This window comes from Mytilus trossulus, chromosome 2, assembly GCF_036588685.1.
Source record: "Mytilus trossulus isolate FHL-02 chromosome 2, PNRI_Mtr1.1.1.hap1, whole genome shotgun sequence".
Lineage (NCBI taxonomy): Eukaryota > Metazoa > Mollusca > Bivalvia > Mytilida > Mytilidae > Mytilus > Mytilus trossulus.
In genome coordinates this window covers 13,796,606-13,940,784 of record NC_086374.1, presented here as the reverse complement: position 1 = coordinate 13,940,784, position 144,179 = coordinate 13,796,606, and the positions used below count along the sequence as shown (strand labels likewise).

The following is a 144,179-nucleotide window of genomic DNA, read 5'->3' as shown; positions in this document are numbered from 1 at the left end:
TATGGTATGGACATGCAAATACGGACTGTCATACAGAAAATAGCCTATATTACATACATCACATAACCTTGATGTTCATATAAACCCAATACAAAGGCTATTTTAATACTCAGCTATCCAAAAATGAATTTTATTGCACACTAGCTCTCATATTTGAAAAATCCACAGGGGCCAAAATGCGAAACTACACACCTAACTGTGGAGTGCTACCTAAAGCACATAAGCAAAAATGAAAGACGAGAATACACAGTTTTTTCACAATAATATAACAAAGTGCGGATGTATTAGCACATAGCCACGTTATATGTATCAAAGAAACTTTGAAAGGCATATACTTAAAGCTCGTTGGCTAAAATTGCACAAATACAAAACTTTAAATCGAACAATTATAACACAATGACGGGATGCAAGTGAACAGAGTCACGTCAAATGGATTCCTCAACAAACAGACGAAGCAGTAAAAGTGATATGAATAATGACACTCGTTATTAAGACGTCTAACAACGTCAGTACTCAGTATCATTACGATCATCGTGTATTACTTGTAAAGTTGAAACGGAATAATTACCGACAAGGTCTTGGTAAATAGGTACTAACTATGGTGTACAAATCCAGTGATAATGAACGTCAAACTAGACTACAAACATACAAATAAACCAAAAAACATACAAGATTTATAAAAGTCTTGTGACAAGCTGCAAAATCTGGCGGAATTAAACAGTTTCGTGAGCTCAACCCTCTTCCTATATCTCTAGCCAGTTTAGGTCAAATTCGAGGTATAAGTCTAAATATGAGGCGGAGGGAGTCGTGTCTGTTGTAACTATTTATTAAAGGTACCAGGATTATAATTAAGTACGCCAGACGCGCGTTTCGTCTCCATAATACTCATCAGTGACGCTCATATCAAAAATATCTATACAGCCAAACGAGTACAAAGTTGAAGAGCATTGAGGATCTAAAATTTCAAAAAGTTGTGCCAAATACGGCTAAGGTAATCTATGTCTTGGGTAAGAAAATCCTTAATATTACGAAAAATTCAAAGTTTTGTTAACAGGAAATTTATAAAATGACCACATTATTGATATTCATGTCAACACCGAAATGATGACTACTGGGTAACAATTGATTTTGGATTTTTGTAGTGAAAATTGTAAGAAAAGACACCAATTTACATAATTGAAGTGTTGACAAATACGTGTGAAATTTGAAGTAGAGTTGTTTGTCAAATATTGAAAAGAGGTATTTTGCCGTTGAAATATTTTGTACATCAAAGGTTATTTCATATTTGTATTTAATAAATCATGACAACTGTAAGCCTTAAAATAGTTATTCGGTACTTGGTAATCGTATTGACTGGTTTTATACACAAGAAATATGGGATTTATTCAATAAGACGGTATAATAATGGTATTCTAAAGTCAATACTAATATAAATGAATATTAACAATTTATAATGTGTATTGACCTACAAAATCTCTAAATTATTTTATATTTCTGTTCTCCTAATAATAACAGCCTTTTTAATCAAAACTATATGACAGATTGGCGTGTACTTTTTTTTTCGTTTTTATATCATGTATGCAATTATATTAAAAACATGAACAATGAAAAAGAAAGGCCAAATAAAAACAAAGTACAGTTTGTGTCCTTACCTACTTTTAGGAGAACGAAGACAAGACCAACCAAATTAATGGGTCGAAGTAATAAACATGAATGGATAATTTATGAGCAATTGGGCAAATTAGAGTGATATAAAGGAACAGTTTTTTTTACGATTTACAGGTACACTGTATATAACGTATATAACCTTTGTTTGTTTAGTTACTAGTTACAATCTATTTAAATTTTTACTAATTTATTGTAAAGTAACATACTTTTGTACATTATTATGGTGCTTCTTTTTAATAATACCATAGACGTGCATCAGGAACTAGCATTATCATTACTTAAGTGTTTAAAAAAAATCAAAAATATTTCATCAGATGTACTTCGAAATTTAGGTTGAAATTTACCTTTAGCGGACATTCTCATTTATAATTTGTGAATAAAATGTTTTTAATTTTCTTCTGACAGCAGTAAAAACCTTGTAATAGTGCAAGGGACGTCCGTTTGGCTTTGCAGGTAAACAAGTACGCAGTCACTTCTGGTCCATATGGGCACGTCAAATCCGAAGCCTCGTGTAAAGAGAGTGCCGTGCTCAATGCACGTTTAGAATCGTTAAAACAACTCTCTGAGGGGTCAATAGATACATTATAATTTTCGCCTTTATCCTTCATGATTCACAACTATGTGATCGACACAAGTTTACTTTTTTAAATATTTATCATTGTTCTTCGGTCACGAGCTGGTTTTAAAAAAAATAGAGTAATTAATTTATTTTATTACATTGTCTCTCAAATAGAAATAGAGTTGAAAATGAAAAAAAAAATGTTTTTTTCTTTGATTTACTTTTCACTGCAACCAATGTAATAATTCCATATATTGTCCCTCTATATCATACTACAGGTTATAAGGTTATAGATTTTATACTTAGTTTGATCATTGCTTCTTTCCTACAATAAAAAGCGTTGGTGACCAAGATAAAAAAAAATGTTTTGCTAAAGCCCCGGTCATACGGCAATCGATCGATTTTTTGTCATTCAAGATCTATTAAATAGTTGTCATGGCACTGTCTTGCAAAATGTCAAAAACAAATTCACATCAGCTACGACATATCCACAATGAATTCACGATGGGTACACGAAAGAAAAAAAGTTGTAATTTTTTTGTCGTGGGTTGTCGCAATTCGGTCGTGTGACAGTCGTACGGAAATAGTGAGCTGTTTTGGGCTATTTTTAGGGTTTTCATGTCATGGGATGCGCGTGTTACTTTCGTGTCACTGTCGTACGACTGTCGCACAACAGTCGTGGGTCATTCGCGCGTTTGACTCCGAACTACTACTATATAAAGAAGACCCAATGTATAAGTGATGCGAGGGGCGACTCTCAGCAAAAGCTCTTGAAATATGCCAGGCCCCACCCACATGAATCCAACTAAATCACTATTTCGAACATAGTGATTGAGGAAATCGAAGTTCCTTATCACTCAATCATCGCCCTCTGTCATTTCTTTGTCACCCTCGCCGATTTTTTTTAATCAAGCATCCGTATATAGTTTTATGCTGGCAAACCATGTCTTAAGCACCAAGATGGATTTGCCGAATTCTTCTGCTTTATTTGCCAAATCCTTTCTTTAATGTCGGTAACCTTGTACGTAGTCATATTCTCCTTGTATAAAATAGGATGCACCTCAAACCCTTCTACTATGATTTGCTCTTCCTCTAAGTTTAGATCTGTATGTTATTTGGAACTCTGCTCTCCAATGGCCCAACCACGATACTTGACACATCTGTGTCATTTCCATTTACGTTCATTAAAACATCGTCATTTGATTTTGTTGGACAAGCAATAGCTTGTGATCTAGATAGAATGGCCGGTCCGACATTTCTACTGAATCAGGTGTCGTATCAGAGTCCCCTCTGCCTTTACCCCTACCCCTACCACCACGATTTTCATTTTATTTTGGTGGCACGACTGTGCTGTTTCCCATTAATCTACGTATTGATTAGAAATAGAAGGAATTGATCAGTATTGTTAGGGAACACGATATTTACGTTATTGCTGAAGGCGTAGTAAGATGGCGATATGAAAGTGGTATGATCGTAGAATGTTTATGGTATGAGCGTGCAATAATCGCAGTAAACGCGTGGTAAAATCGTTGTATGGTCGTAGTGAGAACGTGATGAGCGTAGTAAGATCGTGAAAATTGTAGTATTGCAGAATACGCGTGATGAGAACGTAGTATAATCGTAGCAAGGTTTTCGTAGATGCGTAATGAGGACGTAGAAGCATCATGAAAGCAACGAATATATAATTTTTTCTTCCGCTCATACCGTGACCTGTCCACGTTCTGAATTTATTTTAGATCGCGGTGATCCTGGTCTAGTGGGACTGGAGCTTAAATTGATTTAATCAGCATCGCAACATATTTATATAAATGCATACTATTACTATCTGCAACAGTGGCGCTTCACGACAAAAATAGGAATAACATCCTCAGCTGCGGAGTACATTAATGTTTTCTAGTAGTCAAAATTTGAATAAAACTGATAAAAGTTCACTCTAAGTTAAATTATATATGAGAAAAATACAGTTATCAGTAAAGTTATCTGAGGGATATAAAATATGTTAACGGCCCTGGATTTTCTGGAAGTAGTTGCATCTCTTTTTAGTGTCCCCTTTTCTTAAATGGTAGACTAAATCACTTTGCAATATGAAATCCACCAATATACAAAAATGACCTAAGTTAATCCGGACATGTAAGCAGATCGTGAACTACTTGTGGCACCCGTCGTGTGGTTTGGTAGGTCACACTCGAAGAATAGAGGACGGATTGTAGTAACAGTTGGAAACTATACCGTAACGACCGATCAATTCATGATGGTGTCTGTAAAATTATCAGGTGGATTTCGACTTCACATTTGGAACTAGTTAATAGCTTCCTTGTTATAAGTCTGATCTCGCTTGGACTGAATACACTTCATATGCAAGCGCTGCTAAATGTTGTTACATAGAAAGGGATAACATTCACACTTTGGAAGCTGAAATCATCACTTTTTTCTAAGTTTTGTTCACAACCGGTCATCATTTTCAATTTCTAGATGTAAGACCAGATATGATGCAGATTTTACTGTATCTGTTGCATTATCTAAGTTCGATGTGATAGATGCGTTAAACTTAATATACCATATATCGATGTATTAAGTGAGTGAGGTTAACTACATAAAGCGGAAGGTAAAGTTAAATAATATTGCTAACTTTTGAATACAGGAATAAATCCGCAAGAAGAGTAGAACAGTTTTACCATGTGAATGCGTTTGTTGAAAATCAAGTCCTCCTAGCATTAAAAATATGTTAATCAAGAAATCAATCATCTGATCATGTCAGTTTGAGAGTGATTGTTTACAAAGCACGATTTCCCCCTCCTACCGGTTAGGGTGATTTATCGACAGTTTTCGAGGTATGTTACTACTTATATGTACTAATGATTTGAAGGCTTGTCCCCCAAAAAAACACCTACTATGAAATCTTTTATCTAGACAGAAAGGAATGACCGTTTCTTTTCGTAAGTGAGAAAATTACTTAATCCGTATTTCCTTTACACGAATGAACCCTACCGTATTATACTTTTTACTGGTTTGGTAATAACATGAGCAAATCGGCGGGTCTCAAATGTGAAGCAAGATCTGCTTACCCTTCCGGAGCATCTGAGATCACCCCAGTTATTGGGGTTTTGTTGATTATTCTAGTTTTTTATGTTGACTTGTGTGTACTATTGTTTGTATTTTTCTTTTTTAACCATGGCTTAGTCAGTTTATATTCGATCTATGAGTTCAAATGGCTCTTTTGCCCCTCTGTTAATCACTAAAATCAAGTCAATATAGCTTAAAAATATTAAGTCATGATTTTGTATGATCTTTCACTTATTCTTTATTTTCGCGTTCTTTTAGATGAACAAAAATCAGCTTTATAGGTCTCCAGGTTAATAACAAATTGAGACAAATATCAAAATCTATACTCAGTCTGAGAGAATTAGTCACATTAATTTAACAACTTTTTAGATATATGACAAATGTTGAAACGGCACTCCTAAAATAATTATCAGCAATAATGTATACATCATAACACTTGTCAGATGGAACAGATTCTTCTCACAAACTGTCATAAATAGAACTAACTTGGATATCTTTTAATACATCACGGTATGATATAAGTTCATGGCATTGTTCATTGTGAAAATATTGGTACGTTTGTCGAATGATTTAATTGTGAAACTGGAGTTGTATACATCTTGTATATACAATATAATTTCGTATATCAAACCTGATATGATGCAATTTCAATTGTAAATATAGAGTGTATGACGCTGTCTTCATTCAATATATTGGTTCATATGCACTTGAATCTTCCCAACTAGATTATATTACAGACACATTCTGGACTCGTGTAAATTAATCACATAAATTAGCGGTCTTGTTATAAAAATGAAAGAGGACATTAAATGTTGACCATTTACTATTGTCAACACCTTTTATAGCTTACTATACAGCATTGGGGTTGCTCATTGTTGAAGATCGTACTTGATTATAAATGCTCACATATACGGCATTAGATTAACCAATGCATGACAATCATACTATAGACAAACATTAATCATTTGTGTATTCTTATTCGAAACCCTGCTGAGACATACATAATAAATTAAACATATTTCTTGTTTATGGACAGTAACAAACCAGTTTACGAAAAATACTTTATTCTATGATAAAGCTAACAAAGAAATACTGACAGTACAGTAGGTCCCAATTTTAGTACGCATACTAACATTAAGACACGCTATACATAATGGCTGATGAAATGCAAAGACTTACCAAGAATCAAGTAAAATGTAAATTATTATTGGCAACTATAGAATACTGATGTTCATTTCCGTAAATTTGAGCGATCTCGATGGATGGCCGAAATATTTTAAGTAATTGAATCAGTACACTGTCAACACTAATACTGTTAGTGTTATCCTTACATGTGATTAGGATTGTGTTATTTTCTACCAAAGGTCGTAGGTTTTCTCTGAGCATTCGAACTTCGTCCACCGGTAAAACTGGCCACGTATATCCAGCTATACTGAACGTAGTGTTAAACGACGATCAATATAATTTGTAAATTTATTTTCAAAATATATAAACTTAGCGCATAAAACCAATTGGGGGTTGATAATCGATTGAAGATATAATTTCTAAAGAAGTAACTTTAAGAAAATTTATAATCGTTTCTCATCCATTACTTCTCATACTATTGTTAGAATTATTTTGTAGTTGTATGGTCATTCAGATCATACAAGAATGTTACAATGGGTATTTGAAAAAAAAGACATACAGCTAAGTACAGCATTTAACTTGGCACTGGAACATTACAGCCTAAATTGTTCTATTATAAGTTGATCTTTTAATACGTAATTTGGGAGTCAATTTCCAAAACGTTAAGCGCAATATAGAAGCCTTTCAAAAAGATCAAATATGATCATTGTCCACCCTTTCAGCTTTCCATGTTCATTAAAAGAGGGACTAAAGATACCAAAGGGACAGTCAAACTCATAAATATAAAACAAACTGACAACGCCATGGCTGAAAATGAAACAGACAAACAATAGTACACTTGACACAACATAGAAACTAAAGACTTAACAACACGAACCCCACCAAAAACTAGGGGTGATTTCAGGTGCTCCGGAAGGGTAAGCAGATCCTGCTCCATATGTGGCACCCGTCGTATTGCTTATGTGATAAAAAAAATCCGGTAAATAGTCTAATTCGGTAGGACACATTCATGAAAGGGAAGGGGATTGTAATTACGACGTGAGGAACATATCCGATATCATTTGTGAAATGGTTATTCCATAACGGTTAACCAACTAGTGATGGCGTCCGTAAAATTTTCGAAGGGATGATTTCAACTTCACCATTTGGAACTCTTGGTTTAATAGCTTCCGTGTGAGCAGCAACCCTCTATCAAGAAAATCATGATAGAAAACGCAAGCACGGGAATATCGTATCTATTGGGAGATATATACCTCGTATGCAGGTGCTGCTGGAATGTTGCTACTCAGACATGGAAAGTTCACAATTGGAAAGCTGGAATCATCTCTTTTGTCGTAAAGTTTTGTTTTCAACCGACCCTCATTGTCAATCTCTAGATTTAAGTCAAGCTACATGTATGAAGCCGACTTAACTGTATCTGTAGTATCCTTTATCTCTAGTTCGATGGAACAGATTCGTTCCAAATAGTCACAAAATTTTGAATTATTTAGTGAAAGAACATCATCTATATAGAGTCCCATCTATATATAAAATTCATAATCAAACTTGTCAAAGATTCTTTGATGATTTTGCACCATCTTACAACCTAATGTAAACAATATGTGTTTCAAATATGATTACAATTCGTATGTGAACACTGTCAACGTACCAGGTGTAACTCCTTTTATCATGCGATTCCCTCCATTTATATTTTATTCTATTCAAGAGATTAGAACATTAGTAAACTCTTGTATATATATTTAATCAGGCCTATCCGTATTGGATGCAGACTTAAGATATTTTTAAGTGTTGATCATTAAACAAAAGTAGCATATGTCGAAGTGCCATGTGAAATATAATTAATTGCTTTTTCATTGAATAAAAAAAAATGAAATTGATATATCTACATTGACTAATAACTAGACAGAAAACTAATATTCAGTTACACGAACACCATATACATTCACTAACCGTTAGTATACAATTGAAAATGTCAAGTTAACTTGAAAATACAAAAACTCTTTAAAAACATTCTTTTTATAAAAAAAACAACAACTCCAAAGCAATTTCAAAATGATGAAGTTCACACCCATAACAAAATCAAACGCTTCCAATAAAAACGAAAAACATTTATAAAGTCTCCAGACTATTAGAAAGTTGGGTGAATAAATGAAAACAAACACACTCAAACGTCTACTTTCAAATAACAAATAAAACATTAGATATTTGCAATCGGAACAGAGTTTCAATTAATATTGTAATCATTAATTAATAAATGGACAATTTAAGAAAAGAAAGTATTCATTACCTCAGAGACTACTAAGCTGAGGATACCCTCGGGGACTGATAATCTCAAACCAGCAGCATCGACCCAGTGCTGTTAACAAAGGAGTAGGTCCGGTAAGGATCGATTTTGGCCTCAAATGTCAGGTTCATCTTACGAAAGATGTTGACCACTTTTTAAACACTTAAGTGTCTATTTTATTTGATTCAATTAATTTATGTGAAAGATTTTAACTAATTTAATAATTAAAATTGCTCCGATTCAAGCTCAAATGTGCAAAATCTACCAAATATGCCGGAAAATATCACTTTTAAGATGGTTTTTGTCAAAAATGAACGTGGCCGCATCCGTGTTCATCCTCAATCTTTATATTTGGTATGTATTATCATCAAATTCAACTTACATTTAAATATTTTGGATGAACACGAGTGCGGCCACTTTCGTTTTACGCGGAAACCGTCTAAAATTTAACCAAAATGCTAGAATTGTGAAGATTTCAGTAATTTAGCATGACTCAATGGTGCTAATACTCGATATATGTACATCGTATTGTCAAAAACAGCCCATATTTATGTAGCAGAAGCATTATACTGTCCAATGAATAACTAAAAGTATACAAATTAACAGTTTTGTAAAACTGCTATATTTTGGGGCCAAAAAGGGGTCTTACTGGACCTACTCCTTTTATGCGTCCATTGACAAGAAACTGCTATTTATGTGAAGCATCAGAGTTTAATCCCAGTTCTATATGATTTGATTGCTCAGTCTTTAAAAATATTTTTTGTTTGTTCTTTTCATCTTATTCTTCTGGCCGTATTGTCTGTCTTTCTTCTTTTTTTGTTTTCTTCCTTTCGATACCATATTCATGTAACAACCAATCATACAGGTTACACGTACGCAGTTGTTCTCTCTGTCATTGCTTGTTTACTTTTAGAGAGTGCTGAAGAAAACTAAATGTCTTCCAAAATATTTTTTTCATTCATGATAAGAGAATGTTTCACTAGATACGCTCATGCTTTACCAACGCGGAATATAAACATCTAGAACTATTGCCCAAGCATTCTTTGACAACTTCATCGTTCACTTTGGAATTCCACTACGTATCCACTCTGACAGAAGAGCGAATTTTGAAAGCTAAGTTATCAAATAGTTATGTACCTTGACTGGGATGAAGAAATCCAGAACAACGCCATATCATCCTATGGGAAATAGTAAGCCAATGAGGTTTAATCGCACCATGATAGCGATGATTGGTACACTAGACCGACAGAAGAAAGCTAACTTGAAAGCTTACGTTGCACCCATAGTTCAAGCCTACAACTGTACTCGTCACGAGTCAACATGATTTGCACCGTATTTCCTAAGTTTGGACGGCAGTCACGTCTACCTATGGATTTAGCTTTTGGTCTTCACAAAGACAATAAAATGCCAGCCACAAAGTACATCCTGGGTCTTAGGGATAGACTTGCCTGTGTCTACCAACTAGCAACAGAAGCATCCAAGAAAGCACAAGCAACTCAGAAGGAATCATACAATCTTCGAGTCAGAGGAGACTGTACACCGTGTTGGTGTAGATCGTATATTGTGATGGCAGACACAAGTTAGCTGATTAATAGGAAGATGTACCATATGTTTTACTGGATCAACCAAATCAAGACATTCCACTATTTACCGTCATCCGTGAAGATGGAGAGGGGGAAATAAAGAAATTTCATACATCCTGGGTCTTAGGGATAGACTTGCATGTGTCTGCCAACTAGCAACAGAAGCATCAAAGAAAGCACAAGCAACTCAGAAGGAATCATACGATCTTCTTCTTCCAGTCGGCTAAATCAGAGACTAGGAACCAGTAGAGTTACAACCTACCAAACAGAGACTAACCGGCGGTTCAGGCAACTAAGAAGGATTCAGCTGATGAGGTTTGATTTGTGTTGACAGTGGACAGCGAATCATGTCTTGCTGAAAACTCCAACATTGATATCATTGGTGAGGTTACCAGTCTTTCTTGGGACGCCAAGATTGACGAGATTGAATCTATTGGAAACGCTGCCGAGGAAGATGAGAGTATTTCATCAGATGATAGTATGATCGATAATGATGATGTACCTCAGGATGCTGACGAATTACCACCGGTAGAACTCAGACATTCGGAAACGAGGAAAACCTGCTTGGTTTCGATCCGGACAGTTCGAGACTAAAGGACTACCCACATAAATTGTCATTCTTGATTAGGAAAGGTTTTACGTAGCTATATTACAAATTTAACCTTCCATGAAATAGTAATACTGCTAGATAGAATCTAACATTTCCAGCAATTTCATATTTAAGTATGAAGTCAACTAGATAGAAACACAAAAAAACATGAACTGGTCAACATATTGTCAAGATAAATCGTTTAATTCTTTTCGACTGAATCTAATATTGGCGGATTTTCCATTTGGTAGTAGTGGTAAAAATTTAAATCGTAGTTTTGATGCTCAGTATCATGAATATTTGATTGAGACATAAAAAGTAATATGATAATAGATTTTACGATCGTAAAGAGTAACTCTTTATTCGATTGGTTTTTATTAGACAAGCATTATAGAAAATTTAACTACGATTAATTTAGTTTCATAAATGTATTTCTATATTTCCTTTGGACATAGACCTTAGATGTTTTGACTTTGTAATATCCCCCATTCTGTACTGTTGGCTTTGATAAAAATTTCTCGCAGATTGAGTTTAATCCATGCAAACCATTAAATTCCAGTACTAATAAGATAATTTTAATCACAATTATTAAACAACAAAATTTCATGTGAAATAGTGGTGACAAAACATTAAGGAAATATTCATTTTTGAACTAACAGGATAATAAAAACATTTTTATCTCATGAGAGTGTGGAGATGGAACAGTCTAGTTTGACCCAAACTTGTAGAATGAAGGAATCCCGTAATATAGTTGTATTGGGAGATCGATCATGGCACATATAACTCAAATCTATAAAAGATATTCCTATTTTCATCAAAAGTGGACATATAGCACCATACGGGGTCGCATGACTATAAATTGCATGATCTTAATCTTCCAATGACTAGGAAAGTCATAAGTCAATCTATTATCTGTCTTCAATTAAAAAAAAGTTGTATTATTGAAATATATTCTATTTGTATTGGTATTTAAACAAGTAAATAGTCCTTCAAAACTCATGCTCATAAATGAATTTTCTTTTTTTGGCCAAAGCTTTGTAAGTTTATTTTTTATCTATGAGTTGGAATGTCCCTCTGGTATATGTATATTTTGTCTCTCTAATAAATGTTTTGTAATAGGTGATACTTACATTAAATTTGGTAATGTTCTACTAGAACAGAGTTTTCATGATCGACTAAAAATTTAGATAAAACAAAAGGTATTCGAGATTCATGACTTGTGACGTGCATATACACACATGTTTAACTAGTAATTAAAAAAAAATCCTAGTTCTAGATATTTGATAATGCAATGTAAAATTTGTTGATACAATAAATCATTTTGAATTACACGAGGGAATGTGTTCTAAAGAAGGAAAACCATCTAACTTTAAATCAACTATACTTGTTTAACATGTTTAACCAATATGACTGTTTGAACTTTTGATTTTGCTATTGTAATAGGACTACCTGTTTTGAATTTTCCTTGGGGTTCGCTACTTTTGTTTGTTATTTAACTTTGAGTCCGGCTTGACAAAATAATTTTTGCATATTCACATTGCGGTGGATATCATAACCTAATCAGTAATCGTTTCACATGTGAAGAAATATGATCGAACTCATAATAGAGGTAATACCCATATATAATTGATAAATCCTGATGCTTTACTATTTGATAACCTAAGTACACAGAGTAATTATAAAAGCACGGACAAAGACCAGAAACAATCACAAAGGAATTAGTCACGAAGATTGACCATTGTCTCTGTCCATCGATATATTTGATATTTTAGATTGTATCCCTGGATTTAGAAACAATCTGAATTAATACACATATTACAAAACCTGTCACGTAAATAAATGAATATCGGGGAAATATTACTGAAGGGAAAGTCATAGATATTTATCAGACTCATTGTGGGGTAGTTTCCATAGTTGGACTGGGTAACTATATAAAATTAAGTTCTAGTTATAAAAATAGTTTTGAAAGTATTACTGTGTCATTTCCTTTATCAGTTATGAAATTTTTGTGTACTTTTCTGTAACGATGAAAGTTCTACAACTCTTGAAAGACAAGTAAAGAAATGATTCTTGATTAATTAACGTCAAAAATATAAACAGTCAGAGCTTGCATCATACCTAAAGAATCAAAGATTCAATGTAAATATTAAATGAAACACATTTCAATATTGATGCAGGGTTCTCAGAATGGAATTTCAACGAAATAAAGTCCCATAGCCTTATATGACCAATTTGAAAATTAAAATAGACAAAACTGACATAATATAATCAAACTTAATATCTGCTGTCGTTTAAGGTCCTACAATTTGTCGGATGAAAGAACGGACATTTGAAAGAGGTATGTTGATATTTCTGTAGTCGGACTGTAATTGTAAAGTGTATCTGCCCTAAATCAGTACTACAAATAATGTAGTTACACATTCTTTCATTTCTTAATTTTATCAACCCGATGAAAACAAGGATGAAGGAGGAGCAAAAGATACCAGATGGATAGTCAAACTCATTGATAAAAAAAAACCTGACAACGCCATGGCCAAAAAAAACAGACAAAAGACAAATAATGATACACAAGACACAACAAAGACTAAGCAAGACGAACCCCATCATAAACTGGGGTTGATCTAATGTACTCCGCAAGGTTGAGCAGAGTCACCTCCACATGTGGCACACGTCGTATGGCTTATTTTATTACTAATCTGGTAAATAGTCTTATTCGGTAGGTCACATTCGTGAAAAGGGAAGGAGGTTGTAGTTTCAACTTCACCATTTAGAACTCTTGGTTTAATAGCTTCCTTGTGAGCAGCAACCCTCTATCAAGGAAATTATGATAGGAAAAACAATTCCGGGAATATCGTATCAAATGGGAAATATATACTCCGTATGCAGGCGCTGCTAGAAATTGAAAGTTCAGAATTGCGAAGCTGAAATCATCTCTTTTGTCGTAAAGTTTTGTTTTCAGTCGACCCTCATTGTCATAGATGTAAGTCAAGATATGAGGCAGACTTAACTGTATCTTTTGTAACCGTTATCTCTTGTCCATATGAGAGTAATCCCCCTTATGTATTTGATATAAGTGATTTGCATTTCTACCTGGTAAACCATAAGTGATAGAGGCCTAGGGTCATTATCCTTACATATTATGGACCTAGGGTCTTTTGATTTGAGGTCTTTGGTTTCCGACCTTGAAATTGATGTCAAGGTCATAGGCATAGACTTTGACCTTTGCTTGAAATTCATATTTATACATCATAAAGCTATAGGAATTGACATTCAAACTGAATTTCAATGTTTTCGTATCAAACTATATTGTAAGTGGTGGAAAGACCTTCAATTGTTCACTGAACAATTGGTTTTTAATTATTTATTGTTTCAATGCAATTAGTAGAAAAAGAATCCACAGGGGCTTGTTACAATTGCCGGGTTTACTATCCATACGAACCCCTAAAAAAACACTTTTTTTAGGGGTTCGTATGGATACCCCTAAAAAAACACTTTTTTTAGGGGTTCGTATGGATAGTAAACCCGGCAATTGTAACAAGCCCCTGTGAAGAATCTATGTGGCAAATAAAACCAAGATTTTTATAAAAAATCCACAGCCTTTAATACAGGGATTTTTGTTATAAAATTTGAAACATAGATTACTAATTTGCTTTTCTATGATGTTCTATTGATTGTTTTTTATAAAACGTTCATATAATAAGCAACCTGTAAATTCCAAAATACCTCGTGCTGAGTTACTAAAGTCGAGCGCACCCTAAAAGGTGTATTTGATTTGGTCCATATTTTAATTTGTCTTATGAGGATAATGCCTCGGTAATATAAAACCTAAACCGAAACACCAGGTGAAATTAAATCATCAAATCAATTATTTCTTACCAACATCTATGCGTACATATGCGTGTATGATTTTACTATTGAAGTAATAATAAATAGATACTTGCCTACATAGTTTGGTTCAAGACGAAACTAATAGTAATATTGACCGACTTACTATCTCAAATATTTAAGGTTCATCATAACAAATGGACAAATATGGCCGTATTTTCACCGCAAAAACTACTATATGTGTACAGACTTACCTATGCTGTTTGGAAAGTTTTAATGCCTAGCATCCACTAGACATATAAAAGTTAAATGCATTTTGTGTTTAAGAAAGATAAAATCTTTCTTGGTTTTTGATGGGCATTTTTTTTCCTTTCTGCAGAGGGTGCAAAAATAAACAAACACCTGAATTACTTTGATACTGTCCACTCACTGACTCAGATAAACTCTTTAACTCACCTGTAGTTGTGAAGATACCTGGTGTCCATGTCAATTAAGGACAGTGAAAACAATACAAACCGGTTTTTTACCTGAGGGAACATCTCATAGTTGTACCACAACTTAGTCATTTTTCACACCTTTTGCATGAAGGAAAAAAAATGCCCATCAAAATCCAAAAGAGATTTTATCTGTCTGAAACACAAAATGCATCTAACTTTATTATATCTAGTGGATGCTAGGCATTAAAACTTTTCCAACTTTACAGGTAAGTCTGTACTCAGAGTAATTTTTGGCATGTAAATACAGCCATATTTGTCCGTTTGTTATGATGAACCTTAAATACATCAAAATAAACTATATATGTATTTAATGATACGATAGGTCACTGATTCTCTGAAGAAATATACTGTTACAAAAATAAAAGAGTGTGTTCTAGAGACAATACTGAGATGTTTGGGTTGCTTAAGGACTCGTTCTTATTTCAACATCTCTGTAGATTTATGTTCTTACAAGAAAAGGAAAATTGTGTCATAGGAGTTGTATTGAGATATTTGGATTGGTTAAGGACCCGTTTTTATTTAAACATGGTATCATTAATAAACTCGATCGTGCACAACCTTGACGTGCAAATGCGAAAAAATGATGCTACCAAGAGTGGAAGTTAATGTCACCATAGGCCTACATGCAAGAATGTTATCATCTTCGCTAGCCAAGGGTAAGAGAGCGGGAGTGGGTCGTAACCCTTGGCTAGCGAAGATGGAATGTTATAAACGATGAAAATTAACTTTGGAAAACATATTTGATTTTAACGTATAACGTACGCCTTTAAATTAATACAATGAAGGAATGCCTGTAATATTTTTTTCTGTCTATGAAGAAATAACATAAAAAAATTGGTGCACACTGAATAACGTGCGTAGCGGGTTATTTAACAGTGTGCACCACATTTTTTATGTTATTTCGAAAAGACAGAAAAAATATTACAGTCATTTCTTATAATTTAATTCAAAATTTCATTTTAAACTGTAGAAAACCATGAAAAACGTTGATGACGTCACGTTCACATGATTAGTCTAAATTATGTCTATGGGCTCATAACAAAATAACGTCAGCCAATCAGAAGACGCGTTACATCCAAAACTAATTTATTGTCATGTAACCATCATTTTTTTTTTTAGATAAAGTATTATTGAGACGTTTGTAATTCATATTTTAAAAAAAAATAATAATATGGCCTAAATACTAATGTGGTCCAGCTCGTTAATACCCATACGAGTATATACTCATATGGTCCCGACTATGAGTGTACGCATATGGTCATGACCATACGCGTATGGTCCAAATACTCATATGGTCCGGAACAGCTATAGACATAAAGACTACAATATGAATTTCACAGAACACCAAAGAAAGAAATATTTTGTAAGAGTTTTTTATTCCACATTAATTCAGACAAGCATATAATTTGTTGAACATCAGTACAGTGAAACTCATATGTTGTCGCAGTAATGATTAACTTGGCTAAAGACTATTGAACTGTTAGATTCACTCCAAACATAACATGCAATGTAGCTTATTCAGACCAGTAGGACATTGAAAGTTGATCATAGTTTACTTGGACTATATTTCCATTTGAATACAAAAGCTCTACGCTACTGTGGTTCCAAAATGTTTGATGACAAACCAAAATAAAAATTACATCTGAAGTGTTGTGTTCTTCACTTGAAAGTGCTGATTCTAAAGTGTACTTTAACATTAAGAGTAAGCTTCCGTCCAACAATAAAATTGCTATTTTTGTTCTAATGGAATTTCAATTGGGCCCTGAAAAGTTTCTATTTCGTTTATTAAAAGAAGGTATTAAATAGATCTTAACAATTTATTAAAAGTGATAAATACTGTGCAAATATCGGAAAATAATACCTGTTCAAAAACATAAAAATATCCATTGTGTTTGGATAAGGTTCATGTCTATCAAAAGTTACCAAGATTTTCCAAATAGTTCTATAGATTTTTAATATGTGTTACTATAAATAATATAACACTTTGTTTTACTCCGAGGTGGTTATTTATTTAAATGTCTAATAAAAGTTAGGGGAAAATAAAAATAGCAGTAGAGTATAAAAGTTCAATTGATTCCACTATCTATGCATTAACAAATCTGGGCCAATTTACGTAAAGTAAATAGTCTGTGTTACAACAAAGATTAGGTAATATAAAAACTCGGGTACATGATGATAAGGTCAATGAGCAGAAAATGTGCAGTGTCATATAAATGTTTCATAAAGACATATAAACAGTTATCACATACAAATTAATGCATTGAAATTATAAATAATGCATTGAAATTTTAGATAATGCATTGAAATTTTAGATACAATTTAAAAATAAAAAGAGTGGTATGATTGCCAATGTGTCAACTCTCCAAAAGTGACCAAATGACACAGAAATTGTCAATTATAGGTCATTGTATGGTTTCAACAATGACCAACGCCCGTTCGCAGCATTAAAGGCCATGAATGACAAATGTATAACAACAATACAAGAAAACTAACGGCCTAGTTTATGTACAACATAATGAAGAAAAAACAAATATGTTACACAGCAACAATCGACAACTACTGAACTACAAGCTCCTGACTTGGAACACTGGACACTTTCAATTTGCAAAACACTCATTTGCAAATCCGCCGCAGCCTCAAATAAAGAGCTACAATGTCATGTATATAACCAAATAATGCGGATTTACATGGGATTCAATAATTTCACAGTGATGTAACAGAACAATATAACAACATTTTATAAATATCAGTTGATGAAGTTTTCAACTCATCAGATGGATGCAAATAGAAATACATCTAACAAAAACACAATACTAAATACACCATTTTAATAATACGTTATCCTATTATATATGCCGATTCTTCTTTAATTGTTTAAATGTTTACTCATCTGCACTTATTATATAATCTCTATTATCTGATTTTATTACAAGATTAGTGAACACAAGTTACATTTTATTCAATGGCTGTGATTTAGATGTTATTATTAGGATTTTAACGATATAAAGTGAAATCATTGTCAGAGTTTTAATATAGAGCAGTACATCGTGTATTTCTGTGTCATCAGAGTTTGTTACACTAGATTGGCATCAAATAACCAGCTTCGATGACCCAACACAATGAATCAATTTACTGTAACAATTCTTCATGTCACAAATTCTTTCTAATTTAAATCACATTCTATTATATCATATATCAGTTTCATCAATATATAATCAATCAATCCGAAGCAATAACGTTGACAACTCGATCTTGTATCATAGTAAAAAAGCGTCAAGTTTTAATTTCTCTTCCAAACTTTTGCGGTAAGTAATATATTGTACGTGAGGAATAGGACGACATTTTTACTTAATTTCTGATTGAAATTTCACAGAAGACAGATCTGAAATAACGTAAACATTTAATTTAAGCATAAGGCGAAAGGGAAAAAATATCCATTACGACTTACTGTCTAGATTAGCAATCTGATCTGTAAATGTGTTTATGCTGGATACATTCATGATTAAAAATTTCATTACAGAATATATTTTTTAATCAAAAAATAGTACATACAGTATGTACTTTTATGAGAAATAAAAACTTCACAACACCGAAGTTTACAACTGCAACAAGTTGAATAATTGTATATTAAAACTGAGAACATGCACATCATTATCATGTATTTCACACAGTAATGTGATAGAAACCATTGCATGATAAACACTGAACTGCGCCATTTGAAGTATGACGTGAGTCTTAACTCATGGAAACAGAAGGAGCCACAGGGCTTCAAATATTATATAATAGGTTTTTTTCATATATATGCCAATTAGTTTTTTTTATCATCTTCGCTAGCCAAGGGTTACGATCCACTCCCGCTCTCTTCACCCTTGGCAGATTGAGCCAACATTTGTGATATCAATGTTGCGCCATCTATCGGAAGTTTAAAGTCACGCCCATTCCGAATAAATTATTCTTGACCAATTGTAGCACTTGAACTCTTCAATTTGGAGATAAAAACACGGTAGCGTCTAGATTCTAACCACTTGGTAAAGCCGGAAACGAAAATATATGTCAATATTCATGCATTTGTGCATGAAACATACACAGAAACTTCTATTAGTTGATTAAAAACATTCAAGTTGTCACTAAATATAGTCCTATGTTTAGTGATGTAAAGACTTGTTGCACAATAAACACGTGGCAATTGTTTACAAACACTTTCAACATTTACACGTGATCATGTTATAGGCGCTTTTTGATTGGATGCAGCGAGTATCTACTGCAACCAATAAAAATCCTTACCTTGTGTCTCCGAAATATTATCTCAATCCGCCAAGGGTGAAGAGAGCGGGAGTGGATCGTAACCCTTGGCTATCGAAGATGTTGTTTTATATACTAGTCAACAAAAGAAACGATACACACAGTGTAGATACTATTCTGTACGCTATCCGGAAGTCGCGATTTTCGAAGCGAGAACTTTTTGGATCACATTCTAAATTTGTTGGATATACTATATTAAACGGTAAGATGTTCATCTGTAAATTGCTTAATGCTTAATTCAGCTGACATCGATATTCACAAATGGTTTATAATTAAATTTAGCACATTCATTATTCGTATCTTTGCCTTAATCAAGAGATTTTCAAGTGCATCACTAAGGAAAATCAGTCGGTGAACCTAAAAACAATCTTTTGGCACCCTTGCTGTACAAATTAACGTAAAACCCAGACTTAATTACCTAAATAAAGTATATTTTAAGTGGTGGTAAAAGTTTCAGCCAGATCTTTGAAGCCAGAAATAAGAAAATTACACTTGTTTGAATTTCTCACTGTACGATCAGTCTCGCTTGTATATTTTGAAACTGTATGATCAGTCGTTATTTCACTGTATTCTAGTGGTGATTTCAAAGTTATTTACGATACATTAGAAGGGGGCAATTTTTATAAATAACACAAATATATTTCAATAAATTCACATCCTGAAAACTTATGAATCATGTTTAAGCTTGATAGGGTGTACTCGACTTACTTCATTAAGTATAAGGATGTTTGAATGTTGCTGAGATAAGAGGAAGTTTTGTTTGTTTATATAAGTTCCAGAAATGTCCTCCGTTATACTTAAAATTGTACAAACACACAGATTTAATTGTTATACAAACATTCGAGGCCGTACTGTAGCCTATAATTGATCACAGTTCCTTCACTTTGTTTTGGATGTAAATCTGTCTCTTTCACACGCAATTGTACACCTCTTTGTAAAGCGGTGGTTTATAGTGATAATGAAGTCCGTCTTTCCGTTCGTCCGTTGGACCAGTACAACATGTTTCGCGGTTTTGTAAGCGCATCTCCTATAAACCACTTAATATACATTGGGGTTTCCAGACATTTTTAAATGGAGAGGGTGTCCAATCCAGGAGAATAGAGGATTACAAATATATGTTCACATACAAATGCATTGAAAGTTAAAAATGATTTTCAAACCGCCGGATCCCTATTGTCAATAAAATACCCCGAAATGAAAATGTTAAACAATTCAAACGAGAAAATTAACGGCCTTATTTATATAAAAAAAAAGGAATGTATTTCGAATTTTATTAAAAATCTTTTATGGGGTTTATTTGTATAAGATACGGACTTGAACATTGCATTATATGGGGGCACCCAGTAGGTATTTCCAACCGTCATCCCAAAAACCAATGGTTAAACTATTCTAAAATTGCTCCATTTTTAATCAATTAATGTATTATTGTCCTTCTATTTCGAATTTTTGGTTAAAATATTTTTGATGTTTCTATATCTAAAATACGGACTTTGTCATAACCTTATATTGGGCGTACCTATTTTATATCCACAACTTCCTTCAGACACTTGTCATAACTTAATTAATCTTTTTCAGTTTCCTTATCATTTAATTAAAAAATTTACCACCTCTTTTTTTTATTTTTCGAAAATTCAGCAGTTTTCTAGTTCCATGATAAGGACTTTTCCACTACTTTATTGGGTGATACCAATTTACTATACGCAACTTTCAAAAACTTACCATATATTAATAAAACTTCCACATATTCGTTATTTAATGATGCCCCTGTGCACCTATAATTTGGTTTTATTTGTGGTCTATTTTTTTCCAAAACATGGACTATAGAAGTGGCGGGATATAATTTCGTCAATTCTTTGCTCAATACCTAAAGTTTTTAAACAAAGCTTTCTCTTTCTATTTTTTGTCATTTTAAAAGAGAAAAGCTCGATGTATGTTATCACCACTGAATTGGTCAACGGCAGACGGTGTCTTTAAAAATGTAATAGTAAGATTTGCAAGATTTATTGATAACGCTCAGACACATAAATGTGTAACATGAGGTCAAAGTATAATACATAAACAATTGAATGACGAAATGAGCATGCAGTACTATCTAAACATAGAAATACAATAATAATGGTAAATATTTTAGAATAAACAAGCAATTTTCTTAATAAAAAATGACAATCGTTTGTAGACCTTCATATTACATATGGACAATAATCCTTCCATTTTAATATATTGAGGATTAATAGTATAATATTTAGGTAAGTATTTGTTTCTATAATTAACAATAGAATCATGTTGACATACAAATAAAACATGAAATTCATCACCAATAAATTTATGACATAAAGTACACATTCTCTCTGGTCTAGGTATATTTTGCCAACGGCCTGTCTCAATTGGAATACGTAAGTTCGATGTCCTTAATTTAGTTATCCACCCTCTATTCTGTTCAGATAGTCTGATCAGATATTTTTCTAGTCCAAAGTCCTTTTTAAATGACCCATAAAATTGTCCCCGGGATGTCGCCAAACCATGAGGTAATAAACTGATCACTCAATATACGATCGAGATAAGTTTTATCACAAAAGCCAATTTGGTTCATGAAAATATATCCTAGACCAGTGTTGTTAAATATTGATTCGACAGAATCAATCCATTTGAAAACATAATGGCCATGATTCTTCAATGATAACATCAGCCTGTACAAAGAACTACTGAGTTTACTGCTATTGTTTACAACTTTACACCAATACGAAATCATTCTACATTTAACTCGAATTTGCAGAGGGAATCTTCCCAATTCTCCATACACCATAAAATTGGGTGTAGTATTTCTAACTTTTAAAATTCTTTTGCAAAATTTCAAATGCATCTGTTCAATAATTTTCAAATTCTCAAAACCCCAAACTTCAGAACCATATAAAAGAATGGGTTCTATCATGGAATCAAATAATTTCAGTTGTAAATCTATAGGAATGTTTTCGTTTTTAACAATTCTATGTATAAAATGCATCGATTTATGGGCTTGATCAATTAGTTTCTTTTTGGTATCTAAAAAAGTACCGTTATATTTAAAGATAACACCTAAATTAGAAAAATTTTCGACAATCTCAAGTTCTTTGTCTTGTAATAAAAATTTAAATTTCTTCTTACTTTTTCTCTTTCTAAAAATCATCACCTTTGTTTTATTTAAATTGACTTCTAATTTCCATTTTTCACAGTATGATTGAAAAATATTTAATGATATCTGCATACCTTCTTCTGTTTCAGATAAAATTACAGTATCATCGGCATATAATATAACAAATAATTCAAAAAATATGTGCAATTCACTTTGAAACTTCTCTTTAACAGTTTCTAGTGGAATCCCATCTAGATTCTTAAAGTATTCTTCTAAGTCATTAAGAAAAATTGAAAACAAAAACGGCGATAAATTCTCCCCCTGTCTTACACCTGCTAAACAGGGAAAAAAATCTGACTGACATCCATTACATTTTACACATGATTTGATTCCTTGGTACATATTAAAAATAACTTTAAAGCACTTCCCTTTAATATTACTCAATTGAAGTGTTTCCCATAAACCAGCTCTTGATACAGTATCGAATGCTTTCCGAAAGTCTACAAAAGTACAAAAAAGTTTTTTTCCAAATGAGAAATACAGCTCTATGAGTGCATGAAGCACAAAAATATTGTCTACAGTTGAATACCCCTTTCTAAAGCCAGCCTGATTTTCATGTATAAGTGAAATTTCATTTGCAAAAAAATTCAATCGAGTATTGATAATGGAAGTAAATAATTTCCCTATACAGCTAATTAATGTTATAGTTAAACAGATTACTGCAACGACACACTAATAAAAAGTCCACAAGCGAATCATGTATCGCTTTTTATGTATTTGATTTTAAATAAGACTGACGGAACAAAATATAATTATTTTGCAGTCTACAAAAATCATCAGAAATATATTTGTATTGTCTGATGAAAGAAATTACACGTTATAGTTCCATGGACACAATCATAATATCACATAGACACGTATATACCTTCAAATTGCCGTTGTTTTTTTTTCTTCAAAATCACGACTGGTTATACAGACAAAAAATATGAAATCGCTACTAGAATACAGTTACTTTTAGACTGATCGTACAGTAATTTATTTTGGGATCCTCACGGAAAGCATATTTTTTATTTGAAATACGAACATTCTACTTATATACGGTAAGAATATTGAAACAGTATATGTTTAACTGTAAACTGATGCAAATATTTGCAATAAAAGATCATTTGATTTGTACTACGGGAGCAAAATTGTCCATCGATTTCACTTTTTTTCTATGAAGTTGGTGTGATGCACACGTATATTTTATATTCTACTGCATGTTTTTGTTACAGTTACTAATATTTATGATGCTATACATACATTTAAGATGTGCAAAACACTTTATAGATATAGGAGTAAACAAATGATGAGAAAATGCACCAAAACAAAACCGTTCTGTTAGCCAGTTTGAAAGTCCTCGCTTCGAAAATCTCGACTTCCGGATAGCGTACAGAATAGTATCTACACTGTGATACACGACTTTGAAATAAAATTTATCAAAAAGTATTAAATATAAAACAAAATGAGATACACTACTTTAAAAAGCTTTCATTTGCAATGTATGCACATGTGATAATGAAAATCAAAACTTGTCAGAAAGTTTCTAAATTCCGTGTAAACGATCATAGGGTGCAAATTAGTTTCGCGGAAAGTTGAATAAAAAATCTACACTTAATTTTCTAAGTACTGAATAAAATTTCAAATTTGTTAAAAAATATTCAATATGATAATCAAGTTATGTTCATGTTGCAACTAATTGGTTGAAATATTGTTTTTTCAATTTTTTTGGAAAAAAAGGTGTTTTTTGAAATCTCAAAAAATGCAAAAAAAAATAATTTTTATTTTTGTCTAAAATCAATGCTTTTAATATGAAAACAACACACAGTAAATTTGAAACCTCTTGGATTACTTTTAAGATTGTTACCGCTTTTTGAATATCACATAACACATACTGTGTATGGTAAATCAGTTGATAATGTATACATTTTAACGATTTCTCGTGATGCCGAACTTTGCTTAACAAATAAACGAAGAAACTGTAGGATTTTTAAAAACAAATTGATGGCAAACACCGTATTTACCTTCCAATGAGAGGTTGGCATCATTAGTTGGCACTTCTGTTTTTTTAAATTGTCGTTTTATGTTAATTTTGTAAAAAAAAAAAAAAATCGCGAAAAAACGTCACGAAAGCAAAAAAATATTTTTTTAAACGGATTTATATTTCCATATAATGATTAAGTATTACTATTGGTCAAATTAACGGAAAACTTTATCTTTAATTTGAAGAAAAGTCTTGTATCGTTTCTTTTGTTGACTAGTATATAACATATTTATAGATCTTTAGTTTCTAATTTTTTGCATGAGGTTCTCCTAAAGATTCATCTAGGCATGCAAATGTTATGTCCCATGAAGATATTTTTTAATAAAAAAAAATTCAATTATTATTTGTAAAAATATACATGTTTTTGAAAGATAAAAAAATTCAACCTGCAACATGTGCCTGTGATTGTCGCCGGTCAGGAACCTTAGGACTAGTGTCTATTTATTATTTCAATTCTTTTTCTCTTTTCTACATTTTATCATTTTGGAGAATTTCTGTATGATAAGCTAAGAAGTCTTTTACAGCATCTTTTGAATTCGTCTTTATTTTCTTAACAGGGGAATTGATTGAAAGCTTGACAGATTGTATGAATCACTCAAGTCTTGAAGACTGTTGGCCTCTAAATGCTTTGTTAAATTTTTTTTTTTATTATTTTATTTTATCTAAAACAGCTTTGGTTGCATGTCAGATAGTTTCATTGTTTAAACACAGACAGGAACTTTCCATATTTAAGTGTGCTGTCTTTATACTGTGATCTTTAAGAATTTGAGACCTGATAAGAGTTGTTTTTTCTGGTTTGTTTTTGGGGTTGTTGTTTTTTTAAAGGTAGTTCGTGTTTAGTATAACCTTAACCTTTTTCAAAAGCGTCAATCTAAATAAAACGTTCGCAGTTTAAATGTGTAAAATCAAATATGTATGGTACAAATGTATGCATGGATATATACCAACAAATCAATTCCTTACAATAAAGAACGGTGAAGTGCATACTTATGATCCAGGTCATCTTAAGGCTATACGTATATTTGATAGGCGATTCACTTTTGTAAGATTTATGTACTAGAATTAATTGCCGTTCATATTTTAACCTTTTACTATTGACTAACAAGGTCAGTAAACAATGATATTTTCATGTTGAAGTATCTAATATACTGCAGACGTTTTTGTATAACTGTCTACTGTAATTTCTGAGAAACCTGATTATTTTATTTGACGAACAATGACCATCATTTGTAAAGTATTTGTGAGTGTTGTCAAGTACTGAATAATTATGGAAATGACATCTGGTGTTGTTAATCTAAACACTCCTTTCAAAGAATATAGACACTATAACAATGTTTGTTGCAGTACAAGAAGGTCAAGCAGTTAATGAATATTTTGTTTGCATTATATATTAAATCTGGTCAATATCGAAAATTGTATACATCCAGCACTTGATGCGAGTTGACTGTATTTTTAGTGTCTTGGAATTGAAAACACAAAACCTTTCAATCGTGTCTTTATTTTTTTTTAAATTTTGATTTCAAAAGGGGATAACAAGAACACAGTAGACGAATCTAAAATATGTGATACATGAAGTTACATGTGTTTACTTAAACTGTGCTGTTTGCGCGGTCAGATTAAAAGGACCTTAAATGATTTACAGACCGCATATCGCAAAGGTCGACAATGCGTTTAATGAGTTTTACTTCTGGCGCCAATAAATAATACAGATTCCCGGAATGTTTCGGCGTTGCTCCAAAAATGTTTTTCACAAAGATATTTCATTTATAGAACGGTTGTAAGAGTAGCAGTATAAAGAAAATAATTATATGCGAGCATTGTCTCAAAATATGTTTTGTATTTGTACTCGGCTCAAAACATAAGCATTTTAAAGCCAGCTTTACGGTATGGAGTTTGTCATACTTGGAGACCATTATGATAGCCTATAATGCCTACGTTCACTTCATTTGAATTCGGGTAGATAGTTGTCTCATTCGCTATCATATCACATCTCCTTGTATTTTTATAATAACCAGAAAAACATCTAAAGGCATGCATAATAAAGCTTTAATAGAAACTAAGTATCGTTAAATTGGAATCTAGATATCTGCTTGAAATCGCAGCGTTTTTTTACTATATTTCACCCCCGTCTTATTATTAAACTGTCAGAAAGCTTTATCATATTGAATGGTATGCAGCAATTTATGCAATAACATGATCTCTTTTTTAAGAAGCATTAAGTGTAAAATATATTTGAGAAGTACAAAATGTATCTAGAAGATACACAAAATAAATAAGATGGCAATAAATAGCCTTTAGTAATAGTGAAATCGGTCATACCAGCTGACCACAGTTTCTCATTGATAAGATTGATTCTGCATCTCACATTTCCAAACAAATGACATATCAGTCTGAGAATTAATATCTAAATTACAAAACGTATCAGCAAAAGAATATTTCATACCCAATGTCGTAAAGGAATTATACTCGGTATTCTGGTAGATTTCCATCAGATGTGGTCAAATTCATTCTTAGTTGTCCAATCTATTCGGCATAAAACGGAGCTTACTCTTATTAAGAAAACATCAAAACGGAAGTTTGACAAATAACTACTAGATACTGTCTGACTGGCATGAAAGATTAAATATTTTATCGACTTTATGATAACTATAAAGAACATCCGGGTAAGATATCTAAAATATATCTGATAATAAGATAATCTTCCTTAAGAATAGAAATGAACTTCATAAAACCATTTGTTTTGAAATGAGATATAATTCCTTAATTATATCAGTTGCAACGAAAGAGAAAAATGTGTTTATGATAATAACACCTTGTATATATGTAACACTCCCAAACGTGTCCTTCCCCCCAAACGTGTCCGATTCCCCCAAACGTGTCTTTTCTCCCTAAACGTGTCCGAAAAGTACAATATTCCCCAAACGTGTCCGATGTCATAACACCCAAACGTGTCCGATAAATGTTATTCGCCAAAACGTGTCCAATATTTAACGCCAGAACGTCTCACGTCTTTAAGCGTTACTACATGTAACTCCTAAATAAAAACGCTGATAACGTTAACTTTACGGCAATTCATTGATGGTGACACAGGTGACAAACTTTTTATTCATTAGCTTTAGCTATATAATGTAGGTTTTAAATGAATATCATAATTCCAAATTTAATCTGTAATTGTTAATTATCTTTTGACTGAAATTGCTAATTGTTCAGTGGCAAGTATTTCATACTCATTTAGAGCGAACCTACACTGAATAATTATAGAGTTGAATTAATCGGTAACTTTGTAAATTAGTTTGTACTTATAAACTCCGTTGATGCTTTTTATATTTATCTGAATATTGCATGGCGGGCGTTAAGCAGCATTTTTTTTGAATTTTGATTTTGTTAAAAGTTCTCCATCTGAATGTGTGTGTATTTCAAAACCTCATCAAATCATCAACTGGTTATCCGTTTTTTTTTTTAAATAAATTTTAGGTTTCCAGCATCACTAAAGACACACGATCAAGAGACATAACGTCCAGTGTCAAATATTTCATGCATTGGATTTATAGATTCTTTTTATTAATATAAATAGTATGTGATCAACGCCGGTTATTAGAGGTTACCGAAATTGCAAATTTAATTTGTACTGTATAAATTAACTTTAGACTGTTGATAGCGTATTTCCAGTTGCAAGTATGTCATGCATATTTAGAGAACATAATGCTCTAATGATTTTACTGTTCTATATTGTTTAAGTTATCTTTAAACTGATGATTGCGTATTGTCCAGTTGCAAGTATTTCATGCATATTTAGAGAGAAAATAGGTTAGAAGATTTTATTTTTACATTTGCACTGTATAAATTAACTTTAGACTGTTGATCGTCCAGAAGCCGGTGTTTTAAAATATTTAGAGAGAACAGAGAAAGGGACACTTTCATCCGTTAACTGTCCAGTTTTACTAAATATGTTTGCTTCCTATTTACATACGACATAGTCGAAATGACGCCCCCACTTTTACCCAGTTTTTCGGCCGGTTTGAAAAAGTACCTTATCTATATTTTTTATGAAATGGTAAAATTAGTATAAATTAGTATTAATGGAATAGCACTAACCAAATAACGCTTGATATGGACACGTTTTTGGCATTGGACACGTTTGGGGTAAGTTGAGAAATGGACACGTTTGGGCGTTTATACAAATCACAGGCTTTGGCGATGTTTTGATCTAGCCATCTTTTGCAGTTCAGTGACGTCAACATGGACACGTTTGGGGGAATCGGACACGTTTTGGGGGAAGGACACGTTTCTGAGTGTTACATATATATAATAAACATGTATGTACATTTGAATCATACACATCGTATCATCAACAGACGATGGATACCGAACCATGTATGAAACATTTCAGAAAGTTTCCAAAGAGTTCCAAAAATGAAAAACAATATCAAGTTCATTACCATATTTGGTTAAATGTACTCTCAAAGTTGCTTGTTAAACTGCAACTCTCAACAGTTACTTTCAAGACAAAAATCCATTTCTGCAATGATAAGAGACATACATGTACATATTTGAAAATGTTTTGGCAGTTGGTGAGTACTGCAAATACCACGGACCGTTCAATATAAGGTAAGACAGGTAAAACGATAAAAGAATGAAATAAGTCTTGAAAAAACTCATTATTTTACATCAATGTCAACCAAGGCACTACATAAAATACTTCTATGTTTCCGCGCCAATATATGTTTGTACAAGAAGCACACTAAAATACTTCTGCGATACCGCGCCAATATATTTTTGTACAAGCAGCACACTAAAATTTGACGCTCACAAACATGTTCACAGACATATAATATTCACTGCGCCACATTTTTGGTACTTATTCCTAGTCGTTACAGTAGCTTTGTAGCTTGTAGCTTTTTGCCATAGTATTTGTTTTTCATTAATTGTCTTGAAAATTGAAATGGGTAATGTGTCAAAGTGACAACTTTTTACATGAATCATAAGATATGTTTCTTATTACTATACACCCTCTATGAATTTGTTACATCAGAAAATCTATTATAGATATTTACAAAACATATAATCGTACATCACATGAATCAGCTATTGAATCATTTTACAAAAAGGAAAGGACGATCTTGCTTGATTACGCCACGTTCGTTTGAAAAACTTAAAAAAAGTACTGTTTGCTTTTATATTTTCTGAAACTCATTTGAGAAATGTAACTCATACAAAACAATATATTATTTGGGTGATTGAAACAATGAATTGAAACAACGAAACCTTATCATGTTGATGAATGTCTGAAATATAAATAAAACAAAGAGTACAGTATTCTCTCACGTGCAAATAACCCACAACTGTAAAATAGAAGAGCAAGCACGTGCACACATTGTTTTGTCTTTTTTGACCAGTTTTGATTTTACTTAATTCAAAAACAGTGAAGTACAAAATATTGCAAAAAATGGCAATCATATATGCACGTTGATAATAGTGTTTCAAAAAATCCCACCTAAAATTTAAAAGAACAAAACAAGATATCAAGCCCAACAGATAATTCACTTATAAAAAAAACTTCCTCAAATTGCAAAGTCAAAAGCTCCAAAACATCAAACAAATGGAAAACAACTGTCGTATTTCTGACTGGAAAAGGCTTCCCTTATGTAGAAAATAGTGGATTAACCTGGTTTTAAAGCTAGCTAAACCTCTCACTTGTATGACAGTCACGATAAATTCCATTATATTGACACCAATGTGTGAATAAATAAACAGACAAAATAGGTACAGATGTAAAAATAGATAGGGGTACAGTAGTTAACATTGTGTCATAATATTAATCAATATAAAAAAAAATATGTCAACAAATTAAAAACAAAATGGCATATAGACAAAGCATAATAGCAAAAATGGAAGACAATAATACAAACATTGACATCAGCACAAACAAACATTAGCGGGATGCATAAGTACTTAGCTCCGCCTATAGGTGACTAGACATTACCTGGCAAAGGAAATAAACTAGGGGCAGTACTATCATACCCAATATTGATAAACTTTTAAGTGTTGCGTAGATATCAAGCTGCCATTTGTGTTTTAATAAGTAGTTTGGTTACAAGTTCATTATTAGCAATAATAGAATTGTACTAAAAGCTTGATAAGTAGTTACAGCAAGGAGGGTATATAACATCACCCTTTTGGTTACAATAAATATTTTACAATGATACTTTAACTTCTGTCTTAATCATAACTGTGATTTTTCCCATGAGGTATGCTTATGATTAAACCTGTGTCGGTTTTATTTTAAATATTGAAACGGCCCATTTCTATGTTTTATATTCATTGAGGGTGGACAGTGAATTGATTTATATTTGCTTTGTAAAATGTATAACATATGGTATACCTCTTGAGAAAAGCAAACAACATTTGACCACAACGGACATAAAGTAGTCGAATTAATTATAAATGACTTTACCATATTTATTGTTAAATATTTGTTTAATATGGCGTTCTCAATTTAGGAACAAACTGAACATTACTAACTTACTTTATATGTATATTTATATCTCGAGAGAAAAACGTCAGGTCATTTCAGTGGTCAAAAACTTTTAATCAAAAAAAGTGTGTTTATTTAAGTTGGTAATTCTATTAGATTTGAAGATGAAATTACACTTTATGGTGTCAACTTTTATTACAAGTTGAATTTTGTAATCCCATGACAAATATTTGTAATAAGGATGCATGGTTATTGATTGTTGTTAGCGGACATTAAAACATTCATTATAAACAAATTCGGAAAATTAACCATTTGCCATTTTCATTATGTCAAGCTTAAATCAGTGCCGCTTTCGTGCCACTTTTTTTTTTTAAATTAACAGAATATTTTGGAAGGCGTCTTCTTTTATAAATTTGTTATAATTTAGTTTAGTTTAAACATATTTATTTATAGTGGATTGGGAAACAAGTTTTGCAACTTATATTAATCCCTTTCCACTTTGCGGGTACGAGTGCTGCCTTGTAGCGGCATTAGCCTACTCTTTTTCGAAATCTACAAGGGTGTCTTTAACGTGCAAGAGATGTGGCTCTCTCTTAACACGGGCCAGCCATTTATCGTCCCCGTCCGACGGACTATCATCGTTTCCTCAAGACCATACTCGCAAATGGTGTCAAGGGAGAGCCGAAAATTTAGTTCCTAAAATTTTCATCCCAAACGGGAATCGAACCAGGAACCTTTGTGTTAGTAGTCCGATGCACTAACCACTACACTACGGCTCTCTATAATTTAGTGAGAAGGCTTAATTGTATGCAAGATATTAATGCTTTAAATGTAAATGTCGTACTGGCGATTTTTAAAGCAGGGCACTATTCAAATATGACGGTCAAGATTGGGAATGGATAGTTAAACAGTAGACAAAAAGAGAGAGAGACAGTTGAAAACTCACAATGTGAATGGGAAAAAAAACAACTGAAAACGCCATTTAAAAAAAAAACGACAGAAAATACTATATCGTATACTAAAGAAACAGGTTGGTCAACGAAAACGAAGGGTAATTTAGGGTGCCCTGGAAGGGTGACAGATCCAGATCCACTAGTGGCACCCATTAAATTGCTCATGGTGTGTATCAATTTCGTTCGGTGATTGACATGCTACAGTTTGAGAGTCAATTTTCAAAATGTAGATCTGAATTTATTAGTATTGACAAAATAAGCTTGCGTAGCCGGAAGTCATATCTTTGTTTACATTTTCCAATCTTTTCGGCATTCGTATACATACGGTATTCTATTTTAAAATGTGCTAACCCGAACAATAAGTTTTATTGATATAGGTTTAGTGTTTCTTTGTAGACGTAAACAGCTATGAAGATAATGTTTATCACTGTTTTGTAGTCTGTTGCAAATAAGTTATATCCGATATAAAATCATTTTGTCTCTAAATATCAATTTTAGCCACTTTAGAGCACAAAGAGATTTACTAATATCTGATGTTTAAACAAAGTTATTTGTATGATTGTATTGGTGTTGGAATTACTATTCTTGTATTCACAATGGAAGCTTTCAGGATAATACTTGTAGGAAACAAAATCAATAAAAATAAAACACAAGTATTGTTCGTTAATGTAAAAATGTTATAAAATGTATTATAAATCACAAACTCAGATGCACAAGTTTTGTGGGAATATTGCATGTTTCTTTTATAGTTTCTCTGATGTGAAAGAACTCGTAAAGACTATATTCTTTGAATTAAAATTCTTTATGGACTTCAAAGTTTCAAGAGAGATGAAAATGTTCTAACTTAAAATAGAAATAGTGTCTATTGTCTTTGTGGGCTAGGTGATTGTTTACCGAGGTTTGCTTATCCCATTGAATTTGTTGAAAAATTAAATTGTGTTATTAATTAAGTTTTGAAAAAGCGTGAGCTGAAATTTGAATTTAACAAATGAAAAACAGCAAGTTTCATTTGAAAAACTTTCCATCAAGACGGTAACAAAACAAGAAAGCATAATAATAGATAAGCAGCTGTTGACACATTAAATGCATACTATATTTTAAACTGTCGACTCCTACATGTTGACATTGTTGTTGGGATATACAAGTACCCGGCCACGTCCACTCTGTTTTTGTCAGATGTATTTCGATCTGTATCCATCTGATGATGATTTAAGCCTTTTTTAACTGATTTTTATAGTTCGTTCTTTTGTTATACTATTACACATTATGTATGTATGTGCTTGTCTCAAGCCAGGAGCCTGTAATTCAATAGTTTTCTATTTTAAATTGTTTTAAATTTGCTATTTCGGGACCATTTATAGCTGACTATGCAGAATGGGCTTTGCTCATTGTTTAAGGTGACCTATGATTGTTATTTTTTTTGTCATTTGGTCTCTTGTAGATAGTTGTCTCATTGGCAATTATACCACCTTTTTTCATATTGCACTTAAGGTTATGTTTTTCTCTGATTGTTTATGACGTCTTTACATTAAATCCATTAGATGTAGGATTTGTACTGATTGATTTTTTAGTCTTAGATGTATGATTTTTTTTATTATTAGTTGTTATTGGTTTGAACTAGCTGCTAGTGACTGCGAGTACTCTCAGCTCTGTACTTAGTGTCTTTTTGTTGTTGGGATGTACAAGTACCCGGCCACGTTCACTCTGTGTTTTTAATAAATGTATTTCTATTTGTATCCATCTGATTTCAACTGAATTTGATAGTTCGTTCTTATACTGCTCTGTTACATTCGTTTTTGATGCGTTTTGTTATTTCATTTTGCCATGTGATTATGGACTTTCCGAATTGATTTTCCTCTAAGTTCAGTATTTTTGTGATTTTACTTTTAACACCACTGTCCCAGGTTTGGGGATGGTTGGGATTCGGCTATCATGTTAAACCTCGCCACATTCTGTATGTATGTGCCTGTCATATCCTATGGTTGTCGTTTGTTGCTGTGTTACATATCTTATTTTTTATTTTTTTCTATTCCCTACCTTCGATAGGAGAGGGGCATTGTGTTTTCTGGTCTGTGCCTCCGTTCGTTCGTCCGTCCCTTCGTGCGTCCGTTCGTTTCAGGTTAAAGTTTTTTGTTCAAGGTAGTTTTTGATGAAGCTGAAGTCCAATCAACTTGAAACTTAATACACCTGTTCTCCATGACATGATCTTACTAATTTTGATGCAAAATTATAATTTTGACCTCAATTTCATGGTCCACTGAACATAGAAAATGATAGTTCGAAGTTCAGGTTAAAAAAAATTGTCGAGGTAGTTTTTGATGAAGTTAAAGTTACATCAACTTGAAACTTAGTACATGTTCCCTATGATATGATCTTTCTAATTTTAATTCCAAATTTAAGTTTTGACCCAAATTTCACGGTCCACTGAACATAGAAAATGATAGTGCGATTGGGTCATCCGTGTACTATGGACACATTCTTAAACAAACCCATTTTTAGAAGGGTAAACATATTTTTGTTTGGAATTTTTTTTTAATATTTATTTCATCATATATATATTCGTTGAAGGTTAGATTTGTTTACTAATAATAAAGTTTGAATTGATTGTAGAATAAAACTAATCATCAAAGTTATATTTCATATTTTCCCCAAAAATAGAACATAGGACGAGCTCCTAGTGCCAGTGAAGAATCTAACAGAGATAGACCAGCATCCATGGAAGAATCTGAATCAGAAACACCAAACACATCTACCCCACGTTAGTTTTCTCATTTGAATTGTTTTACACTTTTGATTTCAGGGCCTTTCATAGCCGACTAGGTTTTGTTCATTGTTGAAGGTCGTACGATGACCTAAAATTGTAAATTTCCGTGTCATTTGGTCACTTGTGGAGATTTGTCTAAATGGCAATTATACCACGTTTTCTTTTTCATAAGTCAAAGACAAACTGGTTCCCAGTCCAGACGTGCGATAGAATACTATTTTTTGTCGCTTTTATAATTAAAGACATAAAGGTTATATATTTTATAATTGTTTTAACATTAAACTTAACCTAGATTAAATGATTTACAAAATCATAAAATTAGTTATATGAAAGAAAGCATTCAGATGCATGACTGTAATGTAAACCCTAAAGTTACACTGAAACAAATTAGATGAACTCATTTTATCTATCCCTCAGTGGAAATATGTATAACAGAAGGATTTGCATATACAGAGAAAATTACTAAGAAAATATTATTTTCTCGTTAGACAGATACATTGGTTTTAAAACAAAACTAAAAATTGTTTTAAAATTGTGGTGACGTTTAACATTAAAAGTCATGGTTGTTTAATTTCACTTAAATTAGAAAGTATTATCTTACGGATGCTTTTAAAAACGATACAAACATTTGTGTATGTCTTTGATAGAAAAATCAGTACTTGGGCTTCCAAATGTCATGGTAAAGAGCTTGGCACTTCTTTTCTTCTCTCCTAAAATTTTATCGAATAGTTTTAAGGGGCAATTCAAAGTCAAAAGGTTTTTATTTTTTGTCCTTTATGATGCTTTAACATCCTTGCAATGTATAGTGGTAACTTAGCACTAAATCTTTTGTGTTCTTAAAAAAGGTTTTCTTGGCTAAAATGTCTCACCCCCCAAATAACGTCTGCTTGCGATGCTTTTGAATTGTTAAGTTAACCAAAAATGATTATCTCAATACATTATAATACGATATACCCAATCCCCATATCAATTCTTTGTCCCGTATCTAATGTTCTAAAAATAAAAGAACATGTAATGAGTAAAGCTGAATTTTTAAATTATATTTATGATTATAAGTCATTGCACATTTTCTTCATTGGGTTACTCTTATTCTGAAATTAAGATTTGCTTTAAATTTGTCAAATTCATCATTTTGAAAAATATCGATATCGTATATGTAACAAAAAAAAACTTGGTTGTCAGTGTCAGTTGGGTTATTTGAGATCGTCAGAGTACTTGTTACACATCAATGTGTAACTTTGGTTTAAACGTCAGACCATTTATTGATGTTTTAAACATTGCGAAAATAATAGTCCATATTTTTGTTTAAACAAAGATATATTCCTTATCAAAAGTATGTGGTGATTGAATTTTCAATATCTATTTTCATTTCAATTCATGTAAGTGTAAAATTCTTCAATAAGTTGTTTCAATAAGATCAATGACGAACTGTTCCAATTAGAAAAGGGACAATTAAAAAGGCAAACATAACATACAAAGACCAAACTTATCATCTTGTTCACGTAAGGTAACTGTTTATTATGTAGGACTCAAATCTATGGCGGGTTCCAAATCTATGGTAGATTTCTAATCTATGGTAAATATGACGTTACAAACGACAAACAACTCAAATCTATGGCAGATTTTTGTTTTCTCCAAATCTATGGTAGATTTAACACATAACGTCACAATTGAATAACGCCATATTACATCGTCGCCGCCGCTAACGATGGCAAACCCATAAATTTTAGCACCATTCCAGATGAAGATTTGTCCCTCGAAAACAATTTAATTTGAGGAAGGTTTACAAGAAGATGTGACCTATTGTCCGGAAGAGGGACAGAGTGTGCTGTACCGTCCGAACCCCGCGATGACCGATGGCACCTCTTTTTCAGTACATGATATTTTAAGAAAATAAGTTATCTGGACTACGGCGGGCAAAGTTTTTAAAATGAAAGAAAAAATTACCGGATACCATCAAATATGTATGAACAATGAAATAAATATTATTTGAAAACGAAAACTGTTCACTTTTATTTATATTTTTGTTTTAGAAAAAAAACTTCCGTTGTGTTTGTTAAGGGACTTACATGTACATGTACTAGTTGGATTAATGAATAGGTTAAACAGGTACCATGCGCAATTTAGAAAACGTTTTTTTTTACAGGACACACAATTTCAATTTCAATTTCAAAGTCTATATTAAGGTATATGAATTCATCGTTTACGAATTATTCACGATTTGACCATTATGGAATGTTTATTTCAAAAAGGTTTATAGACAGGCTCCCGTTGTCGTAAACATCAACTTCTTTTGGATAAATCATTAGCCGTATAAAAAAGAAGATGTGACCATATGATTGCCAATGAGACAACTATCCACAAAAGACCAAAATGACACAAAAATTAACAATTATAGCTAACCGTATGGCCTTCAACAATGAGCAAAGCCCATACCGCATATAGTCAGCTATAAAAGGCCCCGATAAGACAATGTAAAACAATTCAAACGAGAAAACTAACGGCCTTATTTATGTAAAAAAATGAACGAAAAACAGATATGTAACACTTTAAACAAACGACAACCAGTGAATTACAGGCTCCTTACTTGGGACAGGCACATACATATTAATTTGGCGGGGTTAAACATGTTATCAGGATCCCAACCCTCCCCCTAACCTGGGACAGTGGTATAACAGTACATCATAAGAATGAACTATAAAAATCAGTTGAAAAAGGCTTAACTCATCAGATAGACAAAAAATACAAGTGGATGTGGCCGGGTACTTATATTTACTGCATTGTTTTCCATTTGCGTAACATCTGCCATAGATTTAAAAACAACAAAAATCCGCCAAAGACCAGGAAACTACAAAACCTACCATAGATTAGGATTGTAAAAATCTGCCATAGATTTGGGATGGCATGACGTCACATTTACCATAGATTAGGAATCTGCCATAGATTTGGACCCCACCATAGATTTGAGTTCTAACACAGCTATTTCAAGAATCATGTTTTCAATCAAAGATATAATAATAATAATAATAATGATTTATTTTATTAAAGTGTCACATACTTGTCTACAGATTGTTTATACAGTTTATATAATATACATTGCACAATAATAAAATAAGACAAATACCCAGCGTAGAAAGGCTTATGAGACACTATATATACAAATATATATCTATTTAACAAATACAAAAAATACAAAAAAAGATATATATAGGAGCAGCTTTTATTCGGACTGAACACTGCAATCAATTTAGCTTTGTATGTTCAATAATTCAATTGCAACGCGTTGCTTGAAAGTATAACGCGTTGATTAGTGTTCATGATGCGCGGACGAAATGTTACGTTTTGTAAAAGATTTGTGAATGAAGTGCTATATGTTATCCTACTGAGTGTGTACGCGATCGAAGTGATTTACGTGTTGTAAAGAATTTGTGAATGAAGTGTTACCTTACCTTACGCGTTCCCCTACTGAGTATGTACGCGAAAGAAGTGTTACGTGTTGTGTATGATTTGTGATTAAGAACTGCGTGTTGCACTTTTAAGTGAAGACTCAAACGAAGTGTTTTAAGTGTTGTGTAGGTTTTGTGATTTGAGTGCTAAGCGATGCCCTAATGGGTGTATACGCGGAGTGTCGCGTATTGTACATGACTTGGTAATGGAGAGCTAACGAATAAGCGCCGCACTTTGAAATGTGTTTCTCTACTGAGTGTACATGCGAACAAAAATGTACGTGTTGTATCGGATTTGTGAATTACCGATATATGTGTTGACTTACTGAGTGAGTACGCGAACGAATAGTGTTAAGTGTTTTATACGATTTGTGAATTGAGTGCTACGTGTTGCCCTACTGAGTGTAAACGCAAACAACAAATGCTACGAAGGAACTTTTAAATCAGACAGAGAAAACTTTTAAATATGATTTTGTAAATAGTCTGCTTAGTAAGACATCAATTTCTGTCTATGCTTGATTTCTTAAAATGTAGCATGTTGTCACATTCGACACAGTTAGCATTGTTAGTTTCAAAGTTAGAGTGTTTTTTTTTTTTAACTAAGACTGTCATCTGAACCGATGAATATATAATTGAAGAGGGTTAAACGTCATCAGAAGTGAATTGCTATTTTGTGTAGAGGGTTAAATTGCCATTCTGCACCTTTTCAAGTCTTTGTCATGTAAAAAAAGGTTTATCAAATAAAAAAAGGTTTGTCAAGTTTAGATGTGTCATAGATTTTTTTGTTTATGGTTTTTCAATTGGATTTTTTTTAAATACGTGTGAATACAAAAGATCGTAAGTTGACATAAAAATTTAAAAAGTTTTATTGACATGTACTAATATCTACCTGTCTATAATCATAACATCAAACACCTCAATACAATAATGGTATGTAAAAATCAGTAGCTTTGAATGGTCAATGTTTACCTAGTTAAAGTACATATGCATTTGACGCCTTGGGCTGTGATTAGATCATCATGTGTGATTTTTGACTTCATATACATGTTGGTCAAAAGTTAACATTTACTTAATGATCAACACAAGGCAAGCCTAAAATTCTATATAACTTTTCGATTGCTGTATATTTTCTTTATCCAAGAAATGTAAAGCTTGTTTCGCATTTTCAGTGGAATTCCTTTATGTGATTGGCGGCATTTCATTTTCTTAAAGATTTGAAATTTGAATTTGTAAAGACCAGTATAAACAGTTTATTTGTCGTAAATGGTACTGTAATTTAAACTATTAATACTTTTCATTTGAATGCAAAACGCACTTGGAACATGCTCGCCAGATTTTTTCCTCCATAGAAAAAAGTCAGTTTCATAACAACAAAAAAACGTTCATGTTTAGTAACCTTAATGCTAAATGTTTTTCGTAAGTAGGATGATGATTTTAAACTGTATACAACGTACGTTTTAAAATATTACCGACAGACTTTTTTTCGGAATCCCATTTCTACTCATATAAACAAAAGTTCGAATAAAAACATGTAATAATTTGTTGTAACACTATTCCTATGGAAATTATTATGAATAAGTCCGAAAGAAAAACTACATTAACGTTTTCAATATTTAATTTGGTTCAAGTCATATCTTTGAATGCAAGAAATCATTGCAGATAAAGTTCCTTTATATGCCTGTTCCAAGTCAGGAATATGACAGTTGTTATCCATTCGTTTGATGTGTTGAGGTTTTTTTATTCTGCCATTTGATTAGTGACTTTCCGTTTTGAATTTTCCTCGGAAGTCAGTATATTTGTGATTCTACTTTTTATATGTCTTACAAAATAAAAATATTACGAAAAAATATGTCAGGCCACAAACTATTGACCACCACTAAATTTTCAGGTTCCTGTATTGGGAAGGCATACTTGAAAAGGGACAGGGTTGGGTTCGTCTAGGTAAGGATCCGGATTTAAAACTGAATGTGAATGGTTCCGCGCGAAAACCTTGTACAGTGACAGCAACACAGAAAGTTTTCTCTTAAAACGTTCTCAATGCAACACAACTATTATCATGTACAACTGATTTTATCTACTTCCGTCCAAAGAGCGGTCCTGAATCCCATAACTGTTTTGGCCGATATAACAGTAAATAAACTGTGTTTTGTAAATTGTTCCAATCCCTGGTGGTCCTATTGTTTATCACTGTTTTGTAGTCTGTTGCAAATAAGTTATATCCGATATAAAATAATTTTGTCTCTAAATATCAATTTTAGCCACTTAAGAGCACAAAGAGATTTACTAATATCTGATGTTTAAACAAAGTTATTTGTATGATTGTATTGGTGTTGGAATTACTATTCTTGTAGTCACAATGGAAGCTTTCAGGATAATACTTGTAGGAAACAAAATCAATAAAAATAAAACACAAGTATTGTTCGTTAATGTAAAAATGTTATAAAATGTATTATAAATCACAAACTCAGATGCTCAAGTTTTGTGGGAATATTGCATGTTTCTTTTATAGTTTCTCTGATGTGAAAGAACTCGTAAAGACTATATTCTTTGAATTAAAATTCTTTATGGACTTCAAAATTTCAAGAGAGATGAAAATGTTCTAACTTAAAATAGAAATAGTGTCTATTGTCTTTGTGGGCTAGGTGATTGTTTACCGAGGTTTGCTTATGCCATTGAATTTGTTGAAAAATTAAATTGTGTTATTAATTAAGTTTTGAAAAAGCGTGAGCTGAAATTTGAATTTAACAAATGAAAAACAGCAAGTTTCATTTGAAAAACTTTCCATCAAGACGGTAACAAAACAAGAAAGCATAATAATAGATAAGCAGCTGTTGACACATTAAATGCATACTATATTTTAAACTGTCGACTCCTACATGTTGACATTGTTGTTGGGATATACAAGTACCCGGCCACGTCCACTCTGTTTTTGTCAGATGTATTTCGATCTGTATCCATCTGATGATGATTTAAGCCTTTTTTAACTGATTTTTATAGTTCGTTCTTTTGTTATACTATTACACATTATGTATGTATGTGCTTGTCTCAAGCCAGGAGCCTGTAATTCAATAGTTTTCTATTTTAAATTGTTTTAAATTTGCTATTTCGGGACCATTTATAGCTGACTATGCAGAATGGGCTTTGCTCATTGTTTAAGGTGACCTATGATTGTTATTTTTTTTGTCATTTGGTCTCTTGTAGATAGTTGTCTCATTGGCAATTATACCACATTTTTTCATATTGCACTTAAGGTTATGTTTTTCTCTGATTGTTTATGACGTCTTTACATTAAATCCATTAGATGTAGGATTTGTACTGATTGATTTTTTAGTCTTAGATGTATGATTTTTTTTATTATTAATTGTTATTGGTTTGAACTAGCTGCTAGTGACTGCGAGTACTCTCAGCTCTGTACTTAGTGTCTTTTTGTTGTTGGGATGTACAAGTACCCGGCCACGTTCACTCTGTGTTTTTAATAAATGTATTTCTATTTGTATCCATCTGATTTCAACTGAATTTGATAGTTCGTTCTTATACTGCTCTGTTACATTCGTTTTTGATGCGTTTTGTTATTTCATTTTGCCATGTGATTATGGACTTTCCGAATTGATTTTCCTCTAAGTTCAGTATTTTTGTGATTTTACTTTTAACACCACTGTCCCAGGTTTGGGGATGGTTGGGATTCGGCTATCATGTTAAACCTCGCCACATTCTGTATGTATGTGCCTGTCATATCCTATGGTTGTCGTTTGTTGCTGTGTTACATATCTTATTTTTTTATTTTTTTCTATTCCCTACCTTCGATAGGAGAGGGGCATTGTGTTTTCTGGTCTGTGCCTCCGTTCGTTCGTTCGTCCGTCCCTTCGTGCGTCCGTTCGTTTCAGGTTAAAGTTTTTTGTTCAAGGTAGTTTTTGATGAAGCTGAAGTCCAATCAACTTGAAACTTAATACACCTGTTCTCCATGATATGATCTTTCTAATTTTGATGCAAAATTATAGTTTTGACCCCAATTTCATGGTCCACTGAACATAGAAAATGATAGTTCGAAGTTCAGGTTAAAAAAAATTGTCGGGGTAGTTTTTGATGAAGTTAAAGTTACATCAACTTGAAACTTAGTACATGTTCCCTATGATATGATCTTTCTAATTTTAATTCCAAATTTAAGTTTTGACCCAAATTTCACGGTCCACTGAACATAGAAAATGATAGTGCGATTGGGTCATCCGTGTACTATGGACACATTCTTAAACAAACCCATTTTTAGAAGGGTAAACATATTTTTGTTTGGAAATTTTTTTTAATATTTATTTCATCATATATATATTCGTTGAAGGTTAGATTTGTTTGCTAATAATAAAGTTTGAATTGATTGTAGAATAAAACTAATCATCAAAGTTATATTTCATATTTTCCCCAAAAATAGAACATAGGACGAGCTCCTAGTGCCAGTGAAGAATCTAACAGAGATAGACCAGCATCCATGGAAGAATCTGAATCAGAAACACCAAACACATCTACCCCACGTTAGTTTTCTCATTTGAATTGTTTTACACTTTTGATTCCAGGGCCTTTCATAGCCGACTAGGTTTTGTTCATTGTTGAAGGTCGTACGATGACCTAAAATTGTAAATTTCCGTGTCATTTGGTCACTTGTGGAGATTTGTCTAAATGGCAATTATACCACGTTTTCTTTTTCATAAGTCAAAGACAAACTGGTTCCCAATCCAGACGTGCGATAGAATACTATTTTTTGTCGCTTTTATAATTAAAGACATAAAGGTTATATATTTTATAATTGTTTTAACATTAAACTTAACCTAGATTAAATGATTTACAAAATCATAAAATTAGTTATATGAAAGAAAGCATTCAGATGCATGACTGTAATGTAAACCCTAAAGTTACACTGAAACAAATTAGATGAACTCATTTTATCTATCCCTCAGTGGAAATATGTATAACAGAAGGATTTGCATATACAGAGAAAATTACTAAGAAAATATTATTTTCTCGTTAGACAGATACATTGGTTTTAAAACAAAACTAAAAATTGTTTTAAAATTGTGGTGACGTTTAACATTAAAAGTCATGGTTGTTTTTTTTCACTTAAATTAGAAAGTATTATCTAACGGATGCTTTTAAAAACGATACAAACATTTGTGTATGTCTTTGATAGAAAAATCAGTACTTGGGCTTCCAAATGTCATGGTAAAGAGCTTGGCACTTCTTTTCTTCTCTCCTAAAATTTTATCGAATAGTTTTAAGGGGCAATTCAAAGTCAAAAGGTTTTTTTTTTTTGTCCTTTATGATGCTTTAACATCCTTGCAATGTATAGTGGTAACTTAGCACTAAATCTTTTGTGTTCTTAAAAAAGGTTTTCTTGGCTAAAATGTCTCACCCCCCAAAAAACGTCTGCTTGCGATGCTTTTGAATTGTTAAGTTAACCAAAAATGATTATCTCAATACATTATAATACGATATACCCAATCCCCATATCAATTCTTTGTCCCGTATCTTTCCTATTCCAATTAATGTTCTAAAAATAAAAGAACATGTAATGAGTAAAGCTGAATTTTTAAATTATATTTATGATTATAAGTCATTGCACATTTTCTTCATTGGGTTACTCTTATTCTGAAAGTAAGATTTGCTTTAAATTTGTCAAATTCATCATTTTGAAAAATATCGATATCGTATATGTAACAAAAAAAAACTTGGTTGTCAGTGTCAGTTGGGTTATTTGAGATCGTCAGAGTACTTGTTACACATCAATGTGTAACTTTGGTTTAAACGTCAGACCATTTATTGATGTTTTAAACATTGCGAAAATAATAGTCCATATTTTTGTTTAAACAAAGATATATTCCTTATCAAAAGTATGTGGTGATTGAATTTTCAATATCTATTTTCATTTCAATTCATGTAAGTGTAAAATTCTTCAATAAGTTGTTTCAATAAGATCAATGACGAACTGTTCCAATTAGAAAAGGGACAATTAAAAAGGCAAACATAACATACAAAGACCAAACTTATCATCTTGTTCACGTAAGGTAACTGTTTATACAAAAGTTTTAAAACTTACACACATTCTTTGTTCAAAACTTTCAATATAAGTCAATAATGGTTTGGTGTCATAGTTCAATCACATACATATTTTGTATGCGCATAATAAATTCCAATTGAAGTAGATCTTAATATTAAAATATTGACAAAGTCAGTGAATATTTTAACAGGATAGTATCAAGGAATGACAGTAAGGTAGGAGCTTTTTGTGACGATGTGCATTTATTTTTTTCAATTACGGAACACTATGTTTGTTTTATACAAAATCAAACCTTTAAAAAAAATGCCACGGGATTGGCTAGTCTAATGACGCAAAATGTTTTTGCAAAAATTACTTTTGGCAATCCCACTTTTAAAAATATTCGATTTTTAAATATATAGTCCGCAATAATTATATAGTGCGAATATTTTGAAAGGTAGACGAATTATTAGTTTTGTCTGTTTTTATCTATTCCATTATTGTGTATTTCAACTTCAATAGCATCGAAATAAAACCCTAGTAAAATATTTGATGTTTCTGCCACTACCATTCACACCAACCAATACACATTATCGTCTTTGAGAAGAAAAACGGGTTTTTTTCATATGTAAAAATGAATAAAGGTACACATGTATCCATTGATGATATAAAAACATCTACAAGACATTTACAGTTATTAAGACCGGCACTTCAATCTGATTGATATAAATTAAATTCAAATATCTAAAATAAATTTTGTTTATAAAGTGAATGTAAAAGTTAAAGGGAGGACGGTCAAATTACAAATATGTCAATGTGCTTCTGATTTAATAAACTTCCAAAAAAGATTCATCAGAATCTATGTACAATAGCAATTTCCAAAAAGGATGTTTTGAATCACATTCACATATTAATTTCTTACAAATTCATATATATGAGCGTATTTTTAACAAAATTGGTACCGTTTTTAAAAGAAATACGTTAAAAGATTGAAATCAAATGTAATAGTGTTTTTCATTTACGACTGCAGAGTTCTAACACAGCTATTTCAAGAATCATGTTTTCAATCAAAGATATAATAATAATAATAATAATGATTTATTTTATTAAAGTGTCACATACTTGTCTACAGATTGTTTATACAGTTTATATAATATACATTGCACAATAATAAAATAAGACAAATACCCAGCGTAGAAAGGCTTATGAGACACTATATATACAAATATATATCTATTTAACAAATACAAAAAATACAAAAAAAGATATATATAGGAGCAGCTTTTATTCGGACTGAACACTGCAATCAATTTAGCTTTGTATGTTCAATAATTCAATTGCAACGCGTTGCTTGAAAGTATAACGCGTTGATTAGTGTTCATGATGCGCGGACGAAATGTTACGTTTTGTAAAAGATTTGTGAATGAAGTGCTATATGTTATCCTACTGAGTGTGTACGCGATCGAAGTGATTTACGTGTTGTAAAGAATTTGTGAATGAAGTGTTACCTTACCTTACGCGTTCCCCTACTGAGTATGTACGCGAAAGAAGTGTTACGTGTTGTGTATGATTTGTGATTAAGAACTGCGTGTTGCACTTTTAAGTGAAGACTCAAACGAAGTGTTTTAAGTGTTGTGTAGGTTTTGTGATTTGAGTGCTAAGCGATGCCCTAATGGGTGTATACGCGGAGTGTCGCGTATTGTACATGACTTGGTAATGGAGAACTAACGAATAAGCGCCGCACTTTGAAATGTGTTTCTCTACTGAGTGTACATGCGAACAAAAATGTACGTGTTGTATCGGATTTGTGAATTACCGATATATGTGTTGACTTACTGAGTGAGTACGCGAACGAATAGTGTTAAGTGTTTTATACGATTTGTGAATTGAGTGCTACGTGTTGCCCTACTGAGTGTAAACGCAAACAACAAATGCTACGAAGGAACTTTTAAATCAGACAGAGAAAACTTTTAAATATGATTTTGTAAATAGTCTGCTTAGTAAGACATCAATTTCTGTCTTTGCTTGATTTCTTAAAATGTAGCATGTTGTCACATTCGACACAGTTAGCATTGTTAGTTTCAAAGTTAGAGTGTTTTTTTTAACTAAGACTGTCATGAGAACAGATGAATATATAATTGAAGAAGGTTAAACGTCATCAGAAGTTAATTGCTATTTTGTATAGAGGGTTAAATTGCCATTCTGCACCTTTTCAAGTCTTTGTCATATGCCAAAAAGGTTTGTCAAGTTTAGATGTGTCATAGATTTTTTTGTTTATGGTTTTTCAATTGGATTTTTTTTTATATACGTGTGAATACAAAAGATCGTAAGTTGACATAAAAATTTAAAAAGTTTTATTGACATGTACTTATATCTACCTGTCTATAATCATAACATCAAACACCTCAATACAATAATGGTATGTAAAAATCAGTAGCTTTGAATGGTCAATGTTTACCTAGTTAAAGTACATATGTATTTGACGCCTTGAGCTGTGATTAGATCATCATGTGTGATTTTTGACTTCATATACATGTTGGTCAAAAGTTAACATTTACTTAATGATCAACACAAGGCAAGCCTAAAATTCTATATAACTTTTCGATTGCTGTATATTTTCTTTATCCAAGAAATGTAAAGCTTGTTTCGCATTTTCAGTGGAATTCCTTTATGTGATTGGCGGCATTTCATTTTCTTAAAGATTTGAAATTTGAATTTGTAAAGACCAGTATAAACAGTTTATTTGTCGTAAATGGTACTGTAATTTAAACTATTAATACTTTTCATTTGAATGCAAAACGCACTTGGAACATGCTCGTCAGATTTTTTCCTCCATAGAAAAAAGTCAGTTTCATAACAACAAAAAAACGTTCATGTTTAGTAACCTTAATGCTAAATGTTTTTCGTAAGAAGGATGATGATTTTAAACTGTATACAACGTACGTTTTAAAATATTACCGACAGACTTTTTTCGGAATCCCATTTCTACTCATATAGACAAAAGTCCGAATAAAAACATGTAATAATTTGTTGTAACACTATTCCTATGGAAATTAATTATGAATAAGTCCGAAAGAAAAACTACATGAACGTTTTCAATATTTAATTTGGTTCAAGTCATATCTTTGAATGCAAGAAATCATTGCAGATAGAGTTCCTTTATATGCCTGTTCCAAGTCAGGAATATGACAGTTGTTATCCATTCGTTTGATGTGTTGAGGTTTTTTTATTCTGCCATTTGTTTAGTGACTTTCCGTTTTGAATTTTCCTCGGAAGTCAGTATATTTGTGATTCTACTTTTTATATGTCTTACAAAATAAAAATATTACGAAAAAATATGTCAGGCCACAAACTATTCACCACCACTAAATTTTCAGGTTCCTGTATTGGGAAGGCATACTTGAAAAGGGACAGGGTTGGGTTCGTCTAGGTAAGGATCCGGATTTAAAACTGAATGTGAATGTTTCCGCGCGAAAACCTTGTACAGTGACAGCAACACAGAACGTTTTCTCTTAAAACGTTCTCAATGCAACACAACTATTATCATGTACAACTGATTTTATCTACTTCCGTCCAAAGAGCGGTCCTGAATCCCATAACTGTTTTGGCCGATATAACAGTAAATAAACTGTGTTTTGTAAATTGTTCCAATCCCTGGTGGTCCTTCGGTTAGAAAGAATGGTCGTAGGCATCTGTACATTTATTTCTTTGCTGGAAGCGCTGTTTACTGGTGGTTAGGTTATCATTTGGGGTCAAATATTGGTGACGGTCTATGTCTATAAGATCAAGCTGGACCTTGAATAGCATGCGTAGCCTGTTTTTTTTCTTCCGCTCTTCGAGGCTTTCCAATTTTAGAGTTTTACATTTGTTGTGACACAGCTAGGTGTATGGTTTGAGTAGTTGTTATTCACAAGCATGCTGCTGTTTTCTGTACCTGTTCTATTGCCTTGATCTTATCTTGGGTTGTTGGGTCCCATGCTGTGCATGCATATTCAACAACCTGTTTTACCATGTATAGATATGCAGCTACCTGTACATGTTTTGTACAGACTTTAAAATTTCTGCGTATTAATTATAAAGTTATATTATCTTTGTCAACTGTATTATCTATGTGTTTATCCCAGGTTAGGTTGTTGTCAATTGTTACTGCTAGCTTTAATAGTGTCTATAGTATGGCCATGCAGTTTTTTTTGTTTTCTTTATTTTGAAAATAATCATTTGTATTATTAAATGTACATCAAAATATTTCACAAAGTATACACGGTAAAGTCAGTGATTTCTTTATAGTCCACGAAAAAATTGTATATAAATGTTCTTTATATTATATTCCACAACACTTCCACAATACTGTAATAATTGTTTGGAATACCAGTCATATACATGTCCATTCATCTCATTCTGTTCCGTTCAATCGGTTTGCAGGTTTCTTGAACACTTAGTTGTTCTGAAGTTGGGTCTGGGTCTGATTCTGGCTCTGACCATAACAGTCCCCTGTCTGTTCTGTGACTTGCTTCCCTGCCAAGGTCTCTTCCCTGAAACTGGTGGATAAAGAGCTTGTCTGCCTCCCACAGACTGCAGGTTGTTTTTGGGCCCCCTGCTGAAAAAACTTTTCTGTAAGGTACGGAATCGTCCCATTTCCGTTTTGAGTTTTTGGTATCTAAGTCAGACTAGGTCTGTCTGACATCTTCGTCTGTCCCCTCGACCAACAACATCTCATCATCTTATCGAAAAGAGATATTTCTCCTCGCCTTGTGAGAAGAGCACACAGACTCTACTACCTTTTAAGTTTCTACCGCCTCTGTGGTAAAACTTTCATTTTCTTCAATGACCATATGTTCTTCTGAATCAAGTGCACCGCGCTCTTGATACAGTGTAGTCATCCCTTACGGAATGTCATTGAGTTTGGCTTTAGCCATGCTAACTAAAGTAATAATCCCACTAATCTTTAAATAATTTGGAAAACATGTCTTTACTCAAAGTGCAGTTTATATGTTGTTTGTATCACTGGTCGATTTTTTCCGTGATATTTTTATGACAAGGCAGTTTTTTGGGAATTGACATGACTTTGCCATTTGTTTTTTTTTTCAGTATTCCACTAGCGGTTTTTATTTCCGGAGACGTTGACTGTCTGCTTTGTTTGTTTTCGTGATTGTTCGAAATAGTAGGTTGTCATCCGCAAAAATCATTATCTCTGCTATTGATGCTGTTTCTGGCGTGTCGTTAATTTATGTTAGGAACAGTAATGGTCCAAAACTGTGCATTGGGGTACACCAGAGGGTACTGGTACTTATGTGGAAACAGACCCTTCTAGTATTACGCTCTGTTTCCTGTTATGCATGAAGGAGCGAATTCATTTATTGGTTTTAAAATAAATGATGGTGAGTTAAAGATTGATCCTGATATTGATGACATTGATGTTTCTGATATACTGTCTGCCAATACTGGATAGCTTAAAATATTTAATGATGGGTGCTTGCTGTCATCGCCATTCGGTATGAAACATATTTTTGATGAAGTGGTTTGGTTTGCCAAATTGGTAAGTCATCGTGTCTTCGCTTTTGCTTAGGGTGATGCATTTATAGGTCGACATTCCAATGCAGTGTCCACTTGTTACAGTCGTAAAAAATCTTTGGATTGTGTTTACATGATTACTTGCTTATCGTCCATGGAAATCGTTATCTTTTATGTCCTGAGTTTTTCTCAATGCCACCCAGGAAGGGTACGATGAGTATATGTGTACTCTTATTACTGAAACTTTTACTTGATGTGCAGTAAAAGCTTGTCTTTTCCAAAGAGTGAGTGTAAGCATGATCGTCTATCATATACTTACGGTACTTGCAAGATGAAGGATGTTTCAAGCTGAGTCTATACATGTATGTTCTTTTCAATCATTTTAAACGTCCAAGTATCGAAGGTAAAATATGGTTGTGTGTGGTGTATTTGTCTAATTCCTCTTGTTCAATTTTTGTTGATTTGTATGAATCAAGATTTTTGATCTAAATTGAAGCTTTCGGTGTATTTGTAAAGCAATATGTTCTTAGTAATGACTAGACTTAGCCGTCTTTGTTGTTACTTGACAGGTTGATCAATTAACGTGTTTGTTCCTTCCTTTTCTTGCGCCATCTAAAATGTATTTCCTTGTTTTTACTGATGTTTTACTGAGTCTGCTGTTAAGTTCGTATATTATACCGTTTAAGTCCTGTATTTTTGTTTGGTCACTAGGAAGTCCTCAACATGTATGTTTCTGATCTTTAATATCCTTTGTTCTTGTTTCAGTTTGATATAGGTATGAGTGGACAATTAATCAATTATATTTCAGCATGTTGATAATTGCTAGCAATAGTTATACGTCTTTTGTATTAATCTTCTATAATTTTAGTAGCCCTGTTATTGTAGAGTTCAATATGATGTTTCCCCTTCTTTGTCTGGAGATCGCTTGTCCCAGACAAGATTTAAATAATTATGTGGTGGTGTCTTTTGATGCCCTTTTCAATTCTAGTTCTGTTCTGATCAAGTTAAACAGGACTTCAGTTGTTGCCCCAGATTTGAACCAAGTTGCGAGATGAAATTCTTTGTCTAAGCAATTATTTTAGATTTTGCTGCTTGAGACTGGGATTGCAGTTTTATGTTCGAAGACTAAAATATTCGTAGCAAACAATTTCCAAATAAAGATTTAATAAAAGATTTATAAACATGGTTGAATTACCAAGCAAATCATATACCTGCTTCCCTATAGAAGACAGCAATATACTTTTCACCTAAATTGTTTTAAATGTCTGATGTAGCTGGCTCCTTCGTTATTCAATTAGCAATTGAACCAATCTGTAATCTTGTTTCAAAGCAATTTATCATTTTACTTTTACATATTAGATATCACACATATTGACAATTTCAAAGGAAATTTTGTGAAGAAAGGTATACCATATTAACATGGACACCAATAGGAACTTAATAATCGAGATAATGCAATGAAGTGGAATCTTTGTCCAGTGAAATAAACATAATGTGACACGGATAGTTAAAAAAATGCCAAGTAAAAAAATAAAAAGCTTCTAAAATTGAATTTCAGCCACATTGGTTATCTGAATGACAGCATTAAAGCGCTGTAAACCACCGTTGTCGGTCACCATGAGAGCTTATTAATTGATTTTGATTGTACAATCGAAATGTCTACAAATAAAGAGGAATTATAGCTTCATTGTAATACTTGGTTTTCGAGTTTATTTTTATTTTTAAATTTTCTAGAAATAAGCTGATTTTGTCTTAAAATTTACGAAAAATTAGATAAATTAAAATCGGTTAAATAATTAATAAATAGCAAACTTTTTGTATAACATATATACTATCCCATAAAATGATATTATAAATTCATTTATTATAAAGTGTTATTTTCATTGGCTGTACATGTCACTGGCACATGGAATCTTCCATATAATTCTCTACTGTTACAGTATGTGTTACCAATGCATTGCTCTAGACAGAGCAAGAACAAAATAGCAGGTGTTGATGATTATTCTATTTGCCAATCTAATAACATAGTGGGAAAACTGAACATATAAATAGGAAGAAAATTCAACAATATCTAAAATAAAGTTGATGAATAAAACCTTGACAAAAACGCACCGACCAGATTAAATACAGACTAATATATTAAACTCCCAAAAAGTCATTACCTACAACAGTGGACCGCAGTGTTACTTGTGACGTGGTTAATTTTTTTGAGACAAGTTCTCTATCTTGGCATTTTATCGTTTTGATAGAAGCGTCTCTGTTGATTCTTTTGTAGAAGAATCGCATATCTGACTTTCACAGTTCTAATCTTGGTATTCGAAGATGAGTTTATGTGGGTTTTTAATTGAAAAGTTGTTGCTTATAAAGAATTATTATTGTAGGCTTCGTGTAATTTCTTTGAAAGTTTTAAATTTATGTGTAGGGTGTCCAACTTGAAATGCTGAATGGTTCTGAACAAGTAAAGGCGACTTTGATGAGCCTTATGTTTACATACATGGCTAATGCTTGTTGGGTGTCTTTCGTGATTTCTACCGCTTCCCTTCAGTTGGCATGATGAACAAATGTGGTTGAAATAGGAATACCCTTTTAACCTGCCTTGCAAACTCATATCTGATATTTGAACCGTTTTCCTCTGGTGAAGCTTACCAACGGCTGACGAAGGACTATTTCTCTTAGGTCTTCTCGAGTCACGAAAAAGTGAAGCATGTGTTATTTTCTGCATTCGTCGTTGGATGCTCGCATAGCAGTGCAGATTCATAATATATTTTTCTATCTTCCAAATACTGCCCAAAGTCAATATGGTGAATATTCTGTCATTCCTCACATGGACCAGACAAGTAAATGTCAACAGCATGTACTGCACATGACCTCTGTACCTGTGTCTTCTCTTTGATTGAGTAGAAGGAGGCATGCAACTGAAAAAGTCACTTTTAATATTCCTAGGTTGTGGTGAACATCCATCTTCTTGATCAACAGTATCACCTAGAGGTGAATCAAAAGCACTTGTCGTGATTTTCAGTAATAATGTATATGGGACAACCTTTTCAGGCTTACTTCATCTAAGTTTAAATCTGGGATCCAGTATGACAACCAAAATAAAGTCATTGTCTTAAAACCGAGTCAGTCTAGTTTTTATTGAGCTCTTCAATGTTGTTATCATCTTAATGTTGTACACATTTTGACAGCTGATTTACTTTGTGTTTCAGACACAGAGTTACAACAGAAATTGTAAGACTAGCACTAACATTGTTTTGTACCAACAGTGTCACATATTCGAATGGATCAAGAACTAAGCTCAATTCATGAAGAATAATCCTTTTGTAACTTGACAAGTTAACTAGACTGTCAAATTCGTTCAATTTTTCTTCTGAAATTTTCAAAACAGATTTGATCGTTGATAGTCCATCTCGTAACGTTTGTAGCTTGTAACTTGTGTTAATTTTCTAGCATTTCACTTGCATGAATTGATCCTCTAACAAAATTGACAACTTTGGACGCCTTTGCACTGACAATACGCATATTCGATGTCATGTCTCTTAAGCCATCCTTTACAACAAGTTCTAGTGTATGAGCATTACACATGGAGTGTTTTAGTAAATGTTTGATATCTTCGTGTTCATCATTACAATCTATATCTTCCAGTTTATCGTTACCACTATCACCATCATCTGTGCATGGTGTCTTCGAATCCTGACACAGTTGTGTTAAACCCCATCACCATGTTTGGGGCATTATCTGTAACAACTGTGCACATCCTGTCATCAGCAATATATAATACCGCCAGAGTTTCTTCATACTCGTAACGAATAATTTCTGCCGCAAAATTGCCTTTAAAGCGTTTACATGAAAGCATAACAGAATGAATTGTCTAGTCTTGAATGAAATGTCCTGTTATCCGATATATGCTCTCATTTGCCTGTTTGACCAAACTGAGTTAAATTAACACCTTTAGCTGATGCCATTTTTGTCTTCAAATTATTCTGGACTTAACTGACCATTTCGTCTCAGATTTTTGTTTACAGATGTTTTCCGCTTGGCACTTGGTAATTCAAGTCTATTTACTCGACACAATGCCTAAAGTTTTGTATGTCCACAATCGACAACGGTAAAATATCACTGACAATAAACATTATGAACGCATAAATTGATTTGTTTTTGCTTTACGTCATCGCTATGGTGTTCGTTGTTGAATGTGGGTCGGTAAAATTTTAAGCTGATAATGTTTTCTTGTGGGTTTCTTAGTTTCTAGCACTTCTCTGTGTTTTTGAGTTTGCAGTCGCACTTGATTTGCATTTTATTTTATGGTGACCGTGAGTACCCTGTATTTTTCAGGATGGAAGTCCATTTTTCAGATTTTCCCTATTTTTCCAGCTTTATCAGGTCTTCGTGGAGTCTATGACAGTCGTTGTCTGAGCAAACAGCCTGACTTTGGATTTTAGGCCTTCTGATAGGTTGTTAATGTCACAGTCCGATTCTACTTTCACTTTGTCAGATGTTTCGCCTTCAAAAACTACTACTTGGGTTTGGTTCGAAATTCCTGTATCCAATTGTTTGTTTAACTTCAGATGCCATAATGGTGTGGTATATTGAGAAGTAAGCTGTGGGACAAAAAGCTTTTGAGCAGTCGAGTATTAGTAGATCTGATTGTTTTTCTTTTCCATGGTTTTTGTTATGTCATCGACTCATTCAAGGCGTTATGTTTCACATGATCTTTAACTTTTGAAGTCATGTTGTATTGGGTATAGGATGTTATTTACCTCTGCATGTTTCATGATGTTATTGGTTACTGTTCTATAATTTTGCAGCAGATACATGGAAGGGATATTGGCCTAGCTTCTGTATATGTCTGGCATTGTTTATATGTCGGAGTGACATTTCCAGTTCGCCAGTCGTCAGGTATTTTTCCTTTATCCATTGTTAAATTGTAAATGATGGTTAAGATTAAGCTAGGTCTTACAGCATTTTTGGTTTGATGTTGTCTGTTCCAGCAACAACCTTGTGTGGTTATATATTTTTATTTGTTTTTCGACTCCATTATTTGGGATGATCATTTGTTCGCTGTCTGGACAGTTTTTCTGGTAGATATGTTCTTTTCAAAATGTCTATCACTGATGGGAAATGCAGCGGAAAAGTTGATCGTTTAAAATATTTGCTTAATTTATTGAGTCAGTTTCTAATTTACCAAATCCTTTAAGTGGTGTCATTCCATTTTTATTAGTTGTGTTTGATATAGGTCTATAAGATATTTGTTGGTCAACGGATGTAATCGTTATCTTATGGAGTTATCATGTCTTCTATATATTAGTTACTTCCAATAGGCTTGTCTTTATTTTCTTTGATGAGTTTTTTTCAGGTGTTTAAATCTCACCAGTAGCATGGTTAAATTATTTTCTTTGTAGGCGTGGTATGTTCGCCTCTAAATATTCTAAGTCTTGCATATTTTTGGAGGTATATATGTTGGTAAATACTTTTATCTAGGTCTCCTCTGAACATGTTCCATAGTATATTAATGTTTGTCTTCTTGTTCAGACTTTCCTGATGAATTTTGATTGAAAGCCAATTTGTATTCTCTTTTATGCTGTCCCATTTATCTCTTCTATAAAAAATTTCTTGGTTTTTGGTTGTTTGTCATTTGATTTTTGTTCATTTCTGCATACACAAAACTATGGTCTGAAATTCTAGGAATGACATCAAGTCTCGTCGTTTTACAAGGACAGTTGGTGATAAGAATGTCCAAAGTGTTTTGATATCCGGTCGGCTCGTGTACTAATTAAGTTGACCAACCATCTTATAAGACAGCTTTTTGCAGAGCTTATGTTTCTTATATGAGTTATATGAAATGACGTTGTTAACCACCAATTATGAATGGTGAAGTAAAAGTAACATTATGGGTGATAATATTATAACCAAAAAGTACTTTATCCAAAAAGTGAAAGAATATGTAACACATTAAAACCAAACTGTGATAGGTTAATGATACCGGTAAACATGTCATTCTAACGTCTTCTGCTTTTTGATTTACAAAAACATTGGTATGCGGACATTCAAGTGAAAGAAACCCGGAATAATTGGTTATGCAATCTCAAACTTATCAAGATTAGAAAACACAAAGATCACATTTTTATAGTTTAGGGTAAGGGTTTTATGTTTTAAATAAGATAAAGACTTATTATAGCTACATACTGAAATATCTGCTATCGGTGAGCTATCTAACAGTTGTGTACAAAGAATGTTCACGTTTTCTGTCACCACTTCCGCGCAATGCAAGCACATGAAATTTGAATCTCTCACTCTTTTCTATTAACACAAATAATTTCGACATTTATATTTATAATTTTGAACAGTGGTATATTACTGTTGCCCTTATTTGTAATATACCTTTCTTTTCTTTTCCTTTGATAGATTTAAAATTATTAAACCAACAGTAAGTTCCAACTTGAAGGAAAAGTTGACTGTAAGTGGAATTGGTTAGTTATGTGACAGTTGTTTTCATTCTTGTTGTTGTTTGATATAGTCGAGCATTGTTTCTGTCATTTTTAGTGGGCTTCTTTTTTTATTGAACTTGGAGCACACCATTTATTCTTTTAGCACCTTTTACTCAACTACTCATGAGATATTCAAACATCATAAGTTTTCAAATAAAATTATGATTGGAAATTTAGAATGTGTCAAAGAGATAATAACCAGACCCATGAGCTGAAAACAGCCGAAAGCCACCAGTGGATCTTCAACAAAGCGAGAAAATTCTGCAACCGGAGCAGGATTCTGTGGGCCCCTAAATAAATCGGTGTTCAAGTTCAGATAAATTGAACGACATAATAAGCTCAAAACATAAAGGTGAAATTAAAACATTGCTTCGGACGTATTGTATCAATAAAGTGTATTTTTTTTTATCTGGTGTTAAAAGGGAATTTTCTTAACCTTTCCATTCCACGTAGTAAACATACAACTTATTGGAGACCATTTTTTGCATTTTAACGAATGCATTGTTCGAATTCACAAACCACAAAAGCTATTTCGTAGCTATTTCTTAGGTGTATTTGTCTTTTTTTTTCTTTTTTTCTGACATAAAGAAAATGTCTAATTTTCAGAATGTTTTTCATTTTCTATATTATTTCAAATTATTTATAAGGGAAGTCACAGGTTACACAAGCTTTTTATTTTCATTTTATCATATGGTCTACACACTTGTTTAAACGATTTTGTATACATTTTGGTGTAAGATCACCACTATCTCTTTTCTCAAAGAAAGTCTTACAATCATACAACATGATAACGAATCTGCTTTAATGTGTTGTAAGTCAATTGCTGATGTTGACAAACCCTGTGGAATATCTCATCGATGATTTATTCGATATTCTGAATACATCAAACTTTGTATTAATATCTTTCGCTTAATTATTTAGTCTACATTTGAAGATAGATCAGAGAATAGCAAATCTTATAGTGTGTAGGAATATATCAAACAATCGGTAAGTTGGATTTTTACACGTAATATATATTGAAATATGTATTAATAGACATATATTTGCAAAACTATAATAGGAATAAACGGTGAAATCTGAAATCTTAAATATGACATTTATGATCAGATACTTCCTTTATATGTTACAATACTGTACTTAATATACTTAGTATACATTCGTTTGAAGTGTTTGATCTTTTGATTTTGCCATTTGATTGGGGACTTGCCATTTTGAATTTTCCCCAGAGTCAAGTATTCATGTGATTTAACTTTTTATTTGTTTTATTATTGTTGGAAAGTATTGATAATAAGTTGACATTAATTAAACACTATATTAAAAGAAAATTATAAAAAACATACAGATGTTCCAATAATGAAGATATCGTCCTTTCATTAAATAAAACCATCTCAGTATTTGTTGTGTAATCTTCATGGAATAATGCTATAAGAAAGTTCCAAAAACGTTATTCTAGATAGTTATCAAAGGTACCAGGCTTATAATTTGGTAGTCAAAACGCGCGTTTCGTTTACATACGACTCATCAGTGACGCTCAGATCACAAATATGCATGAAGCCAAACGAGTATCAGATACGATCTTTTCAAATTTGATTCTTTGATCATTTGAAATTCTTTTCTCTCAAAGGTTAATACTGTCTTAAGAATTTTTGAATATTGTTCAAATGGATAGATATTGATTTTGTTCTAAATTAATTAAAATATAACTAAATACTGTGCAAATACCACTGATGTTAGACTGCAAGTTTGTGAGGTATCATTCGTTCAGAAATTATTCTTCTGTACTTCAGTGATTGTCACCATAATGTCTAAAATTTTCATTTGATAAAGAAAAAAATAAAGAAAACTAATTTTCTAAATACCTACAACTAATTTGAACCTAATTGAATTTAGTTATTTTTCGTATGTCCCTTTTGGTAGGTTCGCTGTAAACGTTTCGTCACTGCATAATTATGAATATATCCCTGGCTTTTAAATGTTTGGTTTTAGTTTGCCTGGCTGACTATGGTAAATCTAGTAAAGCGCTTTGGCCGCACGAAATTTAGAAAGAGGTTTTTATCAACTATGTATGATTATAAGGTTATGAACACAGCTGGTTCTGTGTCCTTGCATGACTGATGCCTACTGATAGATGTCCAGGATAGTATAGTTTGTTTATTAGTTTGTTTTGAATGAGCTTTCATTAACTACGAGTAGTCTTAGATTGGTACCTTGTGTTTTTTTGTCTTTTCTTATTCTTTTTTCTATGCTTAGAGCCGATAAGAAAAGCAAAACTTTTTCCATTGGATTGTATGTTTTTTTCTTGTGTTGTTACTATGCCTTTATTTCTCAGATTATTGAAAGTTGAGAATATAAAAGTTCAAATAGAGATTAAGACGACCACTATAAAAACGCTCTAAAATAAAGCTACAACAAATTATCATTTGTTTAATCGGAAATAATCGGTTAGTTATTCTTACGATTTTATATTACTTTATATATCATGATCTACATCAAACATACATTTCAGTTTTGAAATAACAAACTTTCAAATCTGGTTTTTGAAAAAGAAATGCATTAATGTCAAATCCCTTAGAAGTGATTAATCGCAACTTTCTGTGTGCATTAGTAGAACAACTTGTATTTGCCTTCTAAGCCTTTTTAAAATTAGTTTCAACATTTATATTTTAGTTAAGACATCAACTAACAAAAAGCCTAAAATAGTATCTTAATTAACACATCAAAGCAATTTCAGTTAATCACTGAACTCTTACCTTTGTTAAACAAACCTGTCTGCTGTGTTTCATGTGTACCTATATATACCGTTCCGTTATTTTAGAGCTGTCTAACCCGACAAAATATAAGTCTGCTTTAATTGAGTTCAAAGCTTCATATTTATGATGTTGATATTTCTTAAAATTAGTTGCACTACCTGGCCAATAGTTTAATATTTTTAGATCTACTGATTATTCATATAATGTAAGAATGAAACAGCTTGCTAGTGAAATTTATGATACAATTTCGTTACCGAATCGAATTTACTTTTTTAGAATAGTTGAATATCCTGTATAGTACAAGCAGCAATAGACAAAACCCCGCTGAAAGTGCAAATGTAAGCGTGACTGCATTTTGCATCAATATCTTATGTTGCGATTTATTAAGATATAACGCGTTTACTTATATAATTTATCCAGCAAAACAGAATTGAATAACGGCTTCTAAATTTGAATCGATAAAAAGGAAATTTAAGTAACAATACCATAACATTTTAAAAGAAAACTTCCTGTAGCAGGTCTTTGAGAAGAGAATTCATAGCAAAAAAGACACCTAGACAGTAAAATCAATTCAAATAAAACATTATATTTTAATTATGTATTATAATTGCATTTAATGTCAGCGGAGGTATCAAACAAGAAAGAAAATAAGATATACTAACGTGGTTTATGAATTTAACGTAAATGTGTTGGAATAAATAGCTTTCGTAGAAAAATAATATAATACTGAATCTATGCATAATAAGTGTTTTCACTAAAAATTACAATAATTCTACATTTTTATTGACATGCATATTCTTTGCTTCATTGGAAATTAAATCAGATTCATGTTTGTAATGCTTTGTCTGTACTGTTAAGGCAATTTTCACCAATACAATTTAGTAATATTATATATTCTACTCATCCTACATAAGGGAAGTAATCCCGTCAAAAATCAATATAAAATTGAGAAAGGAAATGGTGAATATGTCAAAGCGACAACCACCCGACCATAGAGCAGATAACAGCCGAAGGCAACCAATGGGTCTTCAATGTAGCGAGAATTCCCGCACCCGTAGGTGTCCTTCAGCTGGCCCCTAAAAATATGCATAATAGTACAGTGATAATGGACGTCATACTAAACTCCGAATTATACACAAGAAACTAAAATTTAAAATCATACAAGACTCACAAAGGCCAGAGGCTCCTGACTTGGGACAGGCGCAAAATTACGGCGGGGTTAAACATGTTTATGAGATCTCAACCCTCCCCCTATACCTCTAGCCAATGTAGAAAAATAAAAGAATAACAATACGCACATTAAAATTAAGTTCAAGAGAAGTCCGAGTCCGATGTCAAAAGATGTACCATCTAGGCCGTCAATATGCATGTTTTACTCATTGTAAAGGAACTTGCCTGCTATTTAGAATATATGTCATATGTTATAAATTAATAATGATAATATGTATATGTATACAAATTACTAATCTTAGATAATAAACAACAAGAAACTCGGCATAACAGCGCTTCTAAGTTTTAAGGCTTTTGTGTGAAAATATTTATAGATTATGCCATGCCTTTTCCCTTTTTGGTATCATCCAGAGACTCCCATTTAAGCATCAGACTTCAGCAAATATGCTCGTATGTGGTATTTGTAACAGGTCTTTGAGCATTTGGATTTTCGTTTTCTAACATCTTATATAATCGTATGGATTTTATTTTATTTACCTTCTATTCATTTGTTAATTACAATTGAATAGGTTTATAAGAATTAATTATAATTATATTTCAAGTCAAACAAGGAAAAGCTTCAAACTCATTTGACAGTGTTGATTAAATTATAACAAAATTGAATTAATCTTAACCTGTCTAAAACAACGACTTCCTTTCAATATTAAGCGGTAATTGTGTAACAAAACTGATTTGATTAACACGCTATAGTGAAGGAGCTAATACTGTAAGCCGATAGTAATAACCACCGTGATAATTTTGTCCAATTTGAATCATGTTATTTTACATTGCCTCAGATAAGGAGAGTAGGTATGATTACAACTGAGACAAATATTACTGATTACAAAAATAGCAAAAACGATTATATCAACGAATCTTACGTCGTCATTTGTTGTTTAAACAGAACCATATCATAAGATTTAACAAGCACTATGTAAACACAAAACGTGAAATTCCAGATATGCAACTAACAGATGTATGAATTGAAGTAAACATCACAAAACAAATAACAAAGACAAAGACAATCGTACTACTCTGGGACAGACACATGAACTATGATGCTGTATGAAAATCGTGGTACGACTTTTTTTTTATAATTTACATATAATAAAATACGTTTCGTCATATGAAAACAACATATAAAGGTTGGACTATATACATAAACGCTTTTTTAATGTTGAAGACAATTTTTTATATATATTTGTATATAATTTAATTTTGGATGTAACGGGTCTTCTGATTGGCTGACGTTATTTTGTTATAAGCCCATAGACATAATTAAGTCATGTGACCGTGATGTCATCAACGTTTTTTCATGGTTTTCTACGGTTTAAAATGGAATTCAGAATTAAAGTATAAGAAATGACTGTTATATTTTTTCTGTCTATTCGAAATGACATAAAAAAATGTGGTGTACACTGTTAAATAACCCGCTACGCGCGTTATCTTGTGTGCACCAAATTTTGTATGTTATTTCTTCATAGACAGAAAAAATATTACGGTCATTTCTTAAATGTAAAGTGATTACTGTCTAATTGATGTATATCCCTCATCTTCTGAGTAGTTTAATATTACATGTATATTACAATAAACTTTTTAAGTTTATTTTTTTAATAAAAAAATAGAAACTATTTAAGTGCATTTAAGTTTTATTTCTTTAAATGCAACTTTCAAAATAAACAAAAGTACGCAACTGATAACAGAAGTCATCCATTTCATTAAAACAACAAAGTATACTTTCTGAAAATTAAAAAGTCTGTTTTCCTAAATTATTGGCGATATTGAGCCTGACAGGGTGTAACAACACGGGTTTCTATCTCATTGATGAATATTTCGCATTTTCTTATTCATATTAAAAACTTTTTGACAGTTATTAAATATAAGAAAAGGTATGAGTGCCAATGATACAACTCTCCATTTTGGACAGTTATGTCAATTAAGAGAACAATTATTAATGAAGGGTTTACATTGCATGTTTTACTTCTGTTTGTTGTTAAGTCAGATATAGTTTTTAAAAAGACTCTTTGACGATCAATAGACAACAAATATTTGAATAATCTTGAAAGCGCCAATAGATTAACCCTAAATCCATTTATAAATATATAGCCATTAGAAATTAAAGATGTAATTATATACGGTTTCTACAAGTGTAGCCGAAATTACAAACCTCATACGAATTTTGTAACGTTTCATTTGCAATTGAGACTAATTAAGTGCATATAGTATTTTTTTTTTTTTTTTGTCATTGATTAGGACAACTCATTCAGTCCTTTCCATTAAAATATTTGTTATGTTCCTAGATAAGTAGTAAAAGTTAGAAGGAGTATTCTTTGGTTTGTTTGTATATTTATTTTGATCATTTGTAGACAAAAGCATCAAGTTTTTCTTTAGAACTAAGATATTTCAGTGGCGTATTGATTGATTTACATTAATCAAAAACAGTTAACACGGTATGTAACTTACAAAATGAGGGCACTTTGATTCGTATTACGATATAAATTATTAATTGTATCTCTTATCACTTTATATGACACAGTATATAAACAAAATATAAAAGCGTATGTGTCAATGGATCTAAGATAGAATGATAATGATGCGTGTTGCTTAAAACATATTTAAAACATTTCCAATCTTATTCTTTCAACAAGACATCTGTTTGCTACGCTTCTTGATGAGTTTTTGAATGTCCTAAAATCAGATATTTACAACATTTTGGAAGGATTTGTAGAATGTACATATATTATTAAGAAATGCTCACCAACATTGGTTAGCTTTAAACTATTTTACTCACGTCAATTCTGTGAATAATGCATGCAGTCATATAGTCTAATTAAGAAATAATTCATGGAAGCCATAGAGTTGTTGGAAATTTACACATGGCCTGTGCCGTGATATTCGAATTTTATCCTGAGCGTTAGCGAGGGATAAAATTAACGAATATCACGGCCAAGGCCATGTATAAATTTACAACAAATATATGGCTTCCATGAATTATTTCGATTCTAATAGGACAAATAAGTTAATTTAAATACTAAAGCGAGGGTTGGTATGCCGTGTGTGGAGCTGTTCTTTTTTACTCCTTGTTAGATAAAGCTCAAATATTCTCATACATCTTTAACTTGCATTTATTATTTCGTTAATAACCGCTAGAAAAAATATGTTTAATTCTCAAACCCAATGTTTCCGATTTTTAATTTACATGTTTTCTCGTTAGCTACTGTCAAATCCAAAATTGACATTTCGTAAAGAAGGAGCTGCCATGTTGACTCGCTGAATCAAAGGCAATAGAAAAGAAAACCTCAGAATTCCATTTTAATACAATATTATAAGAACTTCGTTGGTTACAAAAAAGTTTTTATTCTTGTGATATTGACTAAATATTGTTTTTATACTGCTAGTATATTGATATTTTATTTAAATCGTAACATAAATATCAAGATTATTTGCATCCCTTAATGAACCCCTCATTGTAGAGAAAGTGTTCCATGATGAAATTGACATTGCACAAAATATACAGTGTTACTATATTTAGGAAATAAACAAAACTAGTTGCAATACATTAATTCTTTTTGCTATGCATCTGAATAAGAATAAAAGTTCTGTAATGTTTTTTATTTAATTAAAATTAGTAATACAATAAATTTGGCAAAGCGTTTGCAATGTAGGTTCAAATACATGTGGATTTACGTGGGAGGTATATTGTAACATCCATTATTATGTATATCTCTGAGTCTGCGCTAAGTATAGATATATCGAGAATTTTCACACAGTGTTGTTTACAAAGCGAAAGAAGCACGTCATATTAGAATACTGCATTGTATTACAGAAATACTAAATGAACTAGAAAAGTTATTCCGGAAAACGTTTGAGCGACAAAAGAAGTGGATACCAAGCAGCTGATACCAGGAACTCCACGGACAACTCACACGGAAAGTTCCTTATCATATGACAAAATCAAAAGATTAAACACATCAAACAAACGGGAAACAACTATCTGTACAAGTAAATTATCTAACCTTAATACATGACAGAATAGAAGAATAAAATGGAAACATTATATCTTCTAAACAAAATAATGACAATACTGATACCGAAAAAAAACAAGTCTTTGAAAAATGAAATAGGGCAAACACAACACATAAAACTAAAGCAAAAATATGTACCAACTCTTTTAAGAAACTATTAGGCGAAATCATGTGAAGGTGAAAAAAACATACCTCCACTAGCGTCACCCTTTGCCCATGGAAAGATATATTTTAAAGCGTTATGTCTTTATAAGACTGTGGTGTTTTTTTTGTGTTATGCATTTCAAATGGTGAACGATTAATGTGAAAGGTTGGTTGGTAGTATAGTATTTTGACTGTTTAAAAGTAACAAAAATATATACTGACTATTGAATACGACATTTGGAATAAGTGAAATGGAACTATATATCTTTCCTGCTTCCTTGAATAATTATCAAAAGAAGTACATAATGGGTTTTTTTTCTGTCAATTTAACATTTTATCTTTAGATTTTATGCAATCGATATATTGGAATGAAAATTTTAAACCATGAGTATCAATCGTGTCCACTGTTCAAGGGATTTGTGATCAATTTATCAGGTATGTTGTTTATAATAACTTGTAACATCATATTGGGTCTCTTAATGAAGAATTGACAGTTGCAATATATGAAAATTGACAATATTCAGTTCCAAAACGACCACTATAGATTGGTTATTTTCGGCAACATATAGTTCGCTCAAATTAATCTATTCCAAACGTATACACAAAATGTAATAATTATTTTATCAATTAACCTGGAACTCTCCTTGACAGTATTCAGTCTGATTTGTAAAAAAAATGGGATCTCTGTAACACATTTTCAGATTGTATTGAGGTCTTTTTTCGATATAAGGGTTTCGCATATGGCAATCATAAACTTTGAAGATTGATAAAAAAAAATTAACAAATGCTCAGTCAAATCAAATGGTCCTATGTGTATCATTAAATCAAATATTAATCTTAACGTTAGTTTTCTGGGCACACTAATGATGTTTTAAATGAGTAGTCATCTAGTTGGTATGATATATGTGTGGAATTAGAAGTTTCAATTAGCTGATATATATAACAAACCAATAATTGCATTTAATGTTTTGTTGTATTTACACTCTCGTTCGGGCTTTTCCCCTTTTTTTTCTATTCAACAACAATATTATACATATATACTTTGTTCACAATTACTCCACTAACATGGCTATCCCTGCCAGTGGTACTTGTCATAAATACAATACGCTACATGAAGTTTCAGGTAGCTACATGTATACCGCATATTGTTTGTCGTTTACAAACAATATTGATATAACATCATTAAATAGTGTCATTATTTTAACGAATTTATTTCATTTGACATTAAAAATCAAAATATTATCAGATTTTTATAGCTTATCCGTTTGTTCTGTCAAACAATCAAATGATATTTACAAGACATTTGATACTGGTCTACACCCAAGGAACCTAACTGTAACAATAGAAATATTTTAAACGAAACAATCATGAAAATACAATCTTGTTAAAAAAAGAAGTGAAATTACAAAAAGTACTGAACTCTACGGAAAATTCAAAGCAGAAGGTCCTTAATCAAATGGCAAAGTCAAAAGGTCAAGCACACCAATCGATAAAAACTTATCAAAGATACCAGGATTATAATTTAGTACGCCAGACGCGCGTTTCGTCTACATAAGACTCATCAGTGACGCTCATATCAAAATATTTATAAAGCCAAACATGTACAAAGTTGAAGAGCATTGCGAATTCAAAATTCCAAAACTTTCTGCCAAATACTGCTAAAGTAATCTATGCCTGGGATAAGAAAATCCTTAGTTTTTATTTATGGATAAAACTTTCATTTGATCTTATATTAGAACTGTGTACATATAGAAACATGATAACAATTGTCATATTCCTGACTTTGTACAGACATTTTAAAGCAGTGATTGGATAAAGTTTGACTCGGGTCAGTTCTTGCTTGTGATGCTATAGGTGCAATTATAATATATATGTTTGAAATGCGAACATAAACATATTGACTGATACAGTGAACTTAAATACATGATTTTCATTTACATGCATGGCCAGCATTAACTGAGAAATTGTTTACCAAGTTCGGATACTCACTATTTATTTTTTGACAATTAAAAAAGAAGATATTTACTTTTTTGCAAGCTGTTAACTAAAATAGAAGATGTTCTAGCTCATGTGCGATTCTAGTAATCATTTTAATTTGTTCAAACGTAAATCGTAAGTTAATTTTTTGATGAAGTTTCGATTTAAATGTGACTTATAAAAGCGTTGAGAATACATTGTCTTTGTAATTGACAGCAACTATCAAGGTCCTTTGGGGGGCATACTATACTTTTTATACATCATTGTTTGTTTATCTTTTTTTAAGGTTTTGTGTTTCGTCAGTTGAACATTTTTTTATGTTGTCTCATTACCACAGCTCCTTATTGTAATACAGTTTTAACGAGGAGAAAAACATCCTGTTTTTGTTTCTTTCCTTTTGCAAACCTATTAGTTTGTGTTTGTCTTCTAACAATGGTGCTTTAATTCAGACTTAGTTAATGTTTACAATAATGATGATGTATTCTAATCATTGTATTGGGGATTTTAAGATGATCATTTTACGGATTGAAAACAATATGTTGCTACGTTCTTTTTATATAGTGTGTATCTTTTCTAAAAATAGTTTATTTTAAAATTCTACATATTCTAGGCTATATCGCCATATATACCTTGTATTACCTATATCTATACTAATTCCTCGGGATAAGTTAAGCGGTCCTATCAATATTCTCCGTGGTGATATTAAACTTTCAATTTATAAAACTACCTTTCTTAGTGTTAAATTTGTTCTCATTTTATTTTATTTTAAGTTTAACATATATTAAATAGTTCCTTCCCCAACTATTTCATTCTGGTTGTTCCCTTTTCTCATAACTTATCACCATATCGGATCATAACGAATAAAAAGTTTGATATATCGCATCTAAATATCATAACTATGGATAAAACTATCATTTGATCTTATATTAGAACTGTGTACATAGGGAAACAGTAGTGTAAATATTTGAAGACTTGTTTTAGTAGTTTATGACATGGCTCGGACTGATAACACATGCATCGACTAAACATTGTACTATCGATTTAACATGTCTTACCAGTACTTCAAGATGACTGGGAGAAATAGATTATTTAATTTTTGTTATCTCAAGTATGTGTATGTCTTACTTTGATGAGTTTTAAAAACTTATAAAATCATGTTGTATCTAAAAATAGAAGTTTAGGACTGGAAATAAAACATCATCAAAACAAATAAAAACAACGAACATGCAATAGGTGGGTCACAAATAGCCACGATTCACTTCAACTACACAAAAATGTATATAATTATGATACTCATAAAATAAAATAATGGGTTTGCATCAGGAAGGTAAAACAAAGGTGCATTGTTTCACCGTTTAAAGGAGCTGTTGTAAGAAAAGACAACAGTAGTAATCTGCTGTTCAAATTGAATTGCAAATGAGAATAACCATCACAAACGATATATCAATGCAAACGAGAAAATTGTATTGTATATATTAAATGTATGATGGACTCAGTTTTTAACGGTTTTTAATTCTTGTAAGTAACCCCCCTTTTTTTATAAATTTAAATCCGTAACGATTTTGTGTTCGTAGTTGATTTGTAATGGACTGTCTTTTACATGGATTCTTACTATTTTTCGGGATGCTGTAGCTGCTGTTTTCGTGAAACAAAAAATCTAATTGGATTTTATTCTCTTGAACGCACATATATATATATATATGCATTTTGTATAATAATAATAATAATCTTTCATACGTAAGCAATACAACTTATGGAATATATATTTTTACATCAGTGAAATTATTTACATTTAAATAATTAGTCAAATAATCCTATAAGTAAGTATACACATATAACAGTATAGTAGAGTATGATAAAATATAACACATATTAAGCATTTATAATGATGAAATTATTTACGTGCCTTCTCGGCCAGACATAAAAACTTCCCTAAATTGTTAAGTTCCTTTACAATATGAACAGAAAGCAGATGTATGAGTTATATATTGAATTGTTTTTACCAAACCGAAGACATGAAATAGTATTGATTTTTTTTTTTGAAAATATCAGCAAACTAATTATTTCGAATTGTTTCAGTATAGTAGAGTACAGTCGTAATTGTACGTGTAGGGTCCAGGTTTTTTATATTTTTATATTATTTTATTGATGAACCCCATCTCCTTCAGACCAACTTAAAGGCAAACAATAGAATTACTGAATACATGTTTATTGAATAAGTATGTTACTCATGCATTATGTGTAATATTTTGTGAAAATAAATTTCTATTGTATAACAGATTTAAATGAAAAGTAAACACTTTTATTATCAATGTAACACAGGATTCTGATATTAGTTTATCAATTGTAGCCATAAAAATAAACACTTGTCAAACTTGTGTTGATAAATGTCGGTTTTGTTATCTAACAGCTAAATTTCCTTATACACACTTTTATTTCTTAAAAAAAGATTTATTAAAAAATGGGTGTATTTTTTCGAATAAAATGATGAATTGGGTTGTTATCGGAGGTTTTAATATCTTAAACATCACGTTTGTACATCGAGGCAGAAAAGAACATATCATATATACAAACATGTATTAAGACGATTCATAAAATTGTAAAGTGATTAAAGGGACAATTTTTCTTTCACCTGTTATTTATATCTATTTAAACGGTATAGGTCACAGTGAAAATTTTATTACATCCCAAAACAAATAATCACAAGACTATGCCATATTTGTACGACTCATCTGAGGTAAGGAATTTTCTTATATTTTATGTGGGTATTTTTTTTTAACTTGTACTTGTTGTATTTTTTTGTTGTTTTTTTTTTCAAAAAAGAAGGTCATAAGTAAATGATATCAATCATGTTTTCAACCTTAATATCTTGATATATATTATTCGTGTAGAATTATTTGAGGTTTTAACTGTTCCCTTGAACAATTTGACAAAAAAATTTGCTTTACACTGGAAATTTAATTTGCCAGTTAAGCATGAGGATGTGAATATAAAAAAATTACATGGTTTTTTACTGAGAAGGAAATAATTAGTTTCCTCCTTCATCTACAAAACGTTGTTTGTATTTGAAAGTCAAGTCTCTGTGTATAATTGTGCGCATAGCGAGGATGGGCATGCTTGATGGCCACAACTGTATCACCAACAAATCCAATAAAATTGTGCACAGGAGTAACATGGTAAGATTGTTATACTACCGGTTTCGTTCTGATGAAACTACCGTCCTACTTTTTGTTTCTTTCCTAAATTTAAATATCATTATGATATAGCATAACTTTATTTTTTGCAATACACATTTTTGTTTAATCTTATTGCTAAATTTATTTTAAATGTTGGTATAATGCCAATATATCAGTTTCTCCTTTTTATTGTCATATTTTCGCGTTCATGATGGGGTTGGTTTATTTCTGACGTTAGCACAAAAAGTATATGCAAAATAAACAGGCATACATTGTTTATGATGCCATCAATAAATTAACTTCTTTGAATGACACATTATGATCAACACACATAGAGTTACAGTCGTTTCAATATTTTCATTTTATTGACAAATCCCGAAGGAATTGTTCATTTTCACATTGAAACTTTTTCTATTATCTCTAACTATTGAAAACCCTAAACGGTGATGAAAAAAAATGAAATTGTATATTCCATTACTACGCGCCACTAAAATTTTTTTTTTTAAGTAAGCTATACGATGTCTTTCAATTACAAATGATTTATTTTTAATTACAGATGTCTTGCAGACAACATTTTATGTACACATTCTAGATTTGCAACAAAGTAACACAATTATAAACATGTACATGCATACTGCTGAATAATTTTAAGAATTTTGAGGTCCCACCTATGGCCATTATGTTTTTCTGTCTGTGCGTGCGAGCATTCGTTCTTTCCTTTGTCCATCTGTCCCGCTTTAGCTTAAAGTTTTGGTCAATGTAGTGTTGATGAAGTTGAAGTCGGATCAACTTGATTCTTAGTAAACATGTTCTCTATGATATGATCGTTCTAATTTTAAGTTACAGTTTTTACCCACTGAATAAATAACATTGATAGTGCGAGTGGGGTATCCGTGTACTATGTACACAAGTCATTCTTGTTTATGCATACGTGTAGGTAACACTCGTAGTATATGCTTCACACCAGAAAGACTCTTATGATCTCCTCTAGGTATACGATCTGGACAACAATTTTAAAAAGACAAAATATATAAAGCCCTTCAGAGCATAAAGCATCAAAACATCTGAACAGAACAGTTTAATGTGTCGTATCCCAAGATCGGATACTGTTGTTGCAATATACTATGTTAAATAAGCTCATCATACGTTTGCTCGGGTGAATTTATATATCATGATACTACTCCTGGAGGTGTTTAACGACAGTGACTGGCTTTACAACCCTCCCATGGTCGGTTGCTCGGGATACGTTTGCTCGTGATACGTTTGTTAAGGTGAATTTATATATCTAGATTATCATGTGATTCCTTTGTGATAGATGTTAATTGTCATTTGATACATGTACATGATTGTCTTCCAATCTTCTGTTTTGTATTGCTATTTGTGTTGTGTATACCTCTTGTTGCAATGCTTGCTGTCGGAGGGTAAAAATAAATCTTGAATCCCGAATCTTGTAAACAATGCATGAGGCAGTTTCGTCCTTCGTTGTAGCACAGGTCTCTATTAAATAATGTCAAGGCAAAGGCTACTGTCTGATCAGCTCTTATACAGTAAATTTGTTTCAAAAACATTCCAGGAATATATAACCTATTCGAAATTAAGATTTGTTTAAATAAGTAAAAGAAAACCATGGAAAATTTATTATATCAAATGAGATGTGGTCAAGAAGCAAATACTTCATTAACAAATGAATTTTATGGAAAGGTCTCCTATGTTTAATTTCTTTTAAGAGCGATTGTAGAAGTGAATCACCTCCTAGTGACAAAACAATAATAAAATAAAATTATGAAGTGTAATTGATTATTGTTATAAAGAGCAATGTTTCCGTGCACATGTAGTACTCTGTAATGCTGATGACAATTAAACGTGACGAAACCTATTTCTGGGTTCATTATCTTTGCGTGTTAGACATGATAGCGGAAAATTAAAATCTGAAATGACAGTGAACTTTTTTATCAATTTTCTATTGTAAATAATCTTCATTTATACCATGTATTTATTTTTGTTATTATAAAAGTGCATAAAAACTATAAACATTTGCTAGTTTCCTTAAACGTTTGTTTCTTCACATGTTGTGCATTTATATAATACTTTACTTGATGATACTAATTTGGATGTTAATATGTTTGAACTGTTTAAAGTTGTCTATCTGTTAGTGTTCGTTAAGAGTCATGTAAAAATTCGTCAATGCTTGATGTCTAATCACTTTATATAACTAACCAGCATATATTATAGATCACTAACAAATGTTGTTGGGTTCGTGTTGCTCATCCTTTAGTTTTGAATTCTGTGTTTAGTTTAGTGGGTTTTTTTTTTATTTATTTTTTTTGTTTTTTTTTGTTGTTGTTTTTTTGCCATGACATTGTCAGCTTGTTTTCGACTTGTGATTTTGAATATCCCTTTGGTGTGTTTCGTCTCTCTTTTTAATTAAAGGATCATTTGAAATGACTATTTCTTTTAATTAAATATTGGAATGGAATTGGAAAATAATACTCGACAACATGCACGACACTGTGGAAAAAAATCCGTTTCAAAAGTTAAATGAATAATCAGTTTAGTTGTTCTGGAGAAACGTTAATAGCTCTCACTAAAGGTACAGATTACACCAACTTGAAAATTTCCACATGATCATCATGCATTGTATATTGAGAACAGCAATTGGTAAAACTAATGTTTGACCAAATATGATTAAAGATTCAATTTTAACTTTACATTTTAACAAGGTTTAAGTCATTCTCTGACGTAAATTAAAAGTGAAAATAATGCATTTACGTTGACAAGCTTTCCTATCTGGAACCACTGAACGATGTTGATCAAACCTTGATCTTAATCTTCCTAAGGGATCTGAATTTAATTTGACAGAATTGAGAATTATGAGTGAAATATAAACAATACACAAGCAAAATGCATATAAGTGGACAAAAAATAAGGAATACAGGAAAGGTATGAACAATCAAATAACTCAGAAATGGCATTGAATATTAAGAATTAAAAATACAGATCGTCTTCCCTCCTCATATGGCAATTGTTCGCTTTATAACTTGAATCGGATGAAGCCAACAACAGACAATCATGCCCCAAAAACATACCGATGGTACAATATGAAATAACGAAGTTATTAAAAGTTGTAACTGATTGAGTCATCAATGATAAGTCCCAATTTTTAAAGCGTATTTCCTAAATGACACTTTTGTTATCGACCAACAATGGTTCAGCAGGTGGTATATTGCAAGACAAACAATATGATCCTTACCAATATATGGTATTATTTACGCCCGTCATTCCTACCAACATACTTTTACGGAACATATCATTCTTCTCGTCAACAAGTACACCAAGAGTGTCACTTCGCGCAAAAGGAAGACGCTAATTGATTAAATTTGATATGACATCTTTTAGGATTAAAACAAGTTCCCGTTTTTTGTGATTGTCATTTAAGTTAAATGAAATGTATGCTTTAGAAATCTTGCTTTTGTACTTTCAACACAACTATCCATTTAACACTTGATAAGATGTTTATATAATTTATGCTGTGTGCGGGAGAAATCATGCTTTTGAAGAATTATTCAACTGCCAATCTTCTAAAATCCAATTTAAATGCAATCATAAGCGAAACAACTGCATGCAATATTTGAAAAGTAATGTGATGACACTGCAATCATAGATACGATTAACATAAGATAACAAGCACCTTATATTGATTACACATGACACTCCAGCTGATTACAATAGCGCAATGCAATATATCATTTGATTTAAATTATGAATTTCCATTGCAAATTTATCTGTTAATAAATTATGTAATTGTGGCAACTATCGCACATGAAGTTGATTCAATACGGTTTTATCTATTCTTTTCTGGTTTTGATTCCCCAAAACGTTTTCTACAGATTTATTGACAATGTTTTTTTTTATCGAATACGACCGTTAATTACTGTTTGATACTGAAAACAAAACTGATCGAGCACGAAACGTCTTGTTCAAAGAAAAGCACAAGCCACAAGGCCTAAAGTTATAACATATCACGCCTTTAACATGTTTAAGATGGTACCCAACACCTTCACTAAATCTAATTTGGCTCGTTTAATTTTCATAAAATTTTACAAAGTATTTACTTTGACCCTTTGACAAAAATATAAAAATTTTAAAATATTTGAACCAAACCAGGAAAATTACACTGGTTATATAGCAGTTTGACACACACTAATTTTGATCATTGAGAAGCTTAGTATTCCCTTAACAACGCAACGTAGTTGAAACGTTTAGCTGATTTTACAGAGTTATCTCCCTTTAGTGTTAGGTACCGGTCCACCTTAAGTTTTCTTATTTGCGTCTGTATAAAAAAAGTAAAAAACATTAGTCATATCATGAACTGTGTTTTGTAAAACAATGTAAGAATACTAAAAGTTCAATTGTTCAAGTCATTTAAAATTATGTTGATTTTATTGATAAATACAGGTTGACATATTAGGCTTCATTTCAGGACGGTCAGTTGGGAACATGTCATATATGACCAAATATATGACCTTTTGACATTTAGTTTATGGACAATTATATATGATTATAGGCCTCGCCCAAAACATCTTTAGATCTGAAGATGTGGTGTGAGTGCAACGAGACAACTCTCCATCCAAATAACAAAACAAAAAAAAGTAAACCATTATAGGTCAATGTACGGTCTTCAACACGGAGCATTGGCTCATAACGAACAACAAGCTATAAAGGGCCCCAGAATTACTTTTGTAAAACCATTCAAACATCTTTACACACTTAACTATTTGTAAACTCTAATTTGCTGCAAAAATCTCTTTGCGTAAATCATTGACTTATATAAATTTTTAAATTACTAATAACAAGATCTAAGTTCAAGATATTTATTTCAATTTTGCCCTGGAAGCAAGAATCTTGGAATATGCAAGACAAAATTTACAACTATTTAAGAATAACGCCTTCAGTTATGAACATACGAATATTGTATTTGATAGATTTATAATACTTTCTGATATTCAAATTCAAAGTTTAAAACGGTGGTATAATATTTTTAAAACAACAATAACAATAACAGGTTTAGATCTGCTAAACGCTTACTATATTAAAGCTGCTTGTTAGATACTGGTATTTTGAATACTAACAAGAAACATCACTACAATATCTCGATAATTGCTTTTATTGTATTTATTCTCTATATATTTTTCAATATGTTATATATTTAGGTGACATAACTGTATGTTTGAGATCATTATGACATTGTGTTTCAAATAATTTATTGACCTTCCAAAGAAAACCAACAAGGGTATATATTGATTGATTAGTATTTGCTTATCGCATACATATACAAGACAAAACACATATCGTTAAATATTATAGGCATTTTCTTTAAATGGATCGCCGGGGCATGTTTTGGTCAAACGAATGAAAATGAGAGTAAATTAATCAATTATTCTTCTCATTAAACATCTTTGTTAAGGTGGTCACACTGGAAGGGACATTAACGTCGCTCTTATATTAGCCAATATTTTCTAATGACGTTTATGAAAGACGCGACAGAAGAAAAAAATATAGATTTAAACTCTGCAGTATTATCATTGTTTTACAAAGGAATGCGATCAGTTTTCCAAAATATTGAAAACAACACGTTATTAATTTCCAAACTTCATCTCAATCTAAAGTTGATTTTTTTATGACTTACAAACTGAAAAAAAACACAAACTGTTAAACAAGTCAATTTACAAATGATAAGACGTCATTTCAGTTTCATACCTTAGAAGACTTCATTTCTGATGGAGTTGTATAAAGTATTCTTCTGTTACTCCGAAAATATCATTATGATCACGTTATAGTGTGAGTTTTTAATATGTAATGGCGGCCTTGGTCATCAAGTTGTTTAAGAAGTCGAACGACTATATCACTAGAGGTTGTGAGTTCGAATTCCACACGTGACAGGTGCACTCGACTCCAAACTTAATTGTTCAAGAAAGTCAGTTGTTTCTCTCCGTGAACTCTGGCTTTCTCCACCAACAAAACCTAACCGCCATGAAATAGCACAATAGTGAAAAAAGTTGTAATAACTTCCTATCAACCATTTAATTTATATGAAAGGTTTTTATTTAATTTTTTTCACTTTTTAGGAGCATTTAAAATGAATCCTGTATTTTTGCTGGCATTCTTCTTCCTTGAAGCTTTTGGGGTAAGTATTTTTTCACTTTGCTGACGTAATATCTAATTGCTTGAGCATATATTTTGATTAATCAGGCTCCTCCTGTAGTACGTAAGAAAATTTTTCATATCAGTAAGTTTGAGGGCACTTATTCAATCTTAGATAATGGATAAGGACATTATTATTGTATGACTTTAAAAAGACCATGTTAGATTATATCTTTTAATACATTCAATTATTGATATTTTTGCCTGATGCTTATCCTAAAGTATATAAAAAGAGAGAGAAGATACCAAGGGGATATTAAATACTCAGAAGGCAGAAGTAACTTATATCTTGTTGTTCGGTGTGAGCCAAGGCTAAGTGTTAAATGCCATACTTGTACCTTTATTTGTATACCTATTATGCATTGTGATTTGGATGTAGAGTTGTCTGTCTCATTGGCACTCATACTTCATCTTCTTAATTATTTGACAACGACATTGCATAAAACGAAAGAAAAAGTCCATAAAAAACACGACATTAGACTCAGCCACACAAACCCGTTTTAAATCAGTTAGCTTAGTGGTAAATTATACTGTATCTATAATGGTCAAGTACTATGTCTTACAATTCAATATATCTAAAAGATGAAGAAAAAAAAACGATAGGAAAAAAATTACTTACATTTTAAAAGTAAGTATGATTGACGAGAAGGAAAGCAAATACACAGGAACAACGTCTGTTTGTCGTTTATTTAACAAGGAATTAAAACAATTAATATCCAAAATAATTCCAATATTTTCACATAGATTCATAGGGCAATTAGAAATAATTATTTCGATTCTGAGCGATGTTGATAGGAAAGCACGTAAAATGCAGCAACCTTGGTAGGTGTCATTTAAGCATTTTGTTCAAACGCATAATATATCAAGCTATTTTGGAAGACAAAATAACTTGACAGTTGCAAAGGCTTTTGTCATTTTTAGTTAAATTTAACTTCACTTAAGCAATAAAATTTAGATTATTCAGTAATGAAGCATGTTTAATGAAAATGAATTTGCATCTACACATTGTAAACTGTTATTGCTATTCAAAATTTTGTTCAAAGCCTGACAAAGTGTCATTTTCATAGTGTTAGGTATCCTTATTGCAACAATTGTGGGCAAGACATTACCGATTTTCAAGAAATTTGTACAATGAAAAAATAAAAAAAAAAAATTCAATGAATGCATCTACAGTAAAAAGAATGGATTTTAGCAGTATTACATTTAATCTGTGGTAATGTGTGCATTTGTTTACTTTGCACATCGATAGTTAACCGTCTGTATAGAAGGTAATGTGTTGCATTGGTATCTTCTAGAATACAGATGTTATAGTATATACGTTATAGTTCTGTTTTAAATAAACTTATCATAAAAAAGATGAGTTTGATGTGAATACAACATACTAAGAAGTTTATGGTGACTCCCTTCCTTCAATACTTATTTTTAGTATTCTGTTTATCTCATATAAATGAATAAAATTCAAGTTCTACGGAAACAAACAATTAACATCGTGAATAATTAATTTACAATTTAATACAATTGCTTTGATTTTAAATCTTGATAACGTAAACATGGCACTTCTCTTTAAGGGTGTTGTAGACATTACTTTACCTGAACAGAACCAAGGCATTGGTGATGCTAATCAAACATGCACACAACTTATCGAAAAGGAACAAAATACAAAAAACGGTAAGTAGTCTAATCTAAATCCTTGTATGAACAAGTTGACATACCGGACGTCTGAACATAGTTCATATGGAATATTTTAACATGTCCTCTTTTTTAAACATGATCTCAATAAAATATTTTTATCAAAGTAACGTTTTATTTTTATTATTTCAATAATTTATGCAAATTGCAAGAAGTTCTAGTAATAATTGAAGGCACTATCCCGGCGACACTGGATATTCTGATGAACCATTTCCCTAGAAGAAGTCCCGAGTTTAGATTTTCTGATTTTTTTATTATCGTACCCATCTGCGTTTTTCATGAGTGAAAATCTTTATTCAAATTTAAGTATGGTCACTTTCAGAGTAAGTGAAGCCTCCAGCAACTTGTCTTTTTAGAAACAGAAAATATAAATATTATTTTTTAACCTTCAGTTAGGACGAATTTTGTCTAAATTGTTAGGTAAGGGCTCTTTGCGCACTGCTCGACTCTAGAGTTTGAAGGAATACAGTGTATCAAGCAAATATGTCAGAAATTGAGGCTATACAGCAATGCATTATTTATTTTATTTGACATTTTTAACTTGTTTGGATTCGAGCGTCACTGATGAGCCTTTTTTAGACGAAACGCGCGTCTGGCGTATATACAAAATTTAGTTCTGGTATATATGATGAGTTTATTTATTATTATAAAGCATAAACATACATTTGTTTCAACACATTTTCAGATAGTTTCTGTGAAAGGGTATGGGATACAATATCATGTTGGCCACCAACACCACCTGAAAGTTTGGCAACCATACCATGTCCAAGTTACCTTAATGGTTTTAATACTGCAGGTAAATACGTTGAACCATAAAGGACATATTCAGAATGATAAAATTTTATGTTAGACAATTCACAATGATAAAGATAAACAAATTATTCACTCACAAGCAACACAACACTAATGATAAAAGAATACATATCTTTAGTTAACGTATTTGGAAATGAAAAAAAGTGTGTTACTAATTCAGCATTTTGAAGTAGCAACTAAGAATGCTATAATTGGTAGTTAAAAAACATATGATACAATTTCCGTTCTCACTAAACATCTCTGGAAAAAACCTTCGTCAGGTTCACTCGAGGCTAAAAGTTCGGAAACGTTTCATAGTATATAAACAACAAAAGTATCAGTAGCTCCAGCTCTGTGGCTTCTTAGGTATACTTTAGTGTAAGGGCAATGTTGATAACAAGAAGTTGGAGATTTTTTCTCAAATGTTGCAATTAATTGAGTTCTAATGTTAGTTCAATATCATATAGTTAGTGGTGGTACCTTGAACAGCCAATATGGCATCATAACGTAAATAATACACTACAGCATATTTGTTGTTTTAGCTTTTGCACACAAATATTGCACCGGTAATGGAACATGGTTTTACCATCCAATTTTAAATCTGACGTGGACTGATTACACAGACTGTCCATATACTTCAATAATGGAAGACATACCAGAGTTAATTAAGGTATGGATGACTTAATAGACATAAGAAAATGTAAGATATGAAATATTCAGTTTTATTTGTAATCAGATATTTGACCTCTATTTGTTTGTATGCTGTTTATGTTGCCTGATTGACGTATATTGAGGTGAGGTGTCACGTGTGTGGACTGAGGTTAATGTTTTGCCTTTTTCTTTGGAGACGGTGTAGTATTTCTCCCTTTGTCTGACAACAGCATGACTAAAAATGAAAACGACAATCAGACAAACAATAGTAAACATGACACAACATAGAAAACTAAAGAATAAGCAACACGAACCTCAGCAAAAACTAGGGGTGATCGCAGGTGCTCCGGAAGGGTAAGCAGATCCTGCTCCACATGTGGCACCCGTCGTGTTGCTCATGTGATAACAAATCCGGTAAACAGTCTAATTCGGTAGATCACATTAATGAAAGAGAAGGGGATTGTAGATACGATGTAAGGAACATATCCGATAGCATCTGTGAAACGGTTATTGCATAACTGTCAACCAACTCGTGATGGTGTCCGTAAAATGGACAAAGGAAGCATAAGTGAGCTAAAGAACACAGTTCAGTTGGGTTTATTTTACAGGACCTTACTTTCTCCTATTATTAACAATGCATGTTGATTTAACCGTACTGTTTGCAGACAAATAAAATATTGTTTAATGCTAAAGTTAAGTTAAACCCACGCTACATATATATATATCACTTTTATATATTATGATTAATGCAACTTGGATGAAAAACTTTCAACAACACTGATGATAAAATTTTAAAAATCACCAGTTCTCGAAATATAATTATATCTTTATTTTACATGCATATGATTGAAATGATGATTGATTTCAATAACTGAGAGTTATGAAATTATTTCTGTATTACAGTGCGATATTGGTTTTGAAAGAATTGTAAAAACTGAGATTTAAATGATATATATGAAGTGACGATAACAGAATGCCTTCAAATTGCTTGAAACACTTTGCTATTATGTTCATGATTAGTTTTAAAAAACATGACTTTGCAAAATGACATCCTTTGTTCTTGTTATATTCGTTTTAAACGAAACATTAATTTTGAAATTATCATTTTTTATTATTGATAGGATATCGTAATTTAATTGTATTTCAAAGAATCCGATATTATTGAAATTGTGCTAATGTATTGTTTTGATTAGCTTTTTGTGAATAACCCAAAGTTTTTCTCTAACTTATAAAAGTGTTGTGTATTTGAAATGCATACGTATACATTCAGTTTTTTGTTATGAACTTTTTGTTGAATATTTTTCACAAAGGGTAGACTTTTCGAATAGTCATCGTATTACTGTTTGAAAATATAGTTGTCCTTCATGTAAGTCTGACGTGCTTACCTAATTTTAGTAATACAATTCATGTACATAAAAGTACAATAATTCTTTGCACAAGTAATGTACTTTCTTTTAGCCAAAATATTTTATTATCTACATGTTTCAAGACTTAGAATGATTTTTCAACTCTTCAACATGTCCTTTCGGTTAAGGTTTTCAAATATTTTGGACTCAAGTATTACTGAAACCTCATTTTTTTTTGGTCGACATGTGGTACCGATTAATGGGATAAGAAGCGTACTACAGGGCGAACAAAATCGCAAATAGTCAACTGGTGGTCTTTTAATGTTTAAATTGTATGAACTGGTGTTGTTTGATTTCAATTGTATTGACATTTAGTTGACGTCTGTGTTTCTTCATGTTAACTATTGTGTAGATTGCATAGTTATCCTTGGACAATGTCACTTTATTTTACAGAAACATATGCCCTATATCAGACTGGTATTTAACATTGGATATGGAATTTCCTTAGTGTCACTAGTTTTAGCCACAACCCTGATGATTGCATTCAGGTAAAATACATATCATGACAGGTGGTGCTATACTCAAAAAGATTAAAAGGCATATAAAATACGATGTTTACGAGCATTAATAGCCAAAGTACCAGGATTATAATTTAGTACGCCAGACGCGCGTTTCGTCTACATAAGACTCATCAGTTACTCTCATATCAAAATATTTATACAGCTAAACAAGTACGAAGTTGAAGAGCGTTGAGGATCCAAAATTCCAAAAAGTTGTGCCAAATCAAACCCATACTAAAAGTGAACGTCTGTTTAGTTTTCTTGCATATATAGCCATCGATATATATCAGGCTTTTTTTATTTGAGCTTGTATAAAATAAACAAAAACCAAAGAGATTTGAGAAAATACCATTTATTTTTCAGGCATTTAAAAAAAAAACAAATTTAGAGAATACTTGTAACTTATTGAAATTGTTATTTATTCTTCTGTAAGTTAATGGCGTATATACAAAATTTAGTCCTGGTATCTGATGAATTTATTTATTTAACGCTGTTTTTTGTCATTTATAAGCTTTTCATTATTTGATGTATAATATGCCAGAATCTAACATGCCTTTCAGCAAATGTCGGAACGATTCCACCATTTTATATACAATCTAATTTTTTATGCATTTTTCAAAGTGACTTTATATTAATATTAATTATAATGCCTGTCAATGTTAGGCATTTTTGGATTATCTTAAATTTTGTCATTTTATGAATTGTCATAAATGTTGTCATTTTATAAATTTTCTTAAATTCTGTCATTGAACAAATGCTTAAATAAAGCAAATGTCTGTGTTTCTGAATAACAATAAAAACCAAACAAAAAATCATCTGCACTCCTGAAATATGACGTTCATCCTCCTACCTGATTATTATTAAAAGGACATATACTGGTAAAGACTGAAAACAGTATCAACAACTGAAACACGCCACACAGCTGCAGTAATGTCATAATTTTACTTTTGACAATTGGAATCGATTTAAATCAATTCAGGGATAATACGACCATTATCCCTGCTTTTATGTGAAATGATACATTTACGCAAGTCATATTGATCAAATTAAAATAATATTAAATTATTATATATTGACAATAAACTAATCTTTAGAGAACAAGATAACAGTTCCATTTGTCGACAATAAAAGAATAAAAGAGTCCATTAATAGTAAAGCCAAAGTTTACATCAATATATTTGTCGGTAATCTTATATGAATGAAAGGAGGTATGAATCACAATGTACATCATGATTAAGTTCTTATTCTGGCAAATTGTACGTATATACCTAATAATTTGTTCGTCTGATAAAAAATACACTTTCTATACCACGGAATATTTTCGTCGATGTATTCATATTCATTCATCTACAGCGTCCCCAAATGCATTAATTGATTTTATCCTCATTTTAAAATAAGGCATTTCTACCCAAGAAATAAATTACCTTAGTCATATTTTGGCAACCCTTTCAGAAATTTAAACACTTAATGCTCTTCAACTTCGTTCTTTTTTAAGGTATTCAATTCGAGCGTTTACTGATGCAGACGAAATGGACCTCTGGTGAAAAAACAAATGTTGTTCCCGGTTTTTTGATGAGTTTATTCGCATTATTTTGTTACACATGTTTCAGTTTGTTTAAATCCCTAGTCAAAACCGAAGACAAAAAACCATCAGTAGAAGTTCCATTCAATTTTAAAAATTCCTTCACTTCACAATAGTGGTTTGATTTTAATATTAAATGATCTTGTTGAAGACACGTTTTCATTAAACCTTTTGTTTGTATTTCAGGCGTTTGAGATGTCCACGGAATACAGTTCACATCAATCTTTTCATATCATTTATCTTGCGAGCATCAATATCCTTCATGAAAGAAAACCTTTTGGTAAATAGTGCTGCTTTTGCTAGTGACGTTAAAGAAGTTAATGGAAAATTACAATTCATAATGGAAGGAACAGTGAGTATATTGAATTTGCTTATTTCATAAGGCTATCATATACAAGAATATGTGATATGAGTGCCAATGATACAAATCTCCATCCGAGTCACACTTTGTAAAAAGTTAACCATTATAGGTAAAAACGAGGTCTTCAACACGAAGCATTGACTCACACAGAAGAGCAAGCTATAAAGGATCCAAAAATGACTAGTGTCAAATCATTCAAACAAGAAAATCAACAGTCTAATCTTAAAGTTAAAAAAAAAGAAAGAGAAACACTAACGAACCACTATTATTGCCTGAATAATAATGAATATTTGTACCGAGTAGATATTCAAATTGCACGAGCTTGTTAATGCAATTTATTTTTTACAAGAAATATATAAATCACCAATATTCATGTCATGGCCGTTGTATTTTAAAAAAAGACAAAGCTTGAAAACGAGGGTATCACCAGCTTAGTAGTCAGCACTACGGTGTTGACATGAATATCAATTATATGGTCATCTTTATGAATTTCCTTTTTATGAACTATGAACTTTTCGAAAAAAGTAAGGATTTCTTATCCCATGAATAGATTACCTTAGCCTTCTTTGGCACCACTTTTTAGGAATTGTGGGTCCTCAATGCTCTTCAATTTTGTACTTGTTTGGCTTTATGCCTATTTTGATCTAAACGTCACTGATGAGTCAAACGCAACGCGCGTCATGTGTATTAAATTATAATCCTTGTACCTTTAATAAGTATTTACACCACTGGGTCGATGCCACTGCTGGTGGACGTTTTGTTCCGAGGGTATGACCAGCCCAGTAGTCTGCACTTCCGTGTTGACATGAATATCAATTTTATGGTCATTTTTATAAATATTTTGTTAACAAAACTATGATTTTTTCGAAAAACTAAGGATTTTCTTATCCATGGAATAGATTACCTTAGCTGTTTTTGGCACAACTTTTTGGAATTTTGGATCCTCAATGCTCTTCAACTTTGTACTTGTTTGACTTTATAACTATTTTGGTCTGAGCCTTACTTATGAGTCTTATGTAGACGAAACGCACGTCGGGCTTATTAAGTTATAATCCGAGTACATTTGATAACTATTACAACTGATGGCGTCACTCTTTCAGATCTCATTCGTTTGCACTGTCACAATATTGTACAGTTATTGACTTAAATTGAGGTCAACCGTTACTATAATTGCAAGGTGACTTTTGGTTACATTCTGTATGAAATATTCTATTTCTGTATGAAAGCGACAAAGTTTGCCAATGCTCAAATCTCGTTATTACGAAAAATGCAAGTTGTAAACGCAAAAAAATAACCTCGCATTGAAACATTTTGTATGAATTAAAAAGATTTTTTTTTTCAAAAATGTACGATTTCAAATCTCATTTCAGTCTAAAATGAAGCAATTAGCTGTATTTGATTGTTAGAAGAAAAATAAAATTAACGAATTAACACCGAGACAATTGATCGAAACTCAAACGAATCTTGATGTGCGTGCACAGTCCACAATGCGAATACACCAAGTTACAACCGTGAAAAGGACACAATCGGTTGAATTATAGATAGTTGGTGTACTAATCCATCAGCGGGGAATGTACATCAAATCATATATGTGTATATGTGTAAACAAGGAATCAATGTAACAATGAAAAAAAACTTTATAAATTTGGTCCATGGCCTGTCCAAAACATGTTTCTAAGTTGAATTTTTATGGGAAGCTCAAACGAAAAAAAAAATACTGTCATAAAAACAGTTTTTCCTTTAAGAGTTTTCAAAATAAAATTATCTTATTTCAGCATTGGCAGTGCAAGCTTTTCTTTACTGTTTTTCACTATATACTTGCAACAAATTACATATGGATTCTAGTAGAAGGATTATACCTGAACATGTTAATTACCGTAGCTGTGTTCTCGGAGAAAAGTGGAATTAAATGGTTCATTCTCTTCGGATGGGGTAATTATTAAATTGTGAATATAAAATGTAATAGTAATATGTTTGCTTTCCTTTCTGTATCAATTTTAATGTTGATACATACTTATGTAGGTACTACATCTGTCAATTATAAGTGACTTGATTTTTTAAATGAGAACTTGATGTTTTCTTAACTTACTATTTTCTGAATGGAACCAATTGGATGCAGAATCCATGAAAATCAGTACATGCCCAGCAAAAATCACATAAAAACTAACAAAACAAAACAAAAAAATGCTTTTAAAGCTGTGATTCATCTCAGAGTCAAAGTGAGGTCTTTAACACAGAGCAAAACCAACTGTCACATCAATGCAAGTTAAAGATGGCCCTAGCTCCGGTTTGAGTGGAAAATCCATTTGCAAAATGATTCGTATACACTTTGTAGACTGAACGTGCCAGTTTTTCGTCATCTTTTAGAATTTGCTTTAAGGCCCAGGTTGTGTCTTCTTACATTCATAATAGCATCTCGTTGTTTGGTACTAAAATACAAAAAGTCACAGGTTTATGAAACTAATTATGAAACAAATTTAACGTTTTATGAGTATACTGTCTTTGGCTCAAAAGATTTTTATACATGCATTTATAAATTTGATGCAATAACCCACTGTTCATTATCGCGCAATTCTGTTATAGTCAAACATTTTAAATGATCCGAAACGATGACACAGTATGTAGATTTATATTCAGCAACATATCGGTACTTTCGTGAATTAACGAAAACAACTTCTGATATTAAATAGTTTGCATTACCAGTTAAAACAAATAAAAATAAGTAAATGTCTCCCTTCTTGTCTATACAGTAGTGATTGCAACAAGGAAGGACAGATACATTTTATTCAACATTCCAGTATTTCATTAACAACAATCCTGAATAAGTGACATATGGAAGCTATCACAAAACTAGCAGTTTAACATAGATATCCTTTTTTGTTAGTATAGCATGTTTGTAGGGACCGTGTTTTGATAATGTCTGAAATATAAATGATATCTGAAATTTAAATGATTGATTAGAAGATCTAAGATGAATGTTATAGAAATGCATATTAAAATGAAATCTTTACATTTATTTTTTTCCTAGCTTCACCTATAGTCTTTGTGGGACCTTGGGTTATAGTTCGTGCAATTTACGAAAATACATTGTAAGTATACATAATTACTGATAATTGCTGTTACCAAGTGAAAAGTTGTGTAAATTCTCCGTCAATTCAAAATGAACGCTCATGATCTCAGTTGCATACATTATCCCACATGCATATAACAAAGAAGATGTGGTAAGATGTTCAATGCGACAACTCTCTACAGATGACCAAATTACACAGAAATTAAGAAATATTGGTCACCGTACGGCCTTTAACAATGAGCAAAGCCGGCAGATAATCAACTATAAAAGTATCCGAAATTACAAATGTAAAACAATACAACGGAGAATGGTCTTTTTAGTTTACATCGTTTAATTGTATAATATATATCGACGTTGATATCTAATAAGTGAAACACATTAACAAGTCAAATAGGGACGCTTTATGTCTTTTTAGTTTACATCGTTTAATTGTATAATATATATCGACGTTGATATATATAATAAGTAAAACACAATAACAAGTCAAATAGGGACGCTTTATAAAAGATTTGAAAAATGCTAAAGACAGAGTATACTCTTAAATATATTTTCATGTTATCACTACGAAGTACATGTCGTAAAACAGTCTTGGGGCAGCTTTACAATTGTTTCCTCTCGAAAAATTTCAATTCTTTTGCTGTTTTTTGATAGCTTTTTAGCCTTTCATGCTTTAATTGTGTTAGGGCAGTTGATAATGCATTGAAATCCTTCTATTGCATTTCATAATATAGTTTTATACTCCTGTCACGTATGTTCGTAAATGTAAATAGGAAATTACATCTTCTTGCAGATGTTGGAATACTCATAATAATTCTGGATATTTCTGGATAATGAGAGGACCAATTGTGTTATCGGTTGCTGTAAGTATTTACTTATATGGTGATCTTTATACTTATTTGTGAACATTTGAATAAACTCATCAAAGGTAGCAAGTTTATGTTTCGTCTACAAAATACTTATTAGTTTTACTCGAATATAAAAGTTTTAAAAAAGTGAATAACATACGAAGTTGAAGAGCATTTAGAACCCCAAAACGTAGCAAAAGGGTTTTTCTTAACTTATTACCATACTTATACACCCCCGAAAATAGACGTATCAATTTTTTTTAGCGACGCGTACTACAGAATCACAAATTATGATAATTGTAGTACTGAAACACACTGTTTAGTAAGAGAGATTTTTTTACTTCCTCCGAGTATCATGGTGTAGCTGTTCATTTTTACTTCATGTTCTTTTTAACACCTTATATTGTTTTCGCTCTTACGAAGGTGAAACCTTAAAGTAGTTCAATAACCAAGAATTCAATTGTTGTTACTTCGACAACTTTACTTTCTCTTAAATAACAAGATAAACTAAACTACAAACGGATAAAATAAACTACTCTAACTGCTTTAGTGCCTATCATGGTTACTTTAAGTATCTTTAAATATTATTCTTGTAGGTAAACTTCATAATCTTTTTGAACACTATACGGGTATTGTATACAAAGTTGACAGCATTCAATTCGTTTGAAACAAAGAAATTCAGGTATAGGTAAGCAGAACCTCACTTTTTAAGCCAATATAGACATGCTACTTAATAATCAGATTTTCATCATTAATTACACGTATGTATATCAGTTATAGTTTGAACTATAATAATTTTCATAGCATTTACAAAACATATTAGTTGCATTTTTTCATTGAAATAACAGATAATAGTAACAGTAATTGGCCAATTTTCTGTGAATTTAATTTTAGATATACATTACATGCATCAGATATAAAATCTAACATTTTTCCGAAATGCCCTTGCACAAATCATAACGCATATGAGATTATTAACTACTTCTTATCAAACTAAAATAAAACTACTCAACGCATGATGAGTTTTTTCTTTAAACCTCTGGTGTTTCTTTTTATTTTATCTTATGTTGCTAAAGGGAGCGGTTAAGCTTGGTACTATGCACACGCCAAGACACGCAATTGAGTTTAACTTGTTACATTGTCTTTCAGGTATTATTCAAAATAAATTAACAAATGGTTTGTAAATAACATAAAACGACATCTTAACACTAAACAAATATGCATTAATATTTAACATATTCTATCAATGGGCTACAACTTTTAAATAATTGTATGGTTTTTCGTTCATGAAATTTAATATAATGTTTGTTCACAATGATGTCGTTTTATTTTACCAAAATCACTAACATGTCCAATGCTTACTTAACACATCCTACAGACTGCAGAGCACTTTATGTCAAACTCCTGCTTTTGTGTGATTTTGCTATTATTTATTTTACTGCATATAATTATTTTTTATTTTCTTAGTAGTAATCTATGATACAGAACGAAGACTCTGTACCATTGTGTGTACAAGGGGGTTTTTTTTGTGTCAAAAATCATTATCTGTTTGAACTTTGTTTTGATTTATTGTCGAACTGGTACCATTTGATATTTGTAATATTTGAGTTGAAACAGAACTTTTATTTTATTTGTTTTTTTCATGAAACCACGGGATATCTGATGGTATTTTCTTTTTCACTAACTGTTGTGTTTTTGATTTATTCTATTTTGAGTTTTTTCACGAAGCTTTCACGAAGCTTTTAGAAACATTATATCGCAATTAATTAATTAAAGCAACAGCAGTAAACCGAGTTTTATGTTTCATGAATTGATTTAGAAGATACTTCTCCACCAGAATGAAACCATGATATTCGTTTATCATATGAAATTCGTGATAGTGGTTTATCATATCGACATTTATAAAAAAAAAAAAAAAGAAAGTGGTATATGTTCACATCAACTCTCATGTTGCAGCTGAAATTAGTTTTGTTCTTTTTCATGAATAATTGTCAACGAAGCCTTGTCATGGCACACATGGGGTTCGTGTTGTTTGTTCTTTGGTTATCTATGTTGTGTCATGTGTGCTATTGTTTGTCTGTTTCATTTTTAGACATAGCAGTCAGTTTGTTTTGGATTTATGAGTTTGACTGTCCTTTTGGTATCTTTCGTCCCTCTTTTTTTTAAAAGCACATTGTTGCATGCCACATAAAAAGCGGTAACAAATAGATAATCCACTGCTAAGTACTGTGGTATATTTATTTGATGCAACTACATTTAAGTACTGATTTTTGGTTTACCTTAGGTACATTAGAGATGCTCGCTTATCATGTTTTGGAATTTTTGTCAGGTTTTTTTAATCCTCTGGTTTTATCTATTTAAGGTCAAGGAACAGTAAATAGGCTATGCCGCAACCTTGGCTCGTTGAACTACAACTGAAAATCGAAAAAAATATACATTTATCTCTTTTATTATCTGAAAAATTGCAGATTGATTTCTTTTAATATGGGTGAATATTTGTATAGAAAGCACATAAAATCGGCGAAAAACCTTCCAAAATTTGTCTAACAATAGCAAAATCTCTAATTCTACTCCATAGAACTTTCTTAAAAGTGTATCTTGCCTTATCCGAAACCTGAGTATTCCAACATCCTGCTTAACCGACACATAATTCTGGTCCCAAAAAATGCTTTTTATTGCAGAGAAAACCTGAGTATTCCGACACCCTTCTTAATCCGACATATTTTTTTTTTGTCCCCCATTGTGTCGGATTACCAATTCATCTGTGTTAAATTTGTTGTTTCATAACTATTTCAAAAGCGATGTAAATGTTGACTAAATTCAAGAAAGTGGTAGTAATCGTCTTATTTTTTCGCTATGATGGTCAAAAATTTCTTTTCACCCTATTTGAAAAATAAATACTCTTCAGTCCATGGAGACGTCTCAATGCCAAAAGGCTTTATTTATTTATTTGTTTGGTTAAGGAATGGAACAAAACATTGATTGTTTGAAAAAATCTAGTGAGTTTTTAACTGTTAGAAATAAACTTATTGTATAACAAAACAATCCCTTTTAATGTTATGAGATGAATTTGTTTCTGTTGTAATTTGGTTCTGTTATTTTAGTGCATTTGTTTATCAAAATAATTTTAGTTTTATTTTGAATACCAGTGTTTCGAAAATATATTGTTTTGTGTATCTTGTGTCAGCTTTGATGGATCAAACAGTTGTCCTCTCAGGTAACCTTAATTTGTGTATTTGTAGTTAATGACAAACAAGTGTTGAACGGAATTTTATGTCAATGTTGCATTTTACTTCAGACTGATTGATACGGGAAAGCATAAATTTATTTCTTATTTCTCTGTTGGTTTTATTTGTGTAATCCCTTATTTTACAGGTTTTGCCTGTTATTGTGTGGCAATGCATCCAAATATCTTCTGAAATTAGTTCAGGCAAGCGTATTGCAATAACATTTAGTGACAACTTATATCAGTAGTTGTAAAAATGCTTCTATCTTGTGTATTATCGTCAGTGTTAGTGTACTTATGTAGCATTTTTATTAATAAAATATTGTCATTATAATAGAAAACAAAACAAAACGAACATTATGAATATTCGACAAGATTGTTTGCATCTTCTAAATATTAACACTGGATCTGCCTATATCAAGATACAATTTTCTGACAGGCATCCAGTTCAGTAAACCACATAACGCGGTGATTTACGTTAAAATGTCCGGTTTCTTTTGGATGCACGATGTTTTCAAAGGTTTAAATGCCTTGCTATCATGTACTTGTACAAAATTAAGTTCTTATCTTTCAGGAGACTAGCCAAATCAACAATGGTATTGATACCGTTATTTGGAGTACATTACATTGTGTTCATAGGACTCCCAGATAACGTCAGCAAAGAAGCAGAACTTGTGAAGTTATATTTTGAAATGTTCTTTAATTCTATTCAAGTAAGTTGATATTATATTTGGGATATTTGTATGTTGGACAATTTAACTCTGCTTTACTCTTGACTCCAATTACTGTGACCGAGTAACCTTTTTAGTGTTGTCAATCTAGCATAAATTTGACCCTAACCTTAAAGTAATTGCAACAGAATTTTTTTAAGTTTTAGTCTTTGCATTATACCCCAAATATTTAAAAAAAAAAAATCCTACAAAATCTTTCATCAGGAAGACTAAAATAATCGTCATTTAAAATTCCTATGGAGATTTTCATGGAAAAGGGAGATCACTCCGCAAAAAAAAGCAGAAATATTAATAAAAAATTATAACTTTACCTCTACTATTCATCAGAATGTATTGATTCTTGATATTTAAGCCGTCTTAAGAGTATAACAACTTCATATGTTTTATCAAGCTACAATCTAGATTTCGTAATTCATTAATTGACCATTTATTTAATTTTACAACATGTCCAGTTAAAGAATCTCAAATTTAATAAAAATAATTAAACATGTTTTCTTCTTTTTGTGATTCAAACTTTCTTTATATAGGTAAGATGCTGAAAAAATATAATATATAGATATAAACAATACCAAATTTTCACCTTAATTTTTTAAAATGGTTACAAAGCCACAAATTTGCAAATTCTGTAATGAAAAATGCACACAAAAAAAACACCTCAAAACAATACTTTTTTGTACATTTCATGAACCGGAGATTATATAGTTTAGTCAAATACGAATTTACAACCCCATTAAAGTATCATACTTCACATGAATTTTTTAAAAAATCAACCAAAAACTGACAAAAAAGTCTTATTTTAGCGGAGTTATCTCCCCTTCAAATGTTAATTTCCATAGGAAATTAAAGATGTGGATTTTGAGTTTTCCTCAAGTTAGATTTATGGGACTTTTTTCGGTGTATATTAAGGGCTCAATGATATAGATTAAAACTAAAACATTGTCTGTTGCAATTAGTTTAGGGTTAAATCTTAGTTTGACTGAACTATTAATAAATCGGTCATGATCTCACATATTTTCCCCTTCACTGTTTATTATATATTACAATTTGATAAGTAAATGATTTCTTTCTGACATCACAAAAACGAAGAAGCATAGAACCAACCACGTTTGATAAGAAACCAATACAATAACACCAAAATTAACTAATCGTTGACATATTAAAAGAATTTGTGCTAGTTATACAATGAAAAAAGCTATCATACACCATGATAAAAAAAAACCAGTTTGTATTGTTTTACTAATTATTGATGTTATGCATATCAATGATTAATTAAATAATGTATTTATTTTCAGGGGTTTGTCGTAGCGTTATTATTTTGTTTCCTCAATGGAGATGTAAGTTTTTGTTTTCTTTATGTTTCCATATACACATGTGTTGTTTAAAGGATAATATGTAATAAAAACAAGAGGTGTTATGGCCCTCGTTACCTTTTGTAAATTGGCAGCAGATGAGGCCACTGAAAAGTCATGTTCATGCTACAAACTGTAAATGATAAAGTATGCATATATATAGGGGTGTAAAATACACGAGGTATGGTCAGATATACTTACAAGCTTATTCGAAAGTTAATTCCAGGAATCAAGATAATTTAAACTGCATACAGAACTATAATGAGTGAATAGCATAATTCTTCCATTTTTATCGTTTGGTTGGTTTTATCTCCAAGCAGATCAGCATATATAACCTGATTTTCAGTAGTTGTCGTTTGTTGGTTCATACGTGCTGCTTGTTTCTGGATTTTTATATAGATTAGACCTTTGGATTTCCTGATTTGATTGTTTTACACAAATCAGTGTTTGACCCTTTAAGGCTTGGTGGCAGATGCGAGACAATGGTCCGTGTTAAGGCTTTACTTTAACCTATTATTGTTTATCTTTTACACATTGTGAGTTGGATGGAAAGATTTCTCATTGACACTCATAGACATCTTGTTATTTCTTTATTTTAGTCACATTTGGGAAAAGAGAACGGGATTTTAATCACGATATTAGAAACATAATTTACTTTCATCTGTGAAACAGATATTCCTTAAAACGAAAAAAGGGATTTATATATGGACTTCTCTCTCTTAGAAAATGTTATTCAATAACGTTTAATCCAGTGAAATTGTCTAAGATATAACTAAATCGATATCGCAAAGAACTAGTAGTTTAGAAACTTTTTTTATGTATTTACCGTGTATTATTGCAAAGAATGAAGTAAAAATGCTTTGTTGTGAATGAGACTTTTCTTGTCTTTCAGGTTCAAACAGAAATTGCAAAAACCTGGAAGCGGTTCAGATTATCACATGGAGGCGAGTTAATTCGAAGCCATCGAGATACAGTAACCTCATACGTATCACGTGGACGTGGGTCAATAGTGTCAAGTTCAAATTCAGAAACAGAACGAAAAACATCAAACCATGAACTTAAACCTCTGACACGTATTCAAAATGATGCAAATGAAAACCACAAAACAAATGGACACGTTCAGTGGCAGGATGAATCTACACCAATGATGGATTATCAGTCAGACAACTGTGCGGAAAATCACAGACCAAATGACTGATATGGTGCTTGATGACATTTGGGAGTACAATTTTTGTAGTGCGATTGACTGTGCTATCCGTGGTACAAATGCCACTAATCAAGAAATTGACACTTGTTTCATTAATGAAACGTAGAGATGTATTAACTATTGTTTGAAGGACCGCAGTATGAAAATTGAAACATTTATTATGCTTGTATATATATATATACAATGGTCGATTCAGAACAATACGATGCAATATATATTTATTGGTTACTAGTATACAATTTATGGTATATTAATTTATATTGTTATAAATTGTGCATAAGTTGTTACATAATGTTTAGGTAGGAACATGTAAATAAAATGTCATTGTTATCAGTCATAATGTTAAAGCCTTATGTTTAAGATTCGAAATAATGGCGGCTACTTTGAGAATAAGCATGCTTTTATGTTATAAACATTCAAGTAGTTGTTGCAGATATATACTATGTAAAACAAAGCAAAAAATACAGAGCCACGAAAACGTCCAGTATAAATACACTGCACAGTTTCAAGTGAGCTGCAAATAAAATTAAAAAATCTTGATTGTGTATTCATGGATGTCAACTGATCTTAGTATGCGGGCATATAACAGCAGCTACCATAAAACACTCAATCCTAGGCAACACAAAATTACGGGCATGTAAAGATTCGTAGAATATCCTGCTATATAAGCGACATGATATCGTATAACTATTCTACAGAACCTGGTGAAAGATGCGTACATATATGGGAGCTTTACCTCTATAATGGACACTCATTGTTTAATGGTCAACAAATTTTGCATGGCAACCATTCAACCTTTTCAGTGATGATACCAGTTAAATCTGGCAATTTGATCGTAAATAAATGCATTGTATTGTCTCAAAAGCTTGGAGCTCCACTTTTATATGTCAAGGAAGTCTTCGTATTTTACACATGCGTTCCTAGATTGCAACATCATATACAGGTAACACGTGATTGTATACAATTAATTCATTGGCACGCATTTTAAATCACCACACAAGTCTAGTGGTTTATGTTCTGCGGTCGCCTTTTATAAGTCTCATTACTCAATGAGTTTATGTGCATTACTTAAACAAGCTTGGAAGTGCCGTTCCGGTTATTTCAAGTCATTTAGCCATTTTTAGGTTTTTTTTGTAATCTTTAACAAAAATATCTTCGCCTCTGAAACTACTTTGCGTAATTTAATCCCACTCGTAGGCAATCATCATTGGGGAATCTAGTTTAAAAATAAATGTGTCCGGTGACCCCGCCTGACAACCAAGTTGAAATGCATGGCTAAACATAGATTATAGGGGTAAAATGCAAGTTGTGTCTATTATTCTGAAAACCATTACAAAGAGAGAAAATCTGACAAGGGTTCAGATGATGAGCTATACCAATTGTCAATACATGTCTAAACTGTGCCAGATGGCTTCTTATAGTACTAGTAATTACCCTTAGATAACAAATTAACCTTTTCTTCATTTGGCCTGCTAAATTGGTCGGCATAGTCGAAATCGTCAATTGACTCCTTATTACAGTTATTATCCATTGGTGATGATTTTGACAATTGTTTTGCCTATTTCTCTCATGTCTTAAAATTATAAAAGACATATAGGAACTTAGCGAGGCAAAAATTAACAGGAAAACAAAATTTACATGGAAGACAATATGAAGGAAATAGTCAGAAGACTTCTTATTCGATTTATTGTCCTTTCAAAATATTCAAACCTATTTTTAACATTTTGCCATGTATGATAGGAAATTGTAATATATAAAGATACACTTAAATGCACACTCTCCAACATTGTAGACGAAGAAGAATTCATGGCAAAAATCTGTTTCGTTGATACTGATTTGCTCATCATTGAGCAGGTATATGTTCTCTCTATCGTTTTTTTAGCTTTTGACCAAAACAAAAAAGAGGATAAGAAAAATAGTGACAGTTTACTATAAAACTATTTCGGCATCATTTTATTTGTTGGCAGATATTGACCTGCTGATCATTTTTGTGTTTCTTTTTTACACATACTCTCTAGAGACTCTCGTTAACTCTCTTTTATAATTTGTTCTTTTATTGTACTGTTGAACCAATGCCCAATGATAAGGAGAGGGTTGTGACTTTCAAACATGTTCAACCCTACCACAATCTATATGTGCCTGTAACAAGTCAGGAACCTGTACCTCAGTGGATGTAGTTGGTTATGTCTGTTATATTTGTTTTTCGATAAATGTATTGTTATAGACGAGGCCTATTTTGTAAAATGGGTTTCGTCATTGTTGAATGCTGCACAGTTCACAACAATTGCTGACATCCACTTCGTTTGATCTTTGGTGGACATAAGTCTCATTGGTAATTATATGGCTTCTCCTTATTTTAAAAAAGGGGAAACTGGTCATTTATACCTCTGTATTTACCAAATATTAGCATATCCATACATTCTTCATTGTTGTGGTACCTACTTTATAAAATTTTATTTTACATTTTACTGTTAAAAATTTAAATTAACATTGCTAAATCTTTTAAAATAAAATGTTTTGCTTACACATATGTCAAATAAGTTGGACTATTGTTTAAGCAATAAGATAATGTTGAAAGTGGGATAGATTTTTTCTCCACAGTAGGAAATCAGTTCTTTCTGTTAGGAAATTGGTGTTCACATTTCTAAAATTACCAAGAGACTCCTATAAATACCACTAAATATTTGATGACTTATACAGACATCAAATTAACAACAAAAACATTGTACTCTTGTCTTTCATTTTTGCTAATGTGCTTTGTCTATATGCCTTCTTTAATACATATAACATGGCTTTATACTTATACATCCCATCATGTTATTAAGCTATTATAAGTATTTGTATTCCTGTGTCTTATTTTGCTAATGTGCTTTGTCTTTATGCCTTTTTGTGCTTCTTTGTAACATATTCGTTTAGTTTTTATAGTGAATAAGATTATAACACAATGTTGACTGCTATACCCCTATTTTTGATATTTTTACCTATTATATACTGACCGACTTTAGAAACGCAGCACTAGATTATTTTTGTGTTATTTTTGAATGAATGTGTCAACTTCAAAAGCAATGACTACCTGTTACAAACGTCAAAATGATCGTCAGAAAGGTCAACAAATTCTGTCTGACATTTTTGGGGTTCTGTTTTACACCTTCTGATTTTGCATTTGTTCAACCCATTAATTGGTTTTGGCAATTATGCGGTTGGAACTTGAGGGCTTTACAGGTTTTCTGTCAGTCAATTCTTTGGCAATGCAGTTCATGGGAAACATTTATGGCATGAATCTGTACTCAATGGCACTCGGCAATTTGGTTAGCAGTTGACGTTGCGGCCGTAAACATGATTGACAAATGACGTTGCATAATCAAATTCTGTTGATGTTTCATTGTCACTACACGTTGATCTGTTTATTGATGGCCAACAACAAATCTTGTCTACTTGTATCGTTGTCGGAAGGACAGTAGGACGAGTTTCTGAAGTCATACGGTATGGTTGCAGCACATTTATGTTTTCATGTTTGCAGTATTCATAAGGGCTAATTCTGTTCTTTGTTTTTTTTTCTTTCTCAGACTTGGCCAAATGGAGATGCAACATTTACAACAAAAATAAGTAAGGCAAAGGATTGAAAGAACTGTTTCACAAAGCAAAAAAAAATGAAACAATCTTTCATGGGACCAAAATTTCGCTTTTAGAAATTCGTGCGACTTCAAAAATACTGTATGTTCAATAACCACAGATAAGTCAGATTCTGATTTTTTGTAAGGAGAAAGAAGCATGATAAGCATGAAAAGAAGTTGTAAGAGAATCAAAAAAGGTTTGGTAAAAAAAATCACCAAAATGAGTGTTGCGTTTCTAAAGTCGTTCAGTATATGTCTGTTTGTTTTGTTCACACATCATTGTCAATGTCATACAAGTGAGATGTTTAGCTAGCTATAAAACCAAGTCAAACCACCATTTTCTTCGTTTGATGTGTTTGAGTTTTTGATTTTGCCAATTGATGATGTAATTAGGGACTTTAAGTTTTGAATTTTCCTCAGAGTTTAGTATTTTTGTGATTTACGTTTTTTACTATTAAGATTTCTCACATTGAAAGTTCAAAAGAGCTAATATATAAAATAATAATTTATGCATTTTTTTATTTCATATAAAAACATACACAATTTACCATACATCTGAAATTATGCAGAAACTATTAACATAGAAATAAATACATGATTATTATATGCTATGGATTTAAATATCAAATCAAATGACAATCAATTTCGGTAGATACTTGTATGTTACTTTAAATAAGTGTATATGGATTTCTAAATACATAAATAAAATGACAGTTCTGATCAATTTATACACACTGAGGGTTATTGTGAAATATTTTGTGAATAGAAAGATAATTCATCCTATTTCTAGATGATATGGATTTTCCCAACCCTTTTGATTTTGTTATTTTTATTTCGAGCCTTCATTATGTTGCAAAACTATAGTAAAGTAAAGAATTGTCGGACGTAAAATCATCTAGACTATTTCTGCAGTAAATATTGAAATGTACTGGAAATATTTTAAAACCCTACTATAAACAATATACTTTAACAATGCAGATGACAGAACTAATCTGGTCTCAATATTTTGCTGGCAAATATAGCAGTTTTGTTACATCTTTAAAGTACAAAAAAGACTTAAAATATCAAAGACATCCTGGGTTCAACAATACAAAAGTGTCCAATATGTAAAGCTCTAAATCACCTGAAGTCAACACATTGTGAAGTAATTTTAAGAGATAAACTGCCAGCTACACCAGTCCCTAAATAACAGTCAATCATTTTTGTGATGAGCTTATGAACATATGAAGAGGTATAATGTGTACTCTTTTCTTACCTTTCTCTATTTTCTTATGATTAGAGAAATGACAAGATACAAGTAAGTACATACAATATAAATCAATTCTGAAAAAAACACTTATTTCTTTAATATCAGATCTATATTAGACAAACAGGTATAAGTAAAACAATACTAAATAATACTATAGGAAAGAGTGCATGCTCAGTCATTGAAAACATGCTCAAAAGTGTTATTCACCTGATCTTAAAATCTTTTTTCATTACATAAAAAAACATTTTACATGATACTTACGTACAAAATTATAAGCCTGGTACCTTTGATGAGTTTATACAAGATTGATATACTCACTGTTGCTTTATTGAACTTATGTAACAATTTTTAATTAACACTAACATAAAATAGAATTTAATAAGTACTATCATAATTCTTGTTAAATAATCTATGCAAATTCCAGAATGTGATATCGATTATACAACAACAATTGTATATATGGAATAAGCATTTATTGCCATTCAATATAAAAAGTGTTTAAGACTTCAATTAAGAACATATCCAATATTTCCATTGTCTTTGAAATCAAGCATATGAAATTGTCATAAAGATAATATATGATGTTTCCTTTATTTATACAAGAAACCATTCAAAATAATGAATAGTTAAAATAATGATTTTTGAACATAAAGTAGACACCATGAAAAAGGCATTCCAGTATTTCCATGATTTCCTAATTATATGATAATTTAAATTCTAGTTAACAAAAAGTGAACATTAGAAACAGTTTTATCTATATGTAAATTGTTCACATATTTCTCCAGTGGTCTATATGTAGTGATCTCAATTGCAATGATACCACATCTCTTTATTTTCTTATCATGTAAAGCTTGCTCTTATTCTTTAATGAATCCTTAAAACAGAGTGATAGTAGATGCTTGTAATAATATCATGTCACTCTTCTGTTATCTTTTAAACAAAATCCCTAAAGCTGAAAATTTACAATAACTGATAAAGTATGTATTTTTCAAAAACATTTTCAGTAATCATTTGTACAAAAAAAACAGTTATAAATCTAAATATACATTTTCTTATTGTGCATTCATGCCACTGAAATGAGAAAAAAATATTCAAATGTCATCAACTTCATTGGGCTTTTCTAATGAAGATCTTGGCAATTAAGTAATACACAGTTCTCTTTCTTCAACATAAACATCTTCAAAGTATACATAGACAATGGAGTAAACATTTAGTTATTACTGAGTTCTAGCACTGTCAACATCCTCTGCTGTTCAAGTTACTATCCACTTTAAATAATTGGACTATAAATGTGGTGAATAATTGTTTATGCTTCACTCTCTCCTTCTATTAATTCTTGGTCATCTAATATAGGTACAATTAAGTTCTCTTTGGACATTAGATTGTACTTCGTCACAAATATTGTAAATCTTTTACAAAGGTTGGTCTCATTCTGAAATACAAAAACACAGCATAGATCAGTTAAAACTACCTTAAATTGAAGAACTTCTGTTAGTACATGTAATATTACTTACGAATCTCCATGCCCTGTTTTATGATCACTTTTGCTGTTTTATCTTATACTATGATAGTTTTCAAATAAAATATCCAAAAAGCAAAATGGGATCATTTAAGGGCAATAAATCCCACAAAGAGTCAGTTGACTAGTTTAATCATGTTGTACAGGAATCTGATGTACAGTAGTTGTCGTTTGTTTATGTAATATATACGTGTTTCTCGTTTCTCGTTTTGTTTATATAGATTAGACTGTTGGTTTTCCCGTTTGAATGGTTTTACACTAGTAATTTTGGGGCCCTGTATAGCTTGTTGTTCGGTGTGAGCCAAGGCTCCGTGTTGAAGGCCGTACTTTAACCTATAATGGTTTAATTTTTAAATTGTTATTTGGATGGAGAGTTGTCTCATTGGCACTCACACCACATCTTCCTATATCTGATTAATTTGTTCATAATCTTGCTGTAAACTTATATGAGTATCAACAAGAATGTGTCCATAGTACAAGGATGGCCCACTTACCAAAAACTTTAATCTGAAGCTGGACAAACCGACTACAAAAGGATGCACACACCAAAACATTATGCCCTAAGTAGGATAAAAACACAAAGTGTGGAAAAAGGTTGTCATTTAAGGGCAATAACTTCTTTAGGAGTCAATAGATAAATTCTTTTATTTATAGACCTACTGGCCATTTTCACATTATACAGGTTTTTATAGGTTGCATTTCTGTAAATATCAACAATGCAATTTTTCATAGGAACTCCTTTTACGGCTAAAACAGTACCACAAAATTAATTATTATGAATACTTTACATATATCTCCCCAAAAGAGATGTGGTTTAAGAAACAGCTGTATTTACAAAGTGCAACCTTTAATCTATTATAGTTTAAAAGATAATATCAAAACAGGGATCAAATTTATTTGCTTAGGGCTATGTACACCTAGAAGGAGAAGATTAATTTGGTGATAACTTTTTGGTAGCTCTTATCTTGCTGATCAAATTTGCTGATTACAGTCACTTTCAATCTATTTAAATTCCCCCAAAAAATGCAAAAATGGGTAAAAATCATCTTCTTAGGTCAATAAGTTATAAAAGGAGCACTCTGATGCATTTTGGTAAATATTGAAAAAAAAAAAATGTGAAATTCTGAGAATTTTTTCACATTTCAAATATTCTTGTTTCAAATTAAATCTAACAACAAAGGACACCAATTTATTGCAATAGGTGGCATGACCTAGTCAGCTACAAACATGTGTGAACAGGCAACATGGGCAGGAGTTGTAATTGGTACTGGCTAAAACATGAAAACTGTAAATTCAGAAATTATTGCGATGTTTTTATATTGCGAAAAAATGCAACAGTGTTACAATCCCAATAATTAAAACTTGTATTTTGAATAAAAAAAAAATTTAAATGAATCAACCAGGATCTTTCTAAATTTCCAGTGTATAGTTTTTATTCTAAGATGGTTTTTCAGACTTTTCAGACATTCATATAAAAATTCCTGTTTCAGTATAAAATCTACTTCCTATACCCTTAACATTCTACAGTTTTCAACAGTAAAAATATCAATAATCTTTTTAACTTACTTCATATTCATCAAATAATGTTCTGTGATGGAAGTAAGCATGTGAAAATATCCTATAAACTCTTCTGCATACTGATCCTAATTTTGCTACTGATGATTCCTTTATACTGACCCTGAAAAGACAGCAAAGTTTGTTAATTTGTTATTGTCATTCTAAGTAGTCGACACAGCAACAAACATTTTCAAGGATTGAGCAAGTTTTTCAAAGTAAATCAATATATGCTTGAGAAAACTATTTTTCTTTGTGGTGTTAATTCATGCATTACTAAATCAGTGCTGTTTGACTTAAAAGTTTTAAACTTAAACATGAGAGGTTTAGCTAGCTATAAAACCAGGTTTAATCCACCATTTTCTACATCATGAAATGCCTGTACTGTCAGAAATATGACAGTTGTTTTTCATTCCTTTGTGTGTTCAAGCTTTTGATTTTACCATTTGAAATAGGATTTGGATTCTCCTTTGAGTTTTTTCACCTTTTCTATGATAAAATCAACAATAGTGTTGCCAGGTGGATAAAATCTAAATTAGTCTTTAAAAAGCTCATAACAGTACATGCCAATCAAAAATATTAGTACCACCATTTGATTACAGATGGGTTTGTATTTTGTTAAAAGAATATGACATTAGACAAGTCTGTAAAGGCTCAACACCTTGTTAACTAACCTGCTTGGGAAATATTTATTACTATTTAATAAACATGCAGCTCCATCTAGTGTGTGTCTTGTGTAGTCTATTGCAGGACACTGAAATTAATCAATTATAGGTATACAATGAATTTTGCTGTATAGCAATCCTGTAATAATATATATAAACATATATAAATGTATCATGATATTCCTCCAACTTACTTATGAACTTAAAAAGAATCAAAAATTAATCTTAATGAAAAAAAATATAATTAGTAACTAAAGTCAGTGCTGAGCACAGGATATATAACCATGATAATCACAATGACCTTTAAGGATGAACTTAGGTCAAAATTTAATAAATCTAAAATTTGAAATTGATAATCTTAGGCGGAAATTCAATAGTTAAGTAACATTATAAGCTAAACATATTGATAGGTTATGGAGCTCCTATTCCAAATGATTGGGTTTTTTTTTAAAAGAAATGGCAGGGAAAAGCCTGACTTTGACTTTTACATTATATATTGAATTGGTGTTATTTGCATCTCAAATTGATGAAGAGAGATTGAGATTTTAGAATCAGCTTACGTTTTTTTGTTAAATGACCTTTTATGAGCTATATTTGTAGTTTCTTATGAAAAGAAAAAATGGTGTTAAGGGGCAAAATATTTTACCCTGTATTGTATTTAAAAAATCAAAGTCTGAACATCTGACACAAATTTCTAAACTTCACCTTATATATATCCTTAAACATAGTAAGACCAAGCCAGTCAACAGGATAGTTCCTATCATTATACTTCATGGCAGATTTTGATTGGAAATAAGGGAGATAATTTACTCTATCCTATAGCAAATACTCTATTACCCTTCACAGAGATGCTTGAGCAAGTGTGCACTGTATTAAATATGGAAAGTTATAAAATAGAAGACGTGACAGTTTATTACTTTGAATAACTATAATTGTACATTTACCTCTTTAGGTGTTTTATGTGCGGCACATAGAAAGATCCATTGTTCTGTTGCTGTCATTTGTGTACATGTTTCTGGATTACATTCAGCCTGTAAATATTATAAAGTTATTTATCATATTACTATACATGTATACATAAATTAACAAAGACATAACCATCACATAAAAAATTATCATTTCTATTTAGTCTCAAACAGTTTGAATGTCTCAGGAGTGCATGAAAACGGGTAAAAAATTTACCTTTCTATTTTATGTTTCCATACACTGAGCTGTGAATTTTTTTCTTCAGAAAATGACCACATATACTATTTTATTTTGTTAGTTTTTTGTTGATATTTTTTTTTATATTTCATCATGTATTTTTATACCCTCGAGCCTCCTTAAAGGGTTGATAGCTTCTTCACTTTTCTCAAATTTTGAAGATACAAAATTTGTCGCCATATCTCTATATACCTTTTTTTGTGAGTGTCATTTAAACATGAAATCCAATTCAAGATATAGTGTTTTTCATTTAAAATAACCTAAACAAAATTGTGTTCAGCATGCAATAGTCTCCTTTTTTGAATTTTTCAGTCAAGACAAAAACAAAACCAGAATGACCATTTATCATTCTTTTTACTTCGATACTTCTATATTACTATTTCTAATGAGCTTTTTTTTACCTGTAACTTGACTGATAATCCATTCAATTCCATACAAAACTGCCTGAAAAAGATAACAATGTTCATTTACACAGACAAAAGCTGTTAATTAAAATTTTTACATAAAATATCTGTTAATTAAATTTTTACATAAAATATCTGTTAATTTAAATTTTTACATAAAATATCTGTTCATAATTTTAGTCATGTGTGTTCAGATGTCTTTTTCATTTTTTGTTCACTTAAAAGTATAAAATCCCCAAACAGATTTATATAGATTATGTCTCAAAAGAGTTTACAGAAACCACTACTATATTTCCAGACATTTCTTCAGTTCACACTCTTTAATCAAAGCCATTGTTTGCTTATTCATATTGGTATTATATATGTGAATAATTAGGCCATGTTAAATTAACTTTTTTGATTTTCAGCCTCAGCTGCATAGTTTTTAGTAGTCATTGTCTCAGAACCAGATTTTATATCACTTGGCCTAGCAATTAAAACCTCTAGCATACACTCTGCTAATAAATTATGAAAGCAAAAATTTTGTGTATTTGTTTTGCTTCTGCATAGTTCCTGCTCCACTTTTTACACCATTATCTTATGAATTTGTACCCTTACTGTTTATTATTTAGACATATTACCGTAAATGTTCATATTTCCAAACTCCTTCATCAACACCATCAGGCTGATTCAAAATACCTTCAACATCATTTACATCTTTGTTTATAGCTTGCTGTATGTACTGTCAAAAGAAAGAATACAGATTATTGACTGTTGATTCACAAAGAAATCACACGACTTATATTTTCTTTGAAGGTTGTATAATTAATGTTGATTAAAAAATGTAAACAAGGTCAAGAAAATGTATGTCTTGAAGTTCTACCTATACACCAACAAATTAAATATTTGCACAATATAATATACCCTTAAAATCAAACATATGATTATTGAAGACTGTGACTTATAGTTTTCTCTTTTGCAATAATAGAAAATACCAAATCTCCTTATAATCATTACATGATACAATATAAGCCCAACTGATGAAAAGTACAATAAATGTTATAAATATTCCAAGGGTTCATCACAGTAAAAATACTCAGAATGCAAGATAAAGAAATCTGCAAATATTAAAAGTGCTCGCTTTCAAGAGTTTTGTCGATAAAATTTATTGCAATTTGTATTAGATCTTTGATTTTTTTTCCCAAGTACATGTACATATCAGCCAGGGCTTCCAAAATTTTTCTGAGCCAGCCGGACATTTTATATCTGATCCGAATTTTAATTCCTAAGACAAAGTCACAAAAGGCAATTATTGTAATCAGATGGCCATCCCAATGATTGACATTAAATTAAAATCGATATTAAACTTTACTTTGATATGAATTTGATGTTCTGACATAAACTGTTAAAATTGGCATTGCATCATTCAAAGTGTGCACATCAGCGTGCTCATATCTGCATTAGACTCTTTATTTGTGCAAAATGAAGTTGTCTAGAACTTTATTTTCGTTTTAAAAGTCACATTTTTCAAAACCGGATGTTGACTTGACAATGGTAAAACATGGACCATAAACGGATATGTAAAATCCGTGTACGTTAACATAGAACTACTGAGTGAAGAAGCTCTTTCCACGTTATTTCTTCAACAAAATACTTGAAATGAACGTTAGATACAGGTATCAATGATACTTTTAGCATTTTTGAAGAAATGTAGGATGCATAATTGAATTTCCTACCTGTGCACATGCGCACACGTGTTCTTGTTCATACAACGTAGTGCTGACGATTTTTCATTTAAAAACCTTTTTAAATGATTTATCAAATCATGTTTATAAATGTATTTATCATATATTTTAAATCAATTAGATACAAGCTGCTGAAATGTACGAAAATAATTGGGAATCGACCGATTAATTTATAGTTATACCATGTCCGGTACTGAAAATAGTTTACCTGTCACCTGAACAGGTAGTTTTCAGCTGTCCAACAACTAATTAGCCTTGATTAAAATTAGAAAGTATTGAAGTAGGGGTTGTTTTGATAGTAATTAATCATCATGTCACTTTTATGACCGGAAATGTATGGCTGTTAAAGGCAAAATGTTGGGTCAAAAAGATCCTGAATTTATATGTTAAAATGACCGAAAAAGCCTTTGAAACTAAAAAGTAGATGACCGTTTCATGCTTTGCCCAGCCGGTCTTTTACCGGACATTATACAAATGACCGGCATATATGACCGTTTTGGAAGCCTTGGTACATATATCACATTTTTTTGTGCCAATACAGTTTGCAGATTTCCTCTAACCTTTTTTCATAATGGGCATGCAGTTCCAATATTTTTTTTTATCAAAACATTTTATTTATTTGCTGTTTGTAGTCCTTTATGCAGATGACATTACTATTGGCAGAAAGTGCTGATGATTTACAGAAACAACTGGATTCTTTCAGTCAATACTGTAATGTTTGGAAGCTTAAAGTTAACATCACGAAAACTAAAGTGATGATTTTTTCTAGAGGAAGAATGCTGTCAAATTTACATTTTGATATACATTTTGTAGACGGCACGAACATTGAAATTGTTAAAGAATTTAACTATTTGGGCATATCATTATCTAGAACTGGTTATACTAAAATAGCACAGAAACACTTAGCCGAAAAAGCCACTAAAACTATGTTTAATGTGTTGAAAGCAGGCCGCATACATGTACATAATCTTTCTATTCAATGTCACTTAGATCTTTTCGATAAAGTTGTAAACCCATTCTTTTGTATGGATGTGAAATTTGGGGGCATGGTAATGTTGAAATCATAGAAAGAAATCCATCTGAAATTCCATAAACTCCTTTTGAAACTGAAAAATTCCACACCTAACTATATACATGTAGTACGGTGAACTTGAACTACGAAATGAATTCCGATTTACGATACGACATTTCTTTACAGGAAATTAAAGTTTTTACATTTTAACTTTCAAAGTTATTCTATATTGTCGTTCCAATACAGCGGTAATCAAGTTATTTGCGATGAAATAATAATTACTATTTTACGTCTTATTTTGTACTTTTCAAAAAAGGGGGATGCTGATTGCGTTAGTCAAAATAAAAGCATGTGTTCCACTTTTTAAACTGTTTTCTTTGTGACTGGATTATTAATTTATTTCTTTAATCTAAATTATCATAGAATTTGCGGAAACTTAGTTGAAAAATTTGACAAATGAATCGTCTATCTTCTATAGTGTTCTCCTGTCTGGTTTGTTAATCTACCTGTACAAGCTCAGGTACAAGTGATTAGCGATCTTAATCCGGATTTCCCTCAGGCGTTAGAACTGTATTGGATTATAATGTAAAAAAAAAACTGAGGGTTATGCAATTACATGCATTTGATTATAACTTCCAAAAAAATGGCGTCAGGCTATAAAAAAACGATAACAGTTTTGAACGATGGTGGAAGACAATTTAACGATGGCGCAGGTCATTTGACAATGGCGCAAGACATTTGAACGATGGCGGGGCGCCATCGTTAAACAGGCCATGGAGATCCCTGCATGAATGCACATTCATGTACCTATTTTGCACTCTCTCTGTACCTGTGTATCTGCAATGGTTATGAGAATAAAGATATTATTAGTATATGACTGATCAGTAAAACCTGAATCAGAGCAGCCTTTAAGGGGAAACATGTACACTACAAAATATCTCAATTTAATTGCCAAGATTGTAGCTTTTTTTTCGTTTAGCAAGTAATTAACTATCTCCTGAGACCTGAGTAAATATTAAATATTGTATATTAAAATCACCTGTTGTACAGCTAATGTATTATCCATTTCTTCATAAGCTATGTCACTCCATTTTGACCACATCTGTAAACCAAACATATTCAGATATAATTTCAAAATATCAAAACTTTTCATTTCCTGCTAAAAAAATATAATTTTCTGGATTGTAAAGTCATGTCCAACAAAAATTTGCGTCGAATGGTCTATGTCAACTTTGGATATTTAGATTTGTACATCTGTTATAATGTATTAAATATGTGAATGCTTCAGCTGGTCAATAAGGGTCAGTTTTCACACATGTTCATGATGTTCAAATAGAGTGTACAGCCTGGGCCCCTTCTAAACAAAACTTAATTAATTTTAATAAAAGTGATAAAAGCAGTTATTTCTATCTCTTCAGTTTGTTATGCTTCTATTCACAATGTTACTTCAAGTACAATAAGAAAACCAGACTTACAAACAAATGTAGTCAGATGCACATTTTCCTCTTACTCTACATCTGTAGGGATTTAACATGATTACAAATTTTAATCAATACTTTTACAGAACCTAAAATTTGTAACATGTATATAATGTCAGAGTTCGCGAAAACCGTCGGTCCTGTCGGTCCTGACCGCCAAAATGAGGCTCGGACCAGTATGTTGTCCACTTGTGACGGTCCTGATGACCGATGCAAAAACGGCCGTTGCAGTGCCTATGTCGGCACGTTTTTTACATCGGTTATCAGATGGACCGTTTTTTCATTGGTCATTAGATGTACCTGCCGGTAATTTCCGGTACTGGTTTCCGATTTTTATTATAAACAAACCAACTGACCAAGGCGGCGAGCCACATGTGGCCTATCAAATTTGTTCAAGGAGCTGTTCCTGGCAAACGATCGGCGGTGGAACCTTATATAATAAATAAAGTTAATTTCCGTTGAAATAAGTTATTGATTTTATTTCAGGATAAAATTGACAGATTTTGTAGGACCAGCAAAAAATTTGTAGGACCGGCATATAATCTTGCTTTGTCAGTCCTGACTGACGGATCAAAAAAAGTTTTCGCGAACTCTGTAATGTATATATTTGTTTTCTTTAAAATTAACACAATGTTGACTGATGTACCCCAATTTTTAAATATTTGGAATTTTACCTAGCCTCACCGGACACAATTAAAAACGATTTTTGAACTGTGATTAATATTTTTTTTATGTAATAAATTTAATAATTTATTCGGCATGGGCGTGACTTTAAACTTCCGATAGATGGCGCAACATTGATATCACAAATGTTGGCTCAATCTGCCAAGAGTGAAGAGAGCGGGAGTGGATCGTAACCCTTGGCTAGCAAATGATAACTTGCAGGCCAGATTGCCGTTTTTATAATATTTTCAGAATGATTTTGTCATCGTCATCAACATTCACCAAGTGCACATAAATTGTATTACAATGTATCATGAAAACAAGGGAATTTTAATAGGGTTTTAATTTATAAAAACATTTATTGATAAATAGAAATAAATATGATCTCAGAGGGAAAAACATTGGAAATCGTTTGTTATTGTGTACAGTCGTAATTGCTTCCTGTGGGGCTATTATCATGGTTATGTCTGTTAGTTTTGTTCACACATCATTGTCATTATAAAATTTATGGAAGTCAATGCGACTTTTGTACTTGTAAGTGAGAGATTTTTTCTAGCTATAAACCCAGGTTTAATCCACCATTTTCTACACAAGAAAATGTCTGTAGCCCTGTTCACAGTCAGGAGTATATACATTTGTTTGATGTGTTTGAGCTTTTGATTTTGACATTGGCATACACCTTATCGCTATTTATCCGCCATTGCTGGATTTCACACAGGTTCCCGTAAAATGTTGACGTTATGAAACAAAATATCTGACGCCACAATGGAAAAGTGATTGTTGTTGACGTCAAAAGTTCAAGCGGCAGGGTCCATCGGGATTAGCGATAAGGTGTATTGGATTACCAACTTTCAATTTTGCATTTTCCTCAGAGTTCAGTATTCTTACTTTCTTTTTAATATGTACTGCAAGTAATCTTAAAACTTTCCTCCAAGAGATTTTTTTATGTATATATTAAGCTTATATGTACAGCTTAGTCAGTTATAACAATTGAAGTTAATGTTGGGTACGAAATGACAGAGGTGGTCAAGGTACGAAATGACCTACTTAGGCTACTACAAAAATGTACTATGAGTCTATCCTGGAATGTAGAAAATAAATCAACATCACCAATGTAGGCGTCAACTAATTACCATCATGGTGCACGACTATGCACAGTAATACTGTACTACTGGTACAATCTTTTTTCAATCTTTTTTTGCGGGGAGGGGTGAAAAAAAAATCGTCGAACGGGGCCAAACGATTGATAGTATCTCAGTGTATGATCATATCAATAAGTGTGACACATGACCTAAAATATATACGCTCAAAGTGATTGTACAGCTAAATAATTGACTATATAATTGCCTCAGCTTTTGTTCCAGGCCGATTTCGTCGGAGGACTGCTGTATTTCCATCGGCCATTTTCATCTTCATTGCAGCGCCCTCTCAAAATAGATTAACAAGGGACATAACTAGTGTCATTCGGTTTATCGAGTTACCAGTCCGTGGAGGAGCAACGTGTTTTCAAACAATGTAACTTAGAGAAAAAAAAACAATTCGGTCTATTTACACAGATGATGTAACTTATTTAACGTTGGCATCATTATTTCTTCTCTTTTTGTACTGAACTCTGAACATTTTACAAGATCATGGATTATGGAAAAAAAATGTCAAGTTGTATTCGTCATTTTTAAACAAAAACTCTACGTCGCTGCTGGGGATCAACCTTCAGCTGGCAAGCCTGAATTTTCAAGAAAGATGCACCATGCAGCTGATGGTTAAAAGCAACCCTATTTTAAGACTTTTGGCAACTTGAATTATTAGGTCTTCCGCAAGGTTTGTCAAAAAGGTTACAAATTCCAAGACAAAACTTATCACGGTGGGTATGGTTGTCCTGCGAGAGAACGTACTGTGCTGGTGATTCGGTCCTGACGGGTGCTGGTGGGTCCTGATTCTGTGCTGGTGGGTTTGTTTACATTGTATCAGAACGGCAATAAAACGACTGTTTTTGTTGCTTAATTTTTCTCTGATGCGTCACAAGTATTACAACAATATTATATTGCAAAAGTCGTGCAAGTTCGTTTAACGGAATTGTCCTGACGCGGTGCTGGTGATTAGAAAAACGGTCCTGGTTCTGTGCTCCGATGTCCTGGTTCTGTGCTCCGATGTCCTGGTTCTGTGCCTTTATATTTTAGTTAAAAGTGGCATATATTCAAGATCATTGATCCTGTACTGTTATTGACTAATTAACTGTTGCCTGCTTTCTTAAAATTGACATTGTTTTGAATCCGTTTTCTGTTCTTATGCAAGAAAAAATACCCCTATTTTTTTTTATTTTTTTTTTAAATTAACTGTAATCTTATTTATTGGCCTGTTAATGGAACCCTTCTTGTCCCCTTTTAAGATAAGAAAATATGTTTACGATTTTCGGGATTACGATCATTTTGCAAGATCACCAAAATATATATAAAGTAGATGATGTGGTATGTTTGTTGTCAATGGACAAGTTTCCTTAAGAAACCAAAGGAAGTATGTGTTAATAACCATACGTCATCGTAATACCTTCAACAATAACCCATTAAATAAAAATGTAAAAGGTTACCGTTTTGCATAAAAATGGTGAGAAAAAATATAGAACAAAGAACTTTCTGAGCGTTTGAATCATATGTCTTTAGAAGCTTAAATCACATTTTTATGTTTAAAATCTATTTAAAAGTATTTGAAACTAACGTTTGCTTTGGTAATTGTGCATTTCAAAATTCCCCAAGGGTTACTGGGAAATAGAAATATGGTCACTTGGTCTTCTCCTGACCGGCAGTAAAACGCTTGTTGAAGAGGGGCGTCCGTTTGGCTGTGCGGGATGTATCAAGTTCGCAGTCGCGTCCGGTCAGAATGGGGACGGCTTTGCACGTTAATAACCCTTGCAGCAACTCTTTGAGGGGTCCGTAGGTGGCCTGCTGCAAGGCAAAATTTCTGTTCCTATCCAATACATTCTCATTTTCCAGTGGCAGTCCAAAATTCCACGACTATTGGCCTCTTTTATGACAAGACCTACCTATTGTATTTATTGTGAACTTGTTCTCGTCCTGAATATGCATGAAATATTTGCCACTGGACGTTAAGCAACCAACAATCAATCAATCAATAGCTTCATACTACCGATTGAGTTTAAAAAAGAAATTCTTAGATTAAACACCTACATTTAACTTTAAAAGGTCATAACAGTTTAAAACAATACAAATCTACACACACACACAAACTGGCTTAATTTCAAATGGTTATCAACCTGAATCGCTATAAGATCATATATAAGCTCACCTGTGTCGAGGGGTCGTGTGATGTTCATATATTGTCTTGGCGTCCGCAATTACAAAAAAGATCTTTTTTGAAATTACTTGACCAAATCAAGGACTTAAATTATATACGTCCCTGACCAAATGTTACCAAATGATTTTTCAAGAGTGAACTAGGAAAAACAATATTCATCAACAAACATGACCACTGTCTGTTAAAATGTATTCGAGGTTTTTGTTACAGCCGATTCCATCGAGTATATAGGCAAACATAATATCTTTGGTTAGCTTGGTCCTTTCGAAGTAGCCTGGTCCTACAGACAGAAAGATGTGTCATTTGTCGGACTAGTATACTCTTAAAGTAGGGTAGTTTACATAACCTAACTATGACTTTTCTGTTCGTCAAGCAATATAACCAAAGATATTCCCTTTGTCTTCACACTCATTGAAATCGGCTTTAATATTGCAAAAGTTCAAGCAATTAGGGCAAAACTTTCCGAGTAAAAAAAATCAAAATGTCTTTCCACCTTGCACATTTCGGAACATTTAGATCAGATAACGAAACTGGGTCCAGCAACATTTATAAGCAATTTAAGATTTTGACCCTCACAGTTTCCATTCACGTTCCATTCATGATAATTAAATTGAACTGTAAAACATTTCTTGGTACCTTCTTAATTCCTTTTTAAGTCTCATGTAAACATAATTATGACAATAACTGTTGTGAGCACAAGATTCACTGCACACTTTTAAAGTTCTGCTTCATCAAACATTAAAATGTGAACTTAAGTTTTGAGACTTTTAATCGACACGATTGAGATTTTTGTATATGAGAACATGGTTTATCTATTAGTTGAAAATGCGGCATTGAACTAGCTTTCAGTACCTGCGAGCATTCGTTGTTCAATAATGTGTGTCTTTGTGTAATTATTTAATGTGATAAATTGTTGTGTTGGTACACCACTGTAACAATGAAGGAAGAAATGAGGAGGGTTGTTTGGGTGGAAGTGGGGAGGGGTATGCGGAGCGCTGACAAACATGTCTATGCGGCATGGGCTTTGATCATTGTTGAGGCATCAATGTAAGGGGCATTTAATATCTTAATAAAACTATTCTTATTTTAGATACTATATATTGTTCTCTGATATTGGACGAAAGATGTTGCCCTTTTATGTAATTATGTTATACAAGTTACGATCATTTGAAAACACATATTAAACAGCCAAATGGATGCACAAGAGCTAAATAGGAGTAATAGATCCTATTGACAACAATTAGCTGCCCAATTTTATTGATTTTGTAACATTTGTTTCAAATATGACCAACTTCTAATCCAAAATCACCAGCACCGTATCAGGACCCACCAACACAATGACAGGACCCACCAGCACAGTATCAGGACATGAGTAAATTGAGAAAATGCTAAATTTTTATAAATTGCAATGTTTTTTTACAAAATAGTTTTGTCGTGTGGATTGCGGTATAGAAAGCGGACTCTATGAGCATTTTTGTTTTATTTTTTCAGTTCGAGATTTTCTGAAAATGAGCATTTTAGAGTTACGCTTACTGAAACAGTTTAGAGGGTCAACTTTTCAATGGTTTATATATGAACCCATAAGAAACAAAATTAAAAAATCTCAACTGTTTTCTTCCATTTTTTATTAGTGAAAACGTCAAAAATCATCATTTTCGTCTTTGTTTACATTTTTTCATTGATCACCAGCACCCGTCAGGACCTAATCACCAGCACAGTACGTTCTCTCGCAGGACAACCATACCCACCGTGCTTATTGTGCAAGAAAATAAAATACCAGAGACATATAATTTATGTCTCTGAAAATACTATACACCAAAAAAAAGTAGAAGAAAATATTTTGAGAAAAATCTTTTTGATTTTTAACTAACCGGTGTGGATAAAGAAGCAAAATTTATAGATAATTTGATGTAAATAACAATATATGTGACTCAGTGATTTAATGAAATGTTGTGAACAAGCAATTGTTATTTGAACATAGTATAACATATATGATTCATTTATTATAATTTATTGAAACATGATACCATGTTCTTTACCGACCAGGCAGAAGCTAGCGAACAATAGCTAGCGAACAATAAGCCAGCGAACAATAAGGCGATATATCGAGAAACCAAAAAACAGAATAAGACAAAAACGGCCGTTAAATAAAAAAGTATTCAAAAAGGCAGAAAATCGGTTAAAATATAGCAATTTTAACTCAATTTTGAAATGGTTTTTATCCAATCCATTGATTTAACAAGTCGCATTACTTTTAAGGCTAATATTCAGTACCACAATAACTCTGCATCTATCAACGGATTATTTGTAGGTGTAGGGCCACCAATGCACCCACTTCAATTAAGAACGTATGTAAAAGTAGTCCTACCCTGTAAATTATAGCACCTTTTATGTCATTGTTTGATTTAGAGCTCAAAATTTGAAAAAAATGTCAAAAAATTAGGGGGGTCGGCCTATTCCAGGGCTTCTAGAGAAAAATAATGAGGGGTGTCACGGGGAATGACTATATAGATCTTGTAGAGGAGAAACAGGCGCTTCTTTTGCGCTAGGTATCGAAGGGCGCTATGTTCAAAAATCTGAAACTAGGGCTCAAAATTTGAAAAAAATGTCAAAAAATTAGGGGGGTCGGCCTATTCTAGGACTTCTAGAAAAAAATAATGAGGGGTGTCACGGGGTATGACTATATAGGTCTTGAAGAGGAGAAACAGGCGCTTCTTTTGCGCTAGGTATCGAAGGGCGCTATGTTAAAAAATCTGAAACTAGAGCTCAAAATTCGAAAAAAAGTGTCCAAAAAATTGGGGTAGGGTCAGCCTATTCCTGGAGTTCTAGAGAAAAATAATGAGGGGTGTCACGGGGTATGACTATATAGGTATTGTAGAGGAGAAACAGGCGCTTCTTTTGCGCTAGGTATCGAAGGGCGCTATGTTCAAAAATCTGAAACTAGAGCTCAAAATTCGAAAAATGTCAAAACAATGGGGGTAGGGTCAGCCTATTCCTGGAGTTCTAGAGAAAAGTAATGAGGGGTGTCACGGGGTATGACTATATAGGTATTGTAGAGGAGAAACAGGCGCTTCTTTTGCGCTAGGTATCGAAGGGCGCTATGTTCAAAAATCTGAAACTAGAGCTCAAAATTTGAAAAAAATGTCAAAAAATTAGGGGGGTCGGCCTATTCCAGGGCTTCTAGAGAAAAATAATGAGGGGTGTCACGGGGAAAGACTATATAGATCTTGTAGAGGAGAAACAGGCGCTTCTTTTGCGCTAGGTATCGAAGGGCGCTATGTTCAAAAATCTGAAACTAGGGCTCAAAATTTGAAAAAAATGTCAAAAAATTAGGGGGGTCGGCCTATTCTAGGACTTCTAGAGAAAAATAATGAGGGGTGTCACGGGGTATGACTATATAGGTCTTGAAGAGGAGAAACAGGCGCTTCTTTTGCGCTAGGTATCGAAGGGCGCTATGTTCAAAAATCTGAAACTAGAGCTCAAAATTCGAAAAAAGTGTCCAAAAAATGGGGGTAGGGTCAGCCTATTCCTGGAGTTCTAGAGAAAAATAATGAGGGGTGTCACGGGGTATGACTATATAGGTATTGTAGAGGAGAAACAGGCGCTTCTTTTGCGCTAGGTATCGAAGGGCGCTATGTTCAAAAATCTGAAACTAGAGCTCAAAATTCGAAAAATGTCAAAACAATGGGGGTAGGGTCAGCCTATTCCTGGAGTTCTAGAGAAAAGTAATGAGGGGTGTCACGGGGTATGACTATATAGGTATTGTAGAGGAGAAACAAAACTTCTTTTGCGCTAGGTATCGAAGGGCGCTATGTTCAAAAATCTGAAACTAGAGCTCAAAATTTGAAAAAAATGTCAAAAAATTAGGGGGGTCGGCCTATTCCAGGGCTTCTAGAGAAAAATAATGAGGGGTGTCACGGGGAATGACTATATAGGTCTTGTAGAGGAGAAACAGGCGCTTCGTTTGCGCTAGGTATCGAAGGGCGCTATGTTCAAAAATCTGAAACTAGGGCTCAAAATTTGAAAAAAATGTCAAAAAATTAGGGGGGTCGGCCTATTCTAGGACTTCTAGAGAAAAATAATGAGGGGTGTCACGGGGTATGACTATATAGGTCTTGAAGAGGAGAAACAGGCGCTTCTTTTGCGCTAGGTATCGAAGGGCGCTATGTTAAAAAATCTGAAACTAGAGCTCAAAATTCGAAAAAAAGTGTCCAAAAAATTGGGGTAGGGTCAGCCTATTCCTGGAGTTCTAGAGAAAAATAATGAGGGGTGTCACGGGGTATGACTATATAGGTATTGTAGAGGAGAAACAGGCGCTTCTTTTGCGCTAGGTATCGAAGGGCGCTATGTTCAAAAATCTGAAACTAGAGCTCAAAATTCGAAAAATGTCAAAACAATGGGGGTAGGGTCAGCCTATTCCTGGAGTTCTAGAGAAAAGTAATGAGGGGTGTCACGGGGTATGACTATATAGGTATTGTAGAGGAGAAACAGGCGCTTCTTTTGCGCTAGGTATCGAAGGGCGCTATGTTCAAAAATCTGAAACTAGAGCTCAAAATTTGAAAAAAATGTCAAAAAATTAGGGGGGTCGGCCTATTCCAGGGCTTCTAGAGAAAAATAATGAGGGGTGTCACGGGGAATGACTATATAGATCTTGTAGAGGAGAAACAGGCGCTTCTTTTGCGCTAGGTATCGAAGGGCGCTATGTTCAAAAATCTGAAACTAGGGCTCAAAATTTGAAAAAAATGTCAAAAAATTAGGGGGGTCGGCCTATTCTAGGACTTCTAGAAAAAAATAATGAGGGGTGTCACGGGGTATGACTATATAGGTCTTGAAGAGGAGAAACAGGCGCTTCTTTTGCGCTAGGTATCGAAGGGCGCTATGTTAAAAAATCTGAAACTAGAGCTCAAAATTCGAAAAAAAGTGTCCAAAAAATTGGGGTAGGGTCAGCCTATTCCTGGAGTTCTAGAGAAAAATAATGAGGGGTGTCACGGGGTATGACTATATAGGTATTGTAGAGGAGAAACAGGCGCTTCTTTTGCGCTAGGTATCGAAGGGCGCTATGTTCAAAAATCTGAAACTAGAGCTCAAAATTCGAAAAATGTCAAAACAATGGGGGTAGGGTCAGCCTATTCCTGGAGTTCTAGAGAAAAGTAATGAGGGGTGTCACGGGGTATGACTATATAGGTATTGTAGAGGAGAAACAGGCGCTTCTTTTGCGCTAGGTATCGAAGGGCGCTATGTTCAAAAATCTGAAACTAGAGCTCAAAATTTGAAAAAAATGTCAAAAAATTAGGGGGGTCGGCCTATTCCAGGGCTTCTAGAGAAAAATAATGAGGGGTGTCACGGGGAAAGACTATATAGATCTTGTAGAGGAGAAACAGGCGCTTCTTTTGCGCTAGGTATCGAAGGGCGCTATGTTCAAAAATCTGAAACTAGGGCTCAAAATTTGAAAAAAATGTCAAAAAATTAGGGGGGTCGGCCTATTCTAGGACTTCTAGAGAAAAATAATGAGGGGTGTCACGGGGTATGACTATATAGGTCTTGAAGAGGAGAAACAGGCGCTTCTTTTGCGCTAGGTATCGAAGGGCGCTATGTTCAAAAATCTGAAACTAGAGCTCAAAATTCGAAAAAAGTGTCCAAAAAATGGGGGTAGGGTCAGCCTATTCCTGGAGTTCTAGAGAAAAATAATGAGGGGTGTCACGGGGTATGACTATATAGGTATTGTAGAGGAGAAACAGGCGCTTCTTTTGCGCTAGGTATCGAAGGGCGCTATGTTCAAAAATCTGAAACTAGAGCTCAAAATTCGAAAAATGTCAAAACAATGGGGGTAGGGTCAGCCTATTCCTGGAGTTCTAGAGAAAAGTAATGAGGGGTGTCACGGGGTATGACTATATAGGTATTGTAGAGGAGAAACAAAACTTCTTTTGCGCTAGGTATCGAAGGGCGCTATGTTCAAAAATCTGAAACTAGAGCTCAAAATTTGAAAAAAATGTCAAAAAATTAGGGGGGTCGGCCTATTCCAGGGCTTCTAGAGAAAAATAATGAGGGGTGTCACGGGGAATGACTATATAGGTCTTGTAGAGGAGAAACAGGCGCTTCGTTTGCGCTAGGTATCGAAGGGCGCTATGTTCAAAAATCTGAAACTAGGGCTCAAAATTTGAAAAAAATGTCAAAAAATTAGGGGGGTCGGCCTATTCTAGGACTTCTAGAGAAAAATAATGAGGGGTGTCACGGGGTATGACTATATAGGTCTTGAAGAGGAGAAACAGGCGCTTCTTTTGCGCTAGGTATCGAAGGGCGCTATGTTAAAAAATCTGAAACTAGAGCTCAAAATTCGAAAAAAAGTGTCCAAAAAATTGGGGTAGGGTCAGCCTATTCCTGGAGTTCTAGAGAAAAATAATGAGGGGTGTCACGGGGTATGACTATATAGGTATTGTAGAGGAGAAACAGGCGCTTCTTTTGCGCTAGGTATCGAAGGGCGCTATGTTCAAAAATCTGAAACTAGAGCTCAAAATTCGAAAAATGTCAAAACAATGGGGGTAGGGTCAGCCTATTCCTGGAGTTCTAGAGAAAAGTAATGAGGGGTGTCACGGGGTATGACTATATAGGTATTGTAGAGGAGAAACAGGCGCTTCTTTTGCGCTAGGTATCGAAGGGCGCTATGTTCAAAAATCTGAAACTAGAGCTCAAAATTTGAAAAAAATGTCAAAAAATTAGGGGGGTCGGCCTATTCCAGGGCTTCTAGAGAAAAATAATGAGGGGTGTCACGGGGAATGACTATATAGATCTTGTAGAGGAGAAACAGGCGCTTCTTTTGCGCTAGGTATCGAAGGGCGCTATGTTCAAAAATCTGAAACTAGGGCTCAAAATTTGAAAAAAATGTCAAAAAATTAGGGGGGTCGGCCTATTCTAGGACTTCTAGAAAAAAATAATGAGGGGTGTCACGGGGTATGACTATATAGGTCTTGAAGAGGAGAAACAGGCGCTTCTTTTGCGCTAGGTATCGAAGGGCGCTATGTTAAAAAATCTGAAACTAGAGCTCAAAATTCGAAAAAAAGTGTCCAAAAAATTGGGGTAGGGTCAGCCTATTCCTGGAGTTCTAGAGAAAAATAATGAGGGGTGTCACGGGGTATGACTATATAGGTATTGTAGAGGAGAAACAGGCGCTTCTTTTGCGCTAGGTATCGAAGGGCGCTATGTTCAAAAATCTGAAACTAGAGCTCAAAATTCGAAAAATGTCAAAACAATGGGGGTAGGGTCAGCCTATTCCTGGAGTTCTAGAGAAAAGTAATGAGGGGTGTCACGGGGTATGACTATATAGGTATTGTAGAGGAGAAACAGGCGCTTCTTTTGCGCTAGGTATCGAAGGGCGCTATGTTCAAAAATCTGAAACTAGAGCTCAAAATTTGAAAAAAATGTCAAAAAATTAGGGGGGTCGGCCTATTCCAGGGCTTCTAGAGAAAAATAATGAGGGGTGTCACGGGGAAAGACTATATAGATCTTGTAGAGGAGAAACAGGCGCTTCTTTTGCGCTAGGTATCGAAGGGCGCTATGTTCAAAAATCTGAAACTAGGGCTCAAAATTTGAAAAAAATGTCAAAAAATTAGGGGGGTCGGCCTATTCTAGGACTTCTAGAGAAAAATAATGAGGGGTGTCACGGGGTATGACTATATAGGTCTTGAAGAGGAGAAACAGGCGCTTCTTTTGCGCTAGGTATCGAAGGGCGCTATGTTCAAAAATCTGAAACTAGAGCTCAAAATTCGAAAAAAGTGTCCAAAAAATGGGGGTAGGGTCAGCCTATTCCTGGAGTTCTAGAGAAAAATAATGAGGGGTGTCACGGGGTATGACTATATAGGTATTGTAGAGGAGAAACAGGCGCTTCTTTTGCGCTAGGTATCGAAGGGCGCTATGTTCAAAAATCTGAAACTAGAGCTCAAAATTCGAAAAATGTCAAAACAATGGGGGTAGGGTCAGCCTATTCCTGGAGTTCTAGAGAAAAGTAATGAGGGGTGTCACGGGGTATGACTATATAGGTATTGTAGAGGAGAAACAAAACTTCTTTTGCGCTAGGTATCGAAGGGCGCTATGTTCAAAAATCTGAAACTAGAGCTCAAAATTTGAAAAAAATGTCAAAAAATTAGGGGGGTCGGCCTATTCCAGGGCTTCTAGAGAAAAATAATGAGGGGTGTCACGGGGAATGACTATATAGGTCTTGTAGAGGAGAAACAGGCGCTTCGTTTGCGCTAGGTATCGAAGGGCGCTATGTTCAAAAATCTGAAACTAGGGCTCAAAATTTGAAAAAAATGTCAAAAAATTAGGGGGGTCGGCCTATTCTAGGACTTCTAGAAAAAAATAATGAGGGGTGTCACGGGGTATGACTATATAGGTCTTGAAGAGGAGAAACAGGCGCTTCTTTTGCGCTAGGTATCGAAGGGCGCTATGTTAAAAAATCTGAAACTAGAGCTCAAAATTCGAAAAAAAGTGTCCAAAAAATTGGGGTAGGGTCAGCCTATTCCTGGAGTTCTAGAGAAAAATAATGAGGGGTGTCACGGGGTATGACTATATAGGTATTGTAGAGGAGAAACAGGCGCTTCTTTTGCGCTAGGTATCGAAGGGCGCTATGTTCAAAAATCTGAAACTAGAGCTCAAAATTCGAAAAATGTCAAAACAATGGGGGTAGGGTCAGCCTATTCCTGGAGTTCTAGAGAAAAGTAATGAGGGGTGTCACGGGGTATGACTATATAGGTATTGTAGAGGAGAAACAAAACTTCTTTTGCGCTAGGTATCGAATGGCGCTATGTTCAAAAATCTGAAACTAGAGCTCAAAATTTGAAAAAAATGTCAAAAAATTAGGGGGGTCGGCCTATTCCAGGGCTTCTAGAGAAAAATAATGAGGGGTGTCACGGGGAATGACTATATAGGTCTTGTAGAGGAGAAACAGGCGCTTCGTTTGCGCTAGGTATCGAAGGGCGCTATGTTCAAAAATCTGAAACTAGGGCTCAAAATTTGAAAAAAATGTCAAAAAATTAGGGGGGTCGGCCTATTCTAGGACTTCTAGAGAAAAATAATGAGGGGTGTCACGGGGTATGACTATATAGGTCTTGAAGAGGAGAAACAGGCGCTTCTTTTGCGCTAGGTATCGAAGGGCGCTATGTTAAAAAATCTGAAACTAGAGCTCAAAATTCGAAAAAAAGTGTCCAAAAAATTGGGGTAGGGTCAGCCTATTCCTGGAGTTCTAGAGAAAAATAATGAGGGGTGTCACGGGGTATGACTATATAGGTATTGTAGAGGAGAAACAGGCGCTTCTTTTGCGCTAGGTATCGAAGGGCGCTATGTTCAAAAATCTGAAACTAGAGCTCAAAATTCGAAAAATGTCAAAACAATGGGGGTAGGGTCAGCCTATTCCTGGAGTTCTAGAGAAAAGTAATGAGGGGTGTCACGGGGTATGACTATATAGGTATTGTAGAGGAGAAACAGGCGCTTCTTTTGCGCTAGGTATCGAAGGGCGCTATGTTCAAAAATCTGAAACTAGAGCTCAAAATTTGAAAAAAATGTCAAAAAATTAGGGGGGTCGGCCTATTCCAGGGCTTCTAGAGAAAAATAATGAGGGGTGTCACGGGGAATGACTATATAGATCTTGTAGAGGAGAAACAGGCGCTTCTTTTGCGCTAGGTATCGAAGGGCGCTATGTTCAAAAATCTGAAACTAGGGCTCAAAATTTGAAAAAAATGTCAAAAAATTAGGGGGGTCGGCCTATTCTAGGACTTCTAGAAAAAAATAATGAGGGGTGTCACGGGGTATGACTATATAGGTCTTGAAGAGGAGAAACAGGCGCTTCTTTTGCGCTAGGTATCGAAGGGTGCTATGTTAAAAAATCTGAAACTAGAGCTCAAAATTCGAAAAAAAGTGTCCAAAAAATTGGGGTAGGGTCAGCCTATTCCTGGAGTTCTAGAGAAAAATAATGAGGGGTGTCACGGGGTATGACTATATAGGTATTGTAGAGGAGAAACAGGCGCTTCTTTTGCGCTAGGTATCGAAGGGCGCTATGTTCAAAAATCTGAAACTAGAGCTCAAAATTCGAAAAATGTCAAAACAATGGGGGTAGGGTCAGCCTATTCCTGGAGTTCTAGAGAAAAGTAATGAGGGGTGTCACGGGGTATGACTATATAGGTATTGTAAAGGAGAAACAGGCGCTTCTTTTGCGCTAGGTATCGAAGGGCGCTATGTTCAAAAATCTGAAACTAGAGCTCAAAATTTGAAAAAAATGTCAAAAAATTAGGGGGGTCGGCCTATTCCAGGGCTTCTAGAGAAAAATAATGAGGGGTGTCACGGGGAAAGACTATATAGATCTTGTAGAGGAGAAACAGGCGCTTCTTTTGCGCTAGGTATCGAAGGGCGCTATGTTCAAAAATCTGAAACTAGAGCTCAAAATTCGAAAAATGTCAAAACAATGGGGGTAGGGTCAGCCTATTCCTGGAGTTCTAGAGAAAAGTAATGAGGGGTGTCACGGGGTATGACTATATAGGTATTGTAGAGGAGAAACAGGCGCTTCTTTTGCGCTAGGTATCGAAGGGCGCTATGTTCAAAAATCTGAAACTAGAGCTCAAAATTCGAAAAATGTCAAAACAATGGGGGTAGGGTCAGCCTATTCCTGGAGTTCTAGAGAAAAGTAATGAGGGGTGTCACGGGGTATGACTATATAGGTATTGTAGAGGAGAAACAAAACTTCTTTTGCGCTAGGTATCGAAGGGCGCTATGTTCAAAAATCTGAAACTAGAGCTCAAAATTTGAAAAAAATGTCAAAAAATTAGGGGGGTCGGCCTATTCCAGGGCTTCTAGAGAAAAATAATGAGGGGTGTCACGGGGAATGACTATATAGGTCTTGTAGAGGAGAAACAGGCGCTTCGTTTGCGCTAGGTATCGAAGGGCGCTATGTTCAAAAATCTGAAACTAGGGCTCAAAATTTGAAAAAAATGTCAAAAAATTAGGGGGGTCGGCCTATTCTAGGACTTCTAGAGAAAAATAATGAGGGGTGTCACGGGGTATGACTATATAGGTCTTGAAGAGGAGAAACAGGCGCTTCTTTTGCGCTAGGTATCGAAGGGCGCTATGTTAAAAAATCTGAAACTAGAGCTCAAAATTCGAAAAAAAGTGTCCAAAAAATTGGGGTAGGGTCAGCCTATTCCTGGAGTTCTAGAGAAAAATAATGAGGGGTGTCACGGGGTATGACTATATAGGTATTGTAGAGGAGAAACAGGCGCTTCTTTTGCGCTAGGTATCGAAGGGCGCTATGTTCAAAAATCTGAAACTAGAGCTCAAAATTCGAAAAATGTCAAAACAATGGGGGTAGGGTCAGCCTATTCCTGGAGTTCTAGAGAAAAGTAATGAGGGGTGTCACGGGGTATGACTATATAGGTATTGTAGAGGAGAAACAGGCGCTTCTTTTGCGCTAGGTATCGAAGGGCGCTATGTTCAAAAATCTGAAACTAGAGCTCAAAATTTGAAAAAAATGTCAAAAAATTAGGGGGGTCGGCCTATTCCAGGGCTTCTAGAGAAAAATAATGAGGGGTGTCACGGGGAAAGACTATATAGATCTTGTAGAGGAGAAACAGGCGCTTCTTTTGCGCTAGGTATCGAAGGGCGCTATGTTCAAAAATCTGAAACTAGAGCTCAAAATTCGAAAAATGTCAAAACAATGGGGGTAGGGTCAGCCTATTCCTGGAGTTCTAGAGAAAAGTAATGAGGGGTGTCACGGGGTATGACTATATAGGTATTGTAGAGGAGAAACAAAACTTCTTTTGCGCTAGGTATCGAAGGGCGCTATGTTCAAAAATCTGAAACTAGAGCTCAAAATTTGAAAAAAATGTCAAAAAATTAGGGGGGTCGGCCTATTCCAGGGCTTCTAGAGAAAAATAATGAGGGGTGTCACGGGGAATGACTATATAGGTCTTGTAGAGGAGAAACAGGCGCTTCGTTTGCGCTAGGTATCGAAGGGCGCTATGTTCAAAAATCTGAAACTAGGGCTCAAAATTTGAAAAAAATGTCAAAAAATTAGGGGGGTCGGCCTATTCTAGGACTTCTAGAGAAAAATAATGAGGGGTGTCACGGGGTATGACTATATAGGTCTTGAAGAGGAGAAACAGGCGCTTCTTTTGCGCTAGGTATCGAAGGGCGCTATGTTAAAAAATCTGAAACTAGAGCTCAAAATTCGAAAAAAGTGTCCAAAAAATGGGGGTAGGGTCAGCCTATTCCTGGAGTTCTAGAGAAAAATAATGAGGGGTGTCACGGGGTTTGACTATATAGGTATTGTAGAGGAGAAACAGGCGCTTCTTTTGCGCTAGGTATCGAAGGGCGCTATGTTCAAAAATCTGAAACTAGAGCTCAAAATTTGAAAAAAATGTCAAAAAATTAGGGGGGTCGGCCTATTCCAGGGCTTCTAGAGAAAAATAATGAGGGGTGTCACGGGGTATGACTATATAGGTATTGTAGAGGAGAAACAGGCGCTTCTTTTGCGCTAGGTATCGAAGGGCGCTATGTTCAAAAATCTGAAACTAGAGCTCAAAATTTGAAAAAAATGTCAAAAAATTAGGGGGGTCGGCCTATTCCAGGGCTTCTAGAGAAAAATAATGAGGGGTGTCACGGGGAATGACTATATAGGTCTTGTAGAGGAGAAACAGGCGCTTCATTTGCGCTAGGTATCGAAGGGCGCTATGTTCAAAAATCTGAAACTAGGGCTCAAAATTTGAAAAAAATGTCAAAAAATTAGGGGGGTCGGCCTATTCTAGGACTTCTAGAGAAAAATAATGAGGGGTGTCACGGGGTATGACTATATAGGTCTTGAAGAGGAGAAACAGGCGCTTCTTTTGCGCTAGGTATCGAAGGGCGCTATGTTAAAAAATCTGAAACTAGAGCTCAAAATTCGAAAAAAGTGTCCAAAAAATGGGGGTAGTGTCAGCCTATTCCTGGAGTTCTAGAGAAAAATAATGAGGGGTGTCACGGGGTATGACTATATAGGTATTGTGGAGGAGAAACAGGCGCTTCTTTTGCGCTAGGTATCGAAGGGCGCTATGTTCAAAAATCTGAAACTAGAGCTCAAAATTCGAAAAAATGTCAAAACAATGGGGGTAGGGTCAGCCTATTCCTGGAGTTCTAGAGAAAAATAATGAGGGGTGTCACGGGGTATGACTATATAGGTATTGTAGAGGAGAAACAGGCGCTTCTTTTGCGCTAAGTATCGAAGGGCGCTATGTTCAAAAATCTGAAACAAGAGCTCAAAATTTGAAAAAGATGTCAAAAATTAGGGGGGTCAGCCAGCAGCGGCATAACACAAAAAAACTCATCATAAATACCAGACGTGCGTTTCATCTTCAAAAGACTCATTAGTGACGCTCGAATTAAGATAATGGTTGAAAGGCCAAAATAAAGGACGAATTTGAAGAGCTTTGAGAACATAACATTCCTAGCAGTTTTGCCAAAAACAGGTAAGGCAGTCTATTCCTGGTGTAGAAAAACCTTATTTTTTTTAAAAATTCAAAGCGGTGTTAATTTATAAGATTATATCAATGGTAAGCCAAGTCAACACAAGTGCTGACTACTATGCTGGTGATACCCTCGGGGAAATAAATCTCTACCAGCAGTGTCATCGACTCAGTGGTTGCATTTTAAGTTTTAACTCATCATATATAGATACCATCATTTTAATTTTATATTTACGCCAGACGCGCATTTCGTCTACAATATATCAGTGAATGTCGAACCATTTGCGTAGGTCTTCAAATGGTGCTATGTTCAATTTTGTTGAAAGGAACTTAAAAAATTAATGAAAAACTCAACTGTCAGACAAGAACGCGAAAACCAAAAAAAAAAACATATGATAGTCAGTCAGCAAAGACTAATTTTCAATTTCTTGTCATAAAAAGTCATAATTTCCCCATCCGAATAACATGATAAAAGAGTTTGTAAAATGTGTTATGTAAATACTGGAAAAAAAATGCTGATTACTTGCTGTGAAGGTTATGTCGAAAAGAAAACAACGAAGATGAGAGAACTTAAGTGCGAATGCCAGATGGTATATAACCAAATTGGAATTGAAATTAAAAACACTCTTTATTTTTTTCTGATATAATTTGTTAAAATTGAAATAGTTAAACACTATTTAAATATCACCGGAGTTTGATCAATAATTATCGACTCGATAAGTTCTTATCTGCTCATGCAGCTACTGTACCCGTACACAGCAATTCATGTGTTTCATCCTCATTGTTTTCAACACTTTAAATAACTAAGTTTATAAAGTTGTGTGATTGACACCTTGAAATAGGTCCTCCACAACTCTTAACCGCAGCAAGATGGCAGATTATCAGCATGAGAGAGGCAGGAATGTCGCTGTGACAACTGCACGTATTCTCGGTCATCACTTTTCCACTATAAGTCGTTTAGATAAAAAAAATGAGCCAATACACGATATAAAAGACTATCCGAGATCAAAAAGACCCCCTATGCCACCTGCTAGGGAAAATCAAGCATGATGAAGCTTAGTCAGAAAGAAACCCATTGCATACAATACAACCATAAAAAGAGAGGACTGGGCATACAGGAGCCTTTTAACAATAATTGTTCGAGATTGAATCATCCCTTCTGGTTATTGTGCGATAAGACCATTTCAGGGAAGTTTGCTTACGAACAGACACACAGTTAACTGTATCCAATGTAGTGAAGAGCTCTCCAAAATTGGAAATAAGCATCGTGGAGCAAAATCCATTGTTCAAATGGAATTCTGTTTATCTTCCTTGACCAGATCGTAGCCCGGATTTGAACCATATCGAGCATATTTGGGACACTATTGGGCGGAAAGTGCACAAAAGGACACCCCAGTCCAAACACGTGATGAAATAAACAATGCCCTTCATCAGAAATGGTTGCTGCTACCTAAGCAACAAATTAGTCGATTTATGGCAGAAATCATAAGACGTTAAGTGGCGATTGACTGTTTAAATGGAGACTGCGCACAAAGTACTATTTTTTTTTTGGCGTATAACGATAATGTGAACAATCATCTTAAGATTAATTTTGAAATGTCTGACATTGTAAAGTTCGACTACAGTAAAAGTGGTAAAATGCAGTTTTTTGTACAAAAAAACCCACCTCATTTTGTTTTTAGAATTGTGGTTAGATAAATATTTTTTTTTTCAATCATTTTTTGTTCGTTAAAATGCCAATATTTTCATAAACTATGTTTCAATATTATTTTACAAATATTTTATCTTATTCCATCAAAAATAAAAGGCTGATTATTCAAGTTTTAAAAAATCAATATTTTGCAATACTTTGTGTATATTTAAAAAAAAAGAAACATTACTTTTTAAGTAAAATATATTTAATATATTAGTTTGTAATATTTTCACGATTAAAACTAATGACCTGAATAATTCATTCATGATCATATAGTTGTTTTTTTTTTAAATTCGAAGATAACTTAACGCCATTTTCCGATTTCAAACAAATACGCATTTTTTTCAACCATTTACCTTTATAGAGATGGAACTGAGTTTTCCTTTTGATCATTAAATGTATCGAGCACTATTCAATGTCTCTAGAATGACTTTGAAAGGCGCTAAAGACTCGTCTTAGAGATACTGGTACAACATTTTAACGTCCCCGAGTTTGCAACTCACGTGAAACTAGGTTGTGTGAAGATTGGCAAATCCGCATTATTCATCTCCATAATCGATTTGGAGAAAAAATCATGGAAGAAACAAAAATAGGCTATATGCGCAAACAGTTTGTAACCGACTTTATTTTAGGCAGTCTAAGAGCTCGTCGTTCGTTGAAGTGACCTATCCTTACGCAGAATCGAAGGATGTCGCGAGTTAAATAAGGGGGGTTCGGATTCGATGACATAGACTAACATGGAGACAAATCCTTTTTACCGCTGAATCGAAATTCAACTTGACATTTATCGACGGCAGAGACATGGTCTGCCGCAGGTGCAAGGCATGCTTTTTGATGCGTGCGTACAGGAAACAAATTGGCTTTAGGGTGGCGAATTAATGGTATGAGATGGATAACCTACCAGGAACGCCCCGATCTGACAATTAGTGAATGAAACCTAAATGCAAAAAGGTATAGGAACGAAATTCTGGCTCCACTAGTTCTCCCGTTTCTCCGAAGTCATCGTTAAACTACATTTTTAACAGAAAACGCCCGTTGTAAACACATTTTAATGAGTTTTGGAGAATAATCGCATTCGAGTGTTGTCCTGCCTAGTAATGTCTTCAGATTATCGCCAATGGGACATCTTTTGGGACGAACTCGGACGACTCACCAAAAAGAGCCCAAATCCATCGGAAACGGTCATCCAACTTGAATAACACTTTTCAGGGAAAATAACAACAGAAAGGGTCATTGATAAAAAGGGACGATCAAGTGTAGTTTCTTCAGATACTGGAACATGAATGACCACAATTTCACCATCATGAAAGCTCTGAGGGCCATTTCGGATGCTGTAATGAAATGTTGGTTCATTCAAAAGCAAGTATGAATTGGATATAAAATGGATGCAAATAGAACATGATGCAGCAATAAAAGAACACGAGAACAAATAATGAACAAGCTGGACAAGTATGACCACAAACAGGACCATTGATTTGTTAACTTCACGAAAATAAAACGACAGCTGAGATCCATGTGATGAATGTTTGGTAAGCAAAACAAGAAGAACAAGAAAGAGAAATTGAATAGATTCACGGAGTGAGATGTGTTGAGACAAACTAGAGTAGATATCGAAACCTTAAAAATTTAGGGTAATACGTTGCATCATACTCATACCTCTCGTAAATACCACACACATGGCGTTTACTATGTGCCGCACTCAATGTAATGTCACGTCACTTTGACATCTTTCTATGAATAATACGTCTCTCACATAGTTAAGAAGTCCTTTATTTCTATTTTAAGAAAGGAAAAGTAATACAAAGCTTAAAGCCATTTGTTCCGGAAATAAACGAGCACTTACAAGACTTTAGAAGAATTTTGGATACATAACTAGATAGTTTCGATATAAAAATTGAGGAATTTTAGATTCATACTCACAAAAAAAGTGATATTTATATAGGTCATCATGATAAAGTTGCAGAAGATTGCTGCTATAAAAAGGTGGTGGAAGAGATTTAGCAAACAAATCAGTAAATGTTCGTTCAGATTAAGAAATCCGTTAAATTATATTTTTTTTATTCAATCCTCACAATCATCTAGTTATAACTTACCCGTCAATACTATCGTTTTTTGAGGTAGCCATGTTACTACCTCTAATACACAAATACATATCATAATTTCACCTACAGACAATGTCTACCCGCAAGTCACTCCTCTCAATAGCACCGGCACGCCAATTAAATTGATGCACGTCGAAATCTCTTGTTTAATAGAATGCAGCATATATTCATAGTAGTTACTCTGATTTATCAGAGAAAACCGCTGAATCATTGGTTACTAGTAGTAACCTTTACATTCTCATAACCTTTACAGTCCTGGAGAATCAACAAGAATATAGACCTTCTAGAGATGTTAGTTTAAGCATAGTTATTTTAAGTGTATTTGGAAACAAGTTATTATGAGTTAAATTAATCATACCCCTTTCTACTTTTATTGTGCGAGTGCTGCCTTGTAGCGCCATAAGCCTGCTTTTTTTGGAAGCTAACAATTTGTCTTTTACATGCAAGTGGTATGGCTCTCTTTTAAGACGTGATCAGTCGCGTATCCTTCTGACAGACTATCGTTGTTCCAGAAGACGATACTCGCAAATGGTGTGAAGGAAGAGCCGACAATTTGGTCCCTGAAATTGTCTCGCAGAAACGGAGATAAAACCACGAACCTTTGTGTTTGAAAATAGAGGTTGTGACTCCATGTCTTATTGTTTGAAACAAGAAATGAATGACTGAGAATACCTTTCCATTCCTCCAAGAGATCATTTACATCACCCCAATTATACGATTATAGATGCGATACGAGGTATTCAGACGTTCGGGAACCCTGTTTTTCCTCATTGTTAAAATTCTGGAATTGGTAATCACGCGGAACTGACCCTGCTGTATAGTTAGTATGTCTGCATACAAGTTACACTTCAACTTATTATCTTTCATATTTCTTATAAGTTGCGGCCACATGTCCTAAGTCGATTGCTGTTTGGTGGTGCTTTTGTTGGTTAATGAGATCATCTAAAGTACCAATCAAGCAAGTGCGAATATTTTTGGCTTTAAAGTATTTTTTCATCTTCCCCATCATGGTATGATCTCAGTGGTCGAGAAAAACTCGAGTTTCCTCAAATCTTGCGGGATCGATAGAGTAGACATCAACGCAGTGTTTTATACATAGTACTTTGATCTCTTTGTTGTTGAATTCGGTTATCTTTTCCGTCCATAGTTTTATGAAAATATTTGACTTGAATATGGTATGAAAAGCAACCTGGATCATCACAACTTCTTTTTCTTGGGCGGCCCTTAGTCATATTGGCAAGTAAAACATAAATGATGCGAAGAATAAACGTGAATTCTTTATTCTGTTGAAACAGAACTGTAATCCAAGTTTCACTCAAACGAACAACGATCAAGCATCGTTTCTCGAATTTAAGTCGAAAGATTTCATCCGTTTAACAAACTTTTCTATAGAGACACCTAGACCGGTTTGTACTTTTGTGAAGATGAGGTTTGTTAAACGGCTGACTAGATGAAGTCGGTTATATAGTGCATAGTTAACAACCCATGTTCTTTAACTCACATAGTTGCGAGTCGTTGTATTCTTATGTTGAGCATCGACTGCTTATTTGCAATAGGCGAGTGACTAATTTCAAAAAGACGCTTAGTTAACAACCCTAATTAACCCATCTTACGCACGGCTGTATTATATATACACATAGAAAAAAGTATTGCAACACCTTGATTTTTTAAAACTTGAAAAATCAGCCTCTTTTTTTTGGATGAAATTTAATAACATATGTGTATGATATTGTTGAAACATAGTTTATGATAACATTGGCAACCACAATTTTAATAACAAAATGTAGTGTTTTTGTACAAAAAAATGCATTTTTCAACTTGTACTGTAGTCGAACTTTACAATGTCAGGTATTTCAAAATTAATCTTCAGATGACTGTTCGCATCATGGTTGGTCGTTATACGCCAAAGAATTAGTACTTTGTGCGCAGCCTCCAATCAAACGGATTACCGCATCTCACCGTATTCTGATTCCTGCCATAAATCGGCTAATACGTTGTTAAGGTAGCAGCAACCATTTCTGATGAAGGGCATTGTTTATTTCATGATGTGTTTGAACTGGTGTGTCTTTTTGTGCACTTTCCGCCCAATAGTGTCCCAAATATGCTCGATATGGTTCAAATCCGGGCTACGATCTGGCCAAGGAAGATAAACCGAATTCAATTTGAACCATGGATTTTGCTCCACGATGCTAATTTCCAATTTTGGCGAGCTCTGCACTACATTGGATACGGATAACTGTGTGTCTGTTCGTAAGCAAACGTCCCTGAAATGGTCTTATCGCACAATTACCAGAAGGGATGATTCAATCTCGAAAAATTATTGTTAAAAGGCTCCTGTATGCCCAGTCCTCTCTTTTTAGGATTGTATTGTATGCAATGGGTTTCTTTCTGAATAAGCTTTATCATGCTTGATTTTCCCTAGCAGGTGGCATAGGGGGTCTTTTTGATCTCGGATAGTCTTTTATATCGTGTATTGGCTCATTTTTTTTTTTATCTAAACGACTTATAGTGGAAAAGTGATGACCGACAATACGTGCAATTGTCACAGCGACATTCCTGCCTCTCTCATGCTGATAATCTGCCATCTTGCTGCTGTTAAGAGTTGTGGAGGACCAATTTCAAGGTGTCAATCACACAACTTTATAAACTTGGTTATTTAAAGTGTTGAAAACAATGAGGATGAAACACATGTTTTGCTGTGTACGGGTACAGTAGCTGCATGTGCAGATAAGAACTTATCGAGTCGATAATTATTGATCAAACTCCGGTGATATTTAAATAGTGTTTAACTAGTTCAATTTTAACAAATTATATCAGAAAAAATAAAGAGTGTTTTTTTTAATTTCAATTCCAATTTGGTTATATACCATCTGGCATTCGCGCTAAAGTTCTTTCATCTTCGTTGTTTTCTTTTCGACATAACCTTCACAGCCAGTAATCAGCATTTTTTATCAGTATTTACATAACTCATTTTACAAACTCTTTTATCATGTTATTCGGATGGGGAAATTATGACTTTTTATGACAAGAAATTGAAAATTAGTCTTTGCTGACTACTAGTATCATATGTTTTGTTTTTTTTGGTTTTCGCGTTCTCGTCTGACAGTTGAGTTTTTCATTAAATTTTTTAAGTTCCTTTTCGACAAAATTGAACATAGCACCATTTGAAGACTGACGCAAATGGTTCGCCTGTTTTCCCTTCACAGGACATTCACTGATATATTGTAGACGAAATGCTCGTCTGGCGTACATATAAAATTAAAATACTGGTATCTATGATGAGTGAAAACTTAAAATGCAACCACTGAGTCGATGACACTGCTGGTAGAGATTTATTTCCCCGAGGGTATCACCAGCCCAGTAGTCAGCACTTGTGTTGACTTGGCTTATCATTGATATAATCTTATAAATTAACACCGCTTTGAATTTTTTGAAAAAAATAAGGTTTTCTACACCAGGAATAGACTGCCTTACCTGTATTTGGCAAAACTGCTAGGAATGTTATGTTCTCAATGCTCTTCAAATTCGTCCTTTATTTTGGCCTTTCAACCATTATTTTGATTCGAGCGTCAGTAATGAGTCTTTTGTAGTTGAAACGCGCGTCTGGTATTTATGATGAGTTTTTTTGTGTTATGCCGCTGTTGGCTGACCCCCTAATTTTTGACATCTTTTTCAAATTTTGAGCTCTAGTTTCAGATTTTTGAACATAGCGCCCTTCGATACCTAGCGCAAAAGAAGAGCCTGTTTCTCCTCTACAAGACCTATATAGTCATACCCCGTGACACCCTCCATTTTTTTTCTCTAGAACTCCAGGAATAGGCCGACCCTACCCCCATTTTTTGGACAATTTTTTTCGAATTTTGAGCTCTAGTTTCAGATTTTTGAACATAGCGCCCTTCGATACCTAGCGCAAAAGAAGCGCCTGTTTCTCCTCTACAAGACCTATATAGTCATACCCCGTGACACCCCTCATTATTTTTCTATAGAACTCCAGGAATAGGCTGACCCTACCCCCATTGTTTTGACATTTTTTCGAATTTTGAGCTCTAGTTTCAGATTTTTGAACATAGCGCCCTTCGATACCTAGCGCAAAAGAAGCGCCTGTTTCTCCTCTACAATACCTATATAGTCATACCCCGTGACACCCCCCATTTTTGTTCTCTAGAACTCCAGGAATAGGCCGACCCTACCCCCATTTTTTTGACAATTTTTTTCGAATTTTGAGCTCTAGTTTCAGATTTTTGAACATAGCGCCCTTCGATACCTAGCGCAAAAGAAGCGCCTGTTTCTCCTCTACAAGACCTATATAGTCATTCCCCGTGACACCCCTCATTATTTTTCTCTAGAAGTCCTAGAATAGGCCGACCCCCCTAATTTTTTTACATTTTTTTTCAAATTTTGAGCCCTAGTTTCAGATTTTTGAACATAGTGCCCTTCGATACCTAGCGCAAAAGAAGCGCCTGTTTCTCCTCTACAAGACCTATATAGTCATTCTCCGTGACACCCCTCATTATTTTTCTCTAGAAGCCCTGGAATAGGCCGACCCCCCTAATTTTTTGTCATTTTTTTCAAATTTTGAGCCCTAGTTTCAGATTTTTGAACATAGCGCCCTTCGATACCTAGCGCAAAAGAAGCGCCTGTTTCTCCTCCACAATACCTATATAGTCATACCCCGTGACACCCCTCATTATTTTTCTATAGAACTCCAGGAATAGGCTGACCCTACCCCCATTGTTTTGACATTTTTTTCAAATTTTGAGCCCTAGTTTCAGATTTTTGAACATAGCGCCCTTCGATACCTAGCGCAAAAGAAGCGCCTGTTTCTCCTCTACAAGACCTATATAGTCATACCCCGTGACACCCCCCATTTTTGTTCTCTAGAACTCCAGGAATAGGCCGACCCTACCCCCATTTTTTGGACAATTTTTTCGAATTTTGAGCTCTAGTTTCATATTTTTGAACATAGCGCCCTTCGATACCTAGCGCAAAAGAAGCGCCTGTTTCTCCTCTACAAGACCTATATAGTCATTCCCCGTGACACCCCTCATTATTTTTCTCTAGAAGTCCTAGAATAGGCCGACCCCCCTAATTTTTTTACATTTTTTTTCAAATTTTGAACCCTAGTTTCAGATTTTTGAACATAGTGCCCTTCGATACCTAGCGCAAAAGAAGCGCCTGTTTCTCCTCTACAAGATCTATATAGTCATTCTCCGTGACACCCCTCATTATTTTTCTCTAGAAGCCCTGGAATAGGCCGACCCCCCTAATTTTTTGTCATTTTTTTCAAATTTTGAGCCCTAGTTTCAGATTTTTGAACATAGCGCCCTTCGATACCTAGCGCAAAAGAAGCGCCTGTTTCTCCTCTACAAGACCTATATAGTCATACCCCGTGACACCCCCCATTTTTGTTCTCTAGAACTCCAGGAATAGGCCGACCCTACCCCCATTTTTTGGACAATTTTTTCGAATTTTGAGCTCTAGTTTCAGATTTTTGAACATAGCGCCCTTCGATACCTAGCGCAAAAGAAGCGCCTGTTTCTCCTCTACAAGACCTATATAGTCATTCCCCGTGACACCCCTCATTATTTTTCTCTAGAAGTCCTAGAATAGGCCGACCCCCCTAATTTTTTTTTATTTTTTTTCAAATTTTGAGCCCTAGTTTCAGATTTTTGAACATAGTGCCCTTCGATACCTAGCGCAAAAGAAGCGCCTGTTTCTCCTCTACAAGACCTATATAGTCATACCCCGTGACACCCCCCATTTTTGTTCTCTAGAACTCCAGGAATAGGCCGACCCTACCCCCATTTTTTTGACAATTTTTTTCGAATTTTGAGCTCTAGTTTCAGATTTTTGAACATAGCGCCCTTCGATACCTAGCGCAAAAGAAGCGCCTGTTTCTCCTCTACAAGACCTATATAGTCATTCCCCGTGACACCCCTCATTATTTTTCTCTAGAAGTCCTAGAATAGGCCGACCCCCCTAATTTTTTTACATTTTTTTTCAAATTTTGAGCCCTAGTTTCAGATTTTTGAACATAGTGCCCTTCGATACCTAGCGCAAAAGAAGCGCCTGTTTCTCCTCTACAAGACCTATATAGTCATTCTCCGTGACACCCCTCATTATTTTTCTCTAGAAGCCCTGGAATAGGCCGACCCCCCTAATTTTTTGTCATTTTTTTCAAATTTTGAGCCCTAGTTTCAGATTTTTGAACATAGCGCCCTTCGATACCTAGCGCAAAAGAAGCGCCTGTTTCTCCTCCACAATACCTATATAGTCATACCCCGTGACACCCCTCATTATTTTTCTATAGAACTCCAGGAATAGGCTGACCCTACCCCCATTGTTTTGACATTTTTTTCAAATTTTGAGCCCTAGTTTCAGATTTTTGAACATAGCGCCCTTCGATACCTAGCGCAAAAGAAGCGCCTGTTTCTCCTCTACAAGACCTATATAGTCATACCCCGTGACACCCCCCATTTTTGTTCTCTAGAACTCCAGGAATAGGCCGACCCTACCCCCATTTTTTGGACAATTTTTTCGAATTTTGAGCTCTAGTTTCAGATTTTTGAACATAGCGCCCTTCGATACCTAGCGCAAAAGAAGCGCCTGTTTCTCCTCTACAAGACCTATATAGTCATTCCCCGTGACACCCCTCATTATTTTTCTCTAGAAGTCCTAGAATAGGCCGACCCCCCTAATTTTTTTACATTTTTTTTCAAATTTTGAACCCTAGTTTCAGATTTTTGAACATAGTGCCCTTCGATACCTAGCGCAAAAGAAGCGCCTGTTTCTCCTCTACAAGATCTATATAGTCATTCTCCGTGACACCCCTCATTATTTTTCTCTAGAAGCCCTGGAATAGGCCGACCCCCCTAATTTTTTGTCATTTTTTTCAAATTTTGAGCCCTAGTTTCAGATTTTTGAACATAGCGCCCTTCGATACCTAGCGCAAAAGAAGCGCCTGTTTCTCCTCTACAAGACCTATATAGTCATACCCCGTGACACCCCCCATTTTTGTTCTCTAGAACTCCAGGAATAGGCCGACCCTACCCCCATTTTTTGGACAATTTTTTCGAATTTTGAGCTCTAGTTTCAGATTTTTGAACATAGCGCCCTTCGATACCTAGCGCAAAAGAAGCGCCTGTTTCTCCTCTACAAGACCTATATAGTCATTCCCCGTGACACCCCTCATTATTTTTCTCTAGAAGTCCTAGAATAGGCCGACCCCCCTAATTTTTTTTTATTTTTTTTCAAATTTTGAGCCCTAGTTTCAGATTTTTGAACATAGTGCCCTTCGATACCTAGCGCAAAAGAAGCGCCTGTTTCTCCTCTACAAGACCTATATAGTCATACCCCGTGACACCCCCCATTTTTTTTCTCTAGAACTCCAGGAATAGGCCGACCCTACCCCCATTTTTTTGACAATTTTTTTCGAATTTTGAGCTCTAGTTTCAGATTTTTGAACATAGCGCCCTTCGATACCTAGCGCAAAAGAAGCGCCTGTTTCTCCTCTACAAGACCTATATAGTCATTCCCCGTGACACCCCTCATTATTTTTCTCTAGAAGTCCTAGAATAGGCCGACCCCCCTAATTTTTTTACATTTTTTTTCAAATTTTGAGCCCTAGTTTCAGATTTTTGAACATAGTGCCCTTCGATACCTAGCGCAAAAGAAGCGCCTGTTTCTCCTCTACAAGACCTATATAGTCATTCTCCGTGACACCCCTCATTATTTTTCTCTAGAAGCCCTGGAATAGGCCGACCCCCCTAATTTTTTGTCATTTTTTTCAAATTTTGAGCCCTAGTTTCAGATTTTTGAACATAGCGCCCTTCGATACCTAGCGCAAAAGAAGCGCCTGTTTCTCCTCCACAATACCTATATAGCCATACCCCGTGACACCCCTCATTATTTTTCTATAGAACTCCAGGAATAGGCTGACCCTACCCCCATTGTTTTGACATTTTTTTCAAATTTTGAGCCCTAGTTTCAGATTTTTGAACATAGCGCCCTTCGATACCTAGCGCAAAAGAAGCGCCTGTTTCTCCTCTACAAGACCTATATAGTCATACCCCGTGACACCCCCCATTTTTTTTCTCTAGAACTCCAGGTATAGGCCGACCCTACCCCCATTTTTTGGACAATTTTTTCGAATTTTGAGCTCTAGTTTCAGATTTTTGAACATAGCGCCCTTCGATACCTAGCGCAAAAGAAGCGCCTGTTTCTCCTCTACAAGACCTATATAGTCATTCCCCGTTACACCCCTCATTATTTTTCTCTAGAAGTCCTAGAATAGGCCGACCCCCCTAATTTTTTGACATTTTTTTCAAATTTTGAGCCCTAGTTTCAGATTTTTGAACATAGCGCCCTTCGATACCTAGCGCAAAAGAAGCGCCTGTTTCTCCTCTACAAGACCTATATAGTCATACCCCGTGACACCCCCCATTTTTTTTCTCTAGAACTCCAGGAATAGGCCGACCCTACCCCCATTTTTTGGACAATTTTTTTCGAATTTTGAGCTCTAGTTTCAGATTTTTGAACATAGCGCCCTTCGATACCTAGCGCAAAAGAAGCGCCTGTTTCTCCTCTACAAGACCTATATAGTCATTCCCCGTGACACCCCTCATTATTTTTCTCTAGAAGTCCTAGAATAGGCCGACCCCCCTAATTTTTTTACATTTTTTTTCAAATTTTGAGCCCTAGTTTCAGATTTTTGAACATAGTGCCCTTCGATACCTAGCGCAAAAGAAGCGCCTGTTTCTCCTCTACAAGACCTATATAGTCATACCCCGTGACACCCCCCATTTTTTTTCTCTAGAACTCCAGGAATAGGCCGACCCTACCCCCATTTTTTTGACAATTTTTTTCGAATTTTGAGCTCTAGTTTCAGATTTTTGAACATAGCGCCCTTCGATACCTAGCGCAAAAGAAGCGCCTGTTTCTCCTCTACAAGACCTATATAGTCATTCCCCGTGACACCCCTCATTATTTTTCTCTAGAAGTCCTAGAATAGGCCGACCCCCCTAATTTTTTTACATTTTTTTTCAAATTTTGAGCCCTAGTTTCAGATTTTTGAACATAGTGCCCTTCGATACCTAGCGCAAAAGAAGCGCCTGTTTCTCCTCTACAAGACCTATATAGTCATTCTCCGTGACACCCCTCATTATTTTTCTCTAGAAGCCCTGGAATAGGCCGACCCCCCTAATTTTTTGTCATTTTTTTCAAATTTTGAGCCCTAGTTTCAGATTTTTGAACATAGCGCCCTTCGATACCTAGCGCAAAAGAAGCGCCTGTTTCTCCTCCACAATACCTATATAGTCATACCCCGTGACACCCCTCATTATTTTTCTATAGAACTCCAGGAATAGGCTGACCCTACCCCCATTGTTTTGACATTTTTTTCAAATTTTGAGCCCTAGTTTCAGATTTTTGAACATAGCGCCCTTCGATACCTAACGCAAAAGAAGCGCCTGTTTCTCCTCTACAAGACCTATATAGTCATACCCCGTGACACCCCCCATTTTTGTTCTCTAGAACTCCAGGAATAGGCCGACCCTACCCCCATTTTTTGGACAATTTTTTCGAATTTTGAGCTCTAGTTTCAGATTTTTGAACATAGCGCCCTTCGATACCTAGCGCAAAAGAAGCGCCTGTTTCTCCTCTACAAGACCTATATAGTCATTCCCCGTGACACCCCTCATTATTTTTCTCTAGAAGTCCTAGAATAGGCCGACCCCCCTAATTTTTTTACATTTTTTTTCAAATTTTTAGCCCTAGTTTCAGATTTTTGAACATAGTGCCCTTCGATACCTAGCGCAAAAGAAGCGCCTTTTTCTCCTCTACAAGACCTATATAGTCATTCTCCGTGACACCCCTCATTATTTTTCTCTAGAAGCCCTGGAATAGGCCGACCCCCCTAATTTTTTGTCATTTTTTTCAAATTTTGAGCCCTAGTTTCAGATTTTTGAACATAGCGCCCTTCGATACCTAGCGCAAAAGAAGCGCCTGTTTCTCTTCCACAATACCTATATAGTCATACCCCGTGACACCCCTCATTATTTTTCTATAGAACTCCAGGAATAGGCTGACCCTACCCCAATTGTTTTGACATTTTTTTCAAATTTTGAGCCCTAGTTTCAGATTTTTGAACATAGCGCCCTTCGATACCTAGCGCAAAAGAAGCGCCTGTTTCTCCTCTACAAGACCTATATAGTCATACCCCGTGACACCCCCCATTTTTTTTCTCTAGAACTCCAGGAATAGGCCGACCCTACCCCCATTTTTTGGACAATTTTTTTCGAATTTTGAGCTCTAGTTTCAGATTTTTGAACATAGCGCCCTTCGATACCTAGCGCAAAAGAAGCGCCTGTTTCTCCTCTACAAGACCTATATAGTCATTCCCCGTGACACCCCTCATTATTTTTCTCTAGAAGTCCTAGAATAGGCCGACCCCCCTAATTTTTTTACATTTTTTTTCAAATTTTGAGCCCTAGTTTCAGATTTTTGAACATAGTGCCCTTCGATACCTAGCGCAAAAGAAGCGCCTGTTTCTCCTCTACAAGACCTATATAGTCATACCCCGTGACACCCCCCATTTTTTTTCTCTAGAACTCCAGGAATAGGCCGACCCTACCCCCATTTTTTTGACAATTTTTTTCGAATTTTGAGCTCTAGTTTCAGATTTTTGAACATAGCGCCCTTCGATACCTAGCGCAAAAGAAGCGCCTGTTTCTCCTCTACAAGACCTATATAGTCATTCCCCGTGACACCCCTCATTATTTTTCTCTAGTAGTCCTAGAATAGGCCGACCCCCCTAATTTTTTTACATTTTTTTTCAAATTTTGAGCCCTAGTTTCAGATTTTTGAACATAGTGCCCTTCGATACCTAGCGCAAAAGAAGCGCCTGTTTCTCCTCTACAAGACCTATATAGTCATTCTCCGTGACACCCCTCATTATTTTTCTCTAGAAGCCCTGGAATAGGCCGACCCCCCTAATTTTTTGTCATTTTTTTCAAATTTTGAGCCCTAGTTTCAGATTTTTGAACATAGCGCCCTTCGATACCTAGCGCAAAAGAAGCGCCTGTTTCTCCTCCACAATACTTATATAGTCATACCCCGTGACACCCCTCATTATTTTTCTATAGAACTCCAGGAATAGGCTGACCCTACCCCCATTGTTTTGACATTTTTTTCAAATTTTGAGCCCTAGTTTCAGATTTTTGAACATAGCGCCCTTCGATACCTAGCGCAAAAGAGGCGCCTGTTTCTCCTCTACAAGACCTATATAGTCATACCCCGTGACACCCCCCATTTTTGTTCTCTAGAACTCCAGGAATAGGCCGACCCTACCCCCATTTTTTGGACAATTTTTTCGAATTTTGAGCTCTAGTTTCAGATTTTTGAACATAGCGCCCTTCGATACCTAGCGCAAAAGAAGCGCCTGTTTCTCCTCTACAAGACCTATATAGTCATTCCCCGTGACACCCCTCATTATTTTTCTCTAGAAGTCCTAGAATAGGCCGACCCCCCTAATTTTTTTACATTTTTTTTCAAATTTTGAGCCCTAGTTTCAGATTTTTGAACATAGTGCCCTTCGATACCTAGCGCAAAAGAAGCGCCTGTTTCTCCTCTACAAGACCTATATAGTCATTCTCCGTGACACCCCTCATTATTTTTCTCTAGAAGCCCTGGAATAGGCCGACCCCCCTATTTTTTTGTCATTTTTTTCAAATTTTGAGCCCTAGTTTCAGATTTTTGAACATAGCGCCCTTCGATACCTAGCGCAAAAGAAGCGCCTGTTTCTCCTCCACAATACCTATATAGTCATACCCCGTGACACCCCTCATTATTTTTCTATAGAACTCCAGGAATAGGCTGACCCTACCCCCATTGTTTTGACATTTTTTTCAAATTTTGAGCCCTAGTTTCAGATTTTTGAACATAGCGCCCTTCGATACCTAGCGCAAAAGAAGCGCCTGTTTCTCCTCTACAAGACCTATATAGTCATTCCCCGTGACACCCCTCATTATTTTTCTCTAGAAGTCCTAGAATAGGCCGACCCCCCTAATTTTTTTACATTTTTTTTCAAATTTTGAGCCCTAGTTTCAGATTTTTGAACATAGTGCCCTTCGATACCTAGCGCAAAAGAAGCGCCTGTTTCTCCTCTACAAGACCTATATAGTCATTCTCCGTGACACCCCTCATTATTTTTCTCTAGAAGCCCTGGAATAGGCCGACCCCCCTAATTTTTTGTCATTTTTTTCAAATTTTGAGCCCTAGTTTCAGATTTTGGAACATAGCGCCCTTCGATACCTAGCGCAAAAGAAGCGCCTGTTTCTCCTCCACAATACCTATATAGTCATACCCCGTGACACCCCTCATTATTTTTCTATAGAACTCCAGGAATAGGCTGACCCTACCCCCATTGTTTTGACATTTTTTTCAAATTTTGAGCCCTAGTTTCAGATTTTTGAACATAGCGCCCTTCGATACCTAGCGCAAAAGAAGCGCCTGTTTCTCCTCTACAAGACCTATATAGTCATACCCCGTGACACCCCCCATTTTTTTTCTCTAGAACTCCAGGAATAGGCAGACCCTACCCCCATTTTTTGGACAATTTTTTCGAATTTTGAGCTCTAGTTTCAGATTTTTGAACATAGCGCCCTTCGATACCTAGCGCAAAAGAAGCGACTGTTTCTCTTCTACAAGACCTATATAGTCATTCCCCGTGACACCCCTCATTATTTTTCTCTAGAAGTCCTAGAATAGGCCGACTCCCCTAATTTTTTTACATTTTTTTTTCAAATTTTGAGCCCTAGTTTCAGATTTTTGAACATAGTGCCCTTCGATACCTAGCGCAAAAGAAGCGCCTGTTTCTCCTCTACAAGACCTATATAGTCATTCTCCGTGACACCCCTCATTATTTTTCTCTAGAAGCCCTGGAATAGGCCGACCCCCCTAATTTTTTGTCATTTTTTTCAAATTTTGAGCCCTAGTTTCAGATTTTTGAACATAGCGCCCTTCGATACCTAGCGCAAAAGAAGCGCCTGTTTCTCCTCCACAATACCTATATAGTCATACCCCGTGACACCCCTCATTATTTTTCTCTAGAACTCCAGGAATAGGCAGACCCTACCCCCATTTTTTGGACAATTTTTTCGAATTTTGAGCTCTAGTTTCAGATTTTTGAACATAGCGCCCTTCGATACCTAGCGCAAAAGAAGCGACTGTTTCCCCTCTACAAGACCTATATAGTCATTCCCCGTGACACCCCTCATTATTTTTCTCTAGAAGTCCTAGAATAGGCCGACTCCCCTAATTTTTTTACATTTTTTTTCAAATTTTGAGCCCTAGTTTCAGATTTTTGAACATAGTGCCCTTCGATACCTAGCGCAAAAGAAGCGCCTGTTTCTCCTCTACAAGACCTATATAGTCATTCTCCGTGACACCCCTCATTATTTTTCTCTAGAAGCCCTGGAATAGGCCGACCCCCCTAATTTTTTGTCATTTTTTTCAAATTTTGAGCCCTAGTTTCAGATTTTTGAACATAGCGCCCTTCGATACCTAGCGCAAAAGAAGCGCCTGTTTCTCCTCCACAATACCTATATAGTCATACCCCGTGACACCCCTCATTATTTTTCTATAGAACTCCAGGAATAGGCTGACCCTACCCCCATTGTTTTGACATTTTTTTCAAATTTTGAGCCCTAGTTTCAGATTTTTGAACATAGCGCCCTTCGATACCTAGCGCAAAAGAAGCGCCTGTTTCTCCTCTACAAGACCTATATAGTCATACCCCGTGACACCCCCCATTTTTGTTCTCTAGAACTCCAGGAATAGGCCGACCCTACCCCCATTTTTTGGACAATTTTTTCGAATTTTGAGCTCTAGTTTCAGATTTTTGAACATAGCGCCCTTCGATACCTAGCGCAAAAGAAGCGCCTGTTTCTCCTCTACAAGAACTATATAGTCATTCCCCGTGACACCCCTCATTATTTTTCCCTAGAAGCCCTGGAATAGGCCGACCCCCCTAATTTTTTGACATTTTTTCAAATTGTGAGCTCTAAATCAAACAATGACATAAAAGGTGCTATAATTTACAGGGTAGGACTACTTTTACATACGTTCTAAATTGAAGTGGGTGCATTGGTGGCCCTACACCTACAAATAATCCGTTGATAGATGCAGAGTTATTGTGGTACTGAACATTTGCCTAAAAAGTAATGCGACTTGTTAAATCAATGGATTGGATAAAAACCATTTCAAAATTGAGTTAAAATTGCTATATTTTAACTGATTTTCTGCCTTTTTGAATACTTTTTTAATTAACGGTCGTTGTTGTCTTATTCTGTTTTTTGGTTTCTCGATATATCGCCTTATTGTTCGCTGGCTTATTGTTCGCTAGCTATTGTTCGCTAGCTTCTGTCTGGTTCTTTACCGATAGGCTTAGATAGGCTAAATCAGGCACAGATTTCACCAGTTTTTAAGAAGAGTGATTCTTAAAGTTTCATAAAAATATTATATACAGACCTGTTGACCATTTTGCTCATTCCCTCCAGAGACATGTATAATATGTCTCTGTCCCCTCTAACAAATGAATAAGTGATCAACACAGTTATAACAGAATTCTTTAAAATCATCTTTGATTTTGTATGTTTCAAGAAAGCCGGACATGGCTGTCAACTTGTGACAACCCTACTAAATTCGGTTTATTTTGTGTGAGAATTGTGTTGGTTCTTCCCAAAGTAAGATTGTCTTGATCTTACACACGGAGTTGGTGCAATCCTTTCGAAGGTTATATACGGACGCTGTCATTTGGGACAGACGCGTACGATCACGAGTACCTGTCACTTGTATTCACACTGATTACGTCTTCGACAGTATAACAGAACCGGTGGTTTTTCTTTCATGAGTAAATACCAGTATATCCGTTTGATCGTTTGATCTTTAATTTTAACGATTGTGTTCTATTCCTGATTGTGATGTATTTTTGTCACATTGATTTGTCTCTTTCTACTTGATTTTACGAGATGTGACCATCGGTAATTAACTCTCGCCTTCATGTTCAGACTTTGATTGGCGTAAAAAAAATTATGTAAGTTTCAACGGTCTCCAACCACCTCGTGATTTTATGATAATGATTTTAAGCTTTCCGTTATTTATATAGATATCAAGATCGAGGAAAGAGCAGTGGTCATTGTTAGTATTAGCTTTATTTAAAGCAAGTTCAACAGGATAAATCTCTTTAGTATACATACTGAAGTCGTCATTATTGAGAGCCA

General features: G+C 33.6%; 2 protein-coding genes across 8 annotated transcripts; one reads left to right on the top strand and one right to left on the bottom strand.

Moving 5' to 3' along the window:
• The first annotated feature begins 44,454 nt into the window (after window positions 1–44,454).
• LOC134706548 (secretin receptor-like) lies at window positions 44,455–93,567 on the top strand. Of its 5 annotated transcripts, none has more exons than XM_063565575.1 (14): window positions 44,455–44,583; window positions 75,750–75,808; window positions 77,394–77,493; window positions 78,200–78,310; window positions 78,849–78,976; window positions 80,757–80,851; window positions 82,632–82,797; window positions 84,582–84,738; window positions 85,835–85,895; window positions 86,667–86,736; window positions 87,318–87,409; window positions 90,522–90,660; window positions 91,971–92,012; window positions 92,920–93,567. In XM_063565575.1, exons 2-14 carry the CDS (start codon window positions 75,761–75,763, stop codon window positions 93,223–93,225), a joined length of 1,515 nt encoding a protein of 504 aa, XP_063421645.1. In that variant the 5' UTR covers window positions 44,455–44,583; window positions 75,750–75,760; the 3' UTR covers window positions 93,226–93,567. The 5 variants fall into 5 exon arrangements, with proteins under 5 accessions (XP_063421645.1, XP_063421644.1, XP_063421647.1 ...); XM_063565574.1 differs by lacking the exon at window positions 44,455–44,583 and adding an exon at window positions 57,277–57,330; XM_063565577.1 differs by lacking the exon at window positions 44,455–44,583 and adding an exon at window positions 69,029–69,185 and having other exon boundaries at window positions 87,318–87,403.
• Window positions 93,568–97,350: 3,783 nt separating this feature from the next.
• On the bottom strand, window positions 97,351–109,765 carry LOC134706547 (MOB-like protein phocein). Of its 3 annotated transcripts, none has more exons than XM_063565569.1 (8): window positions 109,667–109,765; window positions 107,218–107,280; window positions 104,063–104,163; window positions 103,440–103,482; window positions 102,780–102,866; window positions 101,845–101,924; window positions 101,183–101,294; window positions 97,351–99,529 (listed from the first exon to the last, which is right to left on the bottom strand). In XM_063565569.1, the coding sequence occupies exons 1-8, from the start codon at window positions 109,733–109,735 to the stop codon at window positions 99,404–99,406; spliced, it is 681 nt and encodes a 226-aa protein (XP_063421639.1). In that variant the 5' UTR covers window positions 109,736–109,765; the 3' UTR covers window positions 97,351–99,403. The 3 variants fall into 3 exon arrangements, with proteins under 3 accessions (XP_063421639.1, XP_063421640.1, XP_063421641.1); XM_063565570.1 differs by having other exon boundaries at window positions 109,641–109,742; XM_063565571.1 differs by lacking the exon at window positions 109,667–109,765 and adding an exon at window positions 109,611–109,632.
• Between the last annotated feature and the right edge of the window lie 34,414 nt (window positions 109,766–144,179).

What these genes read in the sequence shown, in the direction of transcription:
- LOC134706547 (XM_063565569.1), bottom strand. Translation starts at nt 109,735, where the DNA reads ATGAAGATGAAAATGGCCGATGGAAATACAGCAGTCCTCCGACGAAAT. An exon ending in GATTATCAGTCAAGTTACAG is followed by an intron (nt 102,867 to 103,439) that starts GTAAAAAAAAGC and finishes TAATATTTACAG; the next exon opens with GCTGAATGTAATCCAGAAAC. An exon ending in CACATAAAACACCTAAAGAG is followed by an intron (nt 101,925 to 102,779) that starts GTAAATGTACAA and finishes GATTAATTTCAG; the next exon opens with TGTCCTGCAATAGACTACAC.
- LOC134706548 (XM_063565575.1), top strand. Translation starts at nt 75,761, where the DNA reads ATGAATCCTGTATTTTTGCTGGCATTCTTCTTCCTTGAAGCTTTTGGG. An exon ending in AATTCATAATGGAAGGAACA is followed by an intron (nt 82,798 to 84,581) that starts GTGAGTATATTG and finishes ATCTTATTTCAG; the next exon opens with CATTGGCAGTGCAAGCTTTT. An exon ending in TGTTCTTTAATTCTATTCAA is followed by an intron (nt 90,661 to 91,970) that starts GTAAGTTGATAT and finishes ATTTATTTTCAG; the next exon opens with GGGTTTGTCGTAGCGTTATT.